This window comes from Medicago sativa, chromosome 2 (genome assembly GCF_051527215.1).
Source record: "Medicago sativa cultivar Bolivia chromosome 2, Bolivia_mono, whole genome shotgun sequence".
In the NCBI taxonomy this organism is placed as follows: domain Eukaryota; kingdom Viridiplantae; phylum Streptophyta; class Magnoliopsida; order Fabales; family Fabaceae; genus Medicago; species Medicago sativa.
Window position 1 is genome coordinate 73152935 of NC_140750.1, and position 108187 is coordinate 73261121.

Genomic DNA, 108187 nt, shown 5'->3' on the forward strand with positions numbered 1-108187 from the left:
ATATATATATATATATATATATATATATATATATATATATATATATATATAACCCATATATATAGGGTTATGTTACAAGCCACCTTCATAAAAAGTAGTGTGGTGTCTTTTATCAAGTCACACCTCAAGGTGTGATTTTCACTTTTTTAGTTATAACTTTGATAAAAGACACCTTCATAAAAAGTAGTTGGTGTCTTTTAACAAATGCTCATAGAGTAACTTGATAAAAGACACCTTCACAAAAGGTGTCTTCTATCATAACCCATATATATATATATATATATATATATATATATATATATATATATATATATATATATATATATATATATATATATATATATATATATAAGTGGAAATGTGATTTAATTATGTTCTTGAGAATGGTGGACCTGCATAAGTCTTGGTGTGGCTATAAATAGCCACATTGGAATTTTTTAAAATTTAGAAATTTTTCGTTAGTGACTGAAATTTCAGTAGCTAAAACATAAAAAATGGTCACTAACTTGATTAGTAACAAATATAGTGATCGAAATGTCGGTCGCCAATGTATAAACTTGATTAGTGAAGAAATTAGTGACCGAAATGTTGGTCGCTATTTGTTTAGCCACACTGAAACTTTGTTCCTGGGTCTGTCTTTGAGAACATGAGCAAGTGTTAAGAAAAGTTTGGAGAATCATACAAAGCACTTAAGAAATGTGAATTAGGAAACTTTATTATAATCATATGATCACTTAGTTCTGGAAGACGATAAATAAGCTTTGGATAAAGAAGTCTTGTCTAATCCGAAACTAAGTGATCATATGATTATAATAAAGTTTCTTTGATCTAACACTTGTCTCATCTAAAAGCTCCATTGTTTCTCTTCAACGGATAGTTTCTTCACATGTATAAATACAATATTAAAATTGAAGAAGTTGTCAAGCATATGATCAATGTCGAAGAGAATGAAGCTCGAGAAAGAACCAATGGAAAGGGATTGACCAAACTCAGTTGACTACCAAAAATGTCTAAGACAAAATAGTTCCAAGACAAATCAAGAGAAAACCATATGTCGATCAAATAGTTCGAAGACAAATCAAACTCGGTTATGGGTGTTGATAATCTATCATCGCGTTGTATGTACACGTCATTTAAAATATCTCACATTGCCATTTTTAGTCTCCAAATATATGGTAAGGTCGACAACTGATTGGTTTTATAATAGGGTATATTGGCTCATACTAGAGTGCTGATGTTGATAACATGAAAAGTACAAATGGCTATGTCTTTATGCTTGGAAAAGCATAAATCTATTGAGGGCTCAAAGATCATTATTGCGTTATTCTATTGCGTTATCTAGGAATGGACATGATTAAAAGTGATGGAAAGCAAAGCAGTGATTAAAAATGATCCAATAAAATAACGCAATAATGAAAATAATCTATTGAGCAAATAGGAGCAGGTTCCTAGATATCAGAGTACACAATTTCTAGAGGATAACTACTATTGATTGAGGACTTATAGAATTGGATTTTGTAAATCTCATTGGAAAGACAATCAAGACATTTATTTGATAAACTAATAAAAAAAATTGTTGTTGGACATGATTAAAAGTGATGGAAAGCAAAGCAGTGGTACATTCTTTGCGTTGTAATAAACTCAAAGTCAATTAACTTATCATACACACCATGGAAGAATAAGGGAGAATAACAGGTACAAATCTAGGGCTTGAATTCTCAAAATGATAGTCTTACACCATCTAGATCATAAATGACTAAATCAAGATCATCAAGAGGTTGTCCAATGAGATCTGATTGATCACAAATGAACTTGATGGATTGAAGATAAGATGAGACAAATGACGGTGACTTTGCTGATGGAGCTAAGTCGCTCCATAAGAGACGTAGTCCTATAATAAGAGATGATACTAAAGGCTTGTTGAAGTAAATATAGTTCCTAACAAAAGGTTTTTGTTGAATCCCTAATAGCATGAGCTTCAAGATCACATAAGATAAGAAAGTCTATATAGAGAAGCTTGTCTTGTCTATTCCATAGGTAATATGTAGGATTAGAGAATTTTTTTTTACCCCGTGATCGAATTGTGGCCAAAGGACAAAGATTGTCTCCTGTGACACAGACAACAAGATCATGAGCAACAAGAAGAGAGCGAATTTATTTGTACCAATCAGGATAGTTGGTAGAGTTAGTTTGATCTGTAGTTGAGTCGTGGTGTTGAACTCTGAGATATTTTTGTTCTTATGTAAGAGGTGTTTCATCGGCCATTTTAGATCGTATGATGTTGTTACGATTTAGAAACAAAAGTTTGATCCCATAAACTTTAAGCTAACCCTATATGAGCACCTATATCATGTCATATTCAAACACTCATCCAATTAACGAAACTCTAAACCTTTGGCTGCTTATGCTTTTCTTGGATTAAACCTTACATTTGTTATCAATATGAGCACCCATATCATTTTCTATTCAAACACTCACCCTATTACACCAAACACTACACCTTTTGGATGTTTATGCTTTCCTTGCTTAAACCTTATACCCACAACAAACTCGAACCCTGATATGAACCATGTATGTGTGCGTACACACACTACAACTTTAAAAACAACAAAATATATGTGTCAAGAAGACATGTTCAATTCATGAAAACTATCACTATCCATCAATCACTTCAACCGTACCCATGGACCCTACAACCGTTCCATTAACATAATTTATTCCTACTCCATTTGTCCAAAGACCCTATATGAGTTCAGATTTACATCATTTATCTACCTTTCATATACTATATATTTACAAAAGAGATAGACACAATTACTCCTCAAAACTAAAATGAATTTCACTAATTTATTAAAATGGCAATTCTTGAAGACAAAAGGAAAAGAAATGATCAGCTGTAAGTCACAATGTATGAATTTTCTTTATAATTTTCCTATTGAACAATTGACATATTCACTTTAATTTCATTTTACCTATTCTACATATTCACTTTAATTTCATTTTACCTATTCTAATGAGAGAAAGGACAATAATTTTTTTTTGTGCCAACCAGATTCGAGATATTTTTTATGCATTTTCAGAGCATAGAAAACGACTTGAGCGTACTAATACTAATTTTTTTTTGGTGTAGTACTAATATTAATTTGATACACACTCCACCATAATGTTCTTTAATAAATATAACAAAATCAGTAGGCCACACTCCCAAGATTGAATATTCAATTAAAGATACTTTTCCCATTCCTCTTGAACAAAACATTTTTCACGAACTGAAATCCTACTTAAATTTGAAAAAACAAAAATAAAACTTAGACTAATCTCTTATATTAAATTACAATATTTACATATTTGTTTAACATTAAATAGTAATTTCACTAAGCATAGTATTATTGAATGTATGAAAAGATCCACCATAATTTTAATTATTTTTTGATTTCCTTTAGATTTCTATCAATGGAGATAAAAATGTTTGGGACACTGTCCAACATTTAATATAAATAACTCTTTTAGTCAAAATTCGAACCATATTATAGAATTTAATCTCATTTCTAGACTCTACCTCAGTTGATAAATGACCACAATATTTCTGACTGATTTTAAATAAAATAACAGCAAAAACCGGTCCCTTTCATTTTAAATGTGAGAATGACGTTAATTTTAGGAAGAGAGTTGATAGCATTTGTCGTTGAGTGAAAACTTGGTTAACATATGTGTATCATGGCACCACGTGAAGAATGAGGACTATTTCGTTGTCGTCGACTCATTCAAAATGGTAATTGTTGTAGATAACAGATTTGGATAAGATACGGTTAAAATGCTGCGTGGCAAACGTAGCCTCAACCCTCAAACAATATGCATGTGCAATTAAGATCCTTAACTCAAAAAAAAGTAAAAAAAAAAAATACTCCACTATAAGCTTTGTTTTCATAATGAATTCTGCAATTCTACCAAAAGAAAATAATGAATTATGCAACCACTTGAAAGCGATGTATATCATCATCATCGATCCTTAACTCAAAAAAAAGTAAAAAAAAAAATACTCCACTATAAGCTTTGTTTTCATAATGAATTCTGCAATTCTACCAAAAGAAAATAATGAATTATGCAACCACTTGAAAGCGATGTATATCATCATCATCTGTCCTTCCATAGAAAATCAAATATCATCTCCGAAACAAATCTTTTGGCATTGTGTTGGTTTTTATTTGGTAGTTTAGTGGTTTGATGGACTTTTTGGACCTCTTGTTAGCATAAAAAGAACAAATTATATATTTGCGGTTGTTAGAAATTGTGGTTGGGTCTAACATAACTTTATAAAATCGGCATTTAAGGTGAGGATTGTCTCCACTTATATAAATATTGTCTGGTCATCTCTTATTTGTCTGATGTGGGTCTCTTTAACAGACCTCTTTACGACTAGCATTATTGGGCTTGGTTCGTTGACATAAATGGAGGGTGATCTGATAACGGAAACCTGATAGCAGGTGACCCAATGGTTCATAAGGTGAGGAGTGTCTCACATTTATAAATTCTTATCAAGAGTCATATCTATGTTATGTGAGACTTGAGTTTTTTTTTTCTTTCAATACACCGCCTCACGCACAATACTCTTTTTGGGCATGGTGTGTGGATAGATAGGTGGCCCTTCAAATCGACAAGTTCTGATACTATCTTAGAAATCGTGGTTGAGCCTAACACAACCCCACAAAACTGGCTTGTGAGGTGATGATTGCACCCACTTATAAACACATTGCATGACCATATCATATCCGACGTGAGACACTTTAACAATGATTATCGTTAAATTATAAATGCTCTAATTTATGTATGAGAAATGATATTTAAACACCCATTTTTTTACAACTTTTGTGACAATTTTTTCTCTCATACTCACATTAAGTTTTTACTTTCTCTCCATGGTTTTGGTTTTTGTGGCAATACCTCATTTTCTTTGTAAAATTTTGGTTGTCTCAAAAATTGTCACGTAAAGAATGTTCAAATAACACAAATTTGTATGTATTGACATGGATGAACTTAAATCCACCAGAATTAGGCTACACCAGCTGCTCCTGTACCACACCTCCACTCACTTGCCACATCACTAAATCTCGACCCTAGATTTGAAGATATAACAAAGGTTAGACATTTTGAAACATTTAGAAAATGAGAGACATAATTTGTGATCGAGGGAAGATAGGATCACCAATTGCAATTGAAACAAACAATGGTCCTATCCTGTTCCAATAAATACATTAAAAATCGTTTTTAATTCCTCTAAAAAAAATCTTCGAACAACGGTTCTTCAAGTATTTTCTACAGGCAATTTTTATCTTTATTTTATGTCAACTCATGTGTAACATTCAGATTTTTGAATGAGTTTTTGAAGGCATGTTTTGAATATTATAAAAAAATATCCCATAAAAATTTAAATTTTTATGGGATATTTTTTTATAATATTCAAAACATGCCTTCTAACAGAAGATTAGTTAAATATGATTTTTAAGCATCGAGAACATAAAAATTCTTATTTAATTTGTCCCATCTTAAAAAATTACAAACTTTTGCAAGAAAATTTTGTATAATGTACTAAACATGAACGAAAAAAATAATTCAAAATTTCAAAAGATACACATGGATTGACTTAAACGCAAGAACCAAAAATTTTGTCTTAAAATATTTGAAGAACCATTGTTTGATAAAATATTTTAAAGAGATTTAAAATGAAATTTAATATATTTATAGACATAAAAAACATATTAAACCATATTAATTAATCTCCAAAAAGGGCAATAGTGAAAAAATTTAAGTTCAAATAAACCATGCATGCATATGGATTAACAAGGGAAACAACCCATTTTTGGTTTTAACCCTAGCCAAAAAGAGCAATAATGGACTTTTTATACATCCGGATTTTAAACTTGAATATTAAAAAAATTATAAAATTGCAGTTGTCACAAGAGATGTTCAAACCATGTAAAGAGCTCGTTCATATTCTAAAATTTAGACGTGTAAACTGAATTTTCGTCGTTCAAATTCTAAATTAACCGTAGTTGATTTTTCGTCTTTTTTAATTGGCAGAAAAACACGGCCTAGAGTCTGGAAATCAAGGGACATTTTTTTTAAAAAGGAGGGGCGCATGAGTGTGTGTGGGTGGAGGCAGGTGGTAGTAGTGGTGTGGCGGAGGTGGGAGAATGTAACTTATAATTTAGGCTCTACTTATACAACTCAAGCTCTGAAGTCTTGTTAGGATTTTTGGATGACATTCTTTTTAAACTCCATATTCGATTTAAGGACAGAATAATTTAAGGGGTTTAATCCTATCGTCTACGTGCATGGGTCTCATTTAAACCTAGAATGTAGCTTTGTATGTACATAGCTCTCAAAATCGAAACTAGATGAATCCAAACATGAATGATGCATTAAATAACACACTCCAAAGTCTCAAATGAGTTATTCTTGGATCACATTTATATGTGATTGTACCATGCATGTTATACGACAATAAGGGAGCAAGTCTCTTCTACCCACATTTTAAAAATATCACATGTTTTTGAAAGAATAATTATAGACGACATATTTTGTTTAAAAATACACTTTCAAATTAACGATACTAATTTCATGTTTTTCTTTTATTTTTCTAGATGGATATATTCGGAGCAATATCGATGATGTGGAAAACCCATTCCCAATAAAGCAAGAAGATTACTCTTCTCACTTATGAAATTGATCATTCATTACATCTGTGACAATTGCCATTTTTTCACTGACAGTTAACTGCCGCTGACACTTTTAAGATCAGTGTAACCGACTTAAAAAGTGATTGAACCGGTTTAAAAAGTGTCAGCGGCAATTAACCGCCGCTGAAAAATGCCGAGTGGCTATTAATTACCGCTTATACAATGAATGTGTAATTTCATAAGTGAGAAGAGTAATTTTCTAAAAGCAAAAGGCAGGGCTTCCAATAGTAGTAGCCCATTTATTTAATAATTTATGGCCCAAGAGGCCTAGTCTATAATTCAAGCATTTTTTTGGTTTTTCTGTTTGAATTTCTTCAACACTCAGCAAGATGCTTTCCTTAAAAAACCAATGCAATGAATATTCATAATCTCAACTCTCAAATATTAAAAGTTCATTCTCAGTAAAATCAAGTAAACACTTCTAATTGTCACAGTGCCAAAAACCATTTTCATTGCTAGGAAACCGTTTCCACCATGTTTGACAACAGAGAGAAATTTCATAAATAAAAAATAAAAAAAAAAGAAACTAAAAAAAACAAAACAAGGAAAATGGGCACTATATATATTACACCAAGTTAGAACCAATTCTATGGGACAGGATAGGACTTGTTATGGCACATGCATTTGTAGGCCATTGGACATGATTCAGCCTCTGCAAGGGATGCACAAACTAAGCTGACCATAACCAATCTGCATGGTGAGCATGATCCGCATGCATGAGAACAATCCGGCAACCTCGAACCAGCTACTTGCATCGTGTCCGGCCGCCGCGTATGTTTTGATCTTCCTTTCCAATGCAGATTTTGTTTTGCCCCTTTACTTTCATCTATTTTGTTTCCCACATCAAGATCTGAATGTCCATGCCCTAATTAACATGAAAATTAACACAACATTAATTTGACACATTAAATTAATACACTTAGCCAAAAAAAATTGTTTTGCTACAATACTTCTAACCAATTTAGTATGCATATTTTAGTGCTTTTTTGAGTGGTGTAACTTGTATTATTATTATTATTATTATTGTTGTTGTTGTTGTTGTTGTTGTTGTTGTTACTTTTATTAATATTAAATTCAAACTCCAAAAATTGAATTGAGTGAGAAATTAGTAACAAATAGAGAGTTTTTTTTTGTTTCAGACAACAATTCAATATTTTTTTCTTTCTAATAAATTATATTATAAAGTCAGTATATGAATAGTTAAGCGTATCAAGAAAAAGCAAAATTAGTGGAAAAAAAATGGCTCACTCTAATTTTCACGTCACAAAATTTAGTGACAGAATTAGGGTGCGTTTGTTTCAAGTTATATTTATTGATTCCCGGGAATAAAATGATAGGAATATATATGCCTATGTTTGTTACAAGTTTACTAAATTTTATTCCCGGGTATAAAATGTTCCTGAGAATAGAAAAATTTTCCCAAGGAAAAGGGTGGGAATAAAGTTCCCATGGAGATGGGAATAAATTCATAAATAGTTACCTATTATAATCCCTATTTTTATGGTTCCTAGGAATATTATTTAGTAAACCAAACATATTTTTTCTAAATACCTAGGAATAAAATTCCCATCTTTATATTCCAAGGAATGTTATTCCTAGGAATAAATTTGATAAACTTGAAACAAACACCCCCTCTATAAATTTTCCCTATTAATTTAAGTATTTTTAATTGTCATGTTTGAATATGTTAATGAATAAAGCAATAAGAAAATAACTGTAACAATTAAATCTAAACTTTCCATATATTTTTTTTTTATTAATGTCATCTATCTAATAATTAGTAGATTTATATATAGAATCTTAAGTAAAAAAATTGGAGACTTACGCGAATTTGAGTGACTTATGTGCCTTGAAGAGGTGATGATTGGAATATAAAGTAAAATAAGGACAATTGCAGCAGCATAGACCAAATTCCTCTTCATCATGGTTAATTTCTCTTGCAATTTCAAAATGTTGAGTGGCTTATGTGCCTTGAGATGTTCTTCTTAGTTCTTAGTACTTGGTGAATGGTGTGAAGAAATGAAAAATATATATAGGTAGAAAATAAAGCATGGAATTGAAGCGGTTCACAGGCAAGAGGAGAGTGTGATAAGGGGTTGTCACATGAAAGAGGGTGCGAATGAAGATTACTCATACTTAGATCACAAGATTGCTTAAGGTTTTTCTTGTTTGAGGGAAAAAAGAGAAAATAGTAAGAATTTAAAACATAAGAGTTAAAAGTGCTTCTTTTACGTGATTGCTTGCATAGTCAGCACATGTATTTGTTAGGTAGCATAAATGCAGCCTCAATTTGCACTTACATTTGTGTGCTATCACCATTTTTACTATTTAATTAATGTTCATGTGCTTGTGTGCTACCTAGTTCGCATAATAAATTTAGCAACCAAAGGCTTTGAATGTGACTGCCATCAATACCTTCTCTCGCATAGTATACTTATAGGCTTAACTAGCATACTCCTAGTATTTTTGTATGGTACCAAAAAAAAAAAAAAACTAACATCTTCGTATAGAGGCATTCTATACCCTATACCTAGATATACTTTACCATTATAAGGTAGATCTAGAGTCCTATATATAAGCAAAATTTCGGATTCATATCTTGAGGATAAAAAAAATTGTTATTGGAAGAAGAAACTCTACTAAAATTGGCCTTAGACAAAGATTAGTTATTGATGTAACTAATTTATACTTCGCATTAATAACATGGTTAAAAAACTAGATATACTTTTCAAAGTCTTTCTGACTAAATATATTATGAAAGATCATATTATATCGAAAAGTTACATTAAGAGTTACACTCATTAAATAATATTGTTGATGTGACTCTAAACATTACGTTTTGCCGTAAAAATCATGTCACGATGAGGATTTGACCATGCCACGATTTCTTATCTGCTTTCCAACGACTTTGTGTACTACAACAATTGCGGCACGATTTTGGCCAAATCGCAAGGCAATTTATTCAGGACTATAAGAGCTAGAAAATGCAATTTTTGTCCAATTTCGTTGTGAATCTCATGAAATGAAAGGATGGAACTTTTAAAAAAGTTAGAGACTGAATTTTAAGGGTCTTTGAGTGAGATTCTTGGGTTTGAAAACATTGTAAACACATTGGGTGAGTGAAAATCTTTAAGTCCTTTGATCGAGCGAAAGATTAAAAAATTGATAGAAATTAAGTTGTTCTCGAAGATTAGAAAATTGTTATCCCATGAGCAATCCCAAACTTAAAATTTTATCATGACATAAACATTTAAATTTCTAACTAACCCCAAGTAAGGTGGATCATTTTATATTTTGATGATTGACATGTAATGCAACTTAAAACATAAAGAAATGGATAAAAGGCCAACAAGGGTTACAACGCATAACATTCACAGGTAGTCAAAATGACTCAAAGGTACCAAACAAGTTGTCTTAGTGTATTCATCTATCACAAGTATAACAATTAAGATCAAATTCAACTTCTTCAATAAAAATAAAAATAAAAAGATCAAATTCAACTTCTGAAGGGTGACACTTGCAAGGATAATCAGATATCAAAGAAGTTAAAGTGTTTAGTTTACAAAGCTCTCAGCCTAGGATAATGGAGAGAGTAAAGAAGCTAAGAACTCTACAATTCGAATTCTCCACTAATTAACCAGACAATTTTTGTAATTTGTCTTATTTCAATTGTTCAACTAAGCAGCTCGATCGTTTAGAATAATAGTTATTACAAAAGTTATGGAGTTGTTGATGCATGAACTAAGGATAGAAAAACTCAAATTGATCTTTGTCTAACAGGCCTCTATATGGAAAAATATATTTTGCGTCAATTTGAGTTTGTTTAGTAGGCCTCGTTAAGTGATACGAAACAAAAACATCAGGGGGATTCGTATCGCTTAACGAGGGATGTCAGCTCATTTGAAAGTATTTGTTGGATTTGAAGCCAGATGTTTATGTTTTGCATTGCAAGTCGACATGACTGAGCTTTCGAAGCGAAAGTCTAATGTTGTTACATATGATAGAGTCGTCTCTCTTGTTGACTATGAGTATAGAAATAAGATTATTTGTTGTTGATAATTGTTCTCAAAGCTTCATGTATCGATCACCCGCGATCTAAATCACATCACTATATTGGAAAATGCTTAATAAAGCGACAAAAAACAACCCGACAATTTCCCGAATGAAATTATAACGCTACTCAATTTCAAGTTTGACCAAAACTTACTGCCATGACTTCTTTATTGTCGGTCAAAGCATGTTTTGATTGGACGGCGACAATTCGTGAAGCATTCGGGACAAAACTACTCGGCTCGCGATAAATAGCAGTCCTCCATTATATTTTATATTTATTTCTTTTATTTTATACTATTTTAGTACGTATTTGTTTTAATAATATAAAAAATATATATTAGAGCGCTTGAAATATTTTCAAGTCCTTTTAGATTTTTAAGATAACTTATATTTAAAAAAAAAAAAGTGAATCTGATTGAATCTAACAAAATCAACTCATTCTTTCGTTTGGTTTGTTTTAGATTTCGTGAGAAAAAATTGTAAAAAGCAAACCAAAACCAAATAGATTGTTTCGAATTTTCCCTCTCTTAAAATCCAAACCAAATGATATTTTAGACCCCTACATACTACGTACCCAACAATCCAAAAGGGTAGGGAGACAACATAAGAAATGGGGGTACCATTATACATTTTTTATGCGCTCGCGCGCGCGCACATATATATATATATATATATATATATATATATATATATATATATATATATATATATATATGGTACTCATTATTCATCGAGTTTGTATATTAACTACATTATTACATATGATTAGTCTTTAAACTAATCACAAACTAATGAGTCATGTTAATTGGTTTTGTCTAATTTCAATTAGCCTTTTCTTGAATTAGCATGTCGAATTATAGACAGAAAGTTGGAATCATCAACAACCAAATTCAACAATAATAATAAACAAGTGCCTAAATTTAGGGAGGCAAAGATAAAAACAGTAGAATCCAGCTTGAGCTCCACAAAACATGGACATAGAGAAAAACCTTGTACATACATACATAACAAAATTCTTAACCAATTGAAGATTCTCTATAAACAAACAAACAACAAAAAAATTCGTCATGTATAATCTCAAGGAAATTATTCAATGTTAATAAACCATTGAATTATCACCTTCAACATATTTTTACCATGGCAAAAGAGTTTTATGTTCCTAAAAGATATGAATCATTAAATGATCGTAGAGGGTACCATTCCAACCGGGGCAAAAAAAAAAGTGGATTCCTAAGGTGTTGTTGTTGTTGTATTTGCACCCTATTTCTTATATTAATTATCATTATATTGGCAATTGCTCTAACCGTATATTTTCTTGATCCAAAAGTACCTACCTACAATGTTGAAAATCTTGATGTAAAAGATTTTGATTTACATAATGGCAACAAACTACGCACTAGCATTAATGTTGTTCTAAAAGCAACAAATCCAAATAAGTATATTGCTTTGGATTATTTAGCCAATGAAGTTAGCATGGCATATTCAGGGTCCACACTTAGCTCAGGGCATTTTCCTCCTACCTTGCAACATGGTCATGCCACAACAAATTTAAATGTGATATTGAAAGGAGATGCTGATTTTGGTGCTACAATGCAACTTCAACTATTGAAAGACCAAAAAATGGGATATATTCCTTTGTTAATAATGGTGAAGGTTCCTATTCAGCTTGTGATTGCTGACTTTGTTCATCTTAAGAAATTTGTTGTTCGTGTGAATTGTTCAATGGTTATAGATTCGTTGGAACCCAACAAAAAGCCTAAAATATTGAAGAAAGAGCTCACTTATGATTTCCATTTGTGAAGAATCATTTATTCTTTCTAACTTTGTATTTATTTTCTTTCAAGCACTCTATTGAATGATATTCACATTAAGAAAGATATTGATTCATATATCTCATAAGCCATATCAAATTGCTCTAACATTTTCGAGTTAATGGTAAGTTTGGCATAATCACAGTGTACCACGTTGATTTTACGGTGTATATCATATTGTACACTTTAGAATTTCAACAAAATCATGTTTCCACCCTAATTTCATCATAAAAAATATTGTATTAAAATGATTTTAAGTTAATGATGCAAATCATCATAACTTAAACCTATGTAATCTTTTTTGGAGCATTTTGAAGGATGCGTGATTAAACTATTTAACTCTATGTTTTCTTTAATATTTTGTCTCATTATTGTACGTTAACCATGTACTTGTCATCGATCATATAAATAACTCATGCATAATGAAAAAGGTTTATGCCAAAGTTAGTGAAGAAGCACTAACATTTTTTTAAGAAAAATGAATAGCACTAACATGAGCCTGAAGAAGTTTTTAATTAACTTTGTTCTGTTTTTTATACCAGCATGCTTCTAATATTAAAGACTGTGTCCAGAAGCATGCATACATCAAATGCAAAATGAATACATAACACAAACTTTAATATTTGGCACCTTTTGTATTAAATGCTAGCAACCAATTAATATATTTAATCTTAGATTATAAAAGAAAATATTAAGACAAATTTGCTACTACCAAAAAGAATATGCATGGATGACCTTATCATATTGGACCGATATGTGCTTATAGTATATAAGCTTTTGTTTGGCAATTAACAAAAGATTAAGAGTATATATATACCAAAACTTATCTGCACACAAACATGTACAAGCAAGGACAATGCTGTGTACTTTTATATAAAAATCAATTATGTGTACGTTTTCAATTATTAGGCATGCCTTTGTTATTTTAACACGAAGTGTTCTAAATAATTGAATCTGAAAAATCACTTCCCTGTCCAAGTATCAATAAACCAAATGAGGCGACTCATTCATATTTAAGTTTTACACATTCATATCTAGTAAAAATTTCAACAGAGCAAGTTTGAGATGGATTTCATTACAAGCTAGAGTGATATTTTTGAAACTCAAATAAACAAAGGATTTTCTTATCTGAACGTATAAAGCACCGATACAAACATATATAGATATTAGACACAATACTGACACATAAACATCGATAATATTTAAAAAAATCAAGCGATTCAATATAAATGTGTTGGTCAATTGAAGTGTTACTGACACATAAACATCGATAATATTTAAAAAAATCAAGCGATTCAATATAAATGTGTTGGTCAATTGAAGTGTTGAAGCCATATAGAAATTTCATTTCCCTAATAAAAAAACTATCTTTGATTGTAGATCTTAGGGAGAACCGCATCCTAATCAAATAAGAGGATAGTGGATTTCCTAGAAGGAGAAATTGTCAGTAATAAAAAAATGTTGAGTAGTTGACATGAAATTGTAAATTCAATCTAATTTAAAATTAAAAGGTTAATTTAGTCTATAAAATATCACTCTTATATCAATTTTATCTATAAACTATTAAAATAAGAGTAAATTACACTCCCCTCTCCTAAGAGATGTTTGAATTACACTCCCCTCCCTTCTTATGTTAAAATATACACTTCCCTCCCTTGAAAAGTAAAATTTATACTACCATCCCCTTTGAGATGCTTGAATTGCAACCCCCTCCCTTAATAATTAAATATGTCCTACAATTTAATCTATTTTAACATAAATAAATATTTTTATGATATATACTAATTTTGAACTATCATTTAAGAAAAATAAATTCATTTCTTTATAATTTAAATGTCAATGATAATTAAATTTAAATATTTTGTTATTATTTTTAATTTAGAGTATAAAATTCACTTTTAAATAACCATACTTTATCGACTTTCATAATTTTTAACATATTTTTATTTTATTTTGGGTTGTTTCATATTTTATAATAGGGTTTAAAAATATATGTTAACGAATTTTGAATAAAAAATAGCGAAAAATATGTATTCAAAATTTGATTATATTAAAATGGATCCAAAATACTATTTTTCTTCAAAGTGTGTTAGATTATTATTTTTTTGCTAGATTATTAGAAATAAAAAAAATATTGAGGGAGTAAAGCGTAGATTTTAACATAAGAGGGGAGGGGAATGTAATTCAAGCTTCTCTCAAGGGAGGTGAGTGAAATATTTTCTAATATGTTTTGAAAAAGAGGGGAGGAAAGTGTGTATTTTAACATAAGAGGGGAGATGAGTGTAATTCAAGCATCTTTGAGGGGAGGGGAGTGTAATTTACTCTTAAAATAAACTACAAAAATTTTAAACTAGACTCCCATCAATCAATTTGATCCCTAATTGATGGGTGGAAGTATAGTTTAAGGACATTTTAGTTTATTTTAATAGTTTATGGACCAAATTGATGAGAGAATGATAGTTTAAAGACTAAATTGGTTGTTTATTCTTAATTTAAACCTCTTTACTAGCGGTCTAGTTAAAAAAATCCTTTTACATTGTTTTTTTCAAATGTATCAATAATATTTTACCAATACATTTTGAAACTAGTTTATTCCTTATCCAATTGTTCAACCCATGTATTGTCAGCGAATAAGAAAACAAAGCAAAACCATAGAACAAAAATAGCATTAGGATTCTCACACGCTAATCAAGATAATGACAACCACCTAAAGTACATCTTCATTATGTCATGCTGCATAGGATTAAAAAAAGGGTTTGCTAGAACACACCCACTAGTTTTTATGTGGAAGTGTTTTAGCAAGTTATAACTAAAAAGTTAATAAATACACCTTAAGGTGTATGCTGCTATAACACACCTTCTAACAAAAACAAGTGGGTGTGTTCTAGCAAATCCTACAGGCATTTGCTAGGATACACCCACTTATTTATTAGAAGGAGTATTTTAGCAAGTAAATAACTAAAAAGTGGTTAAATACACCCTAAGGTGTAGCTTTGCTAAAACACTCCCACATAAAAACTAGTGGGTGTGTTCTAGCAAATCCCTTAAAAAAATACGCAAATTTTAAACTATAATTGCACATTTTAATTTCTTGGGTTTGAAGTGTGAATGATTATATAGAAGTGGTATATACCGTTGTTGCTCCCCGAACTCCCCATCAAGTGGTAAAAACTTCGACTTGGTGGGAGAATGAGAGTTGGATGCTCTTTAGGTTAAAATGTTGGATATATAAGAGAGTTGACACATATTACATATACATAATACTTTAAAGTTTATGAAGTATTGGTTCATTGTTGTTCTCGTACCTCCGAACTCCCCAACATAACTTTTGTCACATAAGAATAAACTAAATTATTTTTGGATCAATTTTATAGTGCACAAGTGAAACAAGTCTTGCATCATACATAAACTAACTTTCACTATTTGATCAATAAATTTCATCATCGAATTAAATGAGATATATAATATAGCTTATCAATCCAATGATAAAAAGTACACTTATGCATATGCAAGACTATTTTATAAGTAGGGTTTTTCTAGAAGCCACTCATGAAGGTGTCTTTTAGCAAGCTCCATCTTAAGGTGTAATTTCCACTTTTTAGTTATAACTTTGCTAAAAGACACCTTCATAAAAATTAGTTGGTGTCTTTTAGCAAATGCTCATAGAATAACTTGCTAAAAGACACCTTCATAAAATGTGTCTTCTAGCAAAACCCTATGTGTATATGTATATGTTAGACAAAGTCTGCTTTATAGATTTATTTATTGATCGTGCCAAGCCTTTATCCATGACCACGCCAAAGCAATGGCCCCCACTTTGGTGGTAAACCCTTGCATGAGTTGGTGAACCGTAAACGACGCAGATGAATTACTTATAACATGGAATACACAAGTGGTAGGTTAAATTGGTTAACGATTTTGAAATTTTGGTTACTTGTATGGTGAAGAATAATTTATCAATTTATTTTGAGTAAACCATCAAATTGAAACCCAAAATCGTGAGAGTTAGACCGTTTGTAACCACAAACTTATAAAAGAGCAAATTTCTCCCTCAATATGAATTACAACCAGTAAATATACTCTCACAGCTATGTAGGTGTTGGGATTTCACATTAAATGACATTGTGGTTTGTCACAAATGTGATATGACATACTTCTTTGCAAATTACAAAGAAGTAATTTGTCTTAAAATAATTTAAATTAGAGAGTATTTTACCTAAAAAAATTGAACATTTGAAGCAAAATGTGCTACTACCTCCGTCCCAATTTAATTGACACAATTTTGTTTTTCACACATATTAAGAAAAATGTATAAATAAAGGGGAAAGTGGAATACTCCCTCCGTCCTGGAATATCTGACTCATTTTCTAAAAAAAGTGTTCCAAAATAACTGAGTCATTTCAATTTTCAATACAACTTTCATCATTCCCAATACAATATAACACTAAATAATACTACTTTTATCATTTCCAATACAATATATTTCACTTTCCCCTTTATTTATACATTTTTTTTAATCTGTGTGAAATGAGCCAAGGGGTCAAATAAATTGGGACGGAGGGAGTATATTGTATTGGGAATGATAAAAGTAGTATTATTTAGTGTTATATTGTATTGGGAATGATAAAAGTAGTATTATTTAGTGTTATATTGTATTGGGAATGATGAAAGTTGTATTAAAAATGGAAATTTATTTTGGGACACTTTTTTTTAGAAAATGGGTCGGTTATTTCGGGACGGAGGGAGTATGAGTTTAGAATCAGCCAATGAGGGACCCCACTTTCTATCTAACAAAGAATATTTGCAGCCAAGAACATTCGATGCGTACTTGTTACGGTTTAGTACAATCAACAATGATCAATCCTGTTAAAAAACAGTCCCATATATATGTGCCATTCCAGCATCATAGGTCCGCGTGCTAGATTCTTTTTTGTGTGAAGAATGTGTTTTGTTTTCATCAATGAAAAAAAAATAGTAAGTACAATTTTAATTAGCGACTAAATTATGAATTGAAGGTTAGGTATATATCCAAAGTATGCAGTAGGTTATTATCACTTAAAAAATGGACGATTTTATAGATTAATGACATGCTTGAATTGACAATGATTTTGGCATAAGCTACATTTGGAGCTTCGACAAAATCACAACTAATTGAAAGTTGCATAACAAATGAGAACAGGTGAAGCGCAGTGATGCGGTGAAAGCGGTACTAGTATGTGGATAGGGGGTGCAGTAGTAGCAAAATGTAAAGTGTAGTGATGCTACGAAAGCAAAATGTAAAGCGGTGGATGGATATAGTAGCAACTAGCAAGTTAATATGAGAACGATGATAATGAGTAGTCACAGGCATAGCCAAAATAACAACGACATTATTTTGTTGCAGGGACGGAGTTAGAAGAGAGACCACCAGAAGCTACGGTCCATCGATGAGACAAAATTTTCAAAACATTTTTGAAAAATGAATTCCATTGATGTTTCATTTGTTCTCGCTTCAAAAAGACCCTTTTATTTCTTTTGAGAATGGAGATAATCCTAACTATCTACGGGTGACCTTAGATGCATATTTAACATTGATTTACAAGTTACTGTTTAATTGATAACATAATTTAAGTGTGACTTTTTATATTATCAACTCTTTTTTTTAATAAATAAATAAATAAAATAGAATAAGGGAGACACTCATATGTAAAGTCAGACACATACATCAACCTCATTAAAAATTAAAGATGTAATTCAAGTATAACCTACTCATTGCATAATTTCAAACTAGAATTGAACCCACACTTAAAATAGGTATAAGATAGTGCCATATTTCATAAAGCACAATAAATTCCTAAGCATAGTACATCAAACCATCATATATTTATAGTGTCACTCTCTAAATATCATTTCCGAAACTTACTTGGGTTAGCCTGACAGAGTTGGTTTGTGACATTGGAGTGTGCTCCTCTTAATATTTTAAATTCGATTTTTCACGGTGCCAATATCGATGTGCTCGTTTGGTTTCTTAAAAAAAATATCATTTATGAATATTTTAATCAATCATTATAAATTATAAATACTATTGGAGGTGGAATGGATGCATAATTAGGATGCACAACATAATTGTTTGTAGTGAAGTGGTACGTGATTAATTTGTACTTAGTTTATACCCAAAAAAAAAGGTACAAACTTAGTAATAGTAATATGGCCATCGTGGTCACAAACATGAACAATTTGATATCCATATGGTATGCTTTTTCCACGGGCGTAGTTCTAAAATCAAAGTGCATAATTGACATGTGTCCACAAAACTAGCGACTAAGTTGTGTGTGGAGCAGTTATTTGAAAAAGAGACCACACAATTATTGTCACATTGGTATAGACAAAACATGTTCAATTGAATTTAACCCACTCTCTTATAAACAAAACAAACACGACCAAAAACTCTTATATTCGTGGTGGTTGATCAGTTATTCTTAATACAATGTTCTTCTCCCAACTTTTTCTCATCACAACAATTCTTCTCTAACTTTACCTTGTATTCATTTTTAGATATGTTTGACATATTGTTCGGTTGGTCCAAAGCTTCAAAATGGTAACTATACTAAATATGTAAATTAAAATCATATGCATGTATGTATGTATGTATGCATGATTTCATGTTTAGTTTTTTCTTTATGAGATGCTGATGATAATTACCTTGTTTTACAGTAAGAAGGCTATTAAGAGAGCTAGGTACAGAATCAAGCTTCTCAAGAACAAGAAAGATGCAATAGTGAGGCAATTAAGAAAAGACTTGGTTGAGCTAATACAAGGTGGTTATGAAGAAGCTGCTCTAAACAGGGTAATTTGTTCATAATAACATTAACATAGTAATAATATTACTATTTTTTTTTGTTTGTACTAACTTGAAAATAATTTCATTCTGAATCACTAATGTAAATTTTGATTTATATATTGTTTATTATGATTGATGAATCATATAGAATAGAACCGTTTCAACCTCTATAGTTCTTTGTAGAAGAGCCTTTCATGAAGCAAACTTCACCATGCTTTCATTTTATCTTTATTAATACTGTAATTAATTCAAGGTGCATAATAAGTCACAATCATGTTCATAATATATCATGTATGTTCAGAAGAAAACAGATACGAAAACACAAACAAATTTTATTGCAGGGTTCGGTCAATTGTGCATGTGTTTCCGACTAAAGTACCTTTCTATTATTTTATTCAAGCTTAGAGTTACAGTTTACAACTTGCGTTTAAATATTACGGTCCATTTTACGATATTACACTTGAACTCAATATTCATTGTCTCAAACGACTTGTCCATTTATTAAACTATGAGTCATACCAAACAATTACAATACAATAAGGAGGTACTAAGAACAATATCTCACAAGACTTAAAACTAAGATCAATTATAAATTATAAAAAAAAAAAAAAAAAAAAAAAACTTTAGGTGGAAATCTGAAAATCTAATTATATTTAGTGACTTAGCTCAATACTGCTTTAATTTCAACAGATTTTGTCGAAATTTCAGGTTGAGCAGCTAGTGAAAGATGAAAGATTGGCAGCTGCATATGAATTGCTAGACCAATTCTGTGAATTTATCTTAACTCAACTCTCCTATATCCGAAGGCACAAGTAAAGATTGCTTCCTACCTATCTAATCTATCTACATGTTTGGAACAGCGATGAGTTTGACACAGCAGCACCGTGATTTTGTTAAAGCCCTAAACGAAATTATAGTTTTTGTGTCAAACTCACCATCAATCCAAACATGAACTATATCTAAATTAAGTAAATTTCTCAAACTTCTCACACTCACCAAAAATTTCTGATGGTTCAAAACTTTCCTTTAATCAGGGACTGTCCAAATGATATAAAAGAAGCAATTTCTAGTCTTATATTTGCATCTGCAAGATGTGGGGATATTCCTGAGCTCTTTGTCATCAGGATACTGTTTGGAAAACGTTATGGTGAGCAATTTGCAACTACAGCTGTGGAGCTATTTCCAGGGAATCTTGTTAACAAACAGGTACATTTTTGTTCCTTTCAGTGAAGGACTATGTAGCACCGACAGTTTTGATCCAAAACGTGTCCTATATTTGACATATGCCAGTGTCTGACACCGACACAAATGTTAATGTCCGTGTTTGCGTATGTGCTTCTTAGGTAAAGTAAGTCGACATTTGTTAATGAAGTATGCATACTCATGAAAGTTATAAATTTACAGTTAAGAGAGAATTTGTCGGGGAAATATGTGCCGGAGGATATGAAGTACAGAGTGGTGGATGAAATAGCTAGAGATAATAACTGCCTCCAACAAAATGTTTTAGCGATAAAATACAATCCTCGTTGGCAACAAGTGCAGGTTCATTTTTCTATACTATATGGTCAATGTAATCATATTTATGAACTTATGATCTTATTAATTAATAGTAGCAAATAATGTTGATTATATTTGTGCAGCTGAAAGAAAACAATGGATATCAAGTAGTGGAAAGTGATGCTCAAATAAATGCCTCAATTTCAGAATCTAAAGTCCATCCTTCAGAGATTGAAGTGGTAGAAAGAGTTTCTAAACCATGTGAATCTTGTGATAATCGTCGCAAATCAAGCTTTGATGATTCTTCTACAATTGTGTCTATTGTTCAGCAATATCCTCGGTATATCATGAGCTATCCTATCCAAAGTAAAGTAGAGAAAGTAGTAGAGGTAGATTTTCCTAAGCTACTTTCTACTTTAAATTCTAGTTTTCGAAACAAGGAGGAAAAATTGGCATTAATATCTTCATCAGAAATGGTAGACTATGTTGATGACATTGAGGAATATCAAATTTCTTTATCACAAGAAGGTTCCTGTCAGGACAAAGTGCTATTCAAATTCAACTCCTCAGGCCTTTTCAGGAGTGAAAAAACTCAATTTGATTGTGAAGAAAGTGATGTAGATCAAGCCGAATCACCAAGTGAGTCGTCAAGCATAAGGAGCTCAAGAAGGAATAAAAGGAACCCTAGGAAAAGATCAAGAAGAAGATCATCCTCCATAGAAAACATAGACATTGTGGATATTGGAAACATGATTTATTATCAAAAGCCATGTAGAAGTCCCTCTACTCTTAAGGATGTTAGTGCTCATGACAGCAGAAAGGATCAGAAGAAACTGATGTTACATAGTTTCTCGGAAACGGAAAAAAATTTACAATCATGTCAGAGTGAAGATAGCAACCAACCAGGATTGTGTCCAGCAGAAGAGTGTAGTCTTCCACAACATAATGAACCAAGGTCAAATTTCCGACTAGAAGAGGTATCCAAATTTAGTGTCCAGACGTGCCTCGAACAGGGTTATCTCATGTCGAAGGAATCCGATGGAAACCAAATAAAGAGTGAAGATAGCAGGAGGAGAAAAAATTTCAAACAAAACATTAGAGGATGCAGCTTGGACCAGCCTTGTTATTTTTGCCTATATGATGAAAAAGACTGTTTGGAATCTCAAACTTTGAATCCGAAGAGAGTGATAGAAGCTACACATGTTGAACAAGGAGTTATGCTTGATGAATGTTGTCATTGTAGACCCTTTAGTGAAGTTGGTATTGAAAACAATGAAACAAAAGCAGAGATTATTGCCTCAAACAATGTTTCAAATCCAAGGACTAATGGTTCTCTTACAACAAGAACAGAAACAGAAGTTCCTTATTCAAGGGCCATGACAATGCCACAAATGAGGCAAAGAAAGGGAAAAGATAAGATGTTAAGGACATATTCATGTCCTTCTCAACATCCAAATCATGTTCATCCTAAGTTGCCAGATTATGATGATATAGCTGCCAAGTTCACTGCTCTCAGGAGAGAGTACCTAGAAAACAAAGACTAGAGTAGCAGTAGAGAGTCATATACATAGAATTAGTTAGTATAGCACAGGAATATTAATTTTTGAATTATTCATTAAGTAGCTTTCAGTGAGATTGTTTCTAGATACCACTAAATATTCTTTGATATTCATCTATGTAAGATTATACATGATTGAGAATAGCAAGATAGGATTTTCCTTCTTTAGCATGAACAATTCATTTAGAGTACAAAATGATTAATATAAATAATTAATTAATAGATCAAGAGTTAATATTATACGCCCATGTATGATAAATTATGAACTTGTTTGAACCAAACATTTTATGTATATGGATGACTATTGAATCAATGTAAACATTGTATCTATTCATGAAGAAGATGAAAAAGAACATGATGAAGAGTGAACATAAATTCTAAAGCGTGTTTAGAATACACTAACCTTTAGGTTTGATTCGCTCCCACAAGTTATGTCAACCAGATGTAAAAGGGTATACTGTGAATCTCATTCAGGATACTTTAAAATCTTTGACGTGACTTAAAGTTCTGTCAATTTAAAATGGTAGTTTACATAATAAAGTTTTGTTAATTTCTCTCACGCGGTAGAGAAAAGAAATAATGATTTAATATTATTTTCGACATAGTTTTTACTCACAAGAATGTGGTGTTCCATGTCTTTTTTCTGCCTCCAAAGTGTCTATTTATACAAAAACTTATGTCATCTGATGAAGAGAAACAACTATTTAAAAGAGTTTGTTTATAAATTATTATACATCATTTCTCTAAAAGATCTCTATTTAACTATTACAACTATCCAAATTTATATTTTGAAAATTACTCTCACATATTTCCTCACATTACTCTTTGTGATATTGGATATATCAAATTTTTTGGGTGAATGTTGGAGCACATCATTGCGTTAATATATCTCAGAAAAAGAAAACTTGCATTAATGAAAAGAAAAGCAAAAACATACATTAATGTTTTTTTTTTTTGAAGAGGCTAAAATGAAATTATATTACCACCACAAAAAGGCCTTCCTGGCACAAGATGTGCTAAGGAAGAAACACCAAAATCCAAACATTGTCAATACATTAATGTTAACTTAAAGTGGTAGCTAGGTTCTAATAGTCCTCTCTAAAGTGTAAGAAAATAATTAAGGTTGAGACTCTAAGGCTTTGTTTGGAGTTTGGAGGAGAAGGGAAGGGAAGGGAAGATTTTGTAAAGATGAGATTAGAGAGAGAAAAAAATAGAAAAATCTTTTAAATTTTTTGAGACAGTGTTTTTGAAGAGAAAGATAAATTATTAGTTATGATTAATGTATTTTTAATTTTGAAAGTACTGTAATAACATAGATTGAATTTGAAAAATTTACTCAAACCCACCAAAACCCTCCAAACTCCTCCTCCAATACAATATTTTAGTTCCTCCAAGGAGAATTTTGTATTATGAAGGAAACTAAACCTTCCAAAGACATCTCCTCCCCAAGCTCTCCATTAATTTCATTTCTTCCTTTTTTTACAAGTTCTTCCCTCCCCTCCCCTTCCCTCAAAACTCCCAAACAAAACCTAAATGAAGTTAATGACAAATGGACAAGGAGGAAACAACATGGATGACTAGCCCATTTATTTAAAGATAGAATATTTGCTTTGGAGCTTACTTTCTTTTTGGTAAAGTAAAGTATCATTTGTGTGCAACAGCAAAAATTAATTCAATCTATTGAAGAGAGACTTCTCTAACATATGCTATTACATACGCATCGGTCATGATCGTGTAATGATATATCAAATTTTAAATTGATTAGTTATTTTAAATACTAAGAAGATTGCATTTATTACCATTTCACTAATACTAGAAAAACATATATCATTCAAACATATTCCAAGAAGATTGCTTTTTAGCACTTAGCAAATGCTCATTATTACCATTTGTTGAACAAAAAATAATTACTGTTAGCTTTAAAACGGTAGTTAATTTCCATTTAGCACTTTTTAAATTGGTGTAATTGATTTAAATAAATTTCCGAAATGGCAATTAATTGTAAGCAGTTGATAGGTGCTTAAAGAGCAATTTTCATTCATTAAAGTGAACTACAGGCCTTGGTTTAAGTTTCTGGGTAGCCATTGGGCTTCCCCAATATAATTTGGTTTATCTCCATAAGGTTATACCCTATACTCATACATTTGTACCTTCACCCCTACAAATCACTTATAATTCCAATTTTATCCTTCTTTTTTTTCTATTTAATTTTTTGCACATTTATTTTCACCCTTATTTTTAACATATTCAAATTCTACATGACTTCACTCCTACATGACATTCAAGATATGAATGTTTGGGATAATTCAATTCAAGTGACATTTACAACTGTCAAAATAGTTTCCGGTTTGTTATAATTTCACAAAATTCATATTACCTTTCCAAAAATTCAAACTGAAAAACAACAATAAAGCTATATCCAGTTTGTTGTTCATTCACGTAAAACTAAGCATAACTTTTCTAGAATTGGTAATGTGTTCTTTACGATCATTTCCATGTGGATTGTTTACAAAGACAACATTTCTGGACTCCTTTCCAATCATTTTAGAAAACAATTAATAATAAAAAAAACATTATTTTTTAACAATTTAATAAAAAAATTGTGTCAGAATCCATCATAATCATTTCGAAATCCTTTATATGGCGGAATATGGAGTTCGTCACAATGGACTATCTCCAACTAAAGGCATATATGGCTTTGGTGTTCATATTACAGTTGTTACCCGTCCTTATGCATGGTTAGTTTTCATACGATGAACATTCAACTTCATACATTATTATTATTATTATTATTACTATTATTATTATTATTATTATTATTATTATTATTATTATTATTATTATTATTATTATGTTAGAATGCATTTAAGATTTAGTTTTTCCATGTTTACAATTCACTTTATTGTGACATTGATGAAAATGGATTTAAACATTTGGTCCTATGTCGTGTCATAATGGGGAACATGGAGCTTCTTCGTCCAGGCAGCGATCAACTTTGTCCAAGTGGTTGCGAATATAATAATGGGGTGGATGACATTCAATGTCCAGAGTACTATGTGGTTTGGAACATGAACATGAACAGACATATCTATCCAGAATTTGTTGTCAGCTTCAAGGCCCATTTGGATGTTGAAGGTGATGTAATGTTACTTTAGAATTTTTTCACCTTGTGTGTTAGTGTTATATATATGCTTTTGTATAAAATATGATTTACAATTTGGCATTACATAATTATCACCGAAATGTGAAGGAGTTAATCATTGACAAACTAATTAATGTATAATTCTTTTTAACATATTAACTGCTTCACTTGTGTTTGACAAAACAATAATTTGTTTATGCTGCTAAGCTGTATGATTGATATTTCTTTCAACATCAGAAAAGTCTTCCTGATCACGACACGTGGTATTTCTTTTACAGAAAATGTTTATTCACATGAGAGTAAGAAAAATGGCTATGGGGATTTTACAGTGGAGGACATTGTAAGTTTTTTCATAAGTTTTACATCTCATGTTTTCATGGTTTTCTATGTAAAAGCAATATTAATACAGATTTTTTTAACTGTTTTTTTAATCTAAGAATGATATCTATAGTGTACAACTTTCCACCTTAATATTTAATTTTTTTTCTTCTTATGATTTTAACACATTCATATGCAACATTTTGAGGCTTTCATCTTCTGAGATTCGTTTTTTGGTTTTTAATCCTATAACTTTTTGCTTTATTACTTTTATCCAAATAATTTTGGTTTATGGGATACCTCAGGCAAATGCTACTAGTGTCCCTCCTAACATTGGAAGATGTCCGAGGTCCCCCTGGATTCCATTTATCACGCTTCTTGCTTCCATCAGAAACATGCTTCCTTCCCGCATTATGTTTTTTGTTGATGCCCATTATGAATTGTTGAAGGTATGTAGATGAGTACCAATTGATTCATATGTCTTAAATAATAAAATATTACTAATGTATCATGTCATGCTTATGCAGTCAAAGAAGATTTCCCGTGATGATTTCATGCAAAAGTTAAGGTTGATTGTTGGATCTAATTTTCTGAAATCTGCAATGTATTCTCATTTCAAGGTACCAAATGATTTTTTCAAGAAGTTTAGTTTGGCTTTGAAGTATTATACATTTTAATTTTGCGTTGTCTTTATACGTTACATCAAAATCATTTGAAGTTGCAGTTGTAGAATCATACGAAATATCTCTTGCATTTTGATTATGTCTCCTAATTTTTAATTGGCTTCTTGCAGACACCACTAGGTGGAGGATCAAACGGCTTAAACATTAACCAAGAGTGAGACTTTTAAATGAGGAGGAGGAAATATTACATTTGGAGATAACTATTTTCAACATGAAGTTGTAATATTGTTTGCGCCTAGGAGAATTTTTATATAATTTCATTTTATCATCCTCATTTCCGGTTTCGATTAAGAACTGTAACGCATGTTTGCAATAGAAACTTATAATGTTTTATTTTGAAATGTCTGGTGATCAAATGTATTCAGACTCGTTTCAGAAATTTTGATGGTCTATAGCGAACCTACGACTTGGGCCCTAATTACTGAGTAGTATAAAAAAATGGAATTCCTAACGTTTGAAAATAATATACTTGAAGATGATACTCTTTATTATGTTGAAAAAAATCTTACAAAAACATCATACTACATACAAAAACCTTGAATTTTTTTTATTTGATATCCAAATACTCATACAAATTTCTTATGAGTAATTCTAGATGCAAAGTGACTAATAATCATGTCAGATCAATATGTTTTATATGTCTTTTTCCATACATAAAATGGTTAGAGAATCCAACATTTTTTTTGTGACATTGGTTATTTATCCATAAAAGTAGAATTAATCTTTGAAAATAGTACATAGTATTAATAAGACGGTTGAATATATAATAAAAATTATATTTTAAAAAAGTCTATTTTTTCTCAATTATGAGACTAGTGTTTGTGTGTGATGTGAGGAAGAAATAAATAAGTATAGTAGTGCTGTAGTGGCATTGTGTAACCTTTACTCAAGAAAAAGACAAAATAAATTCAAAGAGATAGGTATGGGAGTATATTTCAGTTCAAGCTGTCACCCTAGAGGTCAACAGAACAGAAGATATGTTCAGCGTGGGGGACCACAAGAAGATTTTGTACTGAAATTTATCATTGCATGAATATGGATTTTAACCATTATGATGGAAAAGCTATACGCATGCAAGCAGTCCTATTCTCAGTATACAAGGAGAAAATGTTGAGCCTTGGACAACCAATAATAATCATATGTGAAGTTGGCATACAAGGAGAAAATGTTGAGCCTTGGCATATATGGCTTTGGTGTTCATCTTACAGTTGTTACCCGTCCTTATGCATGGTTAGTTTTCATACGATGGACATTCAACTTCATACATTATTATTATTATTATTATGTTAGAATGCATTTAAGATTTAGTTTTTCCATGTTTACAGTTCACTTTATTGTGACATTGATGAAAATGGATTTAAACATTTGGTCCTATGTCGTGTCATAATGGGGAACATGGAGCTTCTTCGTCCAGGAAGCGATCAACTTTGTCCAAGTGGTTGCGAATATAATAATGGAGTGGATGACATTCAATGTCCAGAGTACTATGTGGTTTGGAACATGAACATGAACACACATATCTATCCAGAATTTGTTGTCAGCTTCAAGGCCCCTTTGGATGTTGAAGGTGATGTAATGTTACTTTAAAAAAAAATTCACCTTGTGTGTTTGTGTTATATATATGCTTTTGTATAAAAAATGATTTACAATTTGGCATTACATAATTATCACCGAAATGTGAAAGAGTTAATCATTGACAAACTAATTAATGTATAATTCTTTTTAACATATTAACCGCTCCACTTGTGTTTGACAAAACAATAATTTGTTTATGCTGCTAAGTTGTATGATTGATATTTCTTTCAACATCAGAAAAGTCTTCCTGATCATGACACGTCGTATTTCTTTTACAAAAAATGTTTATTCACATGAGAGTAAGAAAAATGGCTATGGATATTTTACAGTGGAGGACATTGTAAGTTTTTTCATAAGTTTTACATCTCATGTTTTCATGGTTTTCTGTGTAAAAGCAATATTAATACAGATTTTTTTTAACTGTTTTTTTAATCTAAGAATGATATCTATAGTGTACAACTTTCCACCTTAATATTTAATTTTTTTTTCTTTTTATGATTTTAACACATTCATATGCAACATTTTGAGGCTTTCATCTTCTGAGATTCGTTTTTTGGTTTTTAATCCTATAACTTTTTGCTTTATTACTTTTATCCAAATAATTTTGGTTTATGGGATACCTCAGGCAAATGCTACTATTGTCCCTCCTAACATTGGAAGATGTCCGAGGTCCCCCTGGATTCCATTTATCACGCTTCTTGCTTCCATCAGAAACATGGTTCCTTCCCGCATTATGTTTTTTGTTGATGCCCATTATGAATTGTTGAAGGTATGTAGATGAGTACCAATTGATTCCTATGTCTTAAATAATAAAATATTACTAATGTATTATGTCATGCCTGTGCAGTCAAAGAAGATTTCCCGTGATGATTTCATGCAAAAGTTAAGGTTGATTGTTGGATCTAATTTTCTGAAATCTGCAATGTATTCTCATTTCAAGGTACCAAATGATTTTTTCGGGAAGTTTAGTTTGACTTTGAAGTATTATACATTTTAATTTTGCGTTGTCTTTATACGTTACATCAAAATCATTTGAAGATGCAGTTGTAGAATCATACGAAATATCTCTTGCATTTTGATTATGTCTCCTAATTTTTAATTGGCTTCTTGCAGACACCACTAGGTGGAGGATCAAACGGCTTAAACATTAATAAAGAGTGAGACCTTTAAATGAGGAGGAGGAGATATTACATTTGGAGATAACTATTTTCAACATGAAGTTGTAATATTGTTTGCGCCTAGGAGAATTTTTATATAATTTCATTTTATCATCTTCATTTCCGGTTTCGATTAAGAACTGTAACACATGTTTGCAATAGAAACTTATAATGTTTTATTTTGAAATGTCTGGTGATCAAATGTATTCAGACTCGTTTCAGAAATTTTGATGGTCTATAGCGAACCTACGACTTGGGCCCTAATTACTAAGTAGTATAAAAAAATGGAATTCCTAACGTTTGAAAATAATATACTTGAAGATGATACTCTTTATTATGTTGAAAAAAATCTTACAAAAACATCATACTACATACAAAAACCTTGAATTTTTTTTATTTGATATCCAAATACTCATACAAATTTCTTATGAGTAATTCTAGATGCAAAGTGACTAATAATCATGTCAGATCAATATGTTTTATATGTCTTTTTCCATACATAAAATGGTTAGAGAATCCAACATTTTTTTTGTGACATTGGTTATTTATCCATAAAAGTAGAATTAATCTTTGAAAATAGTACATAGTATTAATAAGACGGTTGAATATATAATAAAAAGTATATTTTGAAAAAGTCTATTTTTTCTCAATTATGAGACTAGTGTTTGTGTGTGATGTGAGGAAGAAATAAATAAGTATGGTAGTGCTGTAGTGGCATTGTGTAACCTTTACTCAAGAAAAAGACAAAATAAATTCAAAGAGATAGGTATGGGAGTATATTTCAGTTCAAGCTGTCACCCTAGGGGTCAACAGAACAGAAGATATGTTCAGCGTGGGGGACCACAAGAAGATTTTGTACTGAAATTTATCATTGCATGAATATGGATTTTAACCATTATGATGGAAAAGCTATACGCATGCAAGCAGTCCTATTCTCAGTATACAAGGAGAAAATGTTGAGCCTTGGACAACCAATAATAATCATATGTGAAGTTGGCATACAAGGAGAAAATGTTGAGCCTTGGCATATATGGCTTTGGTGTTCATCTTACAGTTGTTACCCGTCCTTATGCATGGTTAGTTTTCATACGATGAACATTCAACTTCATACATTATTATTATTATTATTATTATTATTATTATTATTATTATTATTATTATTATTATTATTATTATTATGTTAGAATGCATTTAAGATTTAGTTTTTCCATGTTTACAGTTCACTTTATTGTGACATTGATGAAAATGGATTTAAACATTTGGTCCTATGTCGTGTCATAATGGGGAACATGGAGCTTCTTCGTCCAGGCAGCGATCAACTTTGTCCAAGTGGTTGCGAATATAATAATGGAGTGGATGACATTCAATGTCCAGAGTACTATGTGGTTTGGAACATGAACATGAACGCACATATCTATCCAGAATTTGTTGTCAGCTTCAAGGCCCCTTTGGATGTTGAAGGTGATGTAATGTTACTTTAAAAAAAATTCACCTTGTGTGTTAGTGTTATATATATGCTTTTGTATAAAAAATGATTTACAATTTGGCATTACATAATTATCACCGAAATGTGAAGGAGTTAATCATTGACAAACTAATTAATGTATAATTCTTTTCAACATATTAACCGTTTCACTTGTGTTTGACAAAACAATAATTTGTTTATGCTGCTAAGCTGTATGATTGATATTTCTTTCAACATCAGAAAAGTCTTCCTGATCACGACACGTGGTATTTCTTTTACATAAAATGTTTATTCACATGAGAGTAAGAAAAAAGGCTATGGGGATTTTACAGTGGAGGACATTGTAAGTTTTTTCATAAGTTTTACATCTCATGTTTTCATGGTTTTCTATGTAAAAGCAATATTAATACAGATTTTTTTTAACTGTTTTTTTAATCTAAGAATGATATCTATAGTGTACAACTTTCCACCTTAATATTTAATTTTTTTTTCTTTTTATGATTTTAACACATTCATATGCAACATTTTGAGGCTTTCATCTTCTGAGATTCGTTTTTTGGTTTTTAATCCTATAACTTTTTGCTTTATTACTTTTATCCAAATAATTTTGGTTTATGGGATACCTCAGGCAAATGCTACTATTGTCCCTCCTAACATTGGAAGATGTCCGAGGTCCCCCTGGATTCCATTTATCACGCTTCTTGCTTCCATCAGAAACATGGTTCCTTCCCGCATTATGTTTTTTGTTGATGCCCATTATGAATTGTTGAAGGTATGTAGATGAGTACCAATTGATTCCTATGTCTTAAATAATAAAATATTACTAATGTATCATGTCATGCCTGTGCAGTCAAAGAAGATTTCCCGTGATGATTTCATGCAAAAGTTAAGGTTGATTGTTGGATCTAATTTTCTGAAATCTGCAATGTATTCTCATTTCAAGGTACCAAATGATTTTTTCGAGAAGTTTAGTTTGGCTTTGAAGTATTATACATTTTAATTTTGCGTTGTCTTTATACGTTACATCAAAATCATTTGAAGATGCAGTTGTAGAATCATACGAAATATCTCTTGCATTTTGATTATGTCTCCTAATTTTTAATTGGCTTCTTGCAGACACCACTAGGTGGAGGATCAAACGGCTTAAACATTAATCAAGAGTGAGACTTTTAAATAAGGAGGAGGAGATATTACATTTGGAGATAACTATTTTCAACATGAAGTTGTAATATTGTTTGCGCCTAGGAGAATTTTTATATAATTTCATTTTATCATCCTCATTTCCGGTTTCAATTAAGAACTGTAACACATGTTTGCAATAGAAACTTATAATGTTTTATTTTGAAATGTCTGGTGATCAAATGTATTCAGACTCGTTTCAGAAATTTTGATGGTCTATAGCGAACCTACGACTTGGGCCCTAATTACTGAGTAGTATAAAAAAGTTGAATTCTTAACGTTTGAAAATAATTTACTTGAAGATGATACTCTTTATTATGTTGAAAAAAATCTCACAAAAACATCATACTACATACAAAAACCTTGAATTTTTTTTATTTGATATCCAAATACTCCTACAAAATTCTTATGAGTAATTCTAGATGCAAAGTGACTAATAATCATGTCAGATCAATATGTTTTATATGTCTTTTTCCATACATAAAATGGTTAGAGAATCCAACATTTTTTTTGTGACATTGGTTATTTATCCATAAAAGTAGAATTAATCTTTGAAAATAGTACATAGTATTAATAAGACGGTTGAATATAAAATAAAAAGTATATTTTAAAAAAGTCTATTTTTTCTCAAGTATGAGACTAGTGTTTGTGTGTGATGTGAGGAAGAAATAAATAAGTATGGTAGTGCTCTAGTGGCATTGTGTAACCTTTACTCAAGAAAAAGACAAAATAAATTCAAAGAGGTAGGTATGGGAGTATATTTCAGTTCAAGCTGTCACCCTAGGGGTCAACAGAACAGAAGATATGTTCAGCGTGGGGGACCACAAGAAGATTTTGTACTGAAATTTATCATTGCATGAATATGGATTTTAACCATTATGCATGGAAAAGCTATATGCATGCAAGCAGTCTTATTCTCAGTATACAAGGAGAAAATGTTGAGCCTTGGACAACCAATAATAATCATATGTGAAGTTGGTATACAAGGAGAAAATGTTGAGCCTTGGCATATTGATAAGTGCTAAAAAGTGTTAATTTCGTGTTATATTTTAAGCACTTTTTGTTACTTGTTTTGCAAGTTATTGAAGGAAAAGCCGAGAAATTAGCGTTAAATGCCTTATTACGCTTTATATATCTTACTCTATCCTTTTATGCAGAAATTTACCCCAAGACACTGAGCAAAGACCAAAAATCATGAAAAAGTGCAAATTAGCAAAAGCTGGTTTTGAAGAATTCGCTATTAGCGTGTTCAACGCTATTAGCGAAATTGGTCCAGAGAGGTACGCCATTAGCGTACCTGGAGCGAAGCAGAAGCTGGGTTTGAAGAAATACGCTATTCGCGTATATTACGCTATTAGCGTAAAAGCTCCAGAAAATCACGCTATTAGCGTGATTTGGGCGAAGCAGGGCAAAAGGAGCAACGTGGCAGAATCTCATTGGCCACCATTTAGGCCGACCTACTTCGCTAATAGCGTATATGTCGCTATTAGCGTAGGTGTAAAAACTCAGCCCTTTAAAATAAAAGTTTACCTCTCTTTTAGATATTTACTATTCCATTAGATATTATGTTAGATATTATTTAGATATTATTTTAGATATTTACTATTCCATTTAGATATTATGTTAGATATTATTTAGATATTATTTTAGATATTTACTATTCCATTAGATATTATGTTAGATATTATTTAGATATTTTGGGCTTGATATATTATATATTATTAGAATTTCATTAGAGAGATAGATAGTTCATATTAGTCTTAGGAAGTTAGTTAGTTTTATAAGTTTTTCTCTAGCTTTTCACTTGTAAGATATTTTTAGAGAGAAAATAGGGTAGTTCTTCATAGAGTGATTTTGGTTTTGGAAGTTGGATCTTTATTTCTTTGTTGAGACATCACAAGTGTAATGAATCCTTCCTTTTCAATCCATCCTTGCAAGGCTTCCATGATGATGTGTAGCTAAATACTCTTTGTTGGGATGAGAGGTACTTGATTCTTGCTAACATGTAATCTTTTGATCTTGCAAAATATGATTCTAGCAATTTATATTCAATATTGTTGTTATTCTTGTGTTAATGCTTTCAATGAGATTCAAGATGATTTGGACACAAACTCTTGAATCTAGAGCTAGAATAGCAATATATCTTAGGTTAACTTACTTGACATCTTTGTTAATCTTGTGATAATCACCATAATCAAGAACTCAATGCTTTCGGACATTTAGTCAGACTGGACACGGTCGATTAAGTTATTCGATCGTCTTTGTGATCGTTTAAATGATTTGGTTACGAACGTTTAAAAGATAGGTTATAAAAATACATATCGTTTTATGACACGATCGATTATGTTATCTTTTAAATGATATTGACACAATTGTTTAAACGATACCTTAGAACTAATAATATCGCTTTGGACACGAAGGATAGTTTAGAAATGATTGTGATAATGTTGTTTATAAAGCTAGAATTCGTATGGATCATTAGTTTACGTGTGACGCTTGGTTAAGGAACGCTACTCCTAACAAGTTTCAATCCTTATTAATCTCATCTTTTACTTTTTGCATTTAGTTAACATAGTTGTAAATTCAAACAAACAATCACCCTTTTTACTTAGAATGATATTTGATGTTGAAATATCCGTGATGTCGCACTAATCCCTGTGGAGACGATACAAATACTTATCTTGTTTTTGATGCAAAACTACTTCATCAAAATGGCGCCGTTGCCGGGGATTGGTGTTTAGATATCATAGATAGAACGATTGATTTATTGTTTTAAGTATTCGTACATATTCCGTAAATATTTGTCTTTACTTTATAGTTATTTGTACTAACCCCTCTTTGATAAACAAAGAAAAGTTTCTTGTTAGTTGTTTCCATTTCAGATCATCACCTAGACAAAATCATGGCTGATCATGGTTATAACAACTTCTACACTCCACCCGAGTATGAACCATATCAACAGCATCAGCAATATCCTTTTGGAGATGAACGAATGACCAATGTGGAAAATACTTTGAATATCTTCATGCAACAATCCATGATAAACATGCAAAATACCAACCAAAGATTGAGGAATTTATCAATTCAGTTGGAGATGATTCAAGCTAAAATCATGGATAATCAAGTCAACATTCAATCCACTCATGATGGAGAGATTGTTGGAGAAGGTGTTGTTGAACTTGAGGAAGATGCAATAGTAGAGGAATGTGGTCCACCACATGAAATCGAACTTCCTCAAGAAAGGTCATTTACTGAAGAGGACAAAACTATTGATAGCGGAGAAGTGATAGAGGTGGTAGAGAGAAAGGAACGGTTACTTAGCAAGGAAGAAACATTTGAACAAAAGGGGAAGAAAGTGAGCAAGGCTGAAATTGACCGGGTCATTGATGAAATTTGCGCCTTGTTCAAATCAAAGTTAAGGAGGACATGGACTCCACATCATCTGTATCTTAAGTTCATGGAATTCCTCCCGAAAAGAAGGAATACAAAGGATGATGTATTGTCCGTCTCATTTTGGCCACCCTAACGAAAAAGGCGTCGAGCTAACGACGTTAAACAAGCGCTTGTTGGGAGGCAACCCAACTTGGTAAGTTCTCTTACTGTTAAAATAATGTGTTAGCACTTTTGGTTAATTTAGTACTTCATATTATTGTGGAAGTCTTTTGTATCACTCTTGCTTAATTTCAAATCTCAGATGATTGGTAATGATTCATAGTTGTGATCAAAAGCGCAAAGCCAAGGTACAAGTTTCCAGTTTTTCTAGGTTTTTACTCGAATATGGAACGGGTACTTTGTGTAAATTTCATGTCATTTAGTTCTTCGCAATAATGTGTTTGTTTGTGAACCACTTAGTTCTAACCTAAAAGTGAGGAAACCTCAAGTGTTTGTACATATGCAAGGAGACCGGTTTTCATTGTTTAACTCGGTTGTTTTATGTTAAATCCAATAATTGTTTTAAATTGTGTGAAGGCATGGAAGTGATCAAGGCACATTTTTGTTTATGAGTGAAACATACTTGACCACAAATAGCCTACCTTGTGAGAAGAGCGAGTATTTGCTAACCCACTTGAGCCAAATGAATAGGAGTCCTCAATTATGAACTGTCAATTCATAAGCACAATGCTTGATGAATTTGCCTTTAAACTTTTCAATATCCAGTTCATTTTTGACGCACTTTAGGACTCTGAGTTGTTTTTAATTGTTGAACCCTAAACTTTCATTGTTATTTGTCCCTTTTGCCTTAGAGTAAAGGAACATTCAAATAGGGTGTATTTTGATTCAAGTTGGGGAGAGAAGGTAGATGTAAATCTTTTGTCAAGTATAATGGTGTAATTTTATCTTTGATCAAGACAACATGTTGTTGTAAATATAAAAAGAAAAGAAAAACAATGTGTACATGAAAAGAAAAAGAAAAAGAGAAAAAGAAAGAAAAATCCAAAAAGAAAATAAGTTGTCAAGATCAAAGTTTGTCATGTTTAAGCACCAAGGGTTTGTGATGATTGGTAAGAAAGATTGTGGATTTTAATGGTTGATACAAGAAATGTTTCTCATTGATAGGCTTTTTGATTTCAATTGCCCCACATATGACATTTCTTTTGTAGCCAAGCCAAATTATAACCCTCAAAGACCTTTTGATCCATGTTTTCATGCCTTTTGAAATGATATTTGGATGGACACATAACTTGATTGGAATGTTAACTTGATTGCCGGATGTGTGTTCATAACCCTCATTTTTATGTTTTCAATTGTTTATCTACTTTCAAAGAAGTGTGTTAGGTGTGGTTCGTGAATAATTATATTATTGTCTTGAAATATTTGACATGAACTTTGTACTTAGGACTCATCTCATGTTGGTAGTAGAATTTTAGATTAGTTGGAAACTTAGACTTGCCCGCGCATTCACTTTTAAATCATTCGTCTGAGAAAGTTTTCAAAACCTTTTGTACTTGTGTCTTGTCATTTACTTGTTTGATCTTTTGTTTGAGGACAAACAAAGAGTTAAGTTGGGGAGAGTTTGATAAGTGCTAAAAAGTGTTAATTTCGTGTTATATTTTAAGCACTTTTTGTTACTTGTTTTGCAAGTTATTGAAGGAAAAGCCGAGAAATTAGCGTTAAATGCCTTATTACGCTTTATATATCTTACTCTATCCTTTTATGCAGAAATTTACCCCAAGACACTGAGCAAAGACCAAAAATCATGAAAAAGTGCAAATTAGCAAAAGCTGGTTTTGAAGAATTCGCTATTAGCGTGTTCCACGCTATTAGCGAAATTGGTCCAGAGAGGTACGCCATTAGCGTACCTGGAGCGAAGCAGAAGCTGGGTTTGAAGAAATACGCTATTCGCGTATATTACGCTATTAGCGTAAAAGCTCCAGAAAATCACGCTATTAGCGTGATTTGGGCGAAGCAGGGCAAAAGGAGCAACGTGGCAGAATCTCATTGGCCACCATTTAGGCCGACCTACTTCGCTAATAGCGTATATGTCGCTATTAGCGTAGGTGTAAAAACTCAGCCCTTTAAAATAAAAGTTTACCTCTCTTTTAGATATTTACTATTCCATTAGATATTATGTTAGATATTATTTAGATATTATTTTAGATATTTACTATTCCATTTAGATATTATGTTAGATATTATTTAGATATTATTTTAGATATTTACTATTCCATTAGATATTATGTTAGATATTATTTAGATATTTTGGGCTTGATATATTATATATTATTAGAATTTCATTAGAGAGATAGATAGTTCATATTAGTCTTAGGAAGTTAGTTAGTTTTATAAGTTTTTCTCTAGCTTTTCACTTGTAAGATATTTTTAGAGAGAAAATAGGGTAGTTCTTCATAGAGTGATTTTGGTTTTGGAAGTTGGATCTTTATTTCTTTGTTGAGACATCACAAGTGTAATGAATCCTTCCTTTTCAATCCATCCTTGCAAGGCTTCCATGATGATGTGTAGCTAAATACTCTTTGTTGGGATGAGAGGTACTTGATTCTTGCTAACATGTAATCTTTTGATCTTGCAAAATATGATTCTAGCAATTTATATTCAATATTGTTGTTATTCTTGTGTTAATGCTTTCAATGAGATTCAAGATGATTTGGACACAAACTCTTGAATCTAGAGCTAGAATAGCAATATATCTTAGGTTAACTTACTTGACATCTTTGTTAATCTTGTGATAATCACCATAATCAAGAACTCAATGCTTTCGGACATTTAGTCAGACTGGACACGGTCGATTAAGTTATTCGATCGTCTTTGTGATCGTTTAAATGATTTGGTTACGAACGTTTAAAAGATAGGTTATAAAAATACATATCGTTTTATGACACGATCGATTATGTTATCTTTTAAATGATATTGACACAATTGTTTAAACGATACCTTAGAACTAATAATATCGCTTTGGACACGAAGGATAGTTTAGAAATGATTGTGATAATGTTGTTTATAAAGCTAGAATTCGTATGGATCATTAGTTTACGTGTGACGCTTGGTTAAGGAACGCTACTCCTAACAAGTTTCAATCCTTATTAATCTCATCTTTTACTTTTTGCATTTAGTTAACATAGTTGTAAATTCAAACAAACAATCACCCTTTTTACTTAGAATGATATTTGATGTTGAAATATCCGTGATGTCGCACTAATCCCTGTGGAGACGATACAAATACTTATCTTGTTTTTGATGCAAAACTACTTCATCACATATATGGCTTTGGTGTTCATCTTACAGTTGTTACCCGTCCTTATGCATGGTTAGTTTTCATACGATGAACATTCAACTTCATACATTATTATTATTATTATTATTATTATTATTATTATTATTATTATTATTATTATTATGTTAGAATGCATTTAAGATTTAGTTTTTCCATGTTTACAGTTCACTTTATTGTGACATTGATGAAAATGGATTTAAACATTTGGTCTTATGTCGTGTCATAATGGGGAACATGGAGCTTCTTCGTCCAGGCAGCGATCAACTTTGTCCAAGTGGTTGCGAATATAATAATGGGGTGGATGACATTGAATGTCCAGAGTACTATGTGGTTTGGAACATGAACATGAACACACATATCTATCCAGAATTTATTGTCAGCTTCAAGGCTCCTTTGGATGTTGAAGGTGATGTAATGTTACTTTAAAAAAAAATTCACCTTGTGTGTTAGTGTTATATATATGCTTTTGTATAAAAAATGATTTACAATTTGCCATTACATAATTATCACCGAAATGTGAAGGAGTTAATCATTGACAAACTAATTAATGTATAATTCTTTTTAACATATTAACCGCTCCACTTGTGTTTGACAAAACAATAATTTGTTTATGCTGCTAAGTTGTATGATTGATATTTCTTTCAACATCAGAAAAGTCTTCCTGATCATGACACGTCGTATTTCTTTTACAAAAAATGTTTATTCACATGAGAGTAAGAAAAATGGCTATGGATATTTTACAGTGGAGGACATTGTAAGTTTTTTCATAAGTTTTACATCTCATGTTTTCATGGTTTTCTATGTAAAAGCAATATTAATACAGATTTTTTTAACTGTTTTTTTAATCTAAGAATGATATCTATAGTGTACAACTTTCCACCCTAATATTTAATTTTTTTTCTTCTTATGATTTTAACACATTCATATGCAACATTTTGAGGCTTACATCTTCTGAGATTCGTTTTTTGGTTTTTAATATGTTCTATATGTCTTTTTCCATACATAAAATGGTTAGAGAATCCAACATTTTTTGTGACATTGGCAATCTCAAGCATTCTTTCAATAATTCTAACTTAGAAAAACTTCTTTTTGAAGTGCAACGGTCACTAATATAGTTAAGAGAACTCAACAATTGAAACATTTGAATAATAATTTTGAGAATTTCAAAATGCTGACATGAAAACATTTGACAAAGACATTTGCAACATTCTCTATAGAAAAATAAGAATACGAGAAATGCCTAGAAGGAATGTTCATAGGAAATGTGATATTTGATTCTCTAATAGTCCATTTTTTTCATTAAAATGTCTCTAATTTTAGCATCAAGAATACCCCCAATTTCTAGATCATAGATATCTAACGAAGATATGGTATGGTCATAGATGCCTACATCAACATTTGCCATCAAGAACATTAACATGATCATTGATGGGATTGTCATCATTCAAATTTTCATTAAATTATACAAGATCATCTTCTACTAGGACTAATACATCACTATCTGAAGGCTCTTCTACTCGTTTACAAACAAATTTATCTATTGCTCTCTTTTGTGATTTTGTTGATTCTAACACTCGTTTTCTTTTTTTCTTTTTTTTTCTTCCTTTTTTTATTTCTAGATTCATGTTATCCCAACAAAATTTTACAATAAAATAATGAAACAAAACAAATAGAATGATAACACTTGAATTGTGTTCGCTAACAAAGCTCAACGAATTATCGTCAAATTATTCGAGCCTAAGAAACTTTGCATGCAAGATTTCTAAAAAAATTAGAAATAAACTAATTGAAAATCTTCAAATAAAAAAACAATTGAAAATAAAATAGGCACAGTGATTAAAAATCAATAGGTTGTTGTTATTGTTTGATGGTTACATAATTATTATTGTTTAATAAAACATACAATAGAATTTCTCTCGTGAGCTTAGTTGATTTGACAAGGACACTACATAATATATTCAGGGGTCGGAGTTTGAACTCCGGACACCTCACTTATTCACCTATTTAAAAGGTGAACTTCTAACCAATAAACTACTAAACCGAAAAATACAATATAATTGAATAGTAAAATAAATGGAATTTCAAATCGTTAAATAGAAGCAACAATGATAATTAAAAGGAATTGTGGTGAAGAAGTAAACATGAACGGGGTGTGGTGCCTGATGGTCGGATATCGCAAGTGTACCAAATCGTTTACCAAGTAATAAAGTGATAAGTATAGTATCATATCCACATGGATTGTCGTTTCATCCAAACAATTCCCGTTACTTGTTTTTGTAAGTTTGATGATTTAAAATATAAGGGTTAGAAATCTTGCAATTTTTATCTATCTGTAACATAGCAAGTTTACCTGTTTTTGGTTGCAAAAAAGTAAGCAACGGTTAGGATTCTTCGAATCCCCTTTGTTTATATTGTTTGATATTAAGTAACAGTAATGTCGCGTTTATTTATCTTAGGTAAACTATACAAGTGATGAGGTCGTTGGGATGTTCTAACCTAGTCGGTCGTCAAGTTGCACCTGTTGATCGCATGGTGATCCTTATGTGCAGGGTCTTACTATCCCAGTTGATTATAGGTCTATCCCTCCGATGAATAATTGCACCTGTTGATCGTACGATGATTCTTACGTGCGGGATCTTGCTAATTCAAAGCTAATTGAAACATAAACTTCAATTGGCATTCCAGTTTTTCCCAAGGCAATGAAGGTCAAGGTTCCATTAGGTCTGCCCATCTATGAATCTTAGGACACTCATAGCACACCCTCTCTACGGTCTTAGTAGTTCTACACACGGGCAGCCCTAATCTACGTCTACCTTACTAAGGGTTTCAAGAGAATGGTTCGATAAAGGTTTATTCTCTGAAGACGCTTGTTTCCCTAATTACTAACCAGTTACATCATAGGTTCACCAGAGTTACTACTCAGTCTTAGTAATGTCACCTCCTAAGTACTTACTACTAGGGTCAACTCTCTTTTGGTATCTTTCGCTAGTTAATAATCACTTACTTCCTAGAAAGATAATTACTAGTATAATGCTATAAATATTAAGATATAAGGAGCAAGATAGTAATAACAATGTTAGGCCCTGTCACAACCTAAGTACCTAATCTAGGGTTACCCTTCTTTGAAATAAATAACTAAATCAGGAACTTAATAGAGAACAAAAGAATAAATAAAATAAACGACATATTATATTAAATAAATATCCAACAAAAATAAACAGAGGTTCATCTTAGAACTCTAACCTAAAAGGATTTAGTTACACATGGTAACTAAAAACAAATTACTAAAGATAAAAACATACCCTAGAAAATCAAGGAGAAGATAGAAACTCTCTCGAAGCTCCAAAATTGCCTTCCTCTTGAACTGCCACAGTTCTGAACGAGAATTTCTGAATAAGGAAGGCCAGTATTTATAATGAGAGTTTCTACCTGGGTTTGGGCTAAAAAGTGTGGGCTTTACCCAACACGGAAGAAGGAAAAGACGCTTGCGCCCCGCATTTTTGCATGCACAGGGCGCATCATAAACACCCTAGGCGCATGTGAGTATAGCGATTTGCATGCCCTAGGCGCATGGCATCTGTTTGCCAGGCCTAATTTTCTGATTTTCTGTCGTTTTAGGCCTTCTCATTCAAATAACTTGCCTCAGAACTTGGGAACATAATTTCTCCCATTTGTAAGTATTCTGAGGCCTCTTGAATCTTCATTCTTGGTTTTCCTAAGTCGTCACAATTCTTCAGATGTTCTTGATTTGCCGATTTGCATGATTTCTTCGTGAACTACTTCAAAAACCCCCTAAAATTGCTATGTTTTGAGAAAACTAGAATTACAGACTCAAATATAGAAAACATTATAAAAGTCCTGAAATCATAGGCAATTACTATAATACTCCTCCTTTTTGCTGCTAAACCCTACTGATAATAACTGAAAAACATACTAAGAATAACGTAAGATGACTTGTCATCAGTGTCTTGGTGATATATATGATTGATGACTATTACACTTTAGAAAACTCCAATGATGATGATATTGATCATCAAATAGTCAAATATTAGAATTTATGTACTTGTTTGGATGTTTTTGAGAGGATTTTTTTGTATGCTTCCGTGTCTTTGTTTTTTGTGTAGTTGGCTTGGTCCATTCCGCTTTTGGTTTGGGTCATTAGGAGAGGGGTTTGTTTTTGTTTTTTGGTGTTGGTGTTTGTCTATGTGGTTCCTTTTGGTCGTGTTGTCAGTCTTTGGTCAATTTGGGTGGTCAATATATCTGTGTACATACGTCGGTTTTTTTATTATATATATATATATATATATTCCATTAAAAAAATGCACCTTAACTTGTCACTATTTTCTCTTTTCGCACGATCTTTCTCAATTTCTTCTCATAATCAAACACATTCTTAATCTCGTGAAGTTCAAAAGCTTTTGTGCCCAAATAAGACAAGAATTTATAAATAAAGATATTTTTAGGATCATGATAACATGTGCTCGATAGATATATGTTAAGCTTTTGTCCCCAAGGCAATGAAGGCCAAGTTTCCATTAGGTGTGCCCATCTATGAATCTTAGGACACTCATAGCACACCCTTTCTACGCTCTTAGTAGTTCTACACACGGGCATCCCTAATCTACGTCTACCTTACTAAGGGTTTCAAGAGAATGGTCGATAAAGGTTTATTATCCGGAGACGCTTGTTTCCCTAATTACTAACCAGATACATCCTAGGTTCACCAGAGTTACTACTCAGTCTTAGTAATGTCACCTCCTAAGTACTTACTACTAGGGTCAACTCTCTTTTGGTATCTTTCGCTAGTTAATAATCACTTACTTCCTAGACATATAATTACTAGTATAATGCTATAAATATTAAGATATAAGGAGCAAGATAGTAATAACAATGTTAGACCCTGTCACAACCTAAGTACCTAATCTAGGGTTACCCTCCTTTGAAATAAATAACTAAATCAGGAACTTAATAGAGAACAAAAGAATAAATAAAATAAATGACATATTATATTAAATAAATATCCAACAAAAATAAACAGAGGTTCATCTTATAACTCTAACCCAAAAATATTTAGTTACACATGGTAACTAAAAACAAATTACTAAAGATAAAAACATACCCTAGAAAATCAAGGAGAAGATAGAAACTCTCTAGAAGCTCCAAAATTGCATTCCTCTTGAACTGCCACAGTTCTGAACGAGAATTTCTGAATAAGGAAGGCCAGTATTTATAGTGAGAGTTTCTACCTAGGTTTGGGCTAAAAAGTGTGGGCTTTACCCAACACGAAAGAAGGAAAAGATGCTTGCGCCCCGCATTTTTGCATGCACGGGGCTCATCACAAACACCCTAGGCGCATGTGGGTAGAGCGATTTGCATGCCCTAGGCGCATGGGTTGTTAAAGCCATGTGTTAGGCATTTTTTATGCCCTAGGAGCATGGCATCTGTTTGCTAGGCCCAATTTTCCGATTTTCTGTCGTTTTAGGTCTTCGTCTTCAAATAACTTGCCTCAGAACTTTGGGAACAAAATTTCTCCCATTTGTAAGTCTTCTGAGGCCTCTTGAATCTTCATTCTTGGTTTTCCTAAGTCGTCACAATTCTTCAGATGTTCTTGATTTGCCGATTTGCATGATTTCTTTGTGAATTACTTCAAAAACCCCCTAAAATTGCTATGTTTAGAGAAAACTAGAATTACAGACTCAAATATAGAAAACATTATAAAAGTCCCGAAATCATAGGCAATTACTATAATACTCCTCCTTTTTGCTGCTAAACCCTACTGATAATAACTGAAAAACATACTAAGAATAACGTAAGATGATTTGTCATCAGTGTCTTGGTGATACATATGATTGATGACTATTACACTTTAGAAAACTCCAATGATGATGATATTGATCATCAAATAGTCAAATATTAGAATTTATGTACTTGTTTGGATGTTTTTGAGAGGAGTTTTTGATATGCTTCCGTGTCTTTGTTTTTTGTGTAGTTGTCTTGGTCCATTCCGCTTTTGGTTTGGGTCATTAGGAGAGGGGTTTGTATTTTTTTTTTTTGGTGTGAGTGTTTGTCTATGTGGTTCCTTTTGGTGGTGTTGTCAGTCTTTGGTCAATTTGGGTGGTCAATATATCTATGTACATACATTGCTTTTTTATTATATATGTATATTCCATTAAAAAATGCACCTTAACTTGTCACTATTTTCTATTTTCGCACGATCTTTCTCATTTTCTTCTCATAATCAAACACATTCTTAATCTCGTGAAGTTCAAAAGCTTTTGTGCCCAAATAAGACAAGAATTTATAAATAAAGATATTTTAAGGATCATGCTTTCATGTGCTCGATTGATATATGTTAAGGATTCAACAAATAAACAAATAGTTAATATTTATTGAAAAAATAATTATTAAAATATAAAAAAATAATTTGACACAATTTCTAATACATAATATCTATCTTATGAAATTACCAAAGTAATAACAATTAATAGTATTAATCAAATACCAACATTAAAATCCAAGTAATCAATATGTAGACCTTTCATAAAAAATGATAAAATGGGTGGACCATGATGAAGTGTCAAACTAGGATTGCTTATAAGCAATTCATGTTGGAACCATTATACCTTAATGGGCTAGTACGCAATGATTATGATGACAATATTTTGGCTAGACAGCCCCTTAAATTTTTTTTTTTTTTTTGAAGAAAGCCCCTTAAAAAAAAATAAAATACAGTACATGGACAACCTTCCGAATTGAAATTTTATTAGTCCTACAATATTTTAGACCATAATAGAATTTCTCACTATAAAATTGTTGTTCGACGATAACTATGTCTTACTTACCAATGCCAATTGCCAATGTTAGCATGACACCTATATAGCCATGTTTTTGTCACTCCCTTAATGTGCTTATAAGCCGTACTTGATTAAATAATTAGAGCAGTTGATTACTGATTAGTTATGTTAATATATACCCTTTGCATTGGTCAAAATGGGATAATTAATATTTTCTTTGGCAAGTTCCTAACTCTAATTAGTTGGAAGAGAACAATGGTGCTGCATAAACGGCCCAGTTCTTATGTTTGCGAGTGCCAACCACTTAATTTTTATATCACTAATCATCATAATATGATAATATCACAATAACAAAGTACGCCGAAATGTGAAGTAGATGGATAATTTTAAATATTCATTTATGATTTGTGATAACATTAACGTATGATATAACATTTACACCATTATATATAATGTCAAGTTCGTGATAAACACGTAAACTCTTTGTTTCTATTTTCATTATGCGCCATGTTTTGAGCACTTCCAATCCATAAACGAGTTGACTTGATTATTTTTTATTCTCTTCGCACTATTGCGATGAATTTTTCTTTAGATTGAATTGAAAAGCATGAACAAAGTAGGATGTGACCTCCAATATGTGATTCAAAATTCTACTATGCTTCTCCTTTTGCTGCTCTTATAAGGAAAAGTCAATTAATATTGAACTCTTACCTAGGAACATTAGTACATAGCTATATGCATACTCATCAATCATCATCTTATACTTCATCCCACAATAACCGTCACGTTTTCTTATTTCACACGCACACCATCTGTTTTAAATACACATTGCAATCAACTATTTCAGAGCGCATGTTATACAACTTTGATTATTAATATATTCAATTATTTATAATAAAACATCATAAAAAGTTGATACTTAATATTTATCGAGACAAATAAAACAACATCTTATATACTAACTTTTATCGTTATATATTAGTAAAAAATATGATCAAGATAGATTATGTGAATAGTATATATGATCAAAGTGTGACAAGAATTTATGAATGAAGGGAATATTAAATAGAAGTTATATACTCTTAGAGAGTATAACAATTTTATTAAATTTTCATTATCATTAATGCAAAGGGAAGAATAATACTACCTAGAGAATGATACATATGTTATTAATTAGAGTTTAATGTTGATGGTCCACACCCTCTTTTCTCTATTAGTTATATGGTGAACATGATAATACTCATAGAGTTTGATTTGATTAAGTATGTACCCCCATCCAATCATTCAAAATTGTATCATATTTTTAAATTGGTGTTAATCAAATTTTGCCTACTTCCAAGGTATCTAAAATTTACTTAATTAAATAGGTTACTACTAGAAAAGAAAAGAAAAAAGATTACATCAAGAGATAAAAGTGACGATAAATGGAGTGGTAAAAATATGACTGAATGTATTATTTCAGTACTACTTTGTGAAGTATAAGATAGCGATCAAATAAAAAAAAGTATACATTTCAAAAATTATATCAGATTAATATTATTCACTCATGGGGTAAATTTTTCAACAGATCTATTTAATCAAAACTTGTTAAATAAATATTTGTAAAGATATCTTATGAACTCACCTGTAAATGTGTATCAAATTCAACTGACTTGAATTAAGAGTCAAAGAAGTTTGAGTTTTCAAATTCAACATTAGTTGTTTCAAAGAAAAAACCCTAAAAATATGTTTTGATGATGCGATTTGATTGGATACTTATAAAAAAAGTTTCGTACCACATAGAATTGATATTACGACATTGATATATGTAGTACACCCATTAATTTTTTACATTCAAATATAACCTCATTCATTTTTTTTCTATCTTCGTTTTTCTATCACATCATCAACTTATTACATCTATCACATCATTTTATTCCATCTCTTTCTCTCTGACGATGTATACACGAGTGTGTTTGGATGAGGTAATTTGGAAATTTTAAAGAATTTAAAATTCTAAGCAATTTACCTCAAAGTATTTGAATTCCCTCATAACATTAAATTTCCTCAACATTATATTACATTCCCTCATCCAAACAATGAAATTCACATCAAAGTATTTGAATTTTCTCATAACATTACATTCCATCAAAACATTCCTCCATCCAAACACACTCTAAAGAATATACATAAAACATTTTCCATTATTTAATCGAGATGATATATATCAATAATGCCATAGTCATGCGGCCCCAAATGAGCCTTCTCCATAGATTCCTATTCTCATGGTCAAATTAATAACTCTACTCTAGATATTTATCTGAGCCCACGGTGTAGGAGCTGGTGCCACGTGCATATAAAATGAAAAAATAAGTTCAGATTCCACGAACTTGGATGTTGATATTTCTCCTTTCAGGAACATTTTGTTATATAGAAATCAATCGCTGTCAACTTTTGTAGTTCTTGTGATACCTTTACGAGTTCAATTCTTCCTAAACTTTTATGATTGAATATGAAAAAAAATAAAAATAGACGGTTATAACGATGTAAATCCGTGTTAGTGAGACTTGGTGTTATAAATTTATGGTTAAATTTGTATTAGTGCTTCAAAGTATGATTTTGGGTTGGCTAATCATGCTGTGTTTATTAATTCATGTAGAGAAGAAAACTTATTTTTATTCAAAACAAAGAAAACTTATTTAAGAAGACTTTGACATAAAACAACAAAGTCTAAGAACACATTAATGATGAAAAGTTTAATGTGGACCACCGACACGTGCCGATTTTTCACCGACCTTGTTGTGAAAAAACAATGTTATGGTGTTGACTTTGCAACATGTCGCACATAGGAGTGTTGTTTTAATGTTTGAATTTGAAATCCTTAGCATTGTTGTTACACCGAAAGTGAAAGTGAGAGGAAGCAAAACGTGGATACTTTTCCTAACACAAACTTAATTGCACTACTTTACTTTGGTTTAGTAGTCTTTATTTACTCGATATAAGGTGTAAGCGGTTTGAACAAAATCATAAATTCAAAAATCAAAAAACATATATAATCGAAAATTATATGATCTTCTTTAATTTGGTTCAAAAATCAATCAAAATGAAGAAAATCAAATTGGTTTGGTTTGATTTTCTGAAACGCTAATAACCTCAAATTTTACTTGGTCTAATTTACACAATCACACGGTAACTTATACCTAAGCCGCTCTGAGGACCTTCCTTTTTCCACTAAGATTTGGTCCCACACTTACACCAAATCATATTGATACATTTTTCACAATCTATATTACAATCATTCACATCAATCGATATATTATGGACTTGCTAGTTTTAAAACTGTGATTTATAATTGGGTTTGTAGTTTTTCAATTTTTCACTAACATTAAGTCCCTCCTTCACACCAAATTGTTTAAAATTGCAACATACAAATAAAAAACAATGTATGGAATGTTGAATTGGGGATATAACATCTATCCGTAAAAATAAAAAATAATAACACATTTGAGATATAGTTTAAAAAAAGTGCTCCCCTAAACAAAAATATGTAGATTAAAAAACGTGATGTCGATTTTTTTTTAAAAAGTGCAGAAAAAGTATACAACATGTGAATTGTGATGGATAGAAAGAAGGAGCATCACGCCTCATGCAATCATGTATGAACAATATTAACCAATTTTCATAGATGATTTTAAATTGATTTGATTAAATGTGATTTTTTTTTAAAATTCAATGATTGAGGCCTATATTATCTGTTGATGAATTGGGGATGATTGATCCTTAATGACAAGTAGGATTCGATTCTTAAACGAATAAGATGAAGATCACATGTTGAATGAAAGAGATGAATAAGTTAGATGTTTTTAAGATGAAAATGGTAACTGATTGTAAAAAAAAAAAACAAAACTGTTGGTTTATATATATAAAAAAAAGGTTTTGGTTTGTAGTCAATGTTTACAAATAAACTTTTAACCAATCAATAATCCTTATTCCTTTCAACAAAAAAAATAGTATCCTTGCTTTTATTTTTTATTTTTTTAGATAGATGGAATGATAATAGTCATTAGAAACTCATACACATAAATAAGTCGGAGTTCGAACCTTGATCACAACATATGACCTGTAGTAATTTTGTTATTTTTGTCGGTTCAAGTAAGACTTAGGACTTGTGGACAATAGTTATCCTTATCAACCATCTTTATATATTTTTTTGGCGACCTAATCATCTTTATATATTCCTCTTATATTTTGAATAATTTATATCATCCTCTTGATAACGATGTAAAGATTAAAATAGGGGATATTTTACTATTTGTATGCTATTATTTGTTAATTTTGTAATGTATCATTATTGTTTTTGACTATATGTTATCTTGCTCCAAGTGATTAAAATAAGTCTAATGACAATTACATATCAATTAAAGTAAGAGCAAACCATTCAGATGAAAATTGTTGCATTCTACAATCGTCTGTGTGAAAATTTTGCTAAAATTTAAAATACTATTTGTTGGAACATAATGTGTGAGTTAAAAAAAATCCTAGGAATCTCATATAGAGACTATATACAATACTAATGTATACATAGTGGAAGTAGGATACGGGTCTCGGGGGATATCCATCCAATTTTGTAAACGGAAGTTAATGCAATTAAAATGACCATCCACACGCATAGCCAAGCCACCGTTGCCGGGCCGTCATGGTGGTGTATCAAAATTTAAAATACTATTTGTTGGAACATAATGTGTGAGTTAAAAAAAATTCCTAGGAATCTCATATAGAGATTATATACAATACTAATGTATACATAGTGGAAGTAGGATACGGTTCTCGAGGGATATCCAATTTTGTAAACGGAAGTTAATGCAGTTAAAATGACCATCCACACGCATAGCCAAGCCACCTTTGTCGGGCCGTCATGGTGGTGTATCAAAATTTAAAATACTATTTGTTGGAACATAATGTGTGAGTTAAAAAAATTCCTAGGAATCTCATATAGAGACTACATACAATACTAATATGAGTAATGTTATCAGCACTCTATTTTGAACACTCTCTCTAATACTCACTCTTTTATTGGTTTAAATCATTATGGGTATACACTTTGAAAATTGAACCAACACAAAGTGGTGGGACATACATTAATTTTATCCAATAAAAAAGTGAGTGTTAGAGAGAGTGTTGAAAAATGAGTGTTGTTAGCATTCCTCATACTAATATATACATAATGGACGTAGGATACGTGTCTCGAGGGATATCCAATTTTGTAAACAGAAGTTAATGCAGTTAAAATGACCATCCACATGCATAGCCACCGTTGTCGGGCCGTCATGGTGGTGTATTAATTTTTTATGAAGGATGAGATCCCAATAGTGGTTGAAATGGATGAACACCAAAATAAGGATAAAAAGGCTAAATAAATAGAGAAATGATATTTTGACAACCATTTTTTGACAACTTTTGGACAACTTTATCTCTCATACTCACATGATATTATTATCCTCTCTCTTCCTTTTTCTCTCTCCATTGTTTTTGACCAATAAAAAGTGAGAAAAACAAGGTTGTCAACAAAGTTGTCATCAAATGAATGTCAAAATATCATTACTCAAATAGAGACTCCTTTGGACTGAACACGATTATCCCTACAAAAAAATTATTCTTAATGACTCATGATTAGTATGATTATTATAGTGTGTCTAAGTCTACCAAAGAAGTATGGGAAGCTCTGGAAAAGAAGTATGACAATGAGGAAGTTGACGCTAAAAAGTATGTTTTATATCGTTACCTTAAATATCATATGACCAATGAGAGATCTGCAGATGCCCATCCAGTGAGATCTAGAAAATTGCTTAGGAGTTAATCACTGAAGGTATAATTTTAGATGAAAGATTTTAAGTTATTGTTATTATAGACAAACTACCTTATACATGTAAGGGATTCAAAAACCTTATAAGCATAAGACCGATGAATTTTCTTTAGAAAGTTTGATAATCTGCCTCTACATCAAGGAAGATGATCAAACACAAGAAAAAAAAGATAAGAGAAATGCTAACAAGTGTCCTTAAAACACCTGATAAGAAGTTTTAAATTTAATTTTTATCTTGTAATTTGTGTATTCAACACATTGAAATATCAAAAAACAATTTTTTTTATATGAAAGTTATCAATTGTTTCTATTTTTGATCTTGTTAGCGAGACCCAAAAGATAAAGTGTTTGTTGTCTTGAACGACATCAATAGAAAGAAATTTACATATGTTGATATGAAGCCAATTGAAAAACCGTTCAAGAATCACACTTATTAGGGTGTATAAAAAACATGTAATTAATTATGAAACAACTACACCGTAATTTTCTCAAATGAATGGTAAAGCTAAAAATCTTTCTTCATGTTAATGAATACAAATGTTAAAGGTTAACATGTAAGATATTGAATCCGGAAGTAGTAATGTAGAGAATGTACCCTGGTGGTGCAGTCACTGTGAAGCACACAATGAGACACTCACAAGAGAAAATATCTAGTCAATGATGATACCACCAATCAGTGCATAACACATCATGTTATTCAGACAGCGAAACAGTTAAATAACTGTTTTTCTTCCAAACTACTCTCAATGGAGCCCTTAAATTACGACATGTGTAAAGCTAAAGACAAACAACACAACATATATCTCTCTCAAAGTTAGTGACCGAAATGTGATCATAGACGGTTAAGGATGAAATGAAATAAAGGTGTGAAGATGATGTTTATTCCTCAAAAGAATTAAATTGTTTTTTTTATTAAATAGATAGATGATAGACATAAATAAGATTGGTGGACCCATTTTTTAAATTATTTTTAAAATAAGTTACACCATTATTTTATGTGTGTCTATGTTTTCACAAACGAACATTGAGTAGAAGATATCAACTAAAAAGAATTAGTCCAAAAAAAATATCAACTAAAAAGAAAGAGAAATTGTTTTGCCAAAGGTTCTACGTATTCAACTCGTATTTTACATCTTTGAATATGTATTTTTTTACAAAATCTTTGAATATGATTATTTGAGTTTATTTATAGCCATATACATTTGTGAGACTGTATAATTTTAATAAAAAAACAGATTATGATGTATTTATAGGTTGTTTTTAGCTTATTAAAATAAGTTCTTTGAGACAAGTTATGAAAACAATTTATAACATACATGAAAATAATTTAAATTTTATTTTTTATTTTATTATATAAATAACTTATGCATAAATGCTTATTGTGATAAGCGTTTATAATATAGCCATGTAAATTAAGTTATTTACTCAAACAAAACTTAAGTGTTTAAATTATGCTACTTATACAAATATCTTGTAATATATAATTAGTTTTATAAAGGGCTGATTGAAACTTGGATTTTTCTCTTTAGAGTCATGAGAACTCAATTTAATTAGTTCATGTTTGATTTCGTTTTTGAAGAAGACAGAATCAGATACAAATGTGTATGATAAATTAATTGACACATTTCAAGTGAAATAGATACTGTGTATCAAGTTGATTTTAACTTTTTGATAGAATTAATTTATTTCCCTTTACACTTGATTTCTTATTTCAAAATTATAGTTAACTTTAGTTTTGTAAAAAAAGAAATGTTAGGAACACACATTTTAATATACACTTTTCAACACACGTTTTTTGATTGGTTAAAATTCACACGTGACCTACCAAATTTATATGGGACCCACATGATTTGATAGAATTCATGTGAATTTTAACAAATCAAAGAAAGTACGTTGAAAAATGTGTGTTGCTAACATTCATGCACTAAAATATACACTATTTTACATTTAAACTCAGTTTTAGTCTTGATCAATTTTAGATAATTTATTCAAAATCAATTTTTATCAAACACACATTTTGCTCAACTTTTTAGTGTAAATTGTGAATCATCCGCATACAACTGCAAAAATTAATCTCTGAAATTTTGCAACTCTCTAATAGACGACAAATCTGAAACCTTAGTTTTTTTTTTGTGGTGGCCGAAGTTCGAACATCAGACCTTATATATTATGCATTGTTCATACCAACTGAGTTAAGCTCACAAAAACATCTAAAATCTTGGTTAAACAAAAAATTATCGATTTCATTTCATCTAAGCTAAGCACTGTTAAATAGTTAAAACTTTCGATTAATTTAACAGAAATAAAGATTGGTTTGCAAGCAAAGAAAGAACCGTGTGGGCTCCATTCAGCCAGCCACAGAAGAGAGTTCTACACATTTTGTCCAATTCTTTGCTTCTTCAATCAGGAAAGCTAAAAATAAAAAGTTGAAATTTAATTTCAAACCACTTTCAACTTCCTCATATATAAACCAAACCCCTCTCACAACACATATTCATTTCTCACAAACAAAATCTCCCAAGGCTTTCACCACACAAGAAAGAATCTCTGCTCACAAAAAATTCACCACATTCAAGCATCAAATAATAGCATTGAAAATCCATTGGATTCTCATTCCGCTCGCTCTCTCCATTTTCATTTTGTTCTTTCTTTCTATACAAAGATTTTCTTGAAATGGGTACCTTTAAATTTAAGTGCTTTTTCATCTGATTCTCTTTTTTATTTGATCAGATTATAAGCTTTTTTATTTTATTTTTTAGAACAGCCCAGAATTAAAAATTTGGTCTTTCTTTTATATTTTGACCAAATCTTTATCTGGGTCATCAAATTACTTCATTTTGATTTCAATAGTTGAATCTTTTTAATTTTTTTACTTATACTCATTTCAAAAAATCACTTTTTTTTGTGCCTTTTGATTTTGTGCTTGAGAGAGCGAGCGGAAGGTAATGGCTGCAGCTAAGAACAGTGGCAAATTCAACAAAGATTTTGGTGATGTAACTCATAACAATCACAATAAGGTTATAAAGATTGGTGAAAGCCAAGTTAATTGGGAGATTGAAAAAGGAAAAAGTGTTGAAATAAGCTCTTCTCAAAGACATCATTGGAAGCCAGTTTTTGATGAAGCTTCTAACATGTCACATAATAGACCTTACAAGAAAAGCAAAAGTCCTCAACGTGAAAATCAAAACCAAAACCAATTTCAACCTTTCTCTTTTCCTCCTTCAGCTTCTTCTTCAAGGCATGTTTTTCCTTTTGCTTTTGATCATAATTCAGAACAATTTCCTCAACAATTTGGTGCCAATAACAATTTACCTTTTCAACCTCAACAACCTATTCAAACAACACAAAACCAACAACAACAAATGATATCTTTTGGTTCACAGTCACAACAACAGACCAATATTGTTCCATATCCACCAATGTTGTCTCAACAGCAACATCAACAACAGATTCTTCAATATTGGAGTGATGCATTGAATCTTAGTCCAAGAGGAAGAATGTTGATGATGATGAACAACAATAATAATAGGTATTTGGGGCAATATGGTAATAATAATAATGGACCAATGTTTAGGCCTCAAGTTCAACCTATAAGCACTACAAAACTCTATAGAGGAGTTAGACAAAGACATTGGGGAAAATGGGTTGCTGAAATTCGTCTACCTCGAAACAGAACTCGTCTTTGGTTAGGAACATTTGATACTGCAGAAGATGCTGCTTTAGCCTATGATCGCGAGGCGTTTAAGTTAAGAGGTGAGAATGCGAGGCTCAATTTTCCTCATCTTTTTCTCAACAAAGGAAAAGAAAAAGAAAATGAAAAAGAAGAAGAACCTTCATCACCACCTCCAACAGAAACAACGATTTCGCCTGTTACTTCTCCTTCAAGTAACACCGCGACAAAGCAGCCTGAACCTCCTCCGATGCAGACACTTCCAATGGAAGAGTCTAATGAGAATGACTCCGGTATTGGATCAAGTGACGCGACAGTGAGTGAAGGCGGAGAAGGAGTTTCAGTTTCGCAGTCACAGGAATTGGTTTGGAGTGAAATGTCAGCATGGTTTAATGCTATTCCAGCTGCTTGGGGACCAGGTAGTCCTGTTTGGGACGATAATCTATTTTCGCAGTCACAAAATCCGTTTTCCAATCTCAATCAACAATCCGAATTCAATGATTTTGATTCTCAGATGGAGCCAGGTTCTTCCATTAGGCCTTTCTTCTGGAATAATGATCAAAACTAAACTTGAAGTTTTCTTTTATCCTCAAACCAATGGTTGCTGATATTTTTACCAGACAACCTTTGAGTTTTTGGATACTTTTCTTAGCCTTTCAGCTTAAGGGTCATATACCTTATAGTCTTACCTTTGTTGATTTAACTTTATTTTTTCTTAACTCTTTTGTACTATTTAGTTGCTTTTTATTGATCTAGTATAGGTAGCTTAGGGAAGAAGGGAACAGTTTTGTGATTTCCTTCTTGATTCCATCCGTTATGAGCTATCTTTTTGAGCTTCAAGGATGGATTACTATATATAATTATTACATAATTTGTAGTTTGTTCATTGTGAAGTTTGTTTGTACTGCTATATACATAATGTATGATGTGTCATTTTCTAGTTTTTGTAGTTGTTGAATTAAATATATTGACTTGCAGCATAAATTATGTCATATTACTATTAGGCTTTGATTATGCAGCAACATTGGAACTTTTAGAGAGAGTTTACCTCCCATTTAGGTCCCATAAAGCTTGAGAGATTAGTCTCTCCAGTTACGCGCGCGGAGGATATCCGATTTAAAAAAAATATTAGACTTTGATTATGTTTCTACCTTTAACTTTTTTATTGTTTTGTCCAATTAACATGTTAGTTGGATGTGCAAGTATGAGCAATCAAAGTTATATTTTTATATCAAAGAAAAGAAGGAATTTGATATTTGAAGGAGTATATTGCTTCCAATATATAAGTCAAATGAATAAATATGATAGTGGTAGTCCCTAACCTAATATACCGTCTTTGTGTAGCACTAGGAATTATAGTTCCAATATAAGTTTGACCACACAATGAATGATTTTTAAGTGTATGTTTGGATTGATACAGGGATTGTCAAAATGACGATGAACAGAAGTGATCTTAAAAAAATTATTTATACATTTAGATTTCAGCAAAATTACGGTGTCATTTTGATTCTTGTCAAATTAATAGCAATATCCAAAACATACTACTCCCTTTGTATCACATTGACTGGTTTAGTTTGATTATGTGCATTATTTTGATAACATGATTTGATAATATTTTTATACTAATATATAAAAAAAATGATACCATGTAAAATGTAGTCGGATTTGTCTCTATAAATATTTTTAAAATATCAACTTTTTATAATTTTTGAAAATAGATAACTAAAAATAATAAAGGTCAAAATTATATATGAGAAACAGTCAATTCAATCACTCATTGTGGAACGCAAGGAATAGTGTGACTTCATTTTGCTAAAAAAAAAAAAAACGTGCATAACTTTACTTGATTTAATAGGGAGGATGGATGAATTAGAAGATTGTTGTAGCTATCTTGTTTTTCTCTCGGAAATGTTAACGAGTGTTCCCGGGGCACTCTTTAAGATCTTTAAAAGGTAATTTTAAAAAAAAAATTATAATCAATGCATTGAAAATTGAAACATTTGACTTTTTTTATGGAATAATTTCTCCTTTTTAAAATGTTTAAAGAGTGTTCCAGGGACACTCGTTAACAAGACCATTTTTCTTTTTGGCTCATGATAAGTGAAAGGTCAACTTTAAAGGACCACACATATAAATGAGTTGCTAATTGCACGTTAAGTGGCGTGACTTTGGTTTTGGTCGGATGGTGATTTTTGACTGGTCTTATGCTTATTGCACACACTCTTTTTATTTTTTATATTTATTGATTTCTTTTTGTTAGGGTTTTTTATGGAATTATTGTACACTCTATATACTCGTACCAAAATTATAAGCACACCTTTCTCCACAAATAGTTGTGAAAGTCTCATTGTAGTGATGAGTTATCTTATTTGTAGGGCCACGATTTTAACTCATGTTATCGATGTAAGAACATCTTTGTTGAATGATATACACGTACTTTTGTGTCTGTTCTTTGAGCTTTACAATGCACAACTAATTTTTTTTTTTTTTTTTGTACATGCACAACTAAGGTTTTAAGACAACATACTCAAGTTAGACCAACTCAAGTGAATTTACTATATTTAATGTTATTATTTCAAGAGTTCAATTTATATACAACGTCAGTGTAACAAAATTTTACACATACTCTCAAAGATGTGTTGTCACATTATTTACGTAATTTGTCAGACGACACTAATTGATATGACAACACATTATTTTATATATAAAACTTTGTTACCGACAATTAAACTCTTATTTTAAAGAGAATAATTAACTGTTTTTTGTATAATATGAAGAAAAAAAATCTAATTTTACAATGCCAACCAAAGCCTATACGGTCTTTCTCCCCCTCTTCGTGACAAAATGAGACACACAATAAGGACAAAAATTAACGCAGCATTTCCGGTTTCCGCATTAACTAGTGCAACTAATATTTTTTATTTTCAAATAATTAATAATTATAGTGGGCATATAGGTGGGCCCAACCACCGGCCCATGAGATTATTTACACATTTCTTACTTGTGACGGCACGACAACGATAAGTTCTAACAGCATTAATAATGGAGATTAATAATGAATGATTTTAATCATGCTATCAAACATGATTCCAATGGTAAGCATTTTGAAATAAACACTAAAAAATTGATCCCAAAATATCTAATAGAAGAAGGATGGTAGCTAGTGACGTACATAGTTTAGTTTGTTTCTGCCGGTCGTCATCTGCTATTTACCAAACCCTATCTTCTAATGTCACTTTGATTCAAGAGGCTGCCATCAACTATGTTCATCATTAAAATGACTTTAAAACAATCAGGAAAATTACATTGTACAATTCATCATTAAAATGCCTTCAAAAGGCTGCCATCAACTACACCATTCGGTCATTATTAAAAGAAAACTATATTTTAGATTAATTATATATATATATATATATATATATATATATATATATATATATATATGATCTTTATTATTGACCATATACATCATTTAGTGATTGAATTTAAAATGTTGATTTTTGTTTATAATAGTAACTGAATGATATATTGTTTATATTTAAAACAATATAAACAGTGTTAAAAAAAAACAATATAAACACAAATGATGAATTATATATTAATTTTTTAAGCAATGAACTTAATCTAAAAAGCAAATTTTGAGTGTACTTGTTCCAAATATTTTTGCTATAAGACATAGAGTCTATTGCGAAGTTTGGTAATCTTGTGATAAGAGCTCAATCTATTTTGATTTTTCTATGGACAAAAAGGTTGACGAAAAATATTGTGAAAACTAAACGTTGTAGAACTTTTTTAAAAGGGATAAAAATATATTTAACCCTACATATTAAACCTAAAATTTAACTAAATCCAAATAACAAACTAAAACAAGCAAATTAAATTAAGGCTTAACAGCACTTTTCGCCCCCTAAGTTTCAAAATGTTGCGATTTTGGCCCCCTATTTAAAAAAATGGCAAAAGTGACCCCATGTTTAAGGAAATATGTTCTTTTGACCCCCTAACATAAGAGAAATATGCTTTTTTGACCCCTTATCTTTCCAAAAAGTTGCGACTATGGCCCTTTTTTGGGACACGTGGCGTCTTCTCAGCAATTTTGGGACATTTTTTTAATAGAGGGTCAAAATCGCAACATTTTGAAACTTAAGGGGCAAAAAGTGCAGTTTAGCCTTAAATTAATTATACACACACTAAAGAACGATAGATTAAAATAACACAGTAACACATTGTTTGGATACATAGAAACATAGTAGAAAAGAAAGAAGGAAAACACATATATCAAAATGTGTTCCCTCCTTCTTTTTATTAAAATAATAAATAAAAAAAACTTGCTTTAAACTAAACGCAATGATTTTCCAAAAGTTATACTTGTAGCTTAAATAAAATCACATTGTGACCGTGATTTTGTCCAATTCACAGTGATACCAAACATGTAATTCCTTCATTCCAAATTATAAGTCGCTTTGGGAAAAATTGTCTTAAATTATAAGTCGCTTTATAATACCAATAAAACATTAATGTTAATTTTTCTATTATACCCTTAACTATTTATTACTCTCTATTCTTTTAATTCTTTAATTTATCTTTCCTATAACATTAATCAATGACTGTTTTGTAAAACAACTCATGATATCTCTTTCTTAGTACAAAATAAATTACATTTCTTAATACGTGTGAAATGTCTGAAACGTCATATAATTAAGGACGAAGAGAGTACACTTAAGAAAACCAAAGAAAGAGTCAACAAAAAGGGAAATAAATACAATGAGGGATTTCTTTTTTAAGGTTTGGTTTGAGTTCTTTAGTTTCTCATTTCCTTAATTATGCCAGCGTGAGTTAACTCACGTTCGCCTTTTTCAACGTAAGTTAACTCACGTTCGGCCTTTTCATCGTGAGTTAACTCACGTTGGCATGTCAATGAGCAAAAACAAAAGGAAGAAGAGCAATTCTCTCTTGAGGAAACTTGGCAAGGAAATGGGCTACTTCATTAGGCTCGTACCCAACAAGATTGAAAGCCAAGGAACTGAAATGGGCTTCTGCCATAATACAATGGAAATTGATCTTCAGGCCCCCTTCATTGCTCATAGATCCCCAAAATTCCGTTTTTTGACTCTAAATAAGGCGTTCACGGGTTACAAACCGATTGTTTTGAGAGACAACTCATGAGCTGTGTTCGAGATATAACTCTTGAACTCCTATTAGGGAAATAACTCCTGAATTGTGTTCAGGGCTGTGAATGTTAACAACATTGTGAACAACAACACTTCAAATTGACAACACAATTAATAATGACAACATAATTTCGGTTCATTTAAACTATCAGTGTCAAAAGTGTCGATATATTTTGTTTAAACCTGTTGGTTGAAGAGTTGTTGTTTCAACCAAAAAGTTTAATTAACCTCTACCGACACTTGTAAATAAAACCAAATTATGCTATCAATTTGCCGTATTTTTATCAATTTTCTTACAATTTTACATGCGATTAACCGAGCGTCGCAAACGTAGAGAAAATTGGATGTCCTTTGCATGAAACATTTTTGCTCAACAATTGCCATTGGAGGATCCAAATCAATTGGTAGTTTGCAATCTAACCCTATGACTAATATTTTTATCATAGTTCATGAAACTATACCTATCCAACTATGCCTAATATTTGACCATTGACCCCCCTTTTTTTACTTGTTACAAAACAGCATCCGAATATTCATTTTAACTTGTTTGTATCTACACATGTAGTAAATGAGTTAGGTGCTTCATTTGTCTGTTTCCTTTGTTATCTTTCTTCTTTTAACCATATAACTCCAACACACACACACTCACTTCACCCTTCATCAAAGATGGAGAACATCCAGCACAGTCATGTGGAAGTGAAGGGACTAAAGCTCCATGTAGCTGAGATCGGAACTGGTATCAACTCCCTCATATCATAAAGTTTTCTTGATTGATTTGTTTCTAAACTCTAAAGTATAACAATGTTTTTTATTTGTCCAGGTGAAAAGGTAGTGGTTTTCTTGCATGGATTCCCAGAAATATGGTATACTTGGAGATATCAAATGATTGCTGTTGCAAATGCTGGATATCGTGCTATTGCCTTTGATTTTAGAGGCTATGGACTTTCTGAGCATCCAGCAGAGCCGGAAAAAGCAACTTTAATGGACCTTGTTGATGAAGTCAAGGATCTTTTAGATACATTAGGTATCAACAAGGTATGAATCAAGATATTCTATACAATCAATTTCTACCTAGTACAATAATGTTACTCCCTACGTTCCAAATTATATTTCACTCTAACAATTTCATCTAGACTAAGAAATGTAGTTAATTGTGTATAGAAAAGAGTAATTGTGAGTTGATTTACAAAAATATCTTTCAATAATGGTATGGAAACCATAAATTAAAAGATTTTTTTTTTGGTGTACCATAAATTAAAAGAATTGAAAAAAGATAAAGTACTAAATAGTAAGGGACATAATAGGAAAAAAAAATTAACGATTCTTTGATATTGTAAAGTGACATAATTTGGAACGAACAAATTTTGCTAGAGTGACATATAATTTAGAATGGAGGGAGTATTTTTCAACATGCATATATATATATTCTCTAGATACAAAGAATTTTATGTTCACAAGATTACACTTGGAAAAAGAAATTTTTTGCTTTGTTGAATGTAAAGTTTATGAAATAGAAGAAAAAAATGTGAGAGGAAAGGATAAAGAACAAGACACTTTGACTAAGGTGAAATTTCAATTACTTCTATCAGGCTATCATTATTGGTAAGGACTTTGGTGCCATCCCAGCATATCTTGTAGCTGCTGTCCATCCAGAAAAAGTAGCTTCTGTCATAACTTTAGGCATTCCCTTCATACTTCCTGGTCCTTCTGCTGTCCAAAACCATCTTCTTCCAAAAGGCTTCTACATCACTAGGTGGCAGGTGCAAATTCTCTGCCATAATCATATTTATCTTCTATATACTTCCTCTAGACTTAGATATAAACAAAAAAAGTATATGTATCTGATTCCATTTGAACCGGATAGACATGTTTAAGGATGTATTTTTTTTGCTTTTATTTAAGTTCGGAGTAGTAGTTTATTAAAATGATAGACTATTGAGTAAACTAATTCAGGAGCCTGGGAGGGCAGAAGCAGATTTCGGCCGTTTTGATGTTAAATCAGTTATAAGGAACATCTATATTCTCTTTTCTAAAAGTGAGGTCCCAGTAGCAGGTGATAATCAAGAAATCATGGACTTGTTTAACCCATCTACTCCCCTCCCACCATGGTTTTCTGAGGAAGACTTGACAGCTTATGCATCACTATATGAAAAATCTGGCTTCAGATTTGCATTGCAGGTTCCATACAGGTAATCAAATTACAATTCAACTTAAAATCATAATTGGAATGCTCGATATCATACATTTCTGCATTGCATTACGTTGGTCTAAGTTGAGCTGAATTTGAATCACTTAAACAAGACCTCGGATTTGAATGATATGAATAGAAAATGTAGTTGCGAGGAGAGACTCCATTGAAGGTGGTTAGCCAGACTCCCCGATTTATCGGCAAAAGTTAGTGGATACTCTGCACGTATAACAAAATATAATAATTGTAATGGAGTGAAATTCTATTCCAAATAATTATAAGGCTACTTGTGTGTGAGACTTGTATTTTGACTAAATAATCATTTTGGTCCTTAAATGTATTAGGCATTTTCACCGGTCCTCAAATTAATCAAAATTACAACATACTCAAACATGTATGCTGTTAGTCAGTTGATCATCAAATGTGTTTTACATTAGTTAATTTAGTCCTGAAATATGGTTTTTATCAGTCAGTTTGTTTCGTCAAATTACTAGCATAACATACACTCAAGGATGTATTTGTACTTTCAATACTTTCAGGAACTATAGAGACACCACCTTACATACTTAGTGACCAATATTACTGTTTACTCATTGCATTTTCCTCCTTTTTTTTTTGTATTAAGTCAATTTTTTCCAATGCTCTAAAATAGTCTGTAACTTTAGGGGGCATGCTTGTATGAATTTAGAAAACATTGTTTATGATCCACACAGGTCTCTCACAGTGGAAAGTGGCCTAACTGATCCTAAAGTCAATGTTCCTGCACTGCTGATCATGGGTGAGAAAGACTACTGTTTCAACTTTCCTGGCATGGAAGACTACATTCGAGGTGGGGTGGCGAAAAATTTTGTGCCAAAATTGGAAACTACATATATTCCAGAAGGAAGCCATTTTGTGCATGAACAATTCCCAGAGAAAGTGAACAAGCTCATCATTGAGTTCCTTGACAAACAAAGCATTTGATTTGATTGTAATAGTGAGTGTGATTTCTATTCTATGCATTGCACCTCCCATTCCAATAAGTAATTCGAGCAAGAACTCTGTAGGATTTTATGCTACAATCATAAATAATATCTACAACGAGATCTTTTTTAATTGGCAAATGTTAGTATTGTTAGCATTATGTTGTAGATTGGAATCATACTCTCTTACTTTTTATCACTTTACTCTTTAACTCTCTCGATCCAGAATCACTTAACAAATCTTATAACTCCCAGTCTAAAATGAGATAAAATTGTTTTTGGTAGTAATATTTTGCCACAATGGCCAAGAAAGATGAGAGAAGGAGAAAAAGGGGACCAAGACAACGGTGGTTGACAGTCTTGGCAAGTGTACTGAATTGTGTGCAAGTCGCGTTGCAATGCTACGCGAGTCTTGTACGCTGGTTGAACACTCAGGTCTCGCACTGCGATCTGTATGCGTTGCATTGCAAGATTGGACAGAAAAGAGTGTTTTCAATATAATGGGAGAATTACCATACTTTTACACATGTTGAGTTTTGGTCTCCTTTCATCATCGGGTGTTGTCGTAACTTTCAAATTGCATTTCCACTCTTTATAATCAATCGAGCTGGAAAACAAGAAAGAAAAGTAACAATTTGTTTTAATTGACCCTATATTAAACACTAAACTGACATAATTAAACTTAATACATAACTAAAAGACTTTAAAAGTTGTTTCTCCAGGTTGTCATATCACATATGGAGTTTCAAATTGAATGGAATTGTCACGCACACAACTGCAGGGTTGAGGATTCGAACATCCAAACACGGATGAAGGTGTCCAATTTATCAATATCTGCATTGTTAGTTGAGTTAGGTCTTACGAACAAATTATCTGTTTTTTTGTGAACATTTGCTTTTTACTACTACACAAAAGAAAATCAAAACCGTGATTCCATTTATTAAATATACTTATCTAATATAGACTCTCACAATATGGTGAAACAAAGTTTGAATTTAGACAAAAACAGAAACTGATCACATGTACATGGCGCTCCACGTTTGGGTTTTTCTTCCCTCTTTCGCGGCATTTCCCATTTCTTCCACCCATGTGTGCATTACTTCCTTGGAATGCGCCTCCATGCCAATAGTTGTTTTGGTTTTTTTTTTTGAGGGGAATAGTTGTTTTGGTTGGTGGCGCTATAAACATGGTATATAGGTAAAAAAAAGTCAAATTTTCAAGTTCTACTTAACTTTAATTGTTTCTAACACCTCTATACGATCTTTGTGGACCTCAATAGACACGAGAAAGATTCGACTAACTCATGTCAAGTTGTTTCTATATTCACCTAACCTTCAACCGATTGAGGAGAATTCAACTGACCCTAATTCCGACTGCTTGCCGATCTCGACTAAGAAGTTATTTATTTTTAGGTGTACATATATTAATATACTTATCCAACCACGTTTTAATTTCTTACCATCGACCCTTTTTTTATTACAAAACAGCATCTAAATATTCAATTAATTTGTTTGCAAAACAGCATCTAAATACTATATTCAATTTGTTTGCAAAACAGCATCTAAATACTAAATTTAATCTGTCTGCATCTGCACATTAAGGAAATGAGTTACGTGCTTCATTTGTCTTATACCTTTGTTGACTTCTTCTCTTTTTGCCATTATAACTCCCTCACACACACTCACACACTTCATCCAGCATCAAAGATGGAGAACATCCAACACAGTCATGTAGAAGTGAAGGGACTAAAGCTCCATGTAGCTGAGATTGGAACTGGTATATATCAACACCCTTATATAAAAAAATATTCTTGATTGATTCGTTTTCAAAGTAATATAACAATATTTTTGTTTGTGTAGGTGAAAAAGCAGTGGTTTTCATACATGGATTTCCAGAAATATGGTATACATGGAGATACCAAATGATTGCTGTTGCAAATGCTGGATACCGTGCTATTGCCTTTGATTCTAGAGGCTATGGACTCTCTGATCATCCAGCAGAACCAGAAAAAGCAACTATAATGGACCTTGTTGATGAAGTCAAGGATCTTTTAGATACATTAGGTATCAACAAGGTAAAGATCAAGATTTTTTTTACAATCAATTACTACCTAGTATAGTATCTCCAACATAAATAAATTTTATCACCAAAATTTCTGTACATACTTCAGCTTATATATAATCAGGACACATACTCTAATAGTCAGTAAAGAGAGCAAGATAGAAAACAGAAACTAAGAATTGTTTTATGGACAAAACTTACCTTCAGGATCATAGCGGGTTTTTTTTTTTTTTTTTTATGAAAAATATTAGTAATGAGTTGTTGGAAACTCTTTAGCACCAATACTTATGATCAAAGGTGTGTCTGGTGTCCGACACATTTGATTAGTGTCGGACCCGACACATGTTGACGTGTCAGTATTTCAGTGTTTCGTGGGATAGAAATGCTAGAGGGGGAAGTAGAATCTACGACCATTATCTCTCTTAACACTTATGTTTCTTCCCCCAAACAACCCTATCACTCCCAAAATTATAGTTGTTTTCCACTAAAATCGGAATGAAAGTTGAGATTTCAGAGGGAGTTATTATGCCAATACAATTTTAAGTGCTTATTGTCATTTTGTATTGAAAATAGCTCCTACAGCACTTATTGTCATTTTGTATTGAAAATAGCTCCTACAGCACTTATGATCTATGATAGTGTAGGTAATTTTTGTCTTTGTTTATGTCTTGTACAATTTTGTCTTTGTTGATTGTAAAATTTGTGTTGGAAGAAGATAAGTGTGAGGAAAAATCAAATAATAAGACTCTTTTGATTAAGGCGAAAACGTTGTCTGATAGTTTTTTGGATGTGCAATTTTAATTGCTTCTATCAGGCATTCCTCATTGGTAAGGACTCTGGTGCCTTTGTAGCAAATCTTGTACCTGCTGTCTATCCAGAAAAAGTGGCTTCTCTCATAACTTTAGGCATTCCTTTCATGAATCCTGGTCCTTCTGCAATCCAGAACCATCTTCTCCCAAAAGGCTTCTACATTACTAGGTGGCAGGTGCAAATTCTCTGCCATAATCATTTATTTCTTCTTCTATACTTTTTCTAGACTTAACATAGACAAAAAAGTACATATATCTGGTCAAAATTTGAACCAAATACACGTACTTTTTTTCCTTCTTATAAATATTAAGTTTGGAGTAGTTTATGACAATAATGAACTATTGAGTAAACTAATTCAGGAGCCTGGGAGGGCAGAAGCAGATTTCGGTCGCTTTGATGTTAAATCTGTTATAAGGAACATCTATATACTCTTTTCTAAAACTGAGGTGCCAGTAGCAAGTGATGATCAAGAAATCATGGACTTGTTTAACCCATCTACTCCCCTCCCACCATGGTTCTCTGAGGAAGACTTGACAGCTTATGCATCACTATATGAAAAATCTGGCTTCAGATTTGCATTGCAGGTTCCATACAGGTAATCAAAGTCTCACAATTCAACTTAAAATTCTCTTTAATGGATGGAATGTTCAATATTCTTACACTTCTAGATTTGAACCTTGCCAAAAGAAAAACGTAGTTGGGAGGAGAGACTCCCCTAAAGGTGGTTAGTCAGTTTAGTCCTCAAATGCATTTTTACGTTGGTTAGTTTAGTAATCAAATGAGTCTTTTATTAGTCAGTCCCTTCCATCAAATTGTTTACAGAATATACACTCGATGATTTATTTGTAATTTCGATGCATAAACCTCACACATTGACAGTGTATATTTGTATGAACTTGGAAAACATTGTTTATGATCCACACAGGTCTCTCACAGTGGAAAGTGGCCTAATTGATCCTAAAGTAAATGTTCCTGCACTGCTGATAATGGGTGAGAAAGACTATTGTTTCAACTTTCCTGGCATGGAAGACTACATCCGAAGTGGGGCGGTGAAAAATTTTGTGCCAGACTTAGAAATCATTTATATTCCAGAAGGAAGTCATTTTGTGCATGAACAATTCCCAGAGGAAGTGAACAAGTTGATACAAAAAAAAATAAGCAAGTGTACTAAAAACTTGATACAAAATTAGCAAGTGTACTAATTGATATCGAAGTAATAAATAATTCGTATCCTCAGGGACTGTTTTGATTTCCACTAAGCAAAAGCGTCTTCGTTAAGATGTGATTAAATAAGGGGTTTGCCCTAGGCAGTTGGATTTTAAGTGCAATTGTAATTTAAAAACGACAGAAATAAAGTTGGTTTTTGGAATGTTAAAGAGATGATTAGGTCAATCGATTCATCTATACATCACTCGTTAAGTAACCTGTAATCTTAAATCCACGAATTTCACAAAGTCAACGACAAATTAACACTTTAACATAAGTCAATTCCTTGATCCTAAGTCCTCTTATCTAATTATAATTCCCTAATCCCTTAGGTGAACCTATAATCATCAAAGGCTAATCGATTCGTTAATTCAATGATCACAATCTAACAACGCTCTATCCCTAGATTGTCCGTTAGAAAGAACAGCATAAATATTTTCTGAGATAAACGCTAGTGTCAATAGTCATCTAATCTCTTAGATCAATTATATCTGGTCAGGATCATAAAAGCACTGAGAACAAATTATGCTGAATAAACTAGATTGAAATTCATAAATGTAAAAGTTTCAGGTTACATCAAATGAGCTATTACAGAATCATCTCTTGACCTAATCACAATAGATCTAGCTACTCATGGCTAAAGCACAAATAACAAATGAAAAAGAAGGATCCATTACATTCAATTGATGACTGACTATGAGTTTTGATGGTCTCCCACCGTTGGCTCAATGCTTCAGACTCCAATTCACGCTTCTCCCTGTAAAAAAATTCCGAACCCTTTGCAAATAGAACATTCTGGCTTTTATAGAAAAAATTGTGTCACGCCAATATCGTACTACGATGTTGGTATATCGTAGTACGATGCCTCATTAAACCAGATCATCATTCAACGCTCCTTGACATCGTAGTACGATGAAAGCACATCGCACTACGATTTTTCCAGTAACCTCAGCCTTCCAAAACGCCTTCATATCGTAGTACGATGCTACATATCGTAGTACGATGGTTCATGTACTTGTGCACTTGAATTGTCACCTCTCTGTGGCTCATAACTCATACAAATCACCTGAACTTAACTGAAAATTACAAAGAAATCAAAGCAAAAGTGCTATATGACCTAGTGTCATCACAACCCCAAACTTGCATCGTTACTTGTCCTCAAGGAACTTACTTTATAAATGGATTTTAACAGTAAAATAGCACCTACCTCATCAATGGTAAATCAAAAGTTCATCTTCTAGTCAGCAATAGTGGGCTAACTTGCTTGCCAAATCCTTCACTCCACAACTTCACGCAACATCATTGAAAGGGTTCACACAGTCGACAAACTAATCACTATATTACCAAAACTTGGGAACCTTCTAAACATCGATCAAAGTCACATTGCCATGCACACATTTAAGGACTTTTAGGGTGTAACGGGGCTAGGGTTACTGAGAACATGAGTTTATGGATCACAAAGGTCTCAATCAAAAACTTGATACAAAATTAGCAAGTGTACTAATTGATATCGAAGTAATAAATAATTCGTATCCTCAGGGACTGTTTTGATTTCCACTAAGCAAAAGCGTCTTCGTTAAGATGTGATTAAATAAGGGGTTTGCCCTAGGCAGTTGGATTTTAAGTGCAATTGTAATTTAAAAACGACAGAAATAAAGTTGGTTTTTGGAATGTTAAAGAGATGATTAGGTCAATCGATTCATCTATACATCACTCGTTAAGTAACCTGTAATCTTAAATCCACGAATTTCACAAAGTCAACGACAAATTAACACTTTAACTTAAGTCAATTCCTTGATCCTAAGTCCTCTTATCTAATTATAATTCCCTAATCCCTTAGGTGAACCTATAATCATCAAAGGCTAATCGATTCGTTAATTCAATGATCACAATCTAACAACGCTCTATCCCTAGATTGTCCGTTAGAAAGAACAACATAAATATTTTCTGAGATAAACGCTAGTGTCAATAGTCATCTAATCTCTTAGATCAATTATATCTGGTCAGGATCATAAAAGCACTGAGAACAAATTATGCTGAATAAACTAGATTGAAATTCATAAATGTAAAAGTTTCAGGTTACATCAAATGAGCTATTACAGAATCATCTCTTGACCTAATCACAATAGATCTAGCTACTCATGGCTAAAGCACAAATAACAAATGAAAAAGAAGGATCCATTACATTCAATTGATGACTGACTATGAGTTTTGATGGTCTCCCACCGTTGGCTCAATGCTTCAGACTCCAATTCACGCTTCTCCCTGTAAAAAAATTCCGAACCCTTTGCAAATAGAACATTCTGGCTTTTATAGAAAAAATTGTGTCACGCCAATATCGTACTACGATGTTGGTATATCGTAGTACGATGCCTCATTAAACCAGATCATCATTCAACGCTCCTTGACATCGTAGTACGATGAAAGCACATCGCACTACGATTTTTCCAGTAACCTCAGCCTTCCAAAACGCCTTCATATCGTAGTACGATGCTACATATCGTAGTACGATGGTTCATGTACTTGTGCACTTGAATTGTCACCTCTCTGTGGCTCATAACTCATACAAATCACCTGAACTTAACTGAAAATTACAAAGAAATCAAAGCAAAAGTGCTATATGACCTAGTGTCATCACAACCCCAAACTTGCATCGTTACTTGTCCTCAAGGAACTTACTTTATAAATGGATTTTAACAGTAAAATAGCACCTACCTCATCAATGGTAAATCAAAAGTTCATCTTCTAGTCAGCAATAGTGGGCTAACTTGCTTGCCAAATCCTTCACTCCACAACTTCACGCAACATCATTGAAAGGGTTCACACAGTCGACAAACTAATCACTATATTACCAAAACTTGGGAACCTTCTAAACATCGATCAAAGTCACATTGCCATGCACACATTTAAGGACTTTTAGGGTGTAACGGGGCTAGGGTTAAAAAGGTGGGATAATTTGGACAGTAGGCTTAAACATGATACTTTGGAGTTAGACACTTCCTACTTATTTCAGCTAAGATCACCTCAACTTGACATTCAATGCAGAGAGTTAGAGAACACAATATGATTCAAATCACTAAGTTTACACACACGTCTCAATTTATTCCACAAAAGCAACTCTTTTTTTTGAAGTTGATTACTTTTTGTATCAACTTGATTTAACCATTTTTTTTTTATTTTTATTTTTTTTTTTTTTTTGTATTTGTGAGACATTATGATTGAGACCTTTGTGATCCATAAACTCATGTTCTCAGTAACCCTCACCCCTGACAGGCGGGAATACTTACCACTATACTACAACTTGATACAAAAATTAGCAAGTGGGGCGGTAAATAAGTATGGGTCATCCCACACAAAAAAAAAAAAAAAAAAAATGGTTAAATCAAGTTGATACAAAAAGTAATCAACTTCAAAAAAAAGAGTTGCTTTTGTGGAATAAATTGAGACGTGTGTGTAAACTTAGTGATTTGAATCATATTGTGTTCTCTAACTCTCTGCATTGAATGTCAAGTTGAGGTGATCTTAGCTGAAATAAGTAGGAAGTGTCTAACTCCAAAGTATCATGTTTAAGCCTACTGTCCAAATTATCCCACCTTTTTAACCCTAGCCCCGTTACACCCTAAAAGTCCTTAAATGTGTGCATGGCAATGTGACTTTGATCGATGTTTAGAAGGTTCCCAAGTTTTGGTAATATAGTGATTAGTTTGTCGACTGTGTGAACCCTTTCAATGATGTTGCGTGAAGTTGTGGAGTGAAGGATTTGGCAAGCAAGTTAGCCCACTATTGCTGACTAGAAGATGAACTTTTGATTTACCATTGATGAGGTAGGTGCTATTTTACTGTTAAAATCCATTTATAAAGTAAGTTCCTTGAGGACAAGTAACGATGCAAGTTTGGGGTTGTGATGACACTAGGTCATATAGCACTTTTGCTTTGATTTCTTTGTAATTTTCAGTTAAGTTCAGGTGATTTGTATGAGTTATGAGCCACAGAGAGGTGACAATTCAAGTGCACAAGTACATGAACCATCGTACTACGATATGTAGCATCGTACTACGATATGAAGGCGTTTTGGAAGGCTGAGGTTACTGGAAAAATCGTAGTGCGATGTGCTTTCATCGTACTACGATGTCAAGGAGCGTTGAATGATGATCTGGTTTAATGAGGCATCGTACTACGATATACCAACATCGTAGTACGATATTGGCGTGACACAATTTTTTCTATAAAAGCCAGAATGTTCTATTTGCAAAGGGTTCGGAATTTTTTTACAGGGAGAAGCGTGAATTGGAGTCTGAAGCATTGAGCCAACGGTGGGAGACCATCAAAACTCATAGTCAGTCATCAATTGAATGTAATGGATCCTTCTTTTTCATTTGTTATTTGTGCTTTAGCCATGAGTAGCTAGATCTATTGTGATTAGGTCAAGAGATGATTCTGTAATAGCTCATTTGATGTAACCTGAAACTTTTACATTTATGAATTTCAATCTAGTTTATTCAGCATAATTTGTTCTCAGTGCTTTTATGATCCTGACCAGATATAATTGATCTAAGAGATTAGATGACTATTGACACTAGCGTTTATCTCAGAAAATATTTATGCTGTTCTTTCTAACGGACAATCTAGGGATAGAGCGTTGTTAGATTGTGATCATTGAATTAACGAATCGATTAGCCTTTGATGATTATAGGTTCACCTAAGGGATTAGGGAATTATAATTAGATAAGAGGACTTAGGATCAAGGAATTGACTTAAGTTAAAGTGTTAATTTGTCGTTGACTTTGTGAAATTCGTGGATTTAAGATTACAGGTTACTTAACGAGTGATGTATAGATGAATCGATTGACCTAATCATCTCTTTAACATTCCAAAAACCAACTTTATTTCTGTCGTTTTTAAATTACAATTGCACTTAAAATCCAACTGCCTAGGGCAAACCCCTTATTTAATCACATCTTAACGAAGACGCTTTTGCTTAGTGGAAATCAAAACAGTCCCTGAGGATACGAATTATTTATTACTTCGATATCAATTAGTACACTTGCTAATTTTGTATCAAGTTTTTGAAGCAAGTGTACTAAAAATGCATCGAAGTAATAAAATTTATAAGATTCGTATCCACAGGGACTGTTTCAACTTCTACTCGGTAGTAACGTTATTATTAAGGATGTATGTAAAATGGGGGGTGCACTGAGGCAATAGATTTGGTTTGCAAATGTAAATAAAATGGTTAAGGAAAAATTGGTTTAAGAAATAATATGGAGAGATGATTAGGTCAATCAATTCATTTGTTCATCACTCATTTTAGCAACATGTTTCTTAATTTTACGAATAATATTCAGTTCAAGACAAATTAACAAAATAGCTTAGGTCAATCCCTTGATCCTAAGCCCTCTTTTATAATTATAATTCCCTAATCCCTTAGGTGAACCTATAATCATCAAAGGTTTTAAGTCCGTTAATTCAATTATCACAACCTAACAACGCTCCATCCCTAGATTGTCCGTTAGATTGAACAGTATAAATATGTCAGAGTTACACGCTAGTGTCAGTAGTCATATAAACTCTAGAATCAATTATATTGGGTCAGAATCATAAAAGCATTAAGAACAATTTATACTGAATAAACTAGAATAACATTCATAACAATTAAGATTTACAGGTTACATAAACATGTGCTAGAACATAATCATCTCTTGACCTAATCACAAAGGATCTAGCTATTCATGGCTAAAGCATAAATAACTAATATGAAAGAAGGATTCATTACATGAAATTGGTTACCGGATGTGAGTTTTGATGGTCTCCAACCTTCTATCCATGGTTCTTGCTCCAAAAGTCTGTTTCTTTCCCCAAAATTTCGCTCCTTCTTTCTGGTGTGCAGCTGGGCTTTTATGTAAATAATGCTGTGACTTTTTACATCGCAGTACGATGGAAAGCGTCGTAGTATGATGGCTCAGTGACTTTTTTACATCGCAGTACGATGGAAAGCGTCGTAGTACGATGGCTCAGTGACTTTTTTACATCGCAGTACGATGGAAAGCGTCGTAATATGATGGCTCATTGACTTTTTACATCGTAGTACGATTTTTCCAGTAACAAAATGACTCCAAAACATCCAAAATCGTAGTATGATGCCCAGAAATCGTAGTACGATGTCTCCTTTGCTTGTACATGTGAAATACACCTTCTGTAGCTCAAAAACTCATGCATAATCACCTGAACTCTACTAAAATTACATAGAAATCAATAACAAAATATACTATATGACCTAGTGTCATCACAACCCCAAACTTACATCGTTACTTGTCCCCAAGGAACTTACTTTAAAATGAAAATTAACAGTAAAATACCACTTACTCATCAATGGTAAATCAAAAGTTCATCTTCTAGTTAGCATTAGTGGGCTAACTTGCTTGCCAAAACCTTCACTCCACAACTTCACGCAACAACATTGAAAAGGTTCACATAGTCGACATACTAATCACTATATTACCAAAACTTGAAAAGCTTCTAAACATCAATCAAAGTTACGTTGCCATACACACATTTAAGGACTTTTCGGGTGTAACGGGGCTAAGGTTAAAGGTGAGACAATTTGGGAAATAGGCTTAAACATGACTGTCATACCCCAAATTTTGACCACTTTGCTCTGTTTTTACCTATTTTTGTCCGTATTTTAAAACGGCTCAATTTCTCTTCTTTTCGCTTTAACCAGTTAAAATCTTTCTCAGTCGTTGTTTAATCATTCAAAGTCTTTTATCTTGCAAGTAAAATTTTGTCCGCACTTTATCTAGTTGAAATTGCTTTATTTGTCTTTTCAGGCATTTTAAATTTTTACGCGTGCTTTTAAAGTCTTTTATTCATTTCTTTGATAAATAGACCTTTTTAGGTAAATTCTTTTTGTCCGTATGATTAAACTGTTTAAAAAGTTTTGTTCGTGTTTTAAAACCACCGCGAGTTTTAGTCGTCTCAGTCGAAGTTTCGTCAGCTTTAAATTGTATTACATTTTTTTTTATCACTTTTATATTATTTTACAACTCTATTTTATTTTATTTCATTTTTCACCATTTATTCTTTTTGCTTTTAATGTCATTTTTATTTTGTTTTTATCAACAATTTGTTTTGTTTAAGTCCACTTGTTACATTGTCATTGGTCCATGAAGCATCCAATTCTTTTCTTTTTCTCCAAGTTTCTTAAGGGTAGTTTAGTCCATTGCATCTCAGCACAACCCTAATTTTTCACACTATTTAAGAGGCACTCATTTCACAATGATTGGGGGCTAGCACTGAAAACCACACACTAACACATTCTTCTGCGGCTGAGATAGGAAAAATGGATCAAACACCCTTCCTTTTCAAACTTTTCCCATGAACATTCATCAACAGAAAATTCCCAGCAAGCTAAATCAATACCGATCCATATTCCATCTTCATTTCATCAAACAAAATCAACATCACAAATTTATTGTTGCCGCTCCTAATACCATAAACCAAATCAGCCGTTCACTCTCACAAAGCCATCACCGAAATCCAACGCTAACACGTACCAGTCTTGTTCGTTTCATACATACATAAACAACAGCAAGTTCCGAATCTCAACAACCGGTCCTCTCTTTTTATATACGAAACCGATCTGGACTCAACGCACAAGCACCGAACACGAACCTGAGACAAGAAGGAAAGCAGAGAAGAGGCCGATTCAAACTCACACAACAGCAAAATCAACAAATCCGAGCCGTTTTCAGCATAAAGGTAGAAAGGAACAACAACAACTCTCAAGAGGACGAATTAGAACCGGATCGAGCGGGAACAAGCAGCAAGAGATCTTTGAAGTTTTCCGCTCTAATCCACCGATTTCTCCGTTTTTAGCTCAGGTATCCATTCCTCGTCAAACCGTATATATGTATGTGCTTCATCTGTGTTGTGTTTGCTCTCTGTTTGGTTTGATTGCTATCCATCCCCTTTTTTGCTAAAACCGCTATGCTTTATTTCCTTGTGTGTTGAGTCCTTCATGTCTAGAGAATTGAAGAGCAGAATCGATTTTAAATGTTGTTCTACGTTGTTTGCGTTCCTGATGAATCATAGAAGTGTTTGAAATAAAGTTTGGCTATGTTTGTGTGTTTAGTTGTTGTTGTTGTTGTAACGTTTGAGAATGAAAGATGAAATGAAGAAGAAAAGTCATGGCTGTTAGTTAGAGAGAGGAGATAATGCTTTTGTGTTCTGTTAAAAGAGGTTTCACGTGCAAATCAATTTTTTCAACTAACCAAACCATTTTATACCAAAGCTTTAACCCATGACCCTAACCCTTTTTTAAAACCGACCCAGCAGGCTTTACGCAAGCCCGATTTCATTTTGCACTAGGCCCAAATCTCTATTCTGTCTTTTTCTTCCCTCAACAGTTTTGTTACTTAAACCCCATGTTTTACTGCTTCCAGTTTCTTTAAAAAAAATCTTACGTATTTTTATCCTTGCATTTTAATTAATTGTTAAAATCTTTTCATTTTTGGGTATTACTCATTTGAGTTCCAGGCATTTCAAGTATTTTAATTAGTATGCTTTGTTTATTATTTAGTTAGTTTAGTTAGTGGTTTAATCTCTATTTCATGCATTTTAAATGTTTTCACTTCATAATATCTTGTGTTAATTTTGCTTTAATATTTCAATTCCTATTTCATGCTAGGCTTTAATATTTTGACATCATGTTTTCTTTTGATAATCCATGCAATGCTTTTAAGTTTCTTATCATGGTTGCTTTATTTCTAGTCTAATCTCATGCATTTTTATTCTTGCAATTTATTCACCTTCCAATATCTTAGCGTGTATAACTAGGAGATGGATGTATATTTTTACCATTGGTTTGTAGCTTGGCAAAGAGGCCATAGAATGTATCTAGGAATTTTTGTAATAACGTAGGTAACACAAGCACCGACACTTGCACCGACACTTTATTTACCGCTTTATCTCGCTTTATTTTTCCGTTACTACGTTAGCTTTCCGTTAGTTAGAAAAATCTTTTATCTCAAAAATCAAATAAGCAAAAGTCAAATTAGTTTTCCTAATAAACCTTGGACCCAAGTCCAAGTTGTTTTTTCCTTTTTGTTTTCTTAATCAAATTCCTAAATGAGCTTTAATTAAACTTAGACTAAATTTCTCAAATAAAAGGAAACAACCTCACTCCAATTTTATTCTTCTATGCCTTGAGGTCTCGCAACCCTTCTCAAAATCATTTTCAAAAATCAAACTAAAATCAACCTAACCCACAAAATTTTTTTATAAGAGTGAACTACGACGGTTTTGATCCCTTTTAAGGGTACGTAGGCAGAGGCTTTAATCCTTTCAAATCGATCAAATAAAAATAACAAAAAACTCCCACTTCTTCTCCCTTCATTCTTTCACTTCAACTTTAAACAACAAATTTTCAAATAAAAATAAAGTTAGAAAGAGGTTCTCACGGAGTACCGTGAACGACGCGGGTGCCTAACACCTTCCCGAATCGTAACCGACCCCCGGATCCAAAAAAGGGTTTTTCAATCTCATTTTTCCCTTCCCAAGAATAAAATTGAGCAAGTCCGGTAGATTGAAGGTTCAAGTCCAATCAATGGATTGACACCCGAAAATCTTGGTCTACAAAATTGGCGACTTCACTGGGGATCCTACGCGGGTTAAGCCCACCTTTCTTCCTTTTAACTTGTGCTTTTTACCTTGTAAATACGTGTTTACTTGTTTATTTTTAACGTGAGTGGTGAGACAAGTCCAAAACCCAGACTTGAGAGAAACATTAGGATAGGATGGTGGTATAATCATAGTGTCCTGCCAAGAGTGAATTTTGGTTGTGGCACATGTGATAACCCCACTCAACTTAGGGATCTTAGAGATATACTATGTTGACATGAGTATTCGTGATCGACATGTTTATTTTTAAGTGACCGCTAAAAGTTGAGGACCTTTAGTTACCTTTAACCCCACTTGGCCTTTTTTAGGACGTAGTGCGGTGGCTAATCTTGAGTCAATCTTGATTTAGTTGATACGCGATACTACACTCAGACGAGACTTTCTTACGGACGATATTGGAACGAGAGTAATTTCGTAAACCGATAAAATTCGTAAGTGGTTGAAAACTCTGGGAACTTGGTAGAACCCTTGTTACTTGTGCAAATGGAAACCATAGTCCTTACCAAATGGCGTTATTGTCCCTAAGCTCCAACATTGTATACCTTAAACCTCATCATGTATTCTAGCATAACCATGCATACATGCATTCATCCATAAACCTTTTTTTCATCCATTAAAAAAAAAATATTGAAGGATTTAGCCAAGCTTTTTGTAAACATCAAAGGAATGGACCTTGTAAGAATGAACATCAAGCAATACAGTTTCAAAAAAAATTGAACTAAGCTTTTGCTTTTGTTGAAGAACTTTGTCCTTGGTTTCGTTCTTACCTCTTAAAAAGGGAACCGATTGCAATATCTTTACAAATCTTCAAAGGAAATCATGTTCATCTGCAATGTTTACAATTTACCTTGATAAATCCTTCAATAAGAAAAATCATCATCCAATTTTTGCATAAACATACCATGCATCATTTTGCATTCATAGTTTCTAGTATGTGTCTCATACTTTGTCTCTATCTACAAAAGGTCAACCCATCAGTCTACTCGCCTCTACAACACTCGAGCAAATCAGAATGGATCATCTTGAACAAGAGAACCACAAGCTTCGTGAAGAGGTGACAACCCTCCGGGCCGAAAATGAGATTATGAGGAACTTAGTATCTTTGATGTCGGTTGCACAAAGTCAGCCATTGTCTCTTCCTTTTGGCAGCACTCAAGCTCAGACGGCTGTTTCCTCTACCCCAATTTCAACAGTGTTTGCTAGTACTCCTCAACATGCTATGCTGGAAGGTTATCTCTGGAGTACACCTTTAAGTTCTGGTGAAGTATTCTGTCCTGGTGTCTCTAAGGGTCAAGCTCCTCTTGTGCAACAAACAGTGCCTATCCCTCAATCAGGCCCTTTGATCCCTCAAGCTGCTATGACCTACTCAGCTCCTTTGATTCATACTACTCGGCGGGGCCCTGGGCCAATCCATCGCTCAGAAAATGTGGTTGCATACGACCGGATAGCTGAACTTGAAGAAAAGTTTGACAGAATACAGTTGGAATTGAAATCTCTTCGTGGGAAAAAACTGTTTGGGAAAAATGCTTATGACCTTTGCTTGGTTCCCAATGTCGTTATACCACCCAAATTCAAAGTCCCTAATTTTGAGAAGTACAAAGGGAACACTTGCCCTGAGCTTCATTTGGTAATGTGCGTGAGAAAGATGTCTGCTCAAGTAGGTAATGATGAACTCCTTATCCACTGTTTCCAAGATAGTTTGACTGGTGCCGCACTGATATGGTACATGAGTCTGAGCAAGAATGATATCAAAACTTTCAGTGATTTGTGCGAGTCTTTCGTCCAGCGATATAATTACAACTTGCACTTGGCCCCAGACAGAAAGGAACTGCAGGCCATGACTCAAAATGATAATGAATCCTTCAAAGCTTATGCCCAACGTTGGAGAGATTTCGCTGAACAAGTCCGTCCACGTCTAGAAGAGAAAGAGTTGATTGAGATTTTCTTGGAAACTCTGGATCCGTTCTATTTTGAGCACATGCTTGCAAGTGCATCTGGCGATTTCGCGGATATGATGACCGCGGGCATGCGTATTGAAGATTGGGTTTGAAAAGAACATTTGATCAAAGAAATTGTTCCCACTGATGGTTTAGAGGAGGAAGACCAGGAAATGAGTTTGGTGGAAAGTCAGCCTCAACAACAGTATCTGGCTTATCACCCTGTTACCGCTGTTATGCCTGTCACAAATGTTGTTCAAAGTTCGGGTTGTCAACCCCAATTTCAGCAATATCAACAACAGCCTCGACAACAGGCTCCAAGAACTCATATTGATCCCATTTCTATGAAGTATGCAGATTTGTTCCCAAGGTTGCTTGAAAGGAATTTGATCCACACCAAGGCACCTCTTTCAGTACCAACAATATTGCCAGCAGGGTATAGAGCTGATCTCTCTTGTGCCTTCCATCAAGGGGCAGCAGGTCACGATATTGAACAATGTTTTGCATTTCAGAAGATAGTTCAGAAGTTGATCCGAAAAAACCTCATACCTTTTGAAGAGTTTGAATTCGAATGTGCAAGTTAATCCGCTATCGGATCCTGGAACCTGATGTTGATACATTGAATGTTTAGCTGCAATTGGGTCTTTGCTGATGTTTATTTCTACTACTCATCTGTTTAATTAATATGTTTGTTTGTTGCTTTATGTTTTTCAAAAAAAAAAATCCTTTCGTCCCACCCGAGACGAAAGTGAACTTGTTTAGGGCTTTTTGCTTTATGTATTTTCATCATTAATTAAAAGGTCGTCTCGATCTCGACTTTGTTTTATTTTTGTGCTTTTTCTGGAAAAATGGTAATACAAAAAACCAAAAAAAATTCTATTTCTTTAAATCATTTTCACATACCTGCATAATCATAATGTTTATGTCAATAATCAAATCATGCATTAATAAACCCGTTGAACACTTTAACCCTATGCTCTCTCTCGACTTTGAGTTCTCTGTGTTCGAAACTGAAGAAAAGGAGGATGAAAGTTTCCTAAATGTGATATATTGCCTACTGGGGCATTTTGGCCGTCGAAGCTGCAAGTATCAAGAAAGATTATCCAGAAGAGGACTTTCATGTACAAAGACTGGCACGAGATGCTTCCATCTGCCTGCAGGGATATTGTACTTCAAGTGCACACTTTAACAGGGGCAACCCCCCCACCATCCCTCAATATACAATATAAAAGCAGTGCCCCACATGGAGGTCAAAGTTCTGTCAACGGGAATTCCAATGAAAGCTAAGCTGGATTGAATTTAAAAGTGTTATTGCAATGTGCCCTGTACAGTTATGTCAAAAGGATAAAGCAAGTATTTGACAAAGAAGGCTCGTCCCCGTGAAAGTCAAGAAAGTGGCTTTGTGCTAAAAATGTGTTACCTGATTCCAGGGGCAATGTATGCCTAATTACCAAGAATGGTGATAAATTTGTACGTCATGGGAATACAGATGCAGTCAAGAAATACTTTGTAAAAAAAAAAAAAAAGGAGCTCGATAAGTCGCAAACCTTAAAAGGCGGCTTAGGAAAAAAGGAGCGTCTCGATGGACTGAAAACCCAAAAGGGCGGTCCATGCAAAAATTAGAGACATGTACAAAAACAAAAAACAAAAAAGCTCGATAAGTTGCAAACCTGAAAAAAGGCGGCTTAGGCAAAAAAGAGCGTCTCGATGGACTGAAAACCTGAAAGGGCGGTCCATGCAAAAGTTAGAGACATGAAAAAATGATGAAAATGTGTTTATCCTGATAGGTTGAAACCCGCAAGGGCGATCTATGCAAAAGTTAAGGATTGTGACAAAGTAACTGCATCTGGTCGGACATGACTCACTTGGGGCATTTCAGTCGTCAAAAGACTTTCGGCTTATGGCAAGTCAACTGCATCAATTCAAATATGATTCATCTGGGGCATTTTCAACTGTCAAAAGACCTTCGACATGAAGCATCTGCAAATCAAAGACTCGGAACAGTGGAATTCAAAGTTGTTAGGGAGCATAGTGGTTATTGTGTTCAATGTACCTTTTCCAATATAATTACCATTTTCCAAACTTTTAAAATCCGTGGAACCACGCCTTTGGCAGGTCACCACTCCTTTACATCTAATTTGAGCCTGTGCCCATTTATTTGAAATTCTCATTTATTCTGTTTGCATAATTTTCTTCTATTTTTGATGTGAATACTCAAAGCAAAAATTTAAAACTTTTTTTTTTTTTAATTGTCTTTTGAAAAGCATAAACAACAGGTCTATCTTCTTTGAACTTATGAGTAGTAGAAACATACATCAACATTCGTCTCAAGGACAGTTAAACTCTGCAAGATAGTTATGAACAAGTGTTGTGCGATGACCTCTGTCAAAAAAAAAAAAAAAAAGAGAAAAAAGAATACAAAAAAAGAGCTCGCTAAGTCGAAAACCCGAAAGGGCGGCTTAAGCCAAAAATGAGCATCCCGGTGGACTGAAAACCCGAAAAAGGCGGTCCAGGCAAAAATTAGGGGCATAAAAAAAATATACTCCCGGTGGATTGAAAACCTGAAAGGGCGATCCAGGCAAAAGTTAGGGACTTTCAAAAAAAAAACAATACAAAAAACGAATAAAAGACAGAGGTATCACAGTTCAAGTGGGCCAAATGGAAAGAATGCACTTTGTGCTGGGTTACAAGTGGCGACTCACGCCAATGGTTGTATTGATGGCGACTTCTGCCAGCGGTTTGATTAAGTGGCGACTTCTGACCGAGTTTTACCCCGAGAAATGGCGACTTCTGCCAAATCGTTGATTGATGAGCTGTTTCCCCAAGTGGATTGATTATTGGGTTTTACCCTTTCAAGTGTTTTGATTATGGGGCATTCTCCCTTCAGTGGTTTGATTAATGGGTGTGTCTCCCTTAAATGTTTTGATTATTGGGCTCTTTATCCCATCAGCTGGTTTGAGTGTGGGCTTTATCCCCATCAGTGGTTTGTTTGAAGGGGCTTTTACCCCGACAATGTCTTGATTCATCTTCAGTAATGTTATCCCCAACAAAGATTGCCGAGTGTTTGTACTGCGATGTTTGTCCATCTCCCGTCTTACCTGTCCTGTTTTGTTTAATCGAGTTCACCTGTCATATATACTTATACAGTCATATATTCATACATTCATTCATACATATATTCATGCATATAAACATTCAGGCACACATAACTTGCATACAAATATCATTCATACATGATTGCATTATCACCCAGTGTCTTATTTCAATTGTATCTCACAAAAGTGTTATCCCCATTGTGTATGTTCCAAAGATGTCACCTGTAGTCTTGTTTGGTCGTATCCTTTCAGTTTGATCTTCAACTACCTTTTGGACCAGGTTAATCCCCTGCCAATGTCTTTTCTTACATTTTGGGCCAGGTTAATCACCTGCCAATTCCCTTTATGCCTTTTGGGCCAGGTTGATACCCTGCTAATCCCTTTTGGACCAGGTTAATCACCTGCCAATCTCTTTAGCGCTTGTTGGACCAGGTTAATCACCTGCCAATGTCTTTTAAGCCAAATTTGGACCAGGTTAGTCACCTGCCAATATCTTTTGTGCCTTTTGGACCAGGTTAATACCCTGCCAATCCCTTTTGGACCAGGTTAATCACCTGTCAATCTCTTTAGCACCAGTTGGACCAGGTTAATCACCTACCAAAGCCTTTTCTTACCTTCTGGTCCAGGTTAATACCCTGCCAATGTCTTTTGGACCAGGTTAATCACCTGCCAATGTCTTTTGTGCCTTTTGGACCAGATTAATACTCTGCCAATGTCTTTTGTACCTTTTTGGACCAGGTTAATACCCTGTTGTTATTTTTTGGATCAGGCTAATACCCTGCCACCACCTTTTGAACCAGGTTAATACCCTAACAAGAGTTTTGGATCAGTTTAATAGCCCGCAAATACCCTTGTGTCAAACAATCACTTTGCCAATGCTAATCAGTTACCCAGTATTCTGCTTAAAGTACTCCTGTATTGATAACAGATTTTGTTACCATTTTCATCATTTACCACGGGCTGTTGGTAATGGACAAGCTTTATTTTCTGTCTCAAGCTTTACTTTCTGTCTCAAGCTTTATTTTCCGTCTCAAGCTTTATTTCCCGTATTAAGCTTTATTCTCCGTCTGAGCTTTATCTTCCATCCAAGCTTTATCTTCTGTTCAAACTTTATCTTTCGCATTTTCGTCTCTTCCACAACAGTTGGTAGTAGAAAGACTTTATCTCCCCAGTATTATTTATCAGTTTGCTCCCCAGTCAGTTTGTTCTTGTCATCTTTGCATTCATACTTGCATCACATGCATTCAAATCATTATATTCATCGCATTCTCAGCTTTTCAATTGATCAAAATTTGGTGTACTTAGTATTTAAGTCTCTTCGACCCATCGATTTAAAAGTCTTCTTTCAAATCTTCGTGACGAAGAAACTTAAATAGGGGCATCTGTCATACCCCAAATTTTGACCACTTTGCTCTGTTTTTACCTATTTTTGTCCGTATTTTAAAACGGCTCAATTTCTCTTCTTTTCGCTTTAACCAGTTAAAATCTTTCTCAGTCGTTGTTTAATCATTCAAAGTCTTTTATCTTGCAAGTAAAATTTTGTCCGCACTTTATCTAGTTGAAATTGCTTTATTTGTCTTTTCAGGCATTTTAAATTTTTACGCGTGCTTTTAAAGTCTTTTATTCATTTCTTTGATAAATAGACCTTTTTAGGTAAATTCTTTTTGTCCGTATGATTAAACTGTTTAAAAAGTTTTGTTCGTGTTTTAAAACCACCGCGAGTTTTAGTCGTCTCAGTCGAAGTTTCGTCAGCTTTAAATTGTATTACATTTTTTTTTATCACTTTTATATTATTTTACAACTCTATTTTATTTTATTTCATTTTTCACCATTTATTCTTTTTGCTTTTAATGTCATTTTTATTTTGTTTTTATCAACAATTTGTTTTGTTTAAGTCCACTTGTTACATTGTCATTGGTCCATGAAGCATCCAATTCTTTTCTTTTTCTCCAAGTTTCTTAAGGGTAGTTTAGTCCATTGCATCTCAGCACAACCCTAATTTTTCACACTATTTAAGAGGCACTCATTTCACAATGATTGGGGGCTAGCACTGAAAACCACACACTAACACATTCTTCTGCGGCTGAGATAGGAAAAATGGATCAAACACCCTTCCTTTTCAAACTTTTCCCATGAACATTCATCAACAGAAAATTCCCAGCAAGCTAAATCAATACCGATCCATATTCCATCTTCATTTCATCAAACAAAATCAACATCACAAATTTATTGTTGCCGCTCCTAATACCATAAACCAAATCAGCCGTTCACTCTCACAAAGCCATCACCGAAATCCAACGCTAACACGTACCAGTCTTGTTCGTTTCATACATACATAAACAACAGCAAGTTCCGAATCTCAACAACCGGTCCTCTCTTTTTATATACGAAACCGATCTGGACTCAACGCACAAGCACCGAACACGAACCTGAGACAAGAAGGAAAGCAGAGAAGAGGCCGATTCAAACTCACACAACAGCAAAATCAACAAATCCGAGCCGTTTTCAGCATAAAGGTAGAAAGGAACAACAACAACTCTCAAGAGGACGAATTAGAACCGGATCGAGCGGGAACAAGCAGCAAGAGATCTTTGAAGTTTTCCGCTCTAATCCACCGATTTCTCCGTTTTTAGCTCAGGTATCCATTCCTCGTCAAACCGTATATATGTATGTGCTTCATCTGTGTTGTGTTTGCTCTCTGTTTGGTTTGATTGCTATCCATCCCCTTTTTTGCTAAAACCGCTATGCTTTATTTCCTTGTGTGTTGAGTCCTTCATGTCTAGAGAATTGAAGAGCAGAATCGATTTTAAATGTTGTTCTACGTTGTTTGCGTTCCTGATGAATCATAGAAGTGTTTGAAATAAAGTTTGGCTATGTTTGTGTGTTTAGTTGTTGTTGTTGTTGTAACGTTTGAGAATGAAAGATGAAATGAAGAAGAAAAGTCATGGCTGTTAGTTAGAGAGAGGAGATAATGCTTTTGTGTTCTGTTAAAAGAGGTTTCACGTGCAAATCAATTTTTTCAACTAACCAAACCATTTTATACCAAAGCTTTAACCCATGACCCTAACCCTTTTTTAAAACCGACCCAGCAGGCTTTACGCAAGCCCGATTTCATTTTGCACTAGGCCCAAATCTCTATTCTGTCTTTTTCTTCCCTCAACAGTTTTGTTACTTAAACCCCATGTTTTACTGCTTCCAGTTTCTTTAAAAAAAATCTTACGTATTTTTATCCTTGCATTTTAATTAATTGTTAAAATCTTTTCATTTTTGGGTATTACTCATTTGAGTTCCAGGCATTTCAAGTATTTTAATTAGTATGCTTTGTTTATTATTTAGTTAGTTTAGTTAGTGGTTTAATCTCTATTTCATGCATTTTAAATGTTTTCACTTCATAATATCTTGTGTTAATTTTGCTTTAATATTTCAATTCCTATTTCATGCTAGGCTTTAATATTTTGACATCATGTTTTCTTTTGATAATCCATGCAATGCTTTTAAGTTTCTTATCATGGTTGCTTTATTTCTAGTCTAATCTCATGCATTTTTATTCTTGCAATTTATTCACCTTCCAATATCTTAGCGTGTATAACTAGGAGATGGATGTATATTTTTACCATTGGTTTGTAGCTTGGCAAAGAGGCCATAGAATGTATCTAGGAATTTTTGTAATAACGTAGGTAACACAAGCACCGACACTTGCACCGACACTTTATTTACCGCTTTATCTCGCTTTATTTTTCCGTTACTACGTTAGCTTTCCGTTAGTTAGAAAAATCTTTTATCTCAAAAATCAAATAAGCAAAAGTCAAATTAGTTTTCCTAATAAACCTTGGACCCAAGTCCAAGTTGTTTTTTCCTTTTTGTTTTCTTAATCAAATTCCTAAATGAGCTTTAATTAAACTTAGACTAAATTTCTCAAATAAAAGGAAACAACCTCACTCCAATTTTATTCTTCTATGCCTTGAGGTCTCGCAACCCTTCTCAAAATCATTTTCAAAAATCAAACTAAAATCAACCTAACCCACAAAATTTTTTTATAAGAGTGAACTACGACGGTTTTGATCCCTTTTAAGGGTACGTAGGCAGAGGCTTTAATCCTTTCAAATCGATCAAATAAAAATAACAAAAAACTCCCACTTCTTCTCCCTTCATTCTTTCACTTCAACTTTAAACAACAAATTTTCAAATAAAAATAAAGTTAGAAAGAGGTTCTCACGGAGTACCGTGAACGACGCGGGTGCCTAACACCTTCCCGAATCGTAACCGACCCCCGGATCCAAAAAAGGGTTTTTCAATCTCATTTTTCCCTTCCCAAGAATAAAATTGAGCAAGTCCGGTAGATTGAAGGTTCAAGTCCAATCAATGGATTGACACCCGAAAATCTTGGTCTACAATGACAATTTGGAGTTAAGCATTTCCTACTTACTTTGACAATGATCACCCACAACTTGACATTATATGCACTAATCTGAGAGTTAGAAAACACCACAGAGATTTCGGATCACTAAATTTACAAGATATGTCTCAGTTTATTTCACAATTTTTTTTTTTTGAGTTGATATCTATATTTTTGTGTATCAACTTGTTGAAACATTTTTTTTTCTTTATAAATATTTTTTTTTATTTTTGAATTGAGACAATGTGATCTATTTACTCATGTTCTCTATATCCCTCACCCCAAACTTAAAATGTTGCTATCCCATGAGCAACCCCAAACTTAGACTTTTTACAACCACATCACAAATGCCTAACTCCAAAAATTGGGTTAAAATCCTAATGTCTCTAGGCTTAAAATGTGGTTTGTGACCGAAACAACAGGGTCTAACCTACTGGCTCAAAGTTGGCTTAAAAATGGGAAAAATTCAATGCAACAGGTAGGCTTCAAAGGCTCAAGGTACAAGCACTTTGCCTTAGTGTGTAAGCAACGTAACCAATTGACATAAAGAAAATTCGCAAGTCTCAGAAATAGTATTAGCATGGATCACTCATATTTTGTGAAAATTGAAAAACAAAGATTTGGCTTTGAAACTTACTAGCTGAGGTTTATGGAAGTTGTCAAAATTCACACTGCCGTACACTTCAACAAAGGAACCTCATGCAAGCTCTACCTCCTTGAACTTTTGATAAACCATTGAAGAACACATGCTACTAGACTGGTAAAATTCAAGAAAAAAGCAAATTCATTAATAATAAACAAGTGCAGATGCAATTACAAAACATAGGGGAATACAGAATTCATAACACTAGCAGCAGTCACACACATATTTTTTTTTTTATTTTTGAAAAGAAATACCAGCCAAATAAACGAAAGTAGAAAATATTATGGGTTGCCTCCCATCAAGCGCTTTCTTTTACGTCATTAAGCTTGACGCCTCCACCACTGTTAGGGTGGCAAATATGAAAGAAAGAATATATCACCCTTCTTCTTTCTCTTGTTTGGTAGGAATTCCATGAACTTCATATAAAGCAACCGATTCTCCCATGAGCTCACAGTGAATCCTTTGGAAATCAAGCTCTCCCACCTTAAAGAAGGGTATGGATCCAGTTGCACATGAGTGAGTTCCTCAGATCCCATTTGCTGAGACTTCAGGTAGAGACCAACACTCATCACTTGTGGACTGTCGTCCACTACAGTACCCTGACGGTCAGTCTCCATCTCAACCCACTTTTGCTGAGACTCATATGCTTTCTCAACGAGATCACTACACTGAACTTCAAATTTCTCAAATGAATCTTGATTTAATCCCAAGAAATCATCTAAAATATTTTGAAGCTGAGTGTTGTAATCCATGTTGATATGCTCTTTCAGCCCTTCCCATTTTGTACCCTGAAGATTCGCCTCATGAGCACATCTCGCATTTAATCTTGAGATTTGATTGTCCCGTTGTTCTATCTTCCAAGAAAGCAAATGATTTTCATACTCCAACGTAACAATCTCCTCTGTGTCATAAAGGCGTAACATGTCTACTAACCTGTCTATCATAGCTGCAAAACTCGGATAAACTTTTTAGCAGCAGAGTTCAATAATGTAAACATGAAGAGCATAAATCAGAACATATTTTTTTTTCAATTTTTTTTTTTACTATATACACAAAAAATGAAAATGACAGAAATCCTAAACAATAACGAAATTTCCAAGCTGAAATGATTCAACAGTCCCCGGCAACGGCGCCAAAAACTTGATAGATTTTTAGCAAGTGTACTAAAAATGCATCGAAGTAATAAAATTTATAAGATTCGTATCCACAGGGACTGTTTCAACTTCTACTCGGTAGTAACGTTATTATTAAGGATGTATGTAAAATGGGGGGGTGCACTGAGGCAATAGATTTGGTTTGCAAATGTAAATAAAATGGTTAAGGAAAAATTGGTTTAAGAAATAATATGGAGAGATGATTAGGTCAATCAATTCATTTGTTCATCACTCATTTTAGCAACATGTTTCTTAATTTTACGAATAATATTCAGTTCAAGACAAATTAACAAAATAGCTTAGGTCAATCCCTTGATCATAAGCCCTCTTTTATAATTATAATTCCCTAATCCCTTAGGTGAACCTATAATCATCAAAGGTTTTAAGTCCGTTAATTCAATTATCACAACCTAACAACGCTCCATCCCTAGATTGTCCGTTAGATTGAACAGTATAAATATGTCAGAGTTACACGCTAGTGTCAGTAGTCATATAAACTCTAGAATCAATTATATTGGGTCAGAATCATAAAAGCATTAAGAACAATTTATACTGAATAAACTAGAATAACATTCATAACAATTAAGATTTACAGGTTACATAAACATGTGCTAGAACATAATCATCTCTTGACCTAATCACAAAGGATCTAGCTATTCATGGCTAAAGCATAAATAACTAATATGAAAGAAGGATTCATTACATGAAATTGGTTACCGGATGTGAGTTTTGATGGTCTCCAACCTTCTATCCATGGTTCTTGCTCCAAAAGTCTGTTTCTTTCCCCAAAATTTCGCTCCTTCTTTCTGGTGTGCAGCTGGGCTTTTATGTAAATAATGCTGTGACTTTTTACATCGCAGTACGATGGAAAGCGTCGTAGTATGATGGCTCAGTGACTTTTTTACATCGCAGTACGATGGAAAGCGTCGTAGTACGATGGCTCAGTGACTTTTTTACATCGCAGTACGATGGAAAGCGTCGTAATATGATGGCTCATTGACTTTTTACATCGTAGTACGATTTTTCCAGTAACAAAATGACTCCAAAACATCCAAAATCGTAGTATGATGCCCAGAAATCGTAGTACGATGTCTCCTTTGCTTGTACATGTGAAATACACCTTCTGTAGCTCAAAAACTCATGCATAATCACCTGAACTCTACTAAAATTACATAGAAATCAATAACAAAATATACTATATGACCTAGTGTCATCAAAGCTCATCATAGAATTCCTTGATAAACAAAGTATATGATTGTGATTGTGGTTGTGGAGGCTAATTAAGAGTCTCATGCTTAATGTTGTATGGAAAATAATTTCCATGTGTGCTGGTGTGGTGTGAGTGTGTGATTTCTATTCTAAGCATTGTAGCTCCCATTCCAATAAGTAATTTCAACAACTCTGTAGGATTTTATTCTACAATCATAAACATAATGTACATTGTACCTCTTATCACTATACTCATGAACTCTCTCACTCCAATCACTCAAGCAATAATTGAGATGAACTTCCTAAAGTATACGACGTTCGTCAATTTAGTCCGTAACATCTTAATAATAGAGACTAAATTGACGGATAAAAAAACTTAAGGGACTAAATCGGTGGTTTGCTCGGTATCTGCGACGTTCCTTAAGGACAAAAATCAGCTTTACATATTGGCTGCTGGTTTGGCCAGTTCTAAGAAACCTGTGGCAAAAACTGTTTCCTTATATCTTCTCCTAATTGCTGATAACATGAATTGGAATTCAGTGTTTTCAACAAATTTATGGAATTGATGCAACTGTGTATTAGAGTCCTAAAATTTTATAAGCAACTGGGACTGAAAACAATTCAAAACTTCTAGCTGCTACAGTTGATGAAGGAAGCCTCTTGTCTAGAACTTTATTAACTATATTAACTAAAGATATATCTCATTTATGTTGGATATATACAAACATAAAATATGTACTTTACTTCAATTTTTAGTAAGGAGCATGGCAGCTATAGTTAGAGAAAGGAGTTTAGCATGTTGCGTTTGAATCCCCTATCAACAGTTGTAAAATGATCATTAGTGTCACTTTAGTTAATAAAATTCTCCATTCGTCGATTTTTTTTAAAAAAGTTCAACAAAGAGTTTCATATTTTTTATAAAGGCTTGATAAGTTTCTTCATCCATCTCAATGAAAGGGAATCTGTTAACTTAGTGTTCGACCGAAAGGAAAATATAATTTGACAAAAAATTGTTCCTGTTAAGATTCAAATTCACGTTCTTTGGAATATACGGATTTAATTAAACCCGTTAAACATTTAAGTCAAATCACTTGTTTGTTGAAACATTCTATGAGAAACAAAAGTCTTCCCTCGTGACATGTTTTTCCCATTTGCATTGAAACCTATTAAGTAGTACAAACAAAACAAAACGTGTTGTGCTGCCAAATTAATAAACCGCGTTTGAATTGAAGGGTTGACCTATAAAGTCAAGTGTACATACACCATACCATTCTTCATTTTTCAAACAAGTATAGCATTTTTTTACCAACCGCTCGTTTCCTTTTCCTAGCATCGAATATAGTTCATTCATGTAACATCACTATTAAACTTAAATCTTATATTTAATATTAAATAAACTCAATTTGGCAACAATTTTTTCTATGTTCTTAATCCTTTCACAATGCCTCAACTTAAGCTTTTTATCACTTTTCTTCACACTGTAACCATAATTATCTGCTGTGTTTCCACTACTGAATTTGTCTATAATACAAACTTCAACTTCAAAAATATTATCCTACATGGAAATGCAACCATTAGCAACTCCATTCTTACTCTCACTAATGACACTTCCCCTTCCTTCTCAATAGCTCGTGCTTTTTACCCTAAAAAAATACCTACAAAACCACCAAACTCTTCCACTCTTCTCCCATTTGCTACTTCCTTCATTTTCTCTATCTCCCCCATCAAAAACTTTATCATAGGACATGGCTTTGCCTTCATATTCACACCTTCAAGTGGTCTAAATGGAACAACATCAACTGAGTATATCGGTCTTTTAAATCTCACAAATCAAGGTAATCCTAACAACCATGTTTTTGGAGTCGAATTCGATATGGTTAGAAACGAAGAATTCAATGATACTAATGATAATCATGTTGGTATCGACGTAAACTCTCTTACATCCTTATCTTCACATGAGGCTGGCTATTGGGGTGGAAAACATGACAAGAAATTTAATGTGTTGAACATGAAAAGTGGAGAAAATTATCAAGTATGGATTGAATTTATGCACTCTCAGATAAACGTTACAATAGCTCGGGCAGGACGAAAGAGGCCACATGTGCCTCTTATCAGCATGAATCTTAACCTTTCTGGAGTTATTATGGATGAAACTTATGTTGGATTCTGTGCAGCCACGGGGAAGAAAAGAGATAGTGTTAACATTCTTGCTTGGAGCTTTAGTAATACAAATTTTTCAATTGGTGATGCTTTAGTAACACACAACTTGCCTTCATTTGTCCCTCATAAAGGATGGTTTTTCGGAGCAAAGGCTATAGATGTAGGAATAACTGGTGTTGTCTCTGTCTTAATCATTAGTTGTGCAGTGTTATTTATTCTCTATAAGAGAAACAAAGGAGAAGAAGAAATTGAAGATTGGGAACTAGAGTATTGGCCACATAGGATTAGTTTCCAAGAGATTCATGCTGCAACAGGAGGATTCTCTGAAGAAAATGTGGTTGCTGTAGGAGAGAACAAAAGTGTATATAAAGGGATTTTGCAAGGTGTTGAAGTCGCGGTCAAGAGAATCCCTCAAGAAAGAGAAGGGATGAGAGAGTTTTTGGCTGAGGTTTCAAGCCTAGGAAGACTGAAACATAGAAATTTAGTGGGATTCAGAGGTTGGTGCAAGGAAGAAAAGGGAAACTTGATTCTAGTTTATGACTTCATGAATAATGGAAGTTTAGACAAATGGATCTTTGAGTGTGAAGAAGGAAAGATGCTAACATGGGAAGAGAGGATTCAAGTTTTGAAAAATGTAGCCACGGGAATTCTATACTTGCATGAGGGTTGGGAAGTTAAGGTTTTGCATAGGGATATCAAAGCAAGCAATGTTCTACTTGACAAGGATATGAATGCTAGATTGGGGGATTTTGGATTGGCTCTCATGCATGAGCATCACGGACAAGTGGCCAACACAACAAAAGTACTCGGAACATTAGGATACATTGCTCCAGAAGTGATTCGAACAGGAAGATCATCAACTATGTCTGATGTGTTTGGGTTTGGAATATTGGTGTTGGAAGTGATTTGCGGCCGAAGACCTATTGAAGAACATAAGCCAGGACTAATTGAATGGGTGGAGTCCCTAAAGGTGCTTGATCAACTTCACAGTGCTGTTGATGAAAGGTTGAAGGCTAAGGGAGGATACACCATTGAGGAAGCTGAGAGATTGCTTCATTTGGGTTTGCTGTGTTCAAATTCAGACCCGGGTGTTAGACCAACAATGAGACAGGTTGTGAAAATGTTAGAGGGAGAAATGGAAAGCATTGAATCTGATGGAGAAAATATGGAGAAAAGTTTACTTGGAAGAATAAAGTCAGCTGCAACGTGGTCTAGAACTGAAAGTACACTTCCATATAGAGATCACCCTACTTTTGAAGAAATTAGAATGTTCAGTTATAATTCTAAGACGTCTACGAGTGGCTCAAGTTCCATTCCGCCATCAGATTCAGATATCATCAAGGAAGGCCGGTAATGTTGTAGATCTTTAGTTGTTGCAGATTTTGGGTTATCGTCGCGTTTCAAGGTCTTAGCTTATATTTTGGGTTATCATAAAATGTTGTATATTTATAAGGCCAAAATTATGTGAAAAATTTCACAGGGTCGTCGAAGGATGTATGAAATTTAAATTTGGAAAAGAAAAACAACACTATTTATGTATACATCACTTTGATGCACCGATAGATTTGTATGTTTCATATTTTTGTTTCTAGAGGAAAATATTGCTGAAATGACAATGGTAATTGAAATGTGAGGCATAATGTAAGAAGATATTAGGATGCATTATATCAAAGTAAAAATCTTGGACATCATTACAGGATGAGGATTGAACATCATATCAAAGTAAAAGTCTTGGAAGAGTAATAAATCACAGTTAGTAGTTCAAAATTCAAGTCACTAAAACTTATCTTTTACCATCAAAATTCTGATCCTTTCATGCTAGAATTGTTTTCCTTCAAATGTTTGTCCAAATTGCCAGTTTGCAGGAGCTACATTGTAAGATGTGATTGTTTTTCCACTTGTGATAGTGACCTCAAAGGATAGAGGCTGTTTTTGAAGATTCACATTGCAATGCCAGTTTTGTCCCCAATTCCTTGCCATTGGTATCCATCCAGTTTTGTTACATGCTTAATAAAAAAATCATTTTAGGTTTTTTTAAATTAAAGAAATGTGGTTGTTTTAATAAAAATAAAAAAATTAAATGAAATTAAATGGGCATGCTCGCCATTTAGCTGGCAAACATGTAAAAATTAAATGAAAAAAAATAACAATGGCTAGTTCGCCATTTTGTTTTGGTGGTGGCCGGGATTCGAACCCCCGGACCTTGCATATATTATGTATTGTCCATACCAACTGAGTTAAGCCCAAGAGGACGGCTAGTTCGCCATTTGATATCAAGAACAGAAGGAAAAAAAAACAAAAAAATATGATGCTCGCCAAGTGAAATGTAAAGCCTGCAGTTTTGCAGAGAATGTTGAAAAAATAGGCATGCTCGTCAACTAAAATGAAAAACAGGGGCATTTGTATTAATAGTTTTCAATTAGGGGCAAACATATCAATTTTTTTGGTGATAGGGGCAGAAGAAAAAAAATTCTGAGGAGGTTTTGTAGGTTTGATTTGGTGTTGATGGACTACAATAAGATTTGGTGGAACCATCTAATTTAAGGGTTAAAAAAACAAGTCCATGTTGGACCAATTTTTCCATAGGTCCAAATTATACTGAACCTAGTTTGAATCTCTTATGAACGGTTGTAAAATAGTCAATAATGCCACTTTAGTTAATAACTCCCTTCCCCAATTTTTTTTTTTTTTTTTAAGTTCAAAGAAGAGTTTCATATTTTTATAAAGGTTTGATATGTTTCTTCATCCATCTTATTGAAAGGGAGTCTTTAATCTAAAGTTCAATCGAAAGATAAATAAAAAAATTTGACAAAAAATTGTTTCAGTTAAGATTTAAATTCGAGCTCTTCAAATGTTCATGTTTAATTGAATTCATTAACCATTTCAGTCAAATCATTTGTTTGAAACAATCTATGAGAAACAAAAAGTGACTAAACTCACATGTAATTTACAGCTTCTCTAGTTGTAGTATATCTAATGAAACATTTGAATCAGTCAATAAAATATTTGCATTGCATATCTAAGTAATGCCACAACAAGTTAATGGTCATTACTGTGCCATATGCTCGTTGCTCAATGGATTAGATAGAAGCAACAAAAGGGTTGCTACAGAAAAATGTGAAAAATCTTCCCTTGTGACACTTTTTTTTTCCCATTTGCATGGAAAAGTATCAAATAGTACAAACAAAAGTTTTGTGCTGCACATTTGGATTGATTAGTTGACCTATAGAGTCATGTGTAGACCTCATTCTTCATATTTCAAACAAGTATATACTTAGCATTTTTGACCAACCAGTCACTCCCTTTTCCAGCCGGCATCTAATACTGTTCACTCATATAACATCACTATTAAATCTTATATATTTAATATTAAATAAACTGAGTTTGGCAACAATTTTTCCTATGTTCTTACTTCTTAGTCCTTTCACAATGCCTCAACTTAAGCTTTTTATCATTTTTCTTCACACTGTATCCATAATTATATGTTGTGTTTCCACTACTGAATTTGTCTATAATACAAACTTCAACTCCACAAACATCATCCTATATGGAAATGCCACCATTCAGGCCTCTATTCTCACTCTCACTAATGGTAGTTTCTTCTCCATAGGCCGTGCTTTTTACCCTAAAATAATACCTATCAAACCGCCCAACTCTTCCACCATTCTCCCCTTTGCAACCTCCTTCATTTTCTCTGTTGCCCCCATCAAAAATTCTATTGCCGGACATGCCTTGTCCTTCCTATTCACATCTTCAAGAGATGTAAATGGCACAACATCAGCTGAGTATATGGGCCTTTTCAATCTCACCAATGAAGGTAATCCTAACAACCATGTTCTTGCAGTTGAATTCGATATTGCTAAAAATGTAGAAGAGTTCAACGATATAAATGACAATCATGTTGGTGTTGACATAAACTCGCTTACATCCTTAACTTCACATGAGGCTGGCTACTGGGGTGGAAAAAATGACAATGAATTTAAGGTGTTGAATATAAAAAGCGGAGAAAATTATCAAGTATGGATTGAGTTTATGCACTCCCAGCTAAATGTTACAATGGCTCTGGCAGGACAAAAGAGGCCTCATGTTCCTCTCATCAGTACAAATGTTAATCTTTCCGGGGTTCTTATGAATGAAACATATGTTGGATTCTGCGCATCTACAGGGAGATTAATAGACAGTAGTAAGATTCTTGCTTGGAGCTTTAGTAACACGAATTTTTCAATTGGTGATGCTTTAGTGACAGATAAATTACCTTCATTTGTCCCTCATAAGGGATGGTTTTCTGGAGCAAAAGCTATAGTTGTAGGAGCCATCAGTGTTGTCTGTGTATTAATCATCAGTTGCAGTTGTGCATTGTTTTTTATCCTCTATAGGGGAAACAATGTAGAGGAAGAAATTGAAGATTGGGAACTAGAGTATTGGCCGCATAAGATTAGCTTCCAAGAGATTCATGAAGCAACAGGAGGATTCTCTGAAGAGAACGTGGTTGCTGTAGGAGGAAACAAGAGTGTATATAAAGGGATCTTGCAAGGGGTTGAAGTCGCGGTCAAAAGAATCCCTCAAGAAAGAGAAGGGATGAGAGAGTTTTTGGCCGAGGTTTCAAGCCTAGGAAGACTGAAACATAGAAATTTAGTAGGATTCCAAGGTTGGTGCAAGAAAGGAAAGGGAAACTTGATTTTAGTTTATGACTTCATGAATAATGGAAGTTTAGACAAATGGATCTTTGAGTGTGAAGAAGGAAAAATGCTAACATGGGAAGAGAGGATTCAAGTTTTGAAAAATGTAGCCACGGGGATTCTGTACCTGCATGAAGGTTGGGAAGTTAAGGTCTTGCATAGGGATATCAAAGCAAGCAATGTTCTACTTGACAAGGATATGAATGCTAGATTGGGTGATTTTGGTTTGGCTCTCATGCATGAGCATCACGGACAAGTGGCTAGCACAACAAAAGTACTCGGAACATTAGGATACATTGCTCCAGAAGTGATTCGAACAGGAAGAGCGTCAACAATGTCTGATGTGTTTGGGTTTGGAATATTGGTTTTAGAAGTGATTTGCGGGCGAAGACCTATTGAAGAACATAAGCCAGGGCTAATTGAATGGGTGGAGTCTCTAATGGTGCTTGATCAATTGCATAATGCTGTTGATGAAAGGTTGAAGGCTAAAGGAGGATACACCATTGAGGAAGCTGAGAGATTGCTTCATTTGGGTTTGCTGTGTTCAAATTCAGACCCTGGTGTTAGGCCAATAATGAGACAGATTGTGAAAATGTTAGAGGGAGAAATAGAAAGCATCGAATCTGATGAAGAAAATATGGAGAAAGGTTTACTTGGAAGAATAAAATCAGCTGCAATGTGGTCTAGAACTGAAAGTACACTTCCATTTAGAGATCACCCTACTTTTGAAGAAATTAGAATGTTCAGTTATAATTCTAAGACGTCTTCAAGAGGCTCAAGTTCCATTCCGCCACCAGATTCAGATATCAGCAAGGAAGGCCGATAATGCTGTAGATCTTTAGTTGTTGCAGATTTTGGGTTATCGTCACATTTCGAGGTCTTGGCTTATATTTGAAGCTGGTTTGTGTACACTACCAAAATTAATTGTGAATGAGATAATTGTTTTCTTCTATAGGTTTTTAACATGTTATCATAAAATGCTGTATATTTATAAGGCCAAAGTTATGTCGAAAATTGCACAGGGTCGTCAGAGGATGTATGAAATTTAAATTTGGAAAAGAAAAACAATAGTATTGATGTATACATCACTTTGATGCACTGATAGATTTGTATGTTTCATATTTTTGTTTCTAAAGGAAAATATTGCTGAAATGACAATGGTAATTGAAATGTGAAGCATAATGTATGAGGAAATAAAAGTCATGTCAAAACAAAAGTTTTGGAAAGGTTATAAATCACAGTTAGTAGTTCAAAGTTCATGTCACAAAAACTTGCCTTTTAACATTACAATTCTGAATCCTCTCCTGCTAGAATTGTTTACCTTCAAATGTTTGTCCAAATTGCCAATTTGCTGGAGCTACATTGTAAAATGTGATGGTTTTTCCACTTGTGATGGTAACCTCAAAGGATAGAGGTTGTTTTTGAAGGTTCACATATTGCAATGCCAGTTTTGTCCCCAATTCCTTGACATTGGTATCCATCCAGTTTTAGTTCCCTTCACATTCACAGCAACCACTTCACCATCCAACCCTACATTTGTAATAAGAACTTGATAGAAATCATCACTTCCACTCATTGTGAATTTCAAGCCACCAGTTCTTTTACATTTAACTCTGTATAACATTAACATTCACATCAGCAAAAAATAAAAATCCAATGACAATGTATAAGCCATGATGCCTAAGCATTAAAAACAAAACCTAATCAATTAGACTCTATTTGGATAAACAGCTTAATTAAGCATGTCTTGCATAGGTGCTTATCATATAAGTGCTTGTGTATAAGTTATTTATACAACACAGACAAAATAAAATAAAACAGTTTTCATACCAGCGATATATTGTTTTTATAAGCTGTCCTAGAGAGCTTATGAAAATTAGGTAAAGAAAATCTTTTGTAGTCAATTCACAATGACATTGTCAAAACTCAAAAGGGTCACATAACCCAAGTCAATTAAACTTTTGTATGCCAAAAAAAACAAAATACCAAAGTTGTTAAAATAGGTTGAACATTGTTGTTCCCACGTGAGATTTTGCTTGAAAACGCATGGAAACTACCGTTAACATTGGGGTTAAATGTGTAATTTTCATGTGTTTTCAAGTAAAATTTGAAGTGGAACCAGCAATGTTCATTTTCAAATAAGTTAGACCAGATGGACATACCTATAAGCCCATAATTTGGACCAAATGGAAATAAAAGAATTATGCTCTTTAACCAACAAAAATTGCTCATTCCCAATAGAAATGACTATAATTCCCCTGCGACTGCGTGAGTTAACTCACGCTAGTGTAAATTTTTGCGTGAGTTAACTCACGCTAGTGCAAATACCTGCGTGAGTTAACTCACGTTAGTGTAAAACTCTGTGAAAATCTCTGCGTGAGTTAAGTCACGTAAATTTAACACCAGCGTGATTTAACTCACGCAGGGGTATTTTTGAAATTTCAGTTGGAAATGAGCAAAATGTGTTGGGTAAAGAGCAGAATTCAAAATAAAAACGATCCATGACATTTAGACAAGATGACTCAAGTCTATTTGAACTTAATCAATGTCCTCTCTTTGAACTTAATCAATATCCTCAATTTGAACTGGAGTTATGACATTTAACAATGATAAAATTTTAGAGAGTTTACAGTTTATTAAGATTTCAAGGCAATGTTTGGATACTCAATATAATAGTCTTGCTTGTTGCAGATAATATCTAGTTAAAAAACCGAAAAGAATCAATTAATAAAGAAAAAAGTTGAAGTGAAACCAAAAATTTCGGCCTAATCCAAATAGTTTGTTACTGGAATTTCGGTCTAATTCAATTAATTTGTAACAAGCTTAACTTAACAAGTAAATAAATAAAGAGAAGAGTACAAAAAGGCAACAGCAGGTGAAAAATTGATGGCATGTATCATGGGACTACACAACAGAACAACATATATTTTCCTTCAAAAAAACAGAACAACATATATTTGACAACATGTAATAAAATAGTTTTTTTTGGTCGGAATTTGAACCCCATACCTTGCATATATTATGGATTGTCCATACCAACTGAGCTAAGTTCACGAGGACTAACAAAATAGTTTAGTTGAATGTCATAATTGTTCTAATTAAATTCATAATATTAATTATCATAAACATTTGGTACTGTACCATATCATATTATGTCCATGACATCGACACGACATAGATTTTGATCTTTTAATTGGAATGAACAATAAATGCGATTATCATTGAAATTAGGAACATGATTTGACTAACATAATTTGATTTTAGATAAACATTAAATGCAAAAGTGTGGAGGGAAAATTAGGTTAAAATTAAGTTAAGTATAGCGAGACGGGTTAAGCTTTATTAATAAGAGATAGGGTTAATATAGTAAAATTAAGCAGAGAAATTAGGGTAAATCTAGGGCAAAATATTGCGGTTAACTTTAAATAACAAGAGATTAAGAATCTCTCTGAAATGCGAATAGCATGAGAAGACCTATGAAACACAATAAAGATTTCTTCGAAGAATTGCCTGATGATATCGTCATCTTCATCCTTACCAAGCTCAGCTCCACTGCCTCTTCTCCTTCCCGTTTCTTTAACACCCTCTTAACGTAAGTTCTATCATATTTAACACCCTCAGGTATTTGTTTTACTTACAACATTGTTGCTATGCACTGCGCTTTTATATACAGTCCTCGTCTCCGATATTCCCAAACCTCCCCGATGTGGGACTATTTTTTGCACATGTTTGTGTAAAAGTATTCATAAGGTATTAACCTTTTTTCCTCTCTTTATTATTAAAATTGCCGTTGATATTTATTCAAATTAGTAATAATTTCTATGAAAAAAGTATATAATTATTAAAAGAAGCTTGTAATAAATTATACATTATCGAGCTGGTTCATGAACCAAACGAGTCGAACCATACTCAGTTCAAGTTCAACTCATTTATTTAACGAGCTTAATTTTCAACTCAAGTGCGGCTCATTTGGTTCATGAACCAAGTTCAACGAATCATTTATCGAATCGAGTATCGAGTTATTTTCGAGTTGGTTCGGTTCATTGCCAGCCCTAACCGTTTGGGTTTTCATCCTATGGTTTTATTGGAAGCTGGGTCAAAAGTATTCGCCGTTAATCCCGATAATTGGTCTGAGAACTCTCACCATTTTCTAAAGGATTAAATATGATAATCGCCCCTGTAATTTGGTCAAGTTTTGATTTTCGTCCCTGTAAAAAAAAAATTGAAATACATCCCGTAAAAAAAATTTGTTTGAAAAAGATCCCTGGCCCCACTTCATGTCTGACTTGGCATGCTATTCGCTCACGTGGCAGTTGTTGACTATGCAACTTTTGCCACGTGGCGCTGACGTGACAGTCCACGTAATTAAAAAAAATTAAAATAAAAATAAAATTACGAAATTTTTTTTAAATTTAAAAAATCTGAAAATAAATTTAAAAATCATAAAAAAATCTGAAAATACTTTTCCGAAAATAAAATTTTTCGAAAACTTAATTTTTTGACAAAAAAACTGTTAAAATTAAAAATTTTGAAAAAAAATGTGAAAATTAAATTTTCGAAAAATATTTTTTTTAATTTGAAAATTATATATTAAATTTTTTCGAAAATAATGACAATTATATTTTCAAAAGTTATAAATTTATAATTTTCTAAGATAAATTATAAATTTTAAAAAAAAAAATTCTAATTTCTTGTTCTTTTACGAAAGTTTTAATTTTTAAAAAAATCATTTTTTTCAGAGTATATAATATTAAAAAAATTAATTTTATTTTTAAAATTATACAAAAAAAAATTCAGAAAATTATTTTTATATTTTAAAATTTATTTTCAGAATTTTTATATTGTTTTGAAACAATTTTAATAATTTTAAAAATAATTTTAAAATTTAAAATTAAAAACAATTTTCATAATTTTAAAAATATTTGTAAAAATTTAATATTATGTGGCACGCCACGTGGCAAAAGTTACACAGTCAGCAACTGCCACGTGGCCAAAACCATGGCAAATCAGCTGAATAGTGGGGCCAGAGACCTTTTTCAAACAATTTTTTTTTTACAGGGATGTATTTCAATTTTTTTTTTACAGGGACGGAAATCAAAACTGGACTAAATTACAGGGACGATTATCATATTTAAGCCTTTTCTAAAATGCTGTGTTAATGTCGGTAACATGGATGCTTGTTATACTCTTGAAATGGTAAGTCACTTTTTTCTTTCTTTGTCTATGAAGTAAGGACACATACACGAACCCTTGACACACAACACCGTTAATAATATGTGAAAATCACATAATTTAGTGTAATTATACATGTCGTTACAGTGTCTGATTGTTGTCGAAACATACGCCAAGACATGCCTTATCCGATGAATGACAGTGTTTCCTAGTCTTTGTGTTTTTTATTTTACTTTCGTAAATGAAAATAAAAATAAATAATCTTCATTTATTTATTTGTTACTCCCTCTGTTTCACAATAATTGTCCATTTTGAAGAATAATTTTGTTTCACTTTACTTGTCACTTTCAAGTTTCAATGCAACATTAATTATTTGTTTATTAATAATACCCTTACTGTCTTCAAAATCGAAGAAGTGGAGTATCTCTAATAGCCAAGGCTGCGATGAAGCAACACGCTCCAACGCTATACTCACTCGTGGTGATTAAGTTCAACGGAAGCGGAGGCACTGAGCATAGCAGAAATCTACACGCTGGAGTAGATCTCTCTAAACGCGCCTCACTTCTCGGCCACATGAACGCAATACGTGAGTTAGGCCATTGTCTTCAAGAAGGTTATGGCGTCAAAAAGAACATTAGGGAGGGACGACGGTTGTTGGTGCAAGCTAACATAACAGTGGCGGAGGTGCATGTAACATCCCGCTCGTCAGCTAATGGAAATTTTACCTGTTAAATGTATCAGAGGACTGATGTTCATGGAAAGCGAGTATGATGAAAAATGTTAAGTACGACGGAAGATATTATTGTGTGATATCAGTCAAGCATGGACTTATGTATTAGTGTCAGGTAAATGCGACTAAGGCGAAGGGCATTTAAGTATTTACGCACAAGTGAGTATATAAGCAATTTTGGGGTGGAAATCTTCATAATTTCCTTCACTTTCTCTCTCTAGGTTTTTGAGAAGAAAGTTTCTCCTCCTTCTCTCTACTTGGCCGCCCCCATCCTTCCTTCTGTAAGGCATCTAAGCTTCTCAAAACATGTAATTGGTGGCTTAACAAGCAAGAAATAAGTGGAAGAAGAGATTTAAGCATGGTTTGGGTTGAAAGTCAAGAATCAAAGAATGAAGTGAAAGCTAGGGTTTGGGCTTGAAGCTTGAAGATATGCAAGAAACATGATTAGGTGAGTTCCATAGATAGAATTCCTTACCTTTGGGATTATGATTATGTCTTGTAGAAAACATGATTTGGATTAGTATGTAAGTTAGGGTTTTAGTACCCCTTTTGCCATTAATCATTGAAATGATGTTGTTTGTTGTCATGTAATTGTTCTAAGTTGTTTTCTATGTATTCTGGGTGTCTTGTGTGCATTGGAAACTTAATTTTGAGGTTTAGAGGTCAAAATTACGAATTCTGCAGGTCTGGTACTGAAGAACCTCGCTTAAGCGAGATTTTTGCCGAATCAAATTAAAATCTCGCTTGGAATCTCGCTCAAGCATGATGAATCTCGCTCAAGCTAGATTTCACAGCACAACACTTTGTACAAGAAAATTTGAAATGTAGTGGTTTCGACCAAGTTTTTCCCTGCAGTCTCTTATAACTTTAAAAACCCCTCAAAGTCAAGTTACCATTGTACGTTTCACCCTAGGATATTGGTAAAGAAATGCATTAACAACATCATGAATTTCAATGACGAATAGCACATGAGATGTTATGATAGGCGCAATATATCCGGTTAGTGATGTATTAAGTGGGGGAATGGAACTAGAGCCTCGACATAGTTGTCGAGAATTAGAATGATGACCATGAATATTTATGTATGTTAAGATGCTAGGAATATTTTCTACTCTCATGAACAAGTATGAATTACCGCTAATCGGATCGATCAAGGTTCCGAGGTAACATGTAAGCATGAATAGGTTTAATTTTTCACGATGATAAGACTAAGATTATAACCGCATGTCGGTGTTCGTGTCTCTTGTTATCCACATCAGGGGGATACGGGAGGTTCTCGACTCAAGGGGAACAGTTCAAGCCGCAAGGGACCCGCACGACACCGAGGGAGTCCGATGTACGTACATCGGTCATGTATGGGATTGTTCTCGGGGTTACTCCACCCGGGGCTCTCCATAAAATGAATCAAGATAATGTTTGTTTGTTCAACGCTAACCTAATGAATGAACTTAGATATGTTTATGCATGTTATGAATACGATTATGTTCCTCATGATTATGATTATGTTATGACATGTAGATTGATTCCATGCAAGATCATGTTAAGAACAAGAGTATTAGATGCTACAAGCAAGTACAAATCATGTATAGATCAAGTAAAGAACATGATACTGATGACGATCCTAGGTTTCACCTAATCGTCTGGTTTAGCATCGTGTCATGATTATGTTATGTTTAGGCCTCGATACGTAAAGCGTATTCTTGGCAATGCGGTCCTAGTTTTCCCCTTGACCGCCATGACATGTATAGGAAGTGAAGCCTATAACAAGTTAAGATAAGATTATGACGGCTCTAGTATGCACTACCGTCTAAGTATGCAAGTCCCCATACACGTATAATCAACCGTCAGGTTGTAATGTAGACACGTGGTGACCGTAGGTTTCCCCTTGAGGTTGCCTATAGCCTAGGACTTAGGGGAACTCACTGAGACATTATGTCTCATCCCAATCCTTATTTGTTTCAGATAAGCAGGATGATTATGCATGTTCGTAGCCGGATGGATATTACTTCAAGGGTTCGTTCGTACCGCTGCAGGCCGTCATGGACATCAAGGATGTATATTCATGTATGGATGAGATGTATTGTAGTAGTGTTTATACGAACGTGACTTGATGTAAATATTATTCATTCGAAAAAATTTATGTTGTATATTTTAATGTATCCAGTACCAAGAATAACGTTCATGCTAAACTTTCTAGATACGTTTAGTATGGGTGTTACAGTGCATCCGGTGAACAGGTTTTTGAGAGAGTGGTTTGAATGGGGTTTAGGGGTGGTGGAGGATGGTTTGAGACTATGTGGTCATATTGGATGTGGAAGGGTGGAGACGCGGTCGAATGAGTTCGGGCGGTGTAAGGTTTGTAGAAAGGTGTATTATTGTTCGTGGGGGTGTTACTCATTGGATTGGAAATTGCGGCATAAGATGGAGTGATCGCCGATGGAACGGGTGTTTGACGAGGCTATAGTATTCTCAGGCTGAAGATATTCATGAAGATATTCACGGGGAGTTATTTTATTTTGTTGTTTGTCTTTGTTCTTTGGATCATGCTAAAAGCATATAAGGATCTTTAATTATGTCACACATACATATCATTTATTTATAATTTTTAGGGATATTCGCGGGGAGTTATTTTATTTTGTTGTTTGTCTTTGTTCTTTGGATCATTTTGGATCATGCTAAAAGCATATAAGGATCTTTAATTATGTCACACATATAGGGCTGGGCATGGTTCGGTTATCCATATTAACCGAACCGAACCGAACCGAATTGGTGAAATGGTTCGGAATAACCGAACCGAACCGTTTAAGTTTTGGCAGTAACCGAACCGAACCAAAGTTATGGTTCGGTTAACCGTTTGCTTGCCTATTAACCGAACCGAACCAAACCATTAAGCATATCTATTTAAAACCAACTTATTTTAAAAAAAAAACAACTTATTTTATGCAAAACAACTTATTTTAAAATCAACTTATTCAAAACAGCTTATTAGGATCTCATTTTTCAAAATAACTTATTCTAAACAACTTATTTATGTAAAACAGCTTATTAGGATCTCTTTTTAAGAAACAACTTATTCAAAACAACTTATTTATACGAAACAGCTTATTAGGATCTCTTTTTAAAAACAACTTATTCAAAACAGCTTATTTATACAAAACGGCTTATCAAGATTTCTTTTTTCAAAACTACTTATTCAAAACACCTTATTTATGCAAAACAACTTATTTGGATCTATCTTTTCAAAATAACTTATTCAAAACAGCTTATTTATGCAAAACAGCTTATTTGGATCTCTTTTTTCAAAATAACTTATTCAAAACAGCTTATTTATGCAAAACAGAATATTAGGATCTATTTTTTCAAAATAACTTATTCAAAACAGCTTATTTACGCAAAATAGCTTATTAGGATCTATTTTTTCAAAATAACTTATTCAAAACAGCTTAATTATGCAAAACAGCTTATTAGGATCTATTTTTTCAAAATAACTTATTCAAAACAACTTATTTATGCAAAAAAATTATTAAGATCTCTTTTTTTATATTCGAAACAACTTATTTATGCAAAACACCTTATTAGGATCTCATTTTTCAAAATTACTTATTTGCATAAGTTATTTTGAAAAAAGAGATCCTAATAAGCTGTTTTACATAAATAAGCTGTTTTGAATAAGTTATTTTGAAAAAAGAGATCCTAATAAGCTGTTTTGCATAAATAAGTTGTTTTGAATAAGTAGTTTTGAAAAAAGAGATCTTGATAAGCCGTTTTGTATAAATAAGCTGTTTTGAATAAGTTATTTTGAAAAAAAGATATCTTAATAAGCTGTTTTACATAAATAAGCTGTTTTGAATAAGTTATTTTGAAAAAAGAGATCCTAATAAGCTGTTTTACATAAATAATCTATTTTGAATAAGTTATTTTGAAAAAAGAGATCCTAATAAGCTTTAGGGTTAACACGCCTTTACCCCCTGTAATATAGAGCACTTTTGGTTTTCCCCCATGTAAATTTTTTTTTTTTTTGGATTTGGTCCTTGTAAAATTTTTTTGTTTTAGAATACCCCATAGGCCAGCTGACTGTGCATTTTCGCTGATGTGGCAGGCCGAGTCACCTTTTTTTGATGATGTGGCGCGCTGACTGTATAATTATTTTTATTTTTTATGGGGTACACGTGGAAAAACGAAAAATATTCTTAACAAATAAAAAAAATTCTGGAAAAATTTAAACAATGAAAAATATTCTGAAAAAATAACAAAAATACCGGAAAAATTTTAAAAAATTGGAAAAATTAATAAAAATGAAAAGAAATCTGGAAAAATTAATAAAAATGAAAACTAAAATCTGGAAAAATAAAAAAATAAAATCTGGAAAAATAAAAAAAAAAAAAAGAAAACATTCTGGAAAATATTAATATATTTGGAAAAATTCATATTTTTAGATTTTTTTAAATACCGGAAAAATGAAAAATATTCACATTTTTTTTCTTCGAAAGTACGAAGTTTTATTTCATAAAAATATGAAAAATTCAGGAGTTCAAAATTTTTGAAAATATATTTCGAATTTTTGTAAAAATGTTTCGATTTTTCTTTCAAAATTAAAAAGCTTGTTTTTTTATTTTTAATACAAAACATAAAAATATTGGAAAATATTTTCATAATTAAAAAAACATAACATTAGATCATGAAGAATAGAATTAAGTGTTTGTCATTCAGGCGTATAACATGATTTATATACCGGTGTCAATCAATATCCATTGTATCCTGTTATTCATTTAGATTATATTTTCGAATAAAATAAAAATCTGGAAATTAATTTTTCGAATAAAATAAAAATCTGGAAATTAATTTTCAAAATCAAAATAATTAGATAATATTATATTTCCGAATTTTTTATAATTTTAGAACATAATTTATACCTGTGTACCACATCAGCGAAAATGCACAGTCAGCTGGCCTAGGGGGTATTCTAAAACAAACAAAAAAATTACGAGGACCGAATCCAAAAAAAAAATTTACAGGGGGTAAAGGTCTATTAAACCTAATTTTTAAATAAAAGTACATACGAAGATTCAACTACTCAAATGGTATTAAACTAAAAAATGCCATTAAATAGGTTCACAAATATATACTTTTAACACGTGCATTTAGAACATAAATAAAAAGAAATTGAAAAGAAAAACAAAGGCTCCCGTATGTGAGCGGTGGGATTGGTCCGCTCGGATCAGTCGGTCCTTGGATCGGATACCGAATTTTCAAAAAAAAAACATGAATTTGAGATGGGACACGTTAGTTACTGAGGAGAGAAATTCCTTATATAGTTGCTGGTAACTAATAGGTATCCATTTTCTTTTTCTTCCTCCAATAGAGGTCCTTAATATGTTGAGGTCCTTGTTAAGTAAATGACTCCTCAATGAAGATATCCTAAGGGCACATATTAAGGAACCCAAAAACATACTTCGTCCCATATTATTTGACGTTTTGGTCATTTCACACATATTAAGAATTAAGAAATGTAATTAATTATCTATGGAAAAGAGATATTATGAGTTTTATTTTACAAAATTGTCCTTAATAAATGGTATGAGAAAGATAAATTAAAGAATTGAAAGAAAATAAAGTAATAAATAGATAAAGATATAATAGAAAAAGTAACATTAATGTTTCATTTGTATTGAAATGTGATGTATAATTTAGGACACACATATTAAACAGCGATCTCATTTACTTGCTGTAAAACACACATTTGACTTTATGACTTAAACCTTACTCCCTCCGTTTCAAAATGAATGTCGTTTTAGGTGTTTACACACATATTAAGAAATGCAATGATTAAAAGAAAGAGAATGATTATTTTACCAAATTATCCTTATTAACTATTGGTTAGTTTTAAAAGTAATACTTTGAAAGTAGT

General features: G+C 32.9%; 9 protein-coding genes, 2 long non-coding RNA genes and 2 pseudogenes across 14 annotated transcripts; 12 read left to right on the forward strand and 1 right to left on the reverse strand.

The window, feature by feature from the left end:
• Nucleotides 1-7162: 7162 nt before the first annotated feature.
• EPF1 (epidermal patterning factor 1) lies at nucleotides 7163-8906 on the reverse strand. The gene is made up of 2 exons (XM_085741569.1): nucleotides 8563-8906; nucleotides 7163-7602 (listed from the first exon to the last, which is right to left on the reverse strand). Exons 1-2 carry the CDS (start codon nucleotides 8660-8662, stop codon nucleotides 7325-7327), a joined length of 378 nt encoding a protein of 125 aa, XP_085597695.1. The 5' UTR covers nucleotides 8663-8906; the 3' UTR covers nucleotides 7163-7324.
• Nucleotides 8907-11828: 2922 nt separating this feature from the next.
• Nucleotides 11829-12940, forward strand: LOC146950521 (NDR1/HIN1-like protein 6). The gene has a single exon (XM_085746433.1). It carries the CDS (start codon nucleotides 11928-11930, stop codon nucleotides 12588-12590), a length of 663 nt encoding a protein of 220 aa, XP_085602559.1. The 5' UTR covers nucleotides 11829-11927; the 3' UTR covers nucleotides 12591-12940.
• Nucleotides 12941-17343: 4403 nt separating this feature from the next.
• Nucleotides 17344-22654, forward strand: LOC146950522 (uncharacterized). Its single transcript, XM_085746434.1, has 6 exons — nucleotides 17344-19178; nucleotides 19295-19427; nucleotides 20130-20233; nucleotides 20456-20627; nucleotides 20826-20963; nucleotides 21062-22654. Exons 1-6 carry the CDS (start codon nucleotides 19138-19140, stop codon nucleotides 22460-22462), a joined length of 1989 nt encoding a protein of 662 aa, XP_085602560.1. The 5' UTR covers nucleotides 17344-19137; the 3' UTR covers nucleotides 22463-22654.
• Nucleotides 22655-25890: 3236 nt separating this feature from the next.
• LOC146950523 (uncharacterized) lies at nucleotides 25891-26556 on the forward strand. Its single transcript, XR_015025480.1, has 3 exons — nucleotides 25891-25958; nucleotides 26242-26385; nucleotides 26464-26556. It is a non-coding gene; the product is annotated as an uncharacterized LOC146950523 (long non-coding RNA).
• Nucleotides 26557-31091: 4535 nt separating this feature from the next.
• LOC146950524 (uncharacterized) lies at nucleotides 31092-32240 on the forward strand. The gene is made up of 4 exons (XR_015027561.1): nucleotides 31092-31159; nucleotides 31445-31588; nucleotides 31667-31759; nucleotides 31933-32240. It is a non-coding gene; the product is annotated as an uncharacterized LOC146950524 (long non-coding RNA).
• A 1501-nt stretch (nucleotides 32241-33741) lies between these two features.
• On the forward strand, nucleotides 33742-37624 carry LOC146950525 (uncharacterized). Its single transcript, XM_085746460.1, has 2 exons — nucleotides 33742-35581; nucleotides 37156-37624. The coding sequence occupies exon 1, from the start codon at nucleotides 34898-34900 to the stop codon at nucleotides 35519-35521; it is 624 nt and encodes a 207-aa protein (XP_085602586.1). The 5' UTR covers nucleotides 33742-34897; the 3' UTR covers nucleotides 35522-35581; nucleotides 37156-37624.
• Nucleotides 37625-53857: 16233 nt separating this feature from the next.
• Nucleotides 53858-56015, forward strand: ERF53 (Integrase-type DNA-binding superfamily protein). The gene has a single exon (XM_085746435.1). The coding sequence runs from the start codon at nucleotides 54307-54309 to the stop codon at nucleotides 55597-55599; it is 1293 nt and encodes a 430-aa protein (XP_085602561.1). The 5' UTR covers nucleotides 53858-54306; the 3' UTR covers nucleotides 55600-56015.
• A 4831-nt stretch (nucleotides 56016-60846) lies between these two features.
• On the forward strand, nucleotides 60847-63490 carry LOC146950527 (epoxide hydrolase 2-like). The gene is made up of 5 exons (XM_085746439.1): nucleotides 60847-60935; nucleotides 61020-61234; nucleotides 61789-61959; nucleotides 62153-62388; nucleotides 63101-63490. Exons 1-5 carry the CDS (start codon nucleotides 60866-60868, stop codon nucleotides 63348-63350), a joined length of 942 nt encoding a protein of 313 aa, XP_085602565.1. The 5' UTR covers nucleotides 60847-60865; the 3' UTR covers nucleotides 63351-63490.
• Nucleotides 63491-65041: 1551 nt separating this feature from the next.
• LOC146950528 (epoxide hydrolase 2-like) lies at nucleotides 65042-89787 on the forward strand. 2 transcript variants are annotated; one of them, XM_085746437.1, is made up of 6 exons: nucleotides 65042-65125; nucleotides 65209-65423; nucleotides 66225-66395; nucleotides 66580-66815; nucleotides 67146-67356; nucleotides 89546-89787. In XM_085746437.1, the coding sequence occupies exons 1-6, from the start codon at nucleotides 65056-65058 to the stop codon at nucleotides 89582-89584; spliced, it is 942 nt and encodes a 313-aa protein (XP_085602563.1). In that variant the 5' UTR covers nucleotides 65042-65055; the 3' UTR covers nucleotides 89585-89787. The 2 variants fall into 2 exon arrangements, with proteins under 2 accessions (XP_085602563.1, XP_085602562.1); XM_085746436.1 differs by lacking the exon at nucleotides 89546-89787 and having other exon boundaries at nucleotides 67146-67612.
• On the forward strand, nucleotides 76251-79866 carry LOC146950529 (uncharacterized). The gene has a single exon (XM_085746438.1). The coding sequence runs from the start codon at nucleotides 78117-78119 to the stop codon at nucleotides 79152-79154; it is 1038 nt and encodes a 345-aa protein (XP_085602564.1). The 5' UTR covers nucleotides 76251-78116; the 3' UTR covers nucleotides 79155-79866.
• A 1066-nt stretch (nucleotides 89788-90853) lies between the features above and the next one.
• LOC146950530 (putative L-type lectin-domain containing receptor kinase VII.2 pseudogene) lies at nucleotides 90854-93308 on the forward strand (annotated as a pseudogene). Its single transcript, XR_015027546.1, has one exon. The product of XR_015027546.1 is annotated as a putative L-type lectin-domain containing receptor kinase VII.2 pseudogene (transcript).
• A 1651-nt stretch (nucleotides 93309-94959) lies between these two features.
• On the forward strand, nucleotides 94960-97477 carry LOC146950531 (putative L-type lectin-domain containing receptor kinase VII.2 pseudogene; annotated as a pseudogene). The gene has a single exon (XR_015027545.1). The product of XR_015027545.1 is annotated as a putative L-type lectin-domain containing receptor kinase VII.2 pseudogene (transcript).
• Nucleotides 97478-99841: 2364 nt separating this feature from the next.
• On the forward strand, nucleotides 99842-103941 carry LOC146950532 (F-box protein At5g50450-like). Its single transcript, XM_085748646.1, has 5 exons — nucleotides 99842-99969; nucleotides 100428-100535; nucleotides 101528-101581; nucleotides 101942-102233; nucleotides 103798-103941. The coding sequence occupies exons 1-5, from the start codon at nucleotides 99842-99844 to the stop codon at nucleotides 103939-103941; spliced, it is 726 nt and encodes a 241-aa protein (XP_085604772.1).
• Nucleotides 103942-108187: the final 4246 nt, after the last annotated feature.

Bases quoted from the DNA above. Each gene is read 5' to 3' on its own strand.
- EPF1 (XM_085741569.1), bottom strand. From the start codon at position 8,662: ATGATGAAGAGGAATTTGGTCTATGCTGCTGCAATTGTCCTTATTTTA. The intron at 7,603-8,562 runs GTAAGTCTCCAA...CATGTTAATTAG, and splicing joins CATAAGTCACTCAAATTCGC to GGCATGGACATTCAGATCTT.
- LOC146950528 (XM_085746436.1), top strand. From the start codon at position 65,056: ATGGAGAACATCCAACACAGTCATGTAGAAGTGAAGGGACTAAAGCTC. The intron at 65,424-66,224 runs GTAAAGATCAAG...TGCTTCTATCAG, and splicing joins ATACATTAGGTATCAACAAG to GCATTCCTCATTGGTAAGGA. The intron at 66,816-67,145 runs GTAATCAAAGTC...TGATCCACACAG, and splicing joins GCATTGCAGGTTCCATACAG to GTCTCTCACAGTGGAAAGTG.
- LOC146950529 (XM_085746438.1), top strand. From the start codon at position 78,117: ATGGATCATCTTGAACAAGAGAACCACAAGCTTCGTGAAGAGGTGACA.
- LOC146950521 (XM_085746433.1), top strand. From the start codon at position 11,928: ATGGCAAAAGAGTTTTATGTTCCTAAAAGATATGAATCATTAAATGAT.
- LOC146950525 (XM_085746460.1), top strand. From the start codon at position 34,898: ATGGCTGATCATGGTTATAACAACTTCTACACTCCACCCGAGTATGAA.
- ERF53 (XM_085746435.1), top strand. From the start codon at position 54,307: ATGGCTGCAGCTAAGAACAGTGGCAAATTCAACAAAGATTTTGGTGAT.
- LOC146950527 (XM_085746439.1), top strand. From the start codon at position 60,866: ATGGAGAACATCCAGCACAGTCATGTGGAAGTGAAGGGACTAAAGCTC. The intron at 60,936-61,019 runs GTATCAACTCCC...TTATTTGTCCAG, and splicing joins TGTAGCTGAGATCGGAACTG to GTGAAAAGGTAGTGGTTTTC. The intron at 62,389-63,100 runs GTAATCAAATTA...TGATCCACACAG, and splicing joins GCATTGCAGGTTCCATACAG to GTCTCTCACAGTGGAAAGTG.
- LOC146950522 (XM_085746434.1), top strand. From the start codon at position 19,138: ATGTTTGACATATTGTTCGGTTGGTCCAAAGCTTCAAAATG. The intron at 20,234-20,455 runs GTAAAGATTGCT...TCCTTTAATCAG, and splicing joins TCCTATATCCGAAGGCACAA to GGACTGTCCAAATGATATAA. The intron at 20,628-20,825 runs GTACATTTTTGT...ATAAATTTACAG, and splicing joins GGAATCTTGTTAACAAACAG to TTAAGAGAGAATTTGTCGGG.
- LOC146950532 (XM_085748646.1), top strand. From the start codon at position 99,842: ATGAGAAGACCTATGAAACACAATAAAGATTTCTTCGAAGAATTGCCT. The intron at 99,970-100,427 runs GTAAGTTCTATC...GTTCATTGCCAG, and splicing joins TTCTTTAACACCCTCTTAAC to CCCTAACCGTTTGGGTTTTC. The intron at 100,536-101,527 runs TTAAATATGATA...TTTTCTAAAATG, and splicing joins TCTCACCATTTTCTAAAGGA to CTGTGTTAATGTCGGTAACA.